We start from the raw sequence: 144,179 nt of genomic DNA on the forward strand, positions 1-144,179 counted from the left end.
TACAGTAGGCCTTACATCACATCCATCATAAAATTTTCAGAATCTTATTTTTCGGTATTCAGCAAATTACGAGATCTGACTCAGAGGATTTTTCAGTAGCTCTGGCAATGTTGTGGCGAAAATACAGCGAGACTTTCAATGGATCGACAGCTTAAATAATTCACATAATATAGTTTTCTCAATATGTAGTATGGTACCATCTCTTTATTGAAAATATATAATTTCCTGAAAATGTAGTATTTTTAATTTCATTTTATCCTTATATTTTTTCTTTTTGCATGAGCATGCTTACTTTAAACATAATTGTAGACAATACACCTCTTTCCCATAGTATATATGCATGTAAAATAGACTATGATAATGCTTTGTTTACTGCAGAATTCCAAAGTTTGTTAAAACTGGTTCTAACCCACAACTTTTTAAAGAAAAAATCCAGGTCTTGAACTTAAATGGTATTTGTATGGGTATGTCATTTACAGCAATGCTTTTCTCTCAAGGCTAAAAAAGTTGTTTTACTAAACTAGAGATACATATACACTAGCTATATTAACATGCTTATGTGCAATTAAATCGTAACATTACAAGCAAAATTCCGAATAATGATAAAAAAGAAAATATCTTGCAGGTACATGAATTTTCATAGGTAATTTTGAGTTGCCTTATTTGTCATAAAACAAAGGCAAGTTATGATTTGAATTTTCTTAAATAAGCCACTTTCTACAGTTCTGTCATTACTTGTAAAAGAAAATATTATTATCTTAAAATTAAGTCTTAAAATACTCTTCAAGATGTATTTCAATGTATTGAGAAAATTGACAAAGATAATACATATTTAAAACCTTTCGAAGCAAGGGGCTGACAGAACCTCAATCTCCACGTGGCCCTCCACTTGACATTTGATCAAATTTAATGTTTCATCTATTTCATTGAATCTTTCATTAAAAGTTAATCTGAATTTTATACTTTTAATATGACATTGCCATATAATTTTTTAAAATAAAATGACTATCTAAAACTATATTAAATCCTCTGAGTCTGATATTTTGGCGCTATGCTACAGTGACTATTCATGCTTCGAATGCAGGCTCACTAGTTCTCCATGATTGCATGGATGAATATATTTTATTATCTAAGCCAATGGCAAATCGTGATTTGAAAGTTTGAAAAGGTTTGTTTATATTTCTTTTATTTATTCAGTGACTATGTAAATAAACTATCAGCAGGGGCAATAAAAATAAAACATGAATTAGGGCTTTTATTTTTATTTCATTTTAGCACAAATTAGGGTTGGCACTCCCATAAAACAGGAAATGTTGGCCTTAAACAGGTCTGGATGATTTCCAGATATGAAAATCAAGACCAATAACTGAAAGCTGCTATAATTATACACCATACACATGTAAATATTTTTCTATCCAATCAGACAACAGCATTTTTACACACCCCAAAAATATTTCAAAGGAACAAAAAGAGAACACCTGCTGTTGTTTTTTTTTCCTTCAAAAAGATTTTTTGTGCAACAAACACTCAGGAAATAATGAAAAAAAATGAAATTATTTATATATTCCCATACAAAACATTTTCAGGCTCTAAAATTTGAAAATCTACCGTATTTATATCAAATTTCTTAACATAAGTTACACTTTTGGCATTTCTACATCTTAGTGACAGATTTTTAATCCCATTTAGAATTTATTCTAAGCTTTCAAGTCGAAGTTTGTTCATGGTAGAATTGTCATATATATGCTGTATCATTCCTAAATGTGCAAAAAGTTTACAAAAAGTTTGTTCTAAAATCATTTTCTGAGCAAAAAAGTTTAAAACCACATGTTTTATTTATTTTTTTTATGGGTTTGTCTAAATGCAGTTATCTGATTGGTCAGAAGGATTAGCACCTTGTTTATTCTGTGTATTAATAGCAATTCACGGTAATCGTTATTTGGAAATCGTCTAGACCTGTCAAAAAAGAATTCATTAGATTTACCTTCTGCATTCACCTCCTCATCCTGCATATCCACCTCCTTAGATATATCAGAAGAAGGATAAATCTCCTCTGGTGAAGTACAGCTATTTCTCTCCACCTCCAGTGGATTTTCTGCTACGACGTCTTTGTCTTGCCCACTAAAGTCCTCAATTGGGCTTTTTTCCTCTAAAATGGTAGAAAAAATTGCGGCATTTTTCTATTATACATTTACATTTAAATTCTGTTACCAGGGCGGCACAGTGGTTGGAGCATCTGCTCTAGAGTGAAGGAGTAAGCAGCTGATCCTTACATCATGGGTTCGAATCCACTGTGGAAAGTGGAGACCTGTTCTTCAGATGAGACTTTGTCTAAGTGGAATTTGCACTAAATCTATTCAATACTAGCATAAAGATAAAATCTCTAAACTTTCAAATTATTTTAACACCATTTAATAAATCCAATGTAAAACTACTCTTAAGAAATATGCATTTATTAAAGAATTCATTAGATTTACCTTCTGCATTCACCGCCTCATCCTGCATATCCACCTCCTTAGATAAATCAGAAGCAGGATAAATCTCCTCTGGTGAAGTACAGCTATTTCTCTCCACCTCCAGTGGATTTTCTGCTATGACATCTTTGTCTAGCTCACTTAAGTCCTCAATTAGGCTTTTTTCCTCTAAAAATGGTAGAAAAAATTGCCCTTTTTAGCACACCTGAGCTGAAAGCTCAAGTGAGCTTTTCTGATCACCCGTTGGCCGTCGTCTGTCCGTCCTTCCGTCTGTCTGTCCATCTGTCTGTAAACTTTTCACATTTTCAACTTCTTCTCAAGAACCACTGGGCCAATTTTAACCAAAATTGGTACAAAGTATCCTTAGGTGAACGGGAGTTTAAATTGTGAAAATAAAGGGCCAAATCCCCTTACAAGGGGAGATAATCAAGAAAAGACAAAAATAGGGTGGGGTCGTTAAAAAATCTTCTCAAGAACCACTGGGCCAAAAAAGCTGAAACTTATGTGGAAGCATCCTGGGGTAGTGTAGATTCTAAATTGTTAAAATCCTGACCCCCGGGGGTAGGGCGGGGACACAATAGGGAATCCAAGTTTTACATTGAAATATATTGGAAACTAGAAATATGTCCATAGGACATGAATGCCCTGCTGAAGGTATATTAGTAATGCAACATTTTAACACAAATTGAGAAAAGTGAGGTCAAGGTCAAAGGAAAGGTCAAGGTGAAAAAATATATTGATGCAGTTGAGTAGCTTACATCAGTATGCATCAGCATATGAAGTTTGACATTAATTTAAGAAAAGTGAGGTCAAGGAAAGGTCAAGGTCAAAAATTGTTGATGCAGTTGAAAATGTTACATCAGTATGTATTAGCATATGAAGTTTGATAAAAATATTAGGAAGGGTTTCTTTAAAACTGAGCTAAACACTAATTTAAGAAAAGTGAGGTCAAGGTCAAAAGAAAGGTCAAGGTCAAAAAATATTGATGCAGTTGAATAGCTCTCATCAGTATGTATCAGCATATGAAGTTTGATAACACTATCTTGAATGGTATCTTTAAAACTGAACTAAACACTTATTTAAGAAAAGTGAGGTCAAGGTCATAGGAAAGGTCAAGGTCAAAAAATGTTGATGCAGTTGCATAGCCCTCATCAATATCTATCAGCATATGAAGTTTGATAAAAATATCTTGGATAGTTTCTTTGAAACTGAGCAAAAAACTAATTCAAAAAAAAGTGAAGTCAAGGTCAAAAGAAAGGTCAAGGTCAAAAAATGTTGATGCAGTTGAATAGCTTACATCATTATGTATCAACATTTGAAGTTTGATTGCACTATCTTGAATGGGATCTTTAAAACTGAGCTAAACACTAATTTAAGAAAAGTGAGGTCAAGGTCAAAAGAAAGGTCAAGGTCAAAAAATATTGATGCAGTTGAATAGCTCTCATCAGTATGTATCAGCATATGAAGTTTGATAACACTATCTTGAATGGTATCTTTAAAACTGAACTAAACACTTATTTAAGAAAAGTGAGGTCAAGGTCATAGGAAAGGTCAAGGTCAAAAAATGTTGATGCAGTTGCATAGCCCTCATCAATATCTATCAGCATATGAAGTTTGATAAAAATATCTTGGATAGTTTCTTTGAAACTGAGCTAAAAACTAATTCAAAAAAAAAGTGAAGTCAAGGTCAAAAGAAAGGTCAAGGTCAAAAAATGTTGATGCAGTTGAATAGCTTACATCAGTATGTATCAACATTTGAAGTTTGATTGCACTATCTTGAATGGGATCTTTAAAACTGAGCTAAACACTAATTTAAGAAAAGTGAGGTCAAGGTCAAAAGAAAGGTCTAGGTCAAAAAATATTGGTACAGTTGAATAGCTTACATCAGTATGTATCAACATATGAAGTTTGATTACACTATCTTGAATGGTATCTTTAAAACTGAGCTAAACACTAATTTAAGAAAAGTGAGGTCAAGGTCATAGGAAAGGTCAAGGTCAAAAAATGTTGATGCAGTTGCATAGCTCTCATCAATATCTATCAGCATATGAAGTTTGATAAAAATATCTTGAATAGTTTCTTTGAAACTGAGTTTTGAACAGAGCTAAACACAAAGTGTGACAGAAGGACAGACGGACAGACGGAAGGACAGAAAGACTGAAGACAGACATGAAAAACACAATGCCCTGGCCATATTCATGGCGGGGCATAAAAATCTTTAAAAATCTTCTTCTCAAGAACTAGGCCAGAAAAGCTGAAACTAATGGGGAAGCATCCTGGGGTAGTGTAGATTCTAAATTGTTAAAATCATGACCCCCAGGGGTAGGGCGGGGCCACAATAAGTATTACAAGGGGGGAAATCTGGTAAAGAACAGCATGGCCAAAGTTACTCAGGTGAGTGATGTGGCCCATGGGCCTCTTGTATATTACACATTTACGTCTCCATTGCTAGGGCGGCACAGTGGTTAGAGCATCTGCTCTAGAGTGAAGGAGTAAGCAGCTGATCCTTACATCATGGGTTCGAATCCACTGTGGAACGTGGAGACCTGTTCTTCAGATGAGACTTTGTCTAAGTGGAATTTGCACTAAATCTATTCAATACTAGCATAAAAATAAAATCCCTAAACTTTCAAATTATTTTAACACCGTTTAATAAATCCAATGTAAAACTACTCTTAAGAAATATGCATTTATTAAAGAATTCTTTAGATTTACCTTCTGCATTCAACGCCTCATCCTGCATATCCACCTCCTTAGATAAATCAGAAGCAGGATAAATCTCCTCTGGTGAAGTACAGCTATTTCTCTCCACCTCCAGTGGATTTTCTGCTATGACATCTTTGTCTAGCTCACTAAAGTCTTCACTTGAGTTTTTTTCCCCTAGAGAGTTAGAAAAAATTGCTGCATTTTTATATTGTACATTAGGCCATCATTAAAAATATCTTTGTTTCCCCTAACCTGACCCTAAAATCTCAAGTTGGGCAGGTAGGTAGGTAAATTAAATTTTTTTTCTGACAGCAGTTTTGAAAATACTTTTTGAAAAATTGAATAATATCTTTATAAATAAGAAAGAACAAAAGAAACCGATTTTTAAACCGAAGATCATACAAATGAAGCAACGTGTATGGTTAATTTATTCACAAATATTATTCATTTGAACTTGTGAAATATTTCAGGCCAGCGTAAATTTATTAAAATCGAATATTTACAAAAAGACAAGATTCGCAAATGCTCAACCATTGGACATCCCAGTATATTTTTCAACCTACTATCTACATATACTATCTACTATCAATATACATATTTACAACTCTTATGGTCCTATATAGTAAAAATAGGATCATACATGAACTGTTTATTAGATCAAAACGAATGAAATTCAGTGAAATTTATTGATATGCACATACAAGATGGGCCTCTCATCTGCTCATGAGGCAGGCTTTGCCATGCTTACTACGTATGTTAATTTTAGAAGACACATTTGTAAATACCACCTTACCACTAAGGAGTGGTATAGAATTGTAAATCTTTAACTTATTAGAATCCTACACTCTTGAAACATTTCATGAATTAAATATACCATGACTCAGGACTGAGTCATGGTATATTTAATTCACGAAATGTTTCAAGAGTGTAGGATTCTAATAAGTTAAAGATATACAATAAGATTGATACGTCACCGACGTTTTATAACACTAACTAACCCGCTGTGGCCACAAGTTGTGGGCGCCAATTGAGAGTAAAACAAAAGCCGCCATTCTGATAAAAAACGTATATTGATGAAATTGTATTTTATAAAGTTGATAAACAATAAAAAAAATATTTGAATAATCTTATTAAAAAACTTTTTAGTCGGCACGATTTAAGTGGGTTGGTCGCGTTATGGGGAAACAAAGGTATTTTTTATTTTGGCCTTAGAATCTTAATTCCCATAACCATGAAGATTACAGACATAATACAGTCTGCATCTTTAAGGATCCAAATATTTTAGCAAATCTGCTTTCTCTTGGATTACATGTAACACCTAATACTGTGGTTTCACCAATATTTGTGGGCATCATTTTACATGTACTAAAAAAAAAAGTTCCGTGGATACATGAATTCAAGAAAAATTAACCATACCAAATTTTTTATGGTCACCTTTTTACTTCATTCTTTCTTTCTGTAAGCTCCATCATGCCTTAACAATATTAACACAATGTCCTACTTTTGAATCAACATGAAATGACATCCTAAGAAGCATCAACTGACAAGGTTTAATGATTCTAGTCCTTATAGTAAACAAAAAATCAAAGTTTTAATAAAGCATAATTTTTGGTCAACTTTGCCCCAGTATAATGTCTTGAACAATTTTTAATCTTCAACATATCCTCATCCTTGTACATAAGTTTGGTGATAATTTGTCCAGTGGTTCTTGAAAAGAAAGTTTTTTAGCAACCAGTACTTTTGGTTTTTATTTTCCTAATTATCTCCCCTTGTTTAAGGATCACAACCCTAGTTTTAGTATAAACAGGAGCCCTTGGGGCTTGGGCCAAGGATATTCTGTGACAAATTTAATAAAAATTGGCCAAAGGGTTCTTAAGTTATGGCCCATATCTACTAAGTTTATGCACACATGCCAAAATAAATATCTGATGTTGAAATAATACTTTATCACAATTTAGCAAAAATTTTTACTTTAATATTAACACTGATTTTGGAACAAAGTTTGCACATATTAAAAACAATGAATTCATTGATTGATTGTATGTTGTTTTACATCCCATTCGAGAATTTTTCACTCATATAGAGATGTCACCATATCCCAGTGAAGGGCTTCAAATTTTGACCTTTACTTGGCACTCAGGGCCAATGAGCAGTGAGGGATCTTTATCTTGCCAACGCCTGCCATGACACGGGGCCTCGGTTTTTAAGGACTCATCCGAAGGATCCGCAACTTTCATTTAAAGTGCTGAGTGCATGGCGAAGGAACAGTTGCTACCTGTGTTTTATCGACTTAGATCAGTTGTGGCCGAGATTTGAACTCACAACCTCCCGATCACATAGCAAGCACTCTACCGACTGAGCTACCATGAACAGTAAAACATTGAATTGAATATGGAAGAAGCAGTATATTAAAAGTAACAAAAATATTAAGCTTTTTATTGTGCAATGCCTGTTAATAGTGACGCAGAGGCTCTAAGTTGTAGGCAAGCAAATTCATGCATGCTGGGTATGAGTTCACGCTAGGACGGAAAACAAACAAGCCCCTTATTGTCAATGACTTCGAAATGACAGAACTTTTATAACTTAACATATCTGAGGTCATTTCGTTGAAAAAACAAGATGTGTTTGTGAAACACTGATGCCCCTATATGGCAGCTTATGGTGAAGCTTAAAGTTTCTCAAATGAAAGTCAAAATCTAGGCCAAAAGATTAAAAAAGTTGGTACCCAAAGAAAGGCCTTGTCTCGAGGAATATACCTGTGAAATTTGAAAGCCCTAGCTGCAACTGTTCAAAAGTTAAGGCGAAGGTTAATGTTTTTTAAAAGTAAGTAAAACGTCAAGGTTAAAGTTGTTGGTATCCAAAGGAAGGTCTTGTCACAAGGATTACATATGAGAAGTATGAAAGCCCTAGCACCAACCATTCAAAAGTTATGGCCAAGGTTAAAGTTTTTCAAAAGTAGGTCAAACTCCTATGTTAAGGTCAAAGGGTCAAAATGGTTCATATCCAAAAGAAGGTGATTTCACAAGGATTATATATGTGAAGTATGAAAGCCCTAGTGTAATCTATTCAAAAGTTATGGCCAAGGTTAAAGTTTTTCAAAAGTAGGTCAAACTCCTAAGTCAAAGTCAAAAGGTCAAAGTGGTTGGTATCCAAAATAAGGTCTTGTCACAAGGATTACATATGTGAAGTATGAAAGCCCTAGCTCCAACAGTTCAAAAGTTATGGCCAAGGTTAAGTTTTTCAAAAGTAGATCAAACTCCTAGGTCAAGGTCAAAGGGTCAAAAGAGGTTGATATCCAGAGGAAGGTCTTGTCACAAGGAATACACCTGTGAAGTTTGAAACCCAAAGCACCAACTGTTCAAAAGTTATGGCCAAGGTTAAGTTTTTCAAAAGTAGGTCAAACTCCTAGGTCAAGGTCAAAAGGTCAAAGCTGTTGGTATCCAAGGAAGGCCTTGTCACGAAGAATATACATGTGAAGTTTGAAACCCGAAGCACCAACTGTTCAGAAGTTATGGCCAGGTTAAAGTCTCATAAAATTTTGCAAAAGTGGGTCAAACTCCAAGGTCAAGATCAAAAGGTCAAATATGATGGTACCCAAAGAAAGGTCTTGTCACAAGGAATAATCATGTGAAATATGAAAGTCATAGCTCCAACAAATCAAAAGTTATGGGTAAGGTTAAAGTTGACAACAGATAGACAGACAAACAGACAGACAGGACAAAAACAATATACCCCGGGATCTTTCGATCCGGGGGCATAAAAATATGCAGATAAAAGTAAAATTTTCATCAAATTAGAAAAATCATTTTGATAATTTAGGCCTGTTATGAATAGAGAGTATAATTTATGAATTTCAACCCAAATTTATATATTCCAATACAGACAATCTGTATTTCCATAAAGCAGTTAAATTGATATTTGGTGATTTCATAATGAACATTGATTTCATGGAATGATTCAGCAATGAAATCTATGAAAATTGATGTTCTGAATCAATAAAAAATGATGAAATTACAGTACATTTTCTGTACAGTACTATCTTTTGCCACAATTTAACTTCATGCAGTGTTCTTTTTTGAACAAGTTCTAATCTGAATTGAAGGCACAGAAATGTTCTTATAAGCAATCCATTACAACATATGTATGTGATGCGCATTTTTTGTGTAGCCCTTTGTGTTTTCTTTATACCATTTCTATCAAAAAGCTAATCCTTAATTAACATGTTAAGTTCAACTTAAGTAATATTTCATAAATTAATTATAATAGAATAAACCAAAATACAAAACTCTATGCTGTCTATAAGTTTTTGTTTCATTTTCAGAATTTAATTCACTTCCTTGTGTATGAATTGGATGATAAGATGACAAAAAAATAGTTTTCTCTTCATAATAAATACAGCAATTAGACCACATGATAATACGACTCAATGAGTTGGTTCAGATAAAAATCTATATAGGCTTAAATTTGCTGATAAATGTCCAAGTGGAATTTGCACAAAGTCTACTCAATTCAATACTAATATTAAAATAAAATTCCTAAACTTTCAAAATATTATCTCACCATAAATTTTTTTTTATTAGATTTACCTTCTGCATTCACCGCCTCATCCTGCATATCCACCTCCTTAGATAAATCAGAAGCAGGATAAATCTCCTCTGGTGAAGTACAGCTATTTCTCTCCACCTCCAGTGGATTTTCTGCTACGACGTCTTTGTCTTGCCCACTAAAGTCCTCAATTGGGCTTTTTTCCTCTAAAATGGTAGAAAAAATTGCGGCATTTTTCTATTATACATTTACATTTAAATTCTGTTACCAGGGCGGCACAGTGGTTAGAGCAACTGCTCTAGAGTGAAGGAGTAAGCAGCTGATCCTTACATCATGGGTTCGAATCCACTGTGGAACGTGGAGACCTGTTCTTCAGATGAGACTTTGTCTAAGTGGAATTTGCACTAAATCTATTCAATACTAGCATAAAGATAAAATCTCTAAACTTTCAAATTATTTTAACACCGTTTAATAAATCCAATGTAAAACTACTCTTAAGAAATATGCATTTATTAAAGAATTCATTAGATTTACCTTCTGCATTCACCGCCTCATCCTGCATATCCACCTCCTTAGATAAATCAGAAGCAGGATAAATCTCCTCTGGTGAAGTACAGCTATTTCTCTCCACCTCCAGTGGATTTTCTGCTATGACATCTTTGTCTTGCCCACTAAAGTCTTCATTTTGACTTTTTCCTCCTGAATAATTAGAAAAAATACTGCCCTTATACTTGTTTATAAAGTGTAACCTAAGCTGCTTCAAGTTATAACAAGAGGCCCACAGGCCTTATAGGTCACCTGAGTATTGTGTAACAACTTTCCAACAATTGAATTTGGTTTGTATTTTAAACCAGAGGCCATGTAATTCACAATTTTGAAAGAGGCACTATTGCTCATCATAACTATACAGTTAGCATGCTTACTTTGATTACTTAATACCCAGAGGCAGAGCAGAGGAACAAAAACAAGAGAAGTAGGAAGATCAGGATCAACAAAATAATTAGTCTAGTATTCACTATCAACTCAGAAATTGAGTTCTAATCTGTCCCCCACTTCACACTAATCACCATGCAGCCTATTAACAAACTATTAGTGCTTCTGTACTATTTATAAACCCATATTAAGACCTCTAGCATTGACCTCTCTTATGGTCTTTGAAGAACTTTTAATAAGATAAGTTATTTTTGTCTCATTTTTATTTATTTATTACTTACAGGTCTACCTGATTATTAAAACTAAGAAAGTACTTTTTTAATTATACGATAAACATTCTTGGATAATTATCTTATTCTATTAACCTTTCAAATACATTATTTACAGTGATTAATTATCAAAGGTGAATGGAAAAGGGGAATAACTTCTCTCAGTAGAATACAAATTAATAGAGCCCTGCCCAGGACCAGAATGCTTAGACAAATGGTCCAGATGTTTAAAAATCTGGTAGAAATATGTTTACTCATATTTAAACTTTTACTCAGTTTGCTTCCGATATGCCAAGAAGCAGAGAAGAATTTCACAGGTACAATGCATTTTCACTACAGATTCAACAAAGCCTTACCCTAACACCAGAACCCAAGACCAAGGGTCAAGAAATTTACAAATCTGGAAGAGTTACCCTCATCATCATTACTATGGACTTCAAAGAATTAACACTTTTCCACTATATTATCAAAAGCCCCCCCCCCCCCCTCGTTATGCCAGAACCCCTGACCCAAGGACCACAAGATTTAAAAATTCTGCTCGAAGCTCCCATTTTTATCATAGCTAAGCAATTTATTCATCAGCTCAACACTAAGGAGCCGACAGGATTAATTAATGATTAATTAATTTAATTAATAGAATTAATGCTTTTTCACTATATAATCAATAGAGCCCCCCCCCCTTCAAGAACCCCCAAAACTGAGGCGATATATTTAAAAATTTTGGAAGAGGCATCCTTGTCTATCATAATCATGCACTTAGTTTGTTAAAATAATCTCCAGTAGCAGAGAAGAAGATTTTCAAAGAATTAATGCATTTTCACTATATAATCAATAGAGCCCCGCCCTAACACCAGAACCCCTGACCCTGGGGCCATGAAATTCACAATTTTGGAAAAGGCATCCTTATGCATCATAACCATGCACTTAGTTTGTTTAAATAGTCTCCAGTAACAGAGAAGAAGATTTTCAAAGAATCAATGCATTTTCACTATATAATCAATAGAGCCCCGCCCTAACACCAGAACCCCTGACCCAGGGGCCATGGCTTTCACAATTCTGGAAGAGGCCCACCTCCTCATCATAACTGTATACTTAGTTTATCACCTTAATGCCCAGGCGCAGAGGAGAAGATTTTCGAAGAATTAATGCATTTTCACTATATAGTCAATAGAGCCCCACCCTAACACTAGAACCCCTGACCCTGGGACCATGAAATTCACAATTTTGGAAGAGGCACTCTTGCTCATCATAACTATGTACTTAGTTACTTTATTAAATATCCAGAAGCAGAGAAGAAGATTTTCAAAGAATTAATGCATTTTCACTATATAATCAATAGAGCCCCGCCCTAACACCACAACCCCTGACCCTGGGGCCATGAATTTCACAATTTTAAAAGAGGCACTCTTGCTTATCATAACTATGTACTTAGTTCCTTTATTTGATACCCAGGAGCAGAGAAGAAGATTTTCAAAGAATTAATGCATTTTCACTATATAATCAATAGAGCCCCGCTCTAACACCAGAACCCCTGACCCTGGGGCCATGAATTTCACAATTTTGGAAGAGGCACTCTTGCTCATCATAACTATGTACTTAGTAACTTTATTTAATACCCAGGAGCAGAGAAGAAGATTTTCAAAGAAATAACACACTTTCACTATATGATCTATATATCCCCACCCTGGGGCCAGAACCCCTGACCCTGGGGCCATGAATTTCACAATTTTGGTAGAGGGCTCAATGCTTATTACAATGATGCCAACAGTTTGACTGCTTGATGTCCAGGAGTAAAGAAGAAGATTTTTAAAGATTGCATTATTTTTGGTGGTTTTAGCCCCACCCCTCAGGCCCCAGGGGGGCAGGGACCATGAAATTCACAATTTTTGTTCCCCTTCACCCATAAATGCTGTATACCAAATTTGGATGTAATTGGTTCAGTGGTTCCAGAGAAGAAGCTAAAAATGTTCAAAAGTTTACGGCCGACGAACGACGTACGATGACGGACGAAAACGGATAGCAATAGGTCACCTGAGTTTACTCAGGTGACCTAAAAATGTAAAAAAAAAAAAAAAAAAAAAAGGAAGATATTTTCATAGGACATGAATGCCCTGCCGAGGGTATATTAGTAATGTAACATGAAAATTTGTATTTAGTGTATGAAGTTTAACGAGAATATCTTGAATAGTTTCTTTGAAATTGAAATCTAAACAAGAGGCCCATGGGCCACATCGCTCATCTGAGCACTGTGGCTAGGAAAACATCAGTTCAGTATTGAAAACTTTAATGCATAAGTGGTCCCCACCTACCCCTAAAAAGGGACTGGGGAAGGGGGTATGATTTGAACAAAATTGAATCTACACTAAGTCCTAACTAAATATGCTTACATATTTCTTTGTCTGTGACACTTGAACTTTCATTATGGTCCACCCTACCCCCGGGGGTCATGGTTTGAACACATCTGAATCTACACTATCTGAGACTATATGCATCCATATAATTATGATCAATCATAGTTTTGCTGTTCTTGAGAAGAAGATTTTAAAAAAAAAAATTTCCTATGTATTCCTTTGCATAACTTTGATCATCAATTATGGCCCCACCCTACCCCCTGGGGATCATGATTTGAACAAACTTGAATCTACACCATCTGATGATGCTTCCATACAAATATCATGGCTTTGCTATTCTTGTGAAGAAGATTTTAAAAATTTTTTCCTATATATATACTCCTATGTTAAACTTTGATTGTCCATTGTGACCACTCCCAACCCCAGGGGGTCATGATTTGAACAAATTTAAATCTACACCACCTGAATATGCTTCAACACAAATATGACCAATCATGGCTTTGCTGTTCTTGAGAAGATTTTTAAAGATTTTTCCTATATATTCCTATGTACAACTTTGATCGTCCATAATGTGGCCCCACCCTAAAACAGGGGGTCATGATTTGAACAAATTTAAATTTACACCACGTAAGAAGCTTCCACATAAATATGACCAATCATGGCCTTGCTGTTCTTGAGAAGAAGATTTTTAGATTTTTCCTGTATATTCCTATGTAAAACTTTGATCCTCAATTGTGGCCCCACCCTACCACCAGGGGTCATGATTTGAACAAACTTGAATCTACATCACCTGAGGATGCTTCCATATAAATATGACCAATCATGGCTTTGCTGTTCTCGAGAAGAAATTAAAAAAAAAACTAGAACTGTCCAAAAGGGACAAATACCCCCCGCTGGGTTTTTTTTAGAGAAGGTGCCAAATTACTAATATTTTATGGATCTAAGTGGTTATATTCACAATTTTCTTATAAACATTTAGAGTAAAAATTTAATTGCTCATTATATTTTTTTAAATGAATGAAACTAAGGTGCAACCTAATAAAATAGCAACACTAATACATTGTAATTACTTTGTTTTTTAATACATTGCAACTATCTTTCATCTTTGTGGGACATGGCACTGAAATTGATTGTTGAGGAAAAAAAAACAACATACATGTATTATACAAAATCAAATTAATCTTGATAACTTTATATCAAATTTATTTTATAAATAAAAAGCTGGTCAGTACTTTGACAGACAATAAATAACAATTAAGAGAATTAGAGAACAGAAATCTTTAACTCTTTTGCCAAATTCCCAGGAGATAAAGATAACACCTGCTTGATCAGCGATGCCCTAACAACTTTCCACACTAAAATCATTAATTAATCTTTAACTGGATGCATGTCCACTCATTACTCCCAAGGGACAAATGGATTTACACTATCTGCTGTGTAATGTAAAAACTATTTTTAATACCTGGTGATGTATTTTTTTTTTTAGTTTTAATGAGTAGTTTTAAGCTGTAGTTCACATTTTTGTACACTTCAGATGTTCTACATTCTATATCTCAAACCTCAGACATTTATAAACCCATAATGACTAAGTCAATAAAAATGAAAAAAAAAAAAATCTGTAAAATGCAGAAAAATTATCAAATAATGTTGAAAATACCAGGTGTACATCTTCATATGGTAAATAATAAGTGTACAAATTTTCATACAAATCTATGCAATAGCCTCTGAGAACAGTCCGGACAAAATCACACAGTAAAAATGAAAAAAACACCTGTAAAATGCAGAAAAATAATCCAATCATGATGAAAAAACCAGGTGCTCACCTTCATATGGTGAATAATAAGTGTTTAAATTTTCAGACAATTCCTTGCAATAGTTTCCGAGAAACGGCCTGGACAAAATCTCGTCTACAGACAGACGGACAGACAGACGGACATGGTGATTCCAATATACCCCCCCTAAACTTCGTTTGCGGGGGGTATAAAAATTTCCTATGTACTCCTTCATGTATGTAAAACTTGGATCCTCCATTGTGGCCCCATCCTACTCCCCGGGGTCATGATTTGAACAAATTTGAATCTACATTACCTGAGGATGATTCCACATGAGTTTCATCTTTCCTGGTCCAGTGGTTCATGAGAAGAAGATTTTTAATTTTTTTCCTATATACATGTACTCCTATGTAAAACTTTGATCGTTCATTGTAGCCCCATCCTACCCCCGGGGGTCATGATTTGAACAAACTGAATCTACACCACCTGAGGATGCTTCAGTATAAATATGACCAATCATGGCTTTGCTGTTCTTGAGAAGAAGATTTTTAAATATTTTTCCTATATATTCCTATGTAAAACTTTGATCATCCATTGGGGCCCCACCCTACCCAGGGGGGTCATGATTTGAACAAACTTGAATCTACACTACCTAAGGATGATTCCCCAAGAGTTTCATCTTTCCTGGTCCAGTGGTTCTTGAGAAGACGATTTTTACAAAATGCTATTGATTTTTCACTAATTTGTAATTATCTTCCCTTGAAAGAAGGCATGGTCCTTCATTTGAATAAACTTGAATCCTCTTTACCCAAAGATACTCTGTGCCAAGTTTGGTTAAAATTGGCCCAGTAGTTCTGGAGAAGAAGATGAAATCATGAAAAGTTTACAATGACAACAACGACGATGACAACAACGACAGACAATGGACAAATTCTGATCAGAAAAGCTCACTTGAGCCTTCAGCTCAGGTGAGCTAAAACTGGCTTAAGATGATAAATTCTCACCAAATTATGTATAAGTGCATAAGCTTACATATAAAATATCTTCAATGGTTTCTTTAAAAGAAAGCAAAATACAAATTTATGAAAAGTGAGGTCAAGGTCAAAGGAAAGGTCAAGGTCAAAAAATGTTGATGCAGTTGAGAAGCTTACAGATGCATGTCCATTCATTACTCCCAAGGGATGAATGGATTTGCACTATCTGCTTCAATAGTCTGTATTGTAATAAAAATGCATATTTATGTCATTCCGTTCAAAACAGATTTTTTTTTTAATTTGTTACAAAGATTTATAAAAAAAAACAAAAACTTGTGTAATCTTGATGCAATATTTAATATTTTTAATAAGGTTACCGCATGACTCTTAGATTTGTATGATCTATCTACCATAAAACATTTTTTAAAAAAAATACTTGATGATTTTTTTTAGATTTAATGTCAGACTGGTTTTAAGCTGCAGTTCATATTGACAAACAGACAAACCGATATGCTGATTCCAATACCCCCCCCCCCCCCCCCCCCCCCGGTATAATTAGTTTTCATTATATTATACAATATCAAATTAGTTTATTATACAATATCAAGTTAGTTTTAATTACTTTTCACCAAATTCATTTTAATAGTTAAAAGGCTAGCCAAATAGATTCATTAAGGCATTTATTCATTTAATCCAACACTGATTCCTTTCAGCAATTCCCAGGAGATATAGATAACACCTGCTTGATCAGAGATGCTCTACCAGTTAGTTCCTCACACTAAACTCATCAATTTGACATGTAATTTTCTGTTATCAAAATTCTCCTTGACCAGTGCTTGATGATTACACCCATGGGAAAGGTGGAATTTCTCTTTTAACATTACACTTGTTATAGATTGCTGTAAAGTATATAATGAAAAAATATAAGTATTTTCTTGATTAAACATTTTTTTAATAAAGATACTGCAACATTCTTACATTTTTGGGGATTGTGTAATTTAATAGTATAGAGACACAGTTTTTTTAAAAAAAAATTCACTAAATTAAAGGTCACAGTGACCTTGAAATAGGTCGCGACACACCTTCTACTTAAGATGCATAAATTGGCCAAGTTTGATGATTCTAAGTCTAATAGTTTTCTAGTTATGAGCCAGACAGGATTTTTCCATATTTGGCCATAACATCTTAATTAAAGGTCAGAGTGACCTACTTTTAATGCAAGACACACCTTCTACCCAAGATGTATCAGCTGACAAAGTTTGATAATTCTAAGCCTAATAGTATTAAGGTTATGAGCCGGACACGAAAAAGCTAACAGACGGACGGACATGAAGGCTATAACATAATACGTCCGGTCTTAAGACGGGCATATAAAAATATTATGAATGGTTTCTTTGAAACTGATCTTAACACAAATTTAAGAAAAGTGAAGGTCAAAGGAAAGGTCAATGTCAAAAATGTTGATGCAGTTAATGTACGCATGTGAGTTAAGGCTAGGCATAGGTGTTTCTATGCAAATGAGCTAATAAAAGCACATAAGAGGTGTATTTATTATTCAGAGAAAGTGTTAATTTATTTTCTTATGCATACTTAGTACCCACGATATGTTATAAACAGTACACATTATGACGTCATATTATGACGTCACTGATCGTACCTACTTGGTGTAATAAAATACATCAACAAAACAGCTTCGGCACAAGGGATTATCCTACTTATTTTAACATAAAAATTGTATAATGCTTAGAAGAATATTCTATAGATTAGTAAAACTGCTGCACAAATCCAAGGCATTTTCTCATTTGATCGAAATTTGAGGAAACTTACACCGGACTGTACATTTTTACCCTTATTCAACTTAAAACTTTACAAATAGAAATTATACAACCGAGCTGTTGATATTTGTGCAGCAATACAGCAAACTTTGGAATATTTTGCTTCTAAATATGCATTGTTTCAGTTAAATAAAATAGAGTATGCCCTTGCGCCGAAGAATTTTTGTTGATATCCATTATAATCTTTTGTAGTAAAAAACAATGACATCATAATATGACGTCATAATGTGTACTGGCTGTCTCATGTCGTGGGTACCAAGTATGCATTAGACAACAAGTTTAAGCTTTCTCTTTATAATAGATATAGTCCTTAGGGATTTTAATTAGATTATTTGCGTAGAAATGCTTATACCTAGCCTTAACTCACCTGCGTATCAGCATATGAAGTTTCAGTATATATCAGCATATGAAGTTTGACACTAATTTAAAAAAAAGTGAGGTCAGTGTCAATGGAAAGGTCAAAGGAAATGTCAAGGTAAAAATATGTTGATGCAGTTTTCTTCAGCATGTTCAGTATGTGAAATATATGGAGATAACGAACAGTATTCAAGCTCAAAAGTCCATTAAACATTACAAAATAGGAGCAGAGCAAACACGGACCTCCAAAACATCAGAGATGGGATCAGGTGCCATGGATGAGTGAGCATCCCCTGCCGACCGGTCACACCCGCCGCGTGCTCCTTGTCATGATCGGGAAATAACAGAAAAATCTGTCGACAATTCAGTGTGTAAATAATGGCCTAACAATTAGTATGAAAAACGTCAGTCAGCATTTGACTCAATGATAAATTGTATTTGCTGTCAAGGTCATTGTATCTACCATAGAACTAAGAAAAGATAACTTTAAACGAGACTGCTGATATTCTTGTTTCATCAACTTGTTTGTCAATAATTTACCTCGTTTTAGAAATTGTACATACGTAGAACATGCTCTTGCGTATCGAATCAACTGAGAGATATAAACCCTGTATGCAGGTGATGAAGGTATATTGCTGCATAAGTGAGGGAAGTTGACGATTGAAAAGTTAAAGTCATCACGTTTATCATAAAGCTTGGTTGTTAGATTACCATTAACGTCTTTTTCAAGTAAAATATCCAAATATGAAACAGATGTGTCAGACTCTGTGGTATCTTTTATCTCAAGCTCACAGGGATATATTGTATCGACATAAGAATGGAAATAACCATTGTTAATTGACAACACGTCGTTGATATATCTAAATGTCGAGTTGAAGGCCACAGCATTAGTGTTTTCTTCTTTTCACGTATAAGATTTTGGACAAATTCTGCTTCATATGAATAAATAAAGGTCTGCTAATAATGGGGCACAATTGGTACCCATGAGAATTCCAATAGTTTGTTGGAAGATCTGGTCTCCAAAAACCACATAGATATTGTCAATCAGAAACTCAAGCATCTTTTCAATGTCAACTTCAGAGTACTTGTGTGTACAATCAGAATGTTTTTTAACAAAATAATTTTTCAAATGACCAATGACAAGGTAAGTAAATTTACGAGTTCCATTTTTATTGAAAAAGCAGCTGTCAATGATATCAAAAAGCTTGGACTTTAATTTATCATGGGGAATGGTTGTGTATAAAGTTGAATAGTCGTAAGTTTTTAAGCTGTTGATTTTGGTAAAATCTTGTGATTTCAAATTTTCCAAAAGTTCCTTGGAATTTTTAAGTATTAACATCTGATTTACACCACTTCTCGAATACATTGTTGCACAGTTCTCTTGAAGTTTCTCCTTCACTACTGTTAATATCTTAGTGAGGAGTACAGAAAGAGGCTTGGTTGAACATTTACTGGAACCCGCTATGTATCTTTGTTTGTAAGGTATCAGTATCAGCATATGAAATTTTATTACACTATCTTAAATGATTTCTTGAAAACTGAACTAAACACTCATTCAAGAAAAGCGAGGTCAAAATCAAAGGAAAGGTCAAGGTCAAAAAATGTTGATGCAGTTGAATAGCTTTCATCAGAATGAATCAGCATATGAAGATTGATAAAAAATACCTTGAATGGTTTCTTTTAAACTGAGCTAAATACTAATTTAAGAAAAGTGATGTCAAGGTCAAAGTAAATGTCTAGGTCAAAAAGGTCGATGCAGTGGAATAGCTTACTTTACCATGTATGAAGTTTGATTACACTATCTTGAATGTTTTCTTTATACAACTGAATTAAACACTGAGCTAAATGAAAAGCACAATGGAAGGACAGACAGAAGGACAGAAGGATGGAAGATGGACATGACAAACTCCATATGCCGCGGCCATATTCATGGCGGGCATAAATATCTATGACACTTGAAAATCCCAGGACAAGCACTGTAAAAAAAAAAACTGCCAATTTTGACATTGAAAGCCATATATTTCCAGGTCATTTGATCTGATAATTTAAGTAATTTTCTGTACAAATCAATTACAAGAGGCCCTGCTTCCCCTGGTCGACATCAAACATGCATAAGAAATTGTTTGACGATTTCAAATATTTACATTTGCATATGTTTTCTTCTTAACCAACTATAAAATTGATCTGAAAGCCTTTTTCATGTATACTCGCGTATAGAAATATACACAGAGAAACTCATGCTAATATGACATCACAATGAGGCTACAGAGATGTCAGCCAAAATATAACAATTTAGGGCAGCAAGAAATTCAAACATTGAGTATATTTTTGGTGCTTTAAAACATGTTACATGTAAATATAAGGAATGTTTTTAAGTTTAGTGTGAATTATCGTTTATAAGTGATTTTTCCATGGCAGATCTAAACAACAGCTAAAGATATGAACTGGAGACTCATTTGAGATGATAGAACATCATTTCTAGATTCATGGAATCACCTTTTTGTGCATCATCAATAGTTCCTGTCACTACTGGAAGCAAATTAAAAAAGTCGATTTTTTAAACTTTTTTTGTTTCAATATTTTTTAATGATTGTACTAGGGATAATAGAGACTCTTATAAGAAATGGTCCCACTAGCGTAATGGTCAGCATGTTCAATTTTCACATGGGCAACCTGACTCAATCCCCAGAATGTCTGCATTTTTTTGTACCTTTTTTAGCTGAAATATAAGACTGTATCTTTAAAATGATATCTGGTATTATTTTCCCTTTGAATTACGCGATATATTATACAATTTACATATTATAGTATTTCAGGTATGAATGAAATTAAAAAGAATGCACAACGTCATACAGATAGGGTTATGAGTGAAGAATCAACTTTTCCGATGACGGAGAAGGGACGGAAGACATTCTTGTTGCCATGGCAACAAGTTTTCAGTTTCATTTACATGTACCATTTATATTAGAGCAGTTTAACTGTGTAAACATTATAGAACATCAATTGGTCATACCTTTATGTGATAAACCAATTAATTTGAACTCTAAATTATGACTTATCTTGCTTTGTACCAGAAGTGTTTTATCAAATATAAAAAATGCCTTATGTAATTCATTCAACAAGAGACAATAACAAATTCTTCTTTCAAAATATATTTTTTTGCAATTATTTCCCTCAAAGTGACCTACTTTCTAATTCAACACACTCTGAGGACACTCTAAATAAACCAACTGATCAAGTATGATGACTGTAAGGCATTTAATTTTTAAAATATTTAAATATTAACATGAAATTCTAAAAGTAGGTCAGAATGACCTAACTTTTGGTTGACACATTATGCGAACTCAAGATATATCAACTGACAAAAAAGTTTTATGAATCTGGGCTTCACAATGTATAATATGTACACAGAATGCAATGAAAAGGAATACCTGCAAAATTCAAAATAGGCCACTGTGATCTACTTTTTTAAAATTATGTGCTATGTCCCTAAATGCATTAACTTACAAGAATTAATGATTCTAAATCTCTCAGCATTAGGAATATAAACATATAAAATATTTTTAATCTGATGAGCCAAAAAATACTGTACAACAAGAAGCCTAAGGACCTTAATTGTCACCTAAGTATTTATAATAATACAACACTGTAAAGGATCCATAGAAGTATAAAGCAAAATTAACTGAAAGATGATGTTGCCTAACAATTTCAAATGTAGGTAAACAGAGATTACAGAGCTCATCTCAAAGAATGTTGTCTTTAAGTAATGCAAAGTCAAATACTAAAATTTTGGTCTAATGGGGCTAGCAGTTACTTGGGAAAGGAATTTCCTTAAAACTTTAAACTAGTCAGTCATTCAGAAAATGTAAGCCAAATCTAGCATCTAAAGCAAGTTTGAGTGTTCATCCTGTGATGTATCATCCATGCAGATTGGTTCTAAGATAACCCTTATAGTTTCTTGGTAAAAACTTTAAACTGGTCACTCATCTGGAAAATGTAGGTCAGATCCAACATCAGAGGCAAGTCCTGTTGTGTGCACCCTTGGTTTGGTTTGAACACATTTTATTGTAGTTTCTAATTACAAAGGTATTGGACACAAGTTCTAAAAACTTATTATGCCCTCTCCCACCATGTAAATTACAGAAATATAATTAAATTAAATTAGGTCACAATTAAATATGTACATTCAAAATATTCAATATTTGTGAAATTTAGAAATCAGTGCATTTTAAAAAATCATACATATAATTTTGTATATACATTTATATATAAATAAATATATTTATAATAATACTAAATACTAACATGTGAATCTGCCAGAATGTTTAATAAAAGTTCAAACAATAGAGAAAAGACGTTCATTCTCCACAGCACTCAATGAATCTATCCCCCATAATAAAACGTGTATCTAAAATGTGAATTTCTTAGATGCATTATCCATGCAAGGTGGGTCAACATAGGGCTTAAAGTTACTTGAAATGAGATCTGCTCCAAAGACCAAAACTTGGTCACTCATCTGGAAAATGTAGGACAGATCCAGCATTCAAAACAACCTGGTGCTGTGCATCCTTAGATATGTCATCCATGGAAGTTTGGTCAATATAGGGCTTATAGTTACATGGAAACGAGACCCTCCAAAAACTTAAACCTTGTGACGGTACATATTGTCGTTTTGTACATATTGTCATCAGTGACAATATGTACCTACCCTCACTGCACAAATCATCATCCATTGGTACAATTAAGTTGTATTTATTCCATAATTCTTGAGATATCTGATAAATCTGCCTATTCTTTTCTCTCGTTATACATATATATATATGGAAACTGAAAGTTAAGTTTTTTTTTCAGTAGTAATGGTTATCTGGAAAATAGTTTTGCTTTATTCTCATACAATTGACGATATAATTGGTGTTGGGGTTGACATTTTTAACTCACCTGAGCTGAAAGCTCTAGTTGGCTTTTCTGATCATATTTTGTCGTCCATCTGTCTGTCGGTAAAGTTTTCACATTTTAGGCTTCTTCTCAGGTAGTACTGATCAATTTCAAGTTTTCAACCAAACTTGCCAGAGAGCATGTGGATAAAGGGAGTCAAGTTTGTTCAAGTTAATGGTCATGTCCTCTTTCAAGGAAAATATTGGGCATAGAAATACTTGAAAAGAAATCTGCTCCAATTACTTCAACTTGGGACAATTACTCATCAATTGTCAATCAGCACACCATAGGATACACACACCCTTTAAAACTGAATATTTTCGCCAACAGTTTTTTTCCCCTTTTCATTTATGATTACGCCAAGATAATTTTCACTAATCATGAAAATAAAAATGTCTTTACCCCAACATCTTTTTCTGGATTTTTCTCCGCTGAACGAAGGGTTTTAAAATGTCGAATGCATCTAAGTCAAATAAGCACTTAGCAATATAGGAGACCCTTACAAACCTTGAAATGACCATAAACATGATAAATAAACACATGTGCAAGCCCAAAATGGCAGTAACTGTCATAACCAGACGTCTCTGATGAGACTGTAGCTCGATCTACTGGTTTGTACTAGTATATCAAAGGAAGAGAAAAGTAGCTCTTGGACTTTAAACTCTGCAACAGCAATAAATAGAATAATGATCCTTTCTTTAGTCTTGTTTTGTGGCAAAAGTTATTGCAATCATACTAAATCTGTAGGTGGAGTAGCCTTTTAAAAGAATTTTACAGAAATTTCCATTTTAGTAACCATGGTAACATCTTTCATCCATACCAAAAATTTATACACAGAATTATGTATCTTTGTGTAATCTACTTGTGCGCCAAGTGATATTGAAATTCTCTATGATATTTCTGTTAAACATCATCAACTGATAAAAAATAGTGTTTTCAGCTACATCAAAACCTGATGTTGACAAATATTTCAGTTGCAAAATGACTGTCTACAAAGTCACTGTATCAAAGCCAACCAAGTTTTGCAAATACAATTAATCCAAGGCCAAGTTTAAAATAATGTTTGTTTGCCCTCCTGATTCAGGATGAAACAAGAAGTCTGTGAGCCAATGCTCACTAGTAATACCCCCGCTTTGATGTGAATGTACACAAGTTCAGTTATAGACAGACACAAGGATGAACAAGAAGTTGACATCAGAATCATACAAAAATGAATCCCACCATATTGCAGGCTAAAATTTCAAGCTTCTGCAGTTAGTAGTTGCTGAGAAAACTGCGACCAAAATTTTTTCTGCATGGTACGGACAGACGCATGGTTAAACAGGAAGTTGACATCGGATTCGTACAAAAATGAATCCCACCATATGGCATGCTAAACAAAGAGTGTGATAAAATGTCAAACATCTGCAATCAGTAGTTGCTGAGAAAACTGCGACCAAAATTTGTTCTGTATGGTACGGACAGACACATGGATGAACAGGAAGTTGACACTGGATTCATACAAAAATTACTCCCACCATATGGCATGCCTAAACAAAGAATGTGCTAAAATTTCAAGCATATGCAATCAGTAGTTGCTGAGAAAACTGTGACCAAAATTTGTTATGTATGGTACAGACAGACGCACGAATAAACATAAGTTGATATCGGATTCACACAAAAATTAATCCCACCATATGGCATGCCTCAACAAAGTGTGTGCAAAAATTTCAAGCAATCTGTGATGAGTAGTTGCTGAGAAAACTGCAACCAAAATTTTGTTACAGACAGACAGACAGACACACAGACAGACAGCTAGACAGATAGCTAGACAGACTGACAGACACACAAGGGTAAAACAGTAAACCCCCCTCTCCTTCGGAATGGGGGTATAAAAATTGTGTCAGTAGGTAAGTGAGAATTTTTTTTCTCTCTGAAAGTTTCAATTTCAATGCTTAATAATCTTTAAAATCTGTTTTCCAGAATACATAAATATTACATGCATTCTAAGAGTACTGCCTTTGCAATGCTAGTCCTCTACCAGCAAGTGTAATCTGGTTCCCATTAAAAATTGAAAGTGCCATAATTCCATAAAAAATCACTGAAGCGGAATGAAATGCAAACTTGATCTATATAAACTATATTAAGGTTAAGTCACATACCAAAAATCAGCTCAATATTTGCAAGTGTTTAGAAAAAAAATTGTGGTAAACCCTTAAACATTAAGAAGGTCGTAATTCAGTCAAAAATCACTGAAGCGGAATGAAATGCAAATTTGATCTGTAACTCGACAGGATACAGTCACACCCCAAAAATCAGTTCAGTATCTGCAATCATTTAGAAAAAAAAATTCCAGAAAACCTAGTTGGACAGACTGATGGACAGACAGATGGATGGACAGATGCAAAGGAAACTTATAGCCCCCTCCAATTTCACTTATGGGGACTAAAAAAAATGCTTCCTGGAGGTTAAAAAAAGTTTTGATTTGGGTCATTTTTAGCCATTCAGTCTGGAGAGGGCAACACAAACAATTTTTGAAGGTGGACCATCTATGACATGTATGGACAGTCCAAATTTCACTTTGCCTATAATTTTCTGAAAATTTGGCAAAAATTTAGAATGTGCCACCTGAATTCTGATGAATTTAAAGGTTGTGACAATATTTAATTCTACAGTTTTTTACAAACAGAATGTTTAATGGAGTATGGAAATAACAACACTTCAAGTAAAGTGCAAAAAAGCTACCCTTTAGATGAGTGGCTTTCAACTGTAATATCTATGTATTTTCAATGGCTAGGATAAGCTAAAAACAATTTTTCTACAGAGTGACACACATGGCCATAAAATGTCAGCACAGTATAAATTAAAACTTACCTCGTAAGAATTTTTCGTAGGTGCTTTCTGACATTCTGTCCAGTACAACTGAACATTTTTTCACCTGTAAGTGTATGTAATTATTAATAAATTTAATTTATTACTTCTCTTTTAACAGAAAAAAAAACATTATAAAGAAAAATTTAGATCAGAAGTCTCTGACAAGACTGAAGCTCTACTGGTGTGTATTAAGAATTAAGAAAGATGTACTTTAGTGAAGTCTACTTGAGTAAAAACTTTAATTAGACTAAAACTTTAGGAGGAGGAGCACTTGAAAAAAGATAATTCAAAGATATTTTTGTAACTATGGCAACATCTTTCATCATAACAAATAAAACAAAAATGGAACAATGCATATTTTTGTTGTCTAATTGTGTACCAAATCATGTAAAAATTAAACCAAAACTGTATGATGAGTAGCGTTTTGATTAAGGAATGAATTTAATCGCTACCCAATTTATACAGTATAAAGTGGAATGGGGCAGTTTATGCTTTATGAACTGCGAAGCAGTTTATAAAAATGCATTAACTGTTCCAATCCACTTTATACCGTATAAATTGAGTAGCTATCAAATTCATTCCTTATTATTTAATTTTCATTCATTTAGTGCAAGAAAAACGATGATTGCTCTTAAAAAATGACTTCAAATTGTACAAAATTTAAATGTAACGTCAGGCAGACCAATATGTTTTTGACGCAAGTCATTGTGATGTAGGCAATCCAATTTCTACGATATAAAGTAAATTTTTCATCCAATCAAATGGCATGTTACTATCGGAATTAAATCATAAGAAAGTCAAAGACATTTCTATTTTTAGTAACCATGGCAACATTGTTCGACGAAATCAAAAACTAATGTAAAGAATTATGTATCTTCATGTAGTCTACTTATGTACTGAGTCTTATTGAAATTGAACTAAAACTGTAGGAGGAGTAGCATTTTGAAAGTATTTCAGAAATTTCTTTTTTTAGTAACCATGGTAAAACCATTTGTAGCGATCACAAACTGATATATACAGAATTATGTATCTTAATACAGTTTATTTAATATGTACTAAGTCTTATTAAAATTGATGTCTACTTGTGTACTAAGTCTTATTGAAATTAAACCAAAACTTAGAAGGAGTAGCATTTTGAAAATAGTTCAAAGAAATTTTTTTAGTAACCATGGCAACACTGTTTATCGAAATCAAAAACCCATACTTATTACACAGAGTTATGCTTGTGTGCCTAGTTATATTGAAATCAGACCAAAACTGTTGTAGCATTTTGAAAATATTTCAAAGAAATTTCTATTTTTAGTAACCATGGCAACACCATTTATCAAAATCAAAAACCGATAAAAACAGGTAATAAAAGATTACAAAGCTATCTTTAAGTTATCTTTAAGTAAGGCAAATTTCACATCATATTCTTTTTTTAGTTAGTGTTCATCCCAAGATCAATATACATGCAGGTTTGTTTTAAGTACGACTTATAGTTACTTGGATATAGACCTGTTCAAAAAATGTTTATCCTGTTTACTAATCAAGAAAATTTTGGTCAGTTCCAACATCCAAAGTAAGTCTGGAAGTTTTCATCCTTAGATGCAGCATCTATGCAAGTTTAATCATAACAGGCCATAATGTTATATAGCTACTCCAAAAAAATCCTGGTCACTCATCTGGAAAATGTAGGTCAGATTCAGAATCCAAAGCAAGTCTGGAAGTGACCATCCCTAGCTACATCATCCATGCTAATTTGGTTAAAATATGGCTAAAATTCACTCATGTGGAAAATCTAGGTCGGATCTAACATCCGAAGCAGGTTGGTTGGCGTACATCCCTAGATGCATCATCCATGCAAGTTTGGTCAAGATAGAGCTAATAGGTACTTGGGAATGGACCTGCTCCAAAAACTTTAACCTAGTCACTCATCTGGAAAATCTAGGTCAGATCCAGCATCTGAAGCAAGTGTGGTAGTGCCCATCCCTAGATGCATCACCCATGCAAGTTTGGTCAAGGTAGGGCTAATAGTTACTTGGGAATGGACCTGTTCCAAAAACTTTAATCTTGTCACTCATCTGGAAAATTTAGGTCAGATCCAGCATCCGAAGCAAGTGTGGTAGTGTCCATCCTTAGATGCTTCATCCATGCATGTTTGGTCCAGGTAGGATTAATAATTAATTGGGAATGGACCTGCTCCAAAAACTTTAACCTGGTCATTCATCTGGAAAATCTAGGTCAGATCCAGCATCCGAAGCAAGTGTGGTAGTGTCCATCCCTAGATGCATCATCCGTGCAAGTTCGGTCAAGGTAGGGCTTATAGTTACTTGGGAATGGACCTGCTCCAAAAACTTTCACCTGGTCACTCAACTGGAAAACGTATATCAGATCCAGCATCCGAAGCAAGTGTGGTAGTGTCCATCCCTAGATGCATCATCCATGCAAGTTTGGTCCAAGTAAGGCTTATAGTTACTTGGGAGATGGACTTGCTCCTAAAACTTAAACCGGGACACCGACGCCGACGTTATAGCATAAGCTCATCTGGACTTCGTCGAGGTGAGCTAAAAATGTTATGTGTCTTAGTGAAGTCTATTTGTGTGCCAAGTTATATTGAAATCAGACCAAAGAGGAGTAGCATTTTGAAAAATTGTTTACAGACAGATGGACAAACAAACAGACAGCTATACGGATGACTGACACCTAACTATCAAATAAGCTTATCTGGTCTTCGACCAGTAGAGATAAAAAACAAGCATTCTGAGAGTATTGCCTTAGCAATACTTGGGGACAAATTATGTGAAATGAGTAAATATACAATAATATATCTAATGCAGTTACATGGTGGACTCATAATCACACAAGAGGCCCATGGGCCACAATGCTCACTGATTCACGTCAACCCTGCTGTTCATCATATATGTATTTTCCCCATGTAATACGTTGCTTCTCAATTGTGACCCTACCTTACGCCTAGAGGACAATGATTCCTTTAATTTATAATCTAAACTACATCACAAACTTTTCAAATAAGTATAATTCCAATCTTGATTTTATTTAATATTGATTTTCTGTGTTTTGATTGGATGAGAACAAATTAAAAAAAAAGTTTACACATCAATAAATTCTTAATCAGAACTACTTTCCTGACCTAGATTTTATTGTAAAAAAAAAAATGAAACAAATCGTCACTTCTATTCTGTGTTTTAGCTAAACAATTACAGAAACTTGAAATTAAATAAAAACAAAACTGATGACATACAGGACTGACAGACAGGAATATTATGTTTACGTCACTGTCAGAATCAAGAGTGTGAATTTTAAATCTCTGAAGTCATATTCTCGACGTTCCGAATACGCCTACAAAACAAATCAGCTCAGTTCTCGGTAGCGCTGTGATAGGAAAGAGAAACGTACCTTAGACTCTTGCCTTATTAGCATCAAATTCATTTTTCTACATCCTACAGTGGCTGCAACATTATTGTTGACAAACCAATTGTGTAGAATCGTTTGTGTAACGTGCGTGATCATTCAAGTAACGTGAGAGATCGTGCGTGTATCAGGCTCAATCGTTGGCGGTTTTAATCGTGCGGATCGTGCGGTAAGGAACGTGAAAATTTCGTTTTGTAAGTTTTTATCGGAATGTAATTTGTTAAACAAGCATTTCGATTGTCTGTTTTAATTGAAATAAGAAAAAAATTGGAGCACAGTTTACAATATTGAATGAACTAACTATCGCTAGTAAGTAAGCAATATAGTAAGTTGCACAATATTGTATTCTCTTAAAATAGTGTCACTTAAATAATAAATTTAATGATTTTTTTTTTCTCTGATGTTAGTTATGTTTACTGGTAATTGTGGTCCAAGACATATTTTGTATCAATGCATTTAAAATGTATATCTTTACAAAAAAAATAATAAATAATTCCCAATGCTTAAATAAATATTAAGTCGGCGAATGTACACGACATGATTGTCGGGGTTACTTTAAACAGTGTTTATCCCTGATACTTTATTTCTATAATTTCTGCAATAAATGAATTGTAAAATAACTGCTTATTTTAGAGATTCACCAATGCAAAGAAGGATGTAGTTTTAATTCATATTATGCCATTTTTAAAAATCTTATCCACCCTAGCTTACTGCATATAAAAAATTCAATAGAATCAAAACTCACCATGCTCATGGCCCACCTTTATCACTTAATAGAATATGCAGCAATCGATCATAAATTACATCCGTACGTATCGAAAAGCTTAATAAAATCACTTCTCCTATGTCAGAGAATTACATAAATAATTATTTGTAAATAAATTAATGATTTAATCTTATTTAGTTTTAAAAATATCCATTCTAAATAGTTTTTTCCAGTTTTCCAAAGTCGATAAATTGCACCAATAATTATTCGTAATATAAAATAACAATACTAAGTCTTAATATTTCGTTTTGAAAATATCCACTCCTAAATATTTTTAACTATTTTGCGTGAGGAATCCTGCATTTGCGTTAGGAATCGTGAAAGATCATGTATCGTGTAGAATCGTGTACCTAAAGGATCGTTCGTGTAACAGGTCTAATCACGCATTTATCGAGTGGAATCATTCATGTAACATGATCGTTTGTGTAAGTTGTTAACAATTACGTTGCAGCCACTGTATATTCTGTCCCGTCTTTGAACAAACCAGAGCAAATCAAGGATGTCGTCGGTCTGCTACTTTCGTTTTAGAGTGTCTGTCAAACATTATATTGTCAACATGTTCAAGGACGAATTCTTTAGAAGTCTACTTGTATTTAGGATATTTGTTGACTTAAACATAAATATTCAAAGAGTTTTTATAAGCTTATTTTATTAAATGTTTTGACAATTAAAGTTGAACTTTATTGACCTTCATCTTGATTGCGATGAATTCATTTCCACATCGCGGCATAAAGTATTCCTACGCTGTACAGAAATAAAACATTGTATGGAGGCTTCAAAGAGAAATAATTTTAAAACTTCGTAATTGGAATTATAAGAAGTAAACATTCTTTTTTCCAGAATTTGTATTTTACATAAAAGTGCTTTGCACTTTTATTCCATTTGTGAGTACAAAGGCATGAGTTTACACATCAATAAATTCTGATAAAAGAATGTTTAATCCTAGTATATTAATCTTTTCTGACCTGTTCTGGTTCTTGATAAATAAAAAGATTTGAAAGATCTTTCCTATATATTTTAATGTAAAACTATGATTCCCTATTGTGACTCACCCCAGCTTACCCCTGGGTTCCTTAAATTGAACAGTTTTGAATCAACACTCTCTCTGTAAGCTTCCAAACGAGTTTAATAAGCTTTTTGGGTAGAAGATTTTTAGAGATTTTTTCTAAAATATTTCAATGTTAAACTTTTATTCCCTATTGTGGTCCCACCATAACCCCAGGCCATGATTTGATTGATTGATTGTGTATTGTTTAACTTCTATTCGAAAATTTTTCACTCATATAGACACGTCACCATATACCGGTGAAGGGCTTCAAATTTAGACCAATGCTTGGCACTCAGGGCCATTGAGCATGAGGTTTATTTATCACGCCAACGCATGCCGTGAGACACGGGACCTACGTTTTTAAGGTCATATCCGAAAGACCCGTGACTTTCACTTCCAATGTTGGGTGCTTGGCAAAGGAACAGTCACTACCTATGTTTATGTCTTCGGTTTGATGTGGCGCGGCGAACGAGAATCGAACCCTGGCCTCCTGATCACAAAGCGAATGTCCTACCACTAGGCTACTGTGACTGGTGCTATGATTTGAACAATTTGGAATCTACACTTTCTCAGGAAGCTTCCATATAAGTTTCACCGTTTTTCGCCCCCTGTTTCATGAGAAAAAAAATTATTAGACCCCACCCTACTTTTGTCTTTTCTCTCCTTGAAAGGGGCTTGGTTCTTCACTTTATTTAAACTTCCTTTACCCAAAGATGCTTTGTACTTGAACTTGCGTTAAAATTGGTCCAGTAGTTCTTGAAAATATGTTGAAAATGTGAAAAAGTTTACAGATGGATGGACAAACAGACAAAAGCTGATCAGAAAAGCCCACTTGAGCTTTCAGCTCAGGTGAGCTAAAAAGACTGATTACTTGCAATTTTCAAACAGTTGATGCATTGACATTTCAGCATCTTTTATTCTTTATTAATTAATTAATTACAATAAGACCCTTGCAATGTCTGTAGGGTTTTATATCATTCATAGTACATGTATAATACTACAATTGCAGGGCTTAACTGCATTACCATTTTTGGATGAGAATCTAAACATTTTTTACATTGGCTGTAAAAGTCTTTAAAAACATTACCTTGGGCAGAACAGGAGGAAAAGGGGCAGATGATATGCTGGGCTCAATGTTTTTGCATCTCTCATCTACTGAAAGAATTTTCGAAAAATGACTATCAATTCATCATAAGGCCACACCAATAAAATTTCCTGTTCTTCGGACAACTGACCCCCAAAAATAGGGGCAAGCAAGCCATCTGATAATTATAATGTTAATATTTTTTATTAAGTCAACATAATGTCCTGGCAGTGAAGTAGAATAATTGCATACTGACTTTACTCCATATGTAAACATAGGTAATCAGAGATTACAGAGCTCACCTCAATGAATGTTGTCTTTAAGTAAGGCAAAGTCCTAAACTAATAATCAAGTAGTGTGCATCCCTAGATGTAACAGTTATGCAATTTTGGTCCGATAGGGCTTGCAGTTACTTGGGAATGGACTTACCTAAAAACTTTAAACTAGTCACTCATCCAGAAAATGTAAGTCATATCCAGCATCTGAAGCAAGTTTGAGAGTGTTCATCATGTGATGCATGACTTGTGCAAGTTTGGTTAATATAACCCTTAAAGTTTACTTTCACCTGGTCACTCATCTGGAAAATGTCAGTCAGATACAGCATCCGAAGCAGGCCTGGTAGTGTGCATCTTTAGATGTATCATTCATGCAAGTTTGGTCAACATAGGGCTTAAAGTTACTTGGAAATGAGACCTGCTCTAAAAACTTTAACCTGGTCACTCATGCAGATAATGTGGGTCAGATCCAGCATATGAAGCAAGTCCAGTAGTGTGCATCCTTAGATGTATCATCCATGCAAGTTTGGTCAACATAGGGCTTATACAGGTAGTTACTTGGAAATGAGACCTGCTCTGAAAACTTTAACCTGGTCACTCATCCGGAAAATGTAGGTCAGATCCAGCATCCGAAGCAAGCCTGGTAGTGTGCATCTTTCGATGTATCATCCAGGCAAGTTTGGTCAATATAGGGCTGATAGTTACCTGGAAATGAGACCTGCTCCAAAACTTTAACCTGCTCTAAGAAGTTTAACCTGCTCCAAAAACATTAACCTGATCATTCTTCAGCTGAAATTGCAGCATCTGAAACCTTGACTGGTACAATAAAACATATTAGAAGCATCCTCCATGCATCTCTGATTAATATAGGGCACAGATGTACTTGAAAAGAAAACTGCACAAAAAACTTTAACCTGGGATGCCGACACCAAGGGTATTACATAAGCTACCCCAACTTCATTGATGTGAGCTAATAAAAAACAATTAAAAAAAAATATATACAAATATATATATATATTGATTCCTTTACATGTTTAAAGTATTATAGTCTTGGTTTTTGCTGACGCTCAACATTTACTATTTAATTCTAACCCAGACATGACCGACTTGTAAAACAAAACAAAAAGGGGGCTGGAAATGGAACAGAAAATTCCAAAGTGGGAAATTTAAAATATTATTTTTTATATTTCTTTAAAATATGAGTGCACCAATTTTATTGGTGTGGCCTAACTGTAATATTTACAATAAATCATCGAGTTCTTATCTTTTATTGGCATCTGATTTTTTTTTTACCTCTTTCTGTCCTTTGCATTTCCCTAGAATCCTCAGGGGGAGGAGATGAACAGGAAGTCTGCTGCCAAACCAAACTCCTTTCCATTTTCTCAACAAAAACAACAGGGGGTCTCTCAATCTGTTAAAAATAGAAATACTATACTTTAGTTTTTATATTTTAAAAAACATTTGATCAGTCAATGAAATGACAACAATTACAAATGAACCTATTATGATCCATATCTGATATGAAAATTTACTTTAACAAAAAGCATAGACAGTAAACTGATTATTATTCACAACTTTTATTCACAATCCATTAGTTTGAAATTCTTCAGACAATTTAAATTTGCGGCTATGGAAATTTTTGCATACATACAAAATTAATAATATTTTATAGCAAATAGTATGAGGAGTGATCATCGCCCATGTGGCGCAGTGGTTAGAGAGTTCGCTCTAGAGTCACGGAGTAAGGAGTTGATCCTTACGTTGTGGGTTCAAATCCCACAGGTCAAAATTTGTAGCCCTCCACCGGCAAGTGGTGGTGTCTCCATATGAGTGAAAAATTCTCAAAAGGGACGTTAAACAACAAACAAACAAACAAAAACGAGGAGTGATAATTATATAAAAATGTTAGTGAGCTATCTTTATATCTGAATAATCACAACTCCTATTAGAATGAAATTTGGCATACATGTTCTATAAATAGTATGTGCTACAAAATACCCTCCTCTGTGTTTGTGACGTCACAATGTGAAAAAGACTTCACTGTGTTTTTGACTTTCGACAGAAAATTTAATAAGTGGGTGTCTCAGTCATACTTGACCAAGGCAAGGATTATGGAGTTTTATGCAAATCTCGGACAACCCTTTGCAGTATATGGTTTATGATGACAAAGGATTTTCAAAAGTTCAGTTAGTAATCATGGTAATTGGATTGATTGTTTTAGTTAAAGAAGGGAGATTATTAAAATCAATGTCTGTTCTGGGTACCCACTGAAAGTAGGTAAAAAAGAGATGGCATTAGAGCCAGCATTTTTTTTTTTATTTTTTGGTTTACAAACACCTATAGGAGGAGGAAATAAAAAAAAATATATATTTTTTTTTTATAAAAATTTTCAACTTTTGTACTTTCATATTTGTTTCTTTTTTTTATTCTCTCCTAACAGATTCCTTGTCACTGGCCACACAATGGTTACAAATAGGACACAAGATAAAACCTTAAATTATTAATTTTTTCATTGTCTGCCAGCTTGGGGCAGTGATATAAATTTTGAGATGTTGGTTACAATACAGGATTTAAAAAGAAACAAGAGGTCCCTGGGCCACAATGTTCACCTGAGTCACTTTGGCCCTTCTGTTCTGCATCAAAAACTCCATCAGAAAACATTGATTCCTAATGTGGCCCTACCCTACCCCAGGGGGCCATAATTTGAACAATTTAGAATCTACACTACTCAGAAAGCTACTCAGAAAGATTCAGCTTTCCTAGTCCAGTGGCTCTAGGAAAGAGATTTTTCAAGATTTTTCCCTATATTTTTATGTAAAACTATGATTCCCTATTGAGGCCCCACCCTTCCCTCAAGGGCCCTGATTTGAACAATTTATAATCTACACTACCTCAGGAAACTTCCACATAAGTTTCAGCTTTTCTGGTCCAGTGGTTCTTCAAAAGAAGATTTTTCTAGATTTTTCCTATGTATTTCAATGAAAAACTTTTGACTTCCTATTGTGGCCCCATCCTACACAGAGGGGCCCAGATTTGAACAATTTAGAATCTACAATACATATTAAGGAAGCTTTCACATAAATTTTAGCTTTTCTGATCCAGTAGTTCTTCAAAAAAAGATTTTTTCAATGACTCTCACCCTATTTTTGCTTTTTCTTAATTATCTCCCCTTGGAAGGGGGCTTGGCCCTTCATTTTAATAATTTAAAATCCCCTTAATCCAAGGATACTTTACACTAAAAAAAAGCTACAATGCTCCTGGCAGATCTACCTTTATTTACCTGCCATGTTTATTATAAACCAGAAGTATGAGTTTGTAAATTCAAAATCTTGACCCCGATACAAATTCAACAAGAAAGAACAAATTCCATTTTTCTCAATTTTATTTTTTTTCTTTTAAATTAAAAAACTGGAGCGGCGGGATTGTAAACCTAAACATAAAAAATGCTGGCCTAATTGAACAATTTGTAAAGACACTGAGTCACAGTTTAAACAAGAGGCCCAGGGGCCACATCGCTCACCTGAGCTATATGGCTAGGAAAAAGCAGAAATCAGTTCAGTCTTGAAAGGTTGAAAAGTTTAAATAAAAAAGGGGGGGGGGGGGTGTCATGAATTGAACAAATTTGAATCTACATTATCTGAGGATGCTTCCATTTAAATATGACCAATCATGGCTTTGCTGTTCTTGAGTAGAAGATTTTTAAAGATTTAACCTATGTATTCCTATGTAAAACTTTGATCGCCCATTGTGGCCCCACCCGACCCCCAGGGGTCATGATTTGAACAAACTTGAATCTACACTACATGAGGATGCTTCCATGTAAATATGACCGACCAATCATGGCTTTGCTGTTCTTGAGAAGAAGATTTTTAAAGATTATTCCTATATATTCCTATGTAAAACTTTGATCGCCCATTGTGGCCCCACCCGACCCCCGGGGGTCATGATTTGAACAAACTTGAATCTACACTATCTGAGGATGCTTCCATGTAAATATGACCAATCATGGCTTTGCTGTTCTTAAGAAGAAGATTTTTAAAGATTATTCCTATGTATTCCTATGTAAAACTTTGATCGCCCATTGTGGCCCCACCCGACCCCTGGGGGTCATGATTTGAACAAATTTGAATCTACACTATCTGAGGATGCTACCATATAAATATATCCAATCATGGCTTTGCTGTTCTTGAGAAGAAGATTTTTAAAGATTATTCCTATATATTCCTATGTAAAACTTTGATCGCCCATTGTGGCCCCAACCGACCCCCAGGGGTCATGATTTGAACAAACTTGAATCTAGACTATCTGAGGATGCTTCCATATAAATATGACCAATCATGGCTTTGCTGTTCTTGAGAAGAAGATTTTTAAAGATTATTCCTATATATTCCTATGTAAAACTTTGATCGCCCATTGTGGCCCCACCCGACCCCTGGGGGTCATGATTTGAACAAATTTGAATCTACACTACCTGAGGATGCTTCCACATAAGTTTCATATTTTCAAGCACAGTGGTTCTTGGGAAGAAGATTTTTTAATGATGCCATTAATTTTTCACAAATTCTTAATTATCTCCCCTTGGAAGAAGGCGTGGCCCTTCATTTGAACAAACTTGAATCCCCTTTACCCAAGAATACTTTGTGGCAAGTTTGGTTGAAATTGGCCCAGTGGTTCTTGAGAAGAAGATGAAAATGTGAAAAGTTTACAACAACAACGACAACGACAACAACAACAACAACGACGACAGACAACGGACAAATTTTGATCAGAAAAGCTCACTTGAGCCTTTGGCTCAGGTGAGCTAAAAATAGATAAATAACTTATAATAAGATAATTCATAATCCTCTAAACTTTTAATTACTTTTTAGATTGTAAACATTACAGCACAAATTACAAAGCACTGAAACCGCACATGGGCAGTACAATCTCAAGTGGTCTCGTAATTGATATTTAAGAAATAGAATCCCCTAAATTTTCAATTACTTTAGATTGTAAACATTATAGACATAAAAAAGAGAAAGCAATGATTAGGGATCAACACAACAATTTATTTAGTAGTCAATACTAATTCTTGAACTTGATTTATTTTACTTGCCTATGCTTGCCCCTATTTGTCGTTATCACAATGCAGACTAAACAATATAATAATGTTTGTGCACTGTAAGTAGACCTATTTCATTCACTCTCACAATGGCCTCTCTTGATCTCAGAAAAATATTTAATACACAAGGGTAATTTTTTTGGTCTCATTTTTAATTACCCATTATTTACAAGTATACCCAACCAGCAAAAAATATCAACAACTCTTATATATAATTCTTTAACTCAATTGACTTTTCAATAACATTATTTACAGTGATTACCATAGGTGTATATTGTTCATAGCAAATGGAAATAAGTTCCCTGAGTCAGTAAAATACAAATTAATAGACACCTGATTAGCACCAGAACACTGACTAGGAGGTCCAGAATTTTAAAAATCTGGTTAAAACACCCTTGCTTTTTACAACGCTGTACTCTGATTGCCTCCTAGATGCCTAAGAGCAGAGAAGATTTTCAAAGAAATTATGCATTTTCACTATTGATTAAACACAACCCTAACACCAAATAACCTTACCCAGGAGTACGGATGGGTATCGCCAAAAATTTCATATCGCGATATATCACGATTTTTTCAAAAAATATCACAATAATATCATGATATTTTTACAAGCAGTTTTTACGATGATTTCAAATGAATATTCATAATTTTTCCAAAATTATGCTGGAAAAACATAACTTCATTTTTTTCATTTTTTTTACATTATATGAAGCAATTGTGGATGCTAGAATGCCATTCTTTTTAAGGTTTTCAACATTTTTTACACTTCCTGTCATTGTAATTTGAAAGAATGAACAAATAAATGAATAATTTCTGTAATTTATAACTATGTACCTAAATACCGATATTTTACTCTCCGTATCACAATTATTACATATCACGCAATTAAAAATCACGATATACCGGTATACCGATAAAATCACACATCCCTACCCAGGAGTCATGAAATTCACAATTTTGGAAGAGGTATACTATACACTTGCTCATAATATCTGTACACTTAGTTTATCTGTTAAATTCACAGGAGCAAAGAAAGAGATTTTTAAAGAAATAATGCATTTCACTTTTAAATAGACCCCCACCATAACCTTTGACCCTTGGGCCACATAGTTTTCAATATTGAAAAGGGCACCCTTGCTTGTCATAATTGTGCACTTACTTTATCTGCTTAATACCCAGAGGAAAAAAATTAAAGAATTAATGCAATTTCACTATATAATCAATAGAGTAATGCCTAACACCTTAACCCCTGACCCAGGGGCCATGAAATTTAAAATTTGGGTAGAGGCAACCTTGCTCATCGTATTCATGCACTTAGTTTATGTGCTTAATACCCAGGAGCAGAGAAGAAAATTTTGAAAGAATTACTGCATTTTTACTATATAATCATAAGAGATTCACCCTTACACCAGAACCCTTGACCCTGGGGTTGTGAAATTCACAATTTTGAATGAAGCACCCTTTTTCATCATATCTATGAATTTAGTTTGTTTGCTAAATACTTAAAAACAAATAAGAAAATTTTCAAAGAAATACTGTATTTTTTTACTATGTAAACAATAGATCTCCTCCCACCCCCTCTCCCACTACAATCTCTGACCCTAAGGCCACACTTATCACATAAAAGTCTATTCCATGATATATGTTTTCTTAAGATAAGCTTTATGAGTTCTAATTGACAATTGACAACTATGACGTACCACACGACCGCTATCTAATTAGTGGAGATTTTTACTCCAAAGACCCTACATTATGGGTGATATGTCAATTACAACTGTTTTCAAAATTATTTTAATAATTAAACAATATAAATTTACATCTTTCATAGAATATAATAGTGTTTCATTTTAAAGAAATTAAGATAGTTGGACCCTCAAGCTCTGAAAATGTGGAGTTGAGTAATTGAAAATTCTCATAAAAATGTCTCAGAATTTCTCAAATAAATGTGTATTTACCCATGGTATTTCTTTAATATTCATCGTTATAGTTAATCATGTTATATAAGAAAACAAGATGTGTTTGTGAAACACTGATGCCCCATATGGTTTCTTAGGGTTTCTCAAATGCTTATTTAACTCTAATAGATCAAAAATGTTGCTTCCCAAAGAAATGACTTGTCTCAAAGAATATACCTGTGAAATATTAAAGCCCAAGCACCAAGTGTTCAAAAGTTATGGTCAAGGTTAGTGTTCTTCAAATATTGGTCAAACTCCAAGGTCAAGGTCAAAGGGTCAAAATCAATGAGACCCAGGGGAAGAACTTGTCATGAGACATGTGAAATATAAAAGTCCTCAGTAGTTGCTGAGAAAACTGCATCAAAAATTTATTACAGACAGACACAGAGACAGACAGACAGACAGCTAGACACACAAAGGTAAAACAGTATACCCCCTCTCCTTCGGAAAGTTATCATTCATGATGAAGGAGAGGGTTTCCTTAAAGATATTTCTTCCTGTTTGTAATGAATTATGTAAAGTTTGATCACCAATTATGAAGCCACACTAGCTCAATATTCATTGGGGGGGGGGGGGGGGGGGGCAAGCATCCAAACAACTTGGTACTGTTTGAAAATTATTTATTTAGTTTGGCCCTGCTTTTATAAAACTTTTAAATAAGAATTTATTTTCATTTCTTAGATATTAATTCTCATGCATCTGACTGCATGCACTATTTTAGCTCACCATGGCCTCTTAGGCAATGATTTGAATAAAACTAAATTTGACTCCATTGGAAAACTTGCATATAAATAAAATCTTACTTATATAATCCTGATCCTAATGATGGTCCTAATGATATTAAGAAGAAAAAGGCAAAGAATACAGGTGAATTTAAAGCTTTATAAAGAAAGACAGTTAAGTACCTGTTTCCTCCATGGAAGGTCTTTAACTCCATAATCATATCTAACTTCCTCTCCTACACCTATATTCCTTGAAGCAAAAAGAGCCAAGTTAGGCAATCCGTTGTTTGGTACACATCTCATAACTGCATTCTGAAGAACATCTCCTGGAGCTGCATCATTGGCATATCTTCCTTGTTGTTTTGAATTTGTAGCATCTAAACTGTGAAAATCAGAGAAATAAAATTACAAAAAAATCAAAACTTTTTGTTATTTTCAAGCAGTATTAATCAAAATTCAAGTTCAAGTTATTGCACTTGAACCAGAGTATCCCTTATAACTTTTACTCCTAACAACAAGAAGCCTGTTGCTTTTTGTAACCAGATTACACTTGCTGGTAGGGGATTGTATTGCATAAGCAATACTCTCAAAATGCTTGTACTTATATAGAATTGTTTGAGGGCAAATACTGCCCTTTAAATTACACTTTTTGACATCCTGAGACAGTCCAATATTTTAATAAAAGACAGAAGTGTTTGACTATTGAAGCAAGTTATTCAAGAATGCATATGTGATTGAAAACAACTTATTTCCTAATGAGGTATACAATTACAGGTATTTGAAATTATATAATTTTTGGAAATGGATTGTTTGTTTCAGTTGACGTACTCCAAGGACCCAAGATGCAACAAGTGACAAAGTTTGATGCTTCTAAGCCAATTAATACATACAATATTCAATTATAACCGTAAAATTTCAAAAGTAGGTCACAGTGACCTACTTTTCAATTGACATACTTTGAGGACCAAAGATGCATCAACTGACATAGTTTGGTAATTCTAAGCCAATTAGTACCTGAAAAAATATTTAATCAGGTCACAGTGACCTACTTTTCACTCGATGTACTCCAAGCATCCAAGATGCGTCAACCAACAAAGTTTGATGACTCTAAACAAATTAGAACAGAAAATATTTAAATAAAGACATTAAATTCCAAAAGTAGGTCAGAAGGACTTACATTTAAGTGGACATACTCCGAGAATCAAAGATGCATCAACTGACAAAATTTGATGATTCTAAGCCAATTAGTACATGATATATTTAAATAAAGCCATAAAATTTTCAACAAGAGGCCCATACGCCACATGGCTCACCTGAGCATATTGGCAAGGAAAAAGCACAAATCAGTTCAGTATTGAAAAGTTTAGGGGGGGGGAGGGGACTTGAATTTTAATCTACCTGAGGATGCTTCCATATCAATGTAACAAATGGCTTTGCTGTTCTTGAGCAAAAGATTTTTTATAGATTTTTTCCTTTATATTCCTTGGTAAAAATTTGATACCCCATTGTGGCCCCTCTCTACTCCCCCCCCCCCCCCCCCCCCCTCTCCAGGTCATCATTTGTACAAATTTGAATCTACATCACTTGAGGATGCTTCCATATCAATATGACTTAACATGGCTTTGCTGTTCTGAGAAAAAGATTTTTTTCTATATATTTACTTTGATCCCTCATTGTGGCCCCTCCCTACCCCTCAGGGTCGTCATTTGAACAAACTTGAATCTACAATATCTGAAAATGTTTCCATTTCAATATGACTACTCACTAAACATGGTTTTGTTGTTCTTGAGAAGAAAATTCTAAGATTTTTTTACTATATATATTCCTATGTAAAACTATGATCATCTATTGTGGCCACACCTAACCCCACGGGTCATGATTTGAACTAACTTGAATCTACAATACTTGAGAATGCTTCCATATCAATATGACTAAACTTGGCTTTGATATCCTTGAGAGGAAGATTTTAAATTTTGTTCCTATATTCCTAGGTAAACTTTGATCCCTCATTGTGGCCTTATCCTAACCCCAGGGTCATGATTTGAAGAAACTTGAATCTACACTACCTAAGGATGTTTACATATCAATATGACTAAACAAGGCTTTGCTGATCTTGAGATGAAGATTTTTAATTTTTTTTCCTATATATTCCCAAGTAAAACTTTGATCCCCCATTGTGGCCCCACCCTAACCCTGGGGGTCATGATTTGAACAAACTTGAATCTACACTACCTGAGGATGCTTACATATCAATATGACAAAACAAGGCTTTGCTGTTCTTGAGAAGAAGATTTCTAAAAAAAATTTTCCTATATATTCCTATGTAAAACTTTGATCTCCCATTGTGGCCCCACCCTACCCCCAGGGGTCATGATTTGAATAAACATGGATCTACACTATGTAATCAAGGTTTCCTATAAGTTTCAACTTTTTTGGACTATTGGTTTAAGAAGAAGATTTTTAAAATATGCCACTATTCTGAATTATCTCCCCTTGAATGAAGGTGTAGCCCTTCATTTGAACAAACTTGAATCCCTTACACCCAAGGAAGCTTTTTGGCAAGTTTGGTTGAAACTGGCCAAGTGGTTCTGCAGAAGAAGTCGAAAATGTGAAAAGTTTACTGACAGATGGATGGATGGACAAAAAGATGGACTACAGAAAAATGTGATCAGAGGAGCTCACTTGAGCTCCTATTCAGTTGACTTACTCTGTGGACCCAAGATGCATCAACTGAAAAAGTTTGGTGGTTCTAAGCCAATCAGTACCTTAAATATTTAAATAAAGCAATAAAATTTCAAAAGTAGGTCACGGCAACCTACTTTTCTGTCAACTTACTATGAGGACCCAAGATGCATTAACTGACAAATTTTGATAATTCTAAGTCAAATAGTACATGAAAATATTAAAATACAGCCATAAAATTTCAAAAGTAGGTCATGTTGACCTATTTTTCCATTGTCGTACTCTGAGGACCCAAGATGCATCAACTGAACAAAATTTGATGATTCCAAGCCAAATAGTACCTGAAATATTTAATTAAAGCCATAAATTTTCAAAAGTAGGTCACGATGACCTATTTTTGAGTTGACTTACACTGAAGACCCAAGATGCATCAACTGACAAAGTTTGATGATTCTAATCCAATTAGTACCCGATTTATTTAATTATAGTCATATAAATTGAAAAGTAGGTCACCGTGACCTACTTTTCAGCCAACCAACTCTGAGGACACAAGATACATCAACTGACAAAGTTTGATGATTCTAATCCAAATAGTATCCAACATATTTAAATATAGCCATAAAATTTTATAAGTAAGTCATGGTGACCTACTTTACAACTGACCTTTTTTGAGGACCCAAGATGCATCAACTTACAAAGATTTATGATCATAGGCCTTAAAATGTCCAAAATATGCCTCTAAAACACTTTGCCTGCAAAGTTCAAAAAGTAGGTCACTGTGTCCTACTTTTTAGTAATATGTTTTATGGCACCAAGATGCATCATCTTCCAAGATTTAACAAGATCTGACAAAGTTTGATGATCATAGGCCTTAAATTGTTCAAAATATGCCTCTAAATAATTTTGAAAAAGAATGGCCACACAATTTAAAAAGTAGGTCACTGTGACCTACTTTTGAGTCAACATGATATGAGGTCCTTAGATGCATCAACTGACAAGATTTGATGATCCTACTCCTTATAGTAAGCAAAATATCAACATTTAAATAAAATGTAATTTTTGGTCAACTTTGAAATGACCTTGAGACCACGCCCAGGGCAATTCCCCATGCAAGTTTTAATCTACATCCTTTTGCTTAAGTTTGGTGATAATCTGCCCAGTGGTTCTTAAGAAGATTTTTTTAGCAACCAGTGCTTTTCGTTTTATTTACCTAATTATCTCCCCTTGTTTAAGGGTCACAACCCTAGTTTTTGTATTAACGGGAGCCTTTGGGCTAAGGATAATCTGTGACAAATTTGACAATAATTGGCTAAGGGGTTCTTGAGTTATGGCCCATATTCTAAAAAGTTTACACACACCTCACACCGCACAAATGGCCATAGCATTAGCTCTTTGAGTCTTTGGCTCAGAAGAGCTAAAATCAAACATAGCTGTTTTCTAAATAATCATTTTTTAATTTCTTTTGTCAATGTTTGTTCAGTTCAATTTTGAAGACATCAATATAGGAGACCTTCTGATGTTTAACTTAATATCAGACTGCTCACTAATATCAGACAACAGGAGGTAAATTTTTATACCTCAAGAACAAAGGGAATAACATCACAACATTGTTTCATATATATACATGTACACTGAATTGATTAAATCCTAAGGTATCAAATCTATATGTATTATACAATGACAATCAATTGTATTATAAAAATTAAGACAATCAATCAGCAACTGCAGCAGCTCATCATTACTCAGGATAGGGAAGGTGCTACTGTTTTTCAACACCTATGAACAGTATCATTCTCTACATTTGTCAGAAATATACAGTTTACATACCAGTACTTCGTACTGTCCCAAGCAAAGAAGTAAATGTAGCTTCCTTTCTCAAGTGGATAGAATATCTCTCGCTCCAGTCCATCTTTCCTGAGTAAAAGATCTCCAGAATATTCCACTATAAATTCACCTTCGCGATATTCCTTTTCGGCATACAACCCTTTTCCTACAAATGTTATAAATACAGTACTTTAACATTAAGAGCAGCTGTACTGGCCCATAGGCTGCAAATTAGCCTGCAATGCTCACAAGAGATATTTCAGCCCTGTTTTTCATGTTTATTCTTAGAATATTTTTTCTAGATTTTCTCCTACACATCTTAATTTCCATGAAAAATCATGACCCAGGATGCCTACCCTATCCTTACTTTAAGGGGACTCTAAAGTCACACAATATGTCTCATTATGACGATTCTCCAATAGCAATACGATCAATATCATCACTTATCATGTTTATACAGGCTTTGCAATTTATATGAAGAAAAGTAATCATTTCTTGTACAAATGATTATTTTTAAATTTTGACAAATCAAACATCCAATCAAATTGCAGAAAGCTAATTACTGCACTTACGCTACTTTCATCAGCCCATCTTCTATTTAATATATAGTGTTGTGCTGGAGGTGAGTGAACTATGTGTTAAGCCCTGACTACTATTTAGGCATAGTGCATGCAAAGCACAACACTATTGTAATTATTATGCTCACTGTATTTTGTATTAAAACAACTGTGTTACAATATTTTCTCCATTTCCGATGTTTCATCACCTCTTTCAAACATGTTATTATGACGTCACCTTGTATAACATGTATGTCATTTTTTTTTAAATATTTTTGAGTGTTTCATGCAATTAGGTATAATATACAGATAGTTTCAAAGAATTTCAGTAGAGTGAAGGGAAAAAAGATTTTTTTTTTCTTAAACTATCAAATATTTGAAACTAAGTTTATACAGTGTTATAGGTAATGGCATCTTTAGCTCTGTAGCACTACAGACTGACAATGTCAGGGTGATGAGTTCGATCCCCGGAGTGGGTGATGGATTTTCCTGTGAACAGGGCATAAATTATGGACCCCTGGATATCCCAGAGGTGGGATCAGCTGCCTAAGTAAAGTAAGCACCCCTTGAAGCATTGTCGGATACCCACAAGTGATCTCGTTTTTTACCTATCACCCATGGGCAAACTTGCCTAAATATCGTCGTATGTAATTAATATGCATGGGTCATATGATGGGCTGCTGCACAGAGTCGCGATGGAAAATCAATGAATCACAGTTTATGTTACGTATGTATGTTCGGCAGTAACAAACTCTTTTCCCATAGTTACACACCGATTGCCAGCAAATTCACTTACTGGTGCATTTGGTAGTTTGAGAAAGCTACTCCATTAATTGTATTTGAAGCTGTGACCTGATCAACTTGTCGTTTATCATTTTAAAACAAAATTTGTTTTTACGGGTGTCATGATATTAGCATAAATAGCAAACTTATATACAACCAATCATTTTTTGTCCCTCATAATCATTTTATTTCTACATTAAGTAAATAAGTAAATATCAAATTAAGTTAGACACTTCGTCCATGGATACAATTCTTAAAGTCAGCTGTTTACTAACCTCATGCTTTTAGGCACATTTTGTTTACACTAGTCGTCCATATTGCCTTTCATTCCATAACTTTACATCTTAAACGTTATCTGATAGGTTTAAAGTCTGTTATCTTGTCCAGTAATATGTGTTCTAACAGTTCACGGTTGGGTGACCTTTTCTTATGTGTATTCACACTATATATTAAGGCCGTGTTTCGAGTATATCGGTGGATTGCTCTCCTAGCGTTCACTGCTCTGCAGCCTTACTACGGGTAAGATCCACTTCCCGTATTTTGAGCACTTTGTACCTTTTTTTTTTAATTTTTACAAACCATATACATCTTATAAAGCTTAGATCCTAAAAATTGAAAAAAGGCCAAATTAACATTTCACATTCGGCGCCATTGTGGTCTAATAAATATTTACATTTCGATCCCGATCTAAATTCATACACATTAAAGTACCAAGGATTTATAAATAAGTAAATAAAGTAACATTTTTGATTTATTAGATTATTTCATTCATCTCATTTTTCATACATATTTTTCATTGTTTTATAGCACTGGAAGTACCAGTCAATGTCATTCACTCATTGGTTTCATTTCACCATACCCATATCATTTAATACATTTTAAATAAATAAAACATCATTTTCAATCATTGTTAACTTTGTCTTCTTTTGTGGTCATCTGATATAGAAATCTCAGGTTGAGCCTCCCCCGAAACCGACTGTCACAAGAGCAGAATATAATATATTATCATTATTCCCCTCTTATAGTCTTGGGGTAGCAGTTCCTACATAGAGATAAGTATAGAAAACATGGCTACTATATACTTGTACCCTCTCAATAATAATGGGCCTAATATAAGTTCTGAGAAGAAATGAAATCATGAACAAATCGCATTTTATTGATAATTGTTAATAAGATATGGACTTGTTATATCAAAAAATACTGATTCCTATCTGCATGATTTATACCTGTGCCAAGCAGCCTAACATAGGCCTGTAGTAACATAGATCTACAAATTGATGTAAGATTTTCCGTTTCCTTTCCGTTTTCCGTTCCGCGTTTTAGCAACAGCCCATCCAAGGGAATAATTTAATACAAGAATTTTTTTCTGTCAAATGACAAAAATACAAACCAGAAAGCCCTCTAATGTCTGACATGGTCATGAACGCACACTACAAAGCTCTGAGAACATTCTAAAAATGGGTTCTCCCCCAATATTGCGGCCAAGGGACATAACTTTTGACAAGTGTGGATTCTTCGTCGTTTGGAAGTGGCCAACATTACACATAATTGATTGATAAACTCTGTCAAATTAACGATCGAACAAAATACATTTTGATTTTACTGGAATTTTTCATTCTAACTTTGCATAGCCCTCATATATCTGTTCTAAAACATTCTTCTCGCGCCAAGGTTGCCAAGGCTATCTATATATAGACCTTTGTTACAATCATGTATTTTATGACGTCACTTACCTCTGAGGAAATATGGGGGGATGAAGACCAAGGGAGTGATTATATTTTAAATACAAAAGAATTGTGCTTTGCCTGCATAGTGACAAAATTCTATTTTATGATAAACCATGTTTAAAGACGTACAACACACTGGGGGAGATAACTCTTGCGATTTCAATTTAACGTTTAACTTGACGTCAAATTTGACGTTTATAATAAAGCGTCAAAATGACGACCGAATCGATCCCGACGTAATTATAAGAAAATGGGATTAGGGGCTTGATGTAGTTTCTTTAGAAATACGAAATCGTATCCTTGATTATTTGCGCTTTTGATTTAAACCCGCCCCTCCCTCCCTCCATAAAAAGGGAAGAAAATAAAGATTATGTCTTAAATTTCTTTAATTTTATATGAAACTCGTATCCGTGATCAATATTATAGCACAACAATATTCTTTATCTTTTTATATGTATGATACATTGCTTTCTGTTGTTACAGTTGGCTATGTAACATTCGCATTACCAGATCACGGGCCTATCTTCAAATTAAGAATTAGCCATATAAATACTGTTTTGTTCTCCTTTTAAGAAAAAAAAAAAGTTTTACAACCCGTTTCCATAAGTTAACTGATCAAAGAGGAACAACTCTAAAAATGTGGGAGATTTTGCCCCTCCCCAAGTTGAGTTATTTCCTCCTGTTTTTCGAACAGTTATGAAGACACAATGAATTCTGATGAACGCAGGAACTGAAAACTATAATATATACCAAGTAAGTACCGAAAATGTAACAGAATTATTTACTGAAATGGCCCGAATTCACGAATATCTTATATGCGACAAACTGGCCCTATCCGACCATCTAGATATACCACTGTCAACAATTTCAGTGCGCATTTCCTCGAATCAAAACAAAACGTTTTATACATGAAAAATAAGATTAAAATTCAATGTAAGTTGAATTCATACGCAAGTATAAAATTAAATGCATGTCAGCCATGTGATTGGACTACATATTGGACACGTGGACATAAAATCCTTAGAGAATAAGTTTTACTTTTATTCTAGTAGAACTTTGATAGTTTAAACTCTTATTATAGTTGTCAGAATTTAAATCTGCATAAATGAATTAATGAATTGGTACTTCAGGGATTTAAAAGATTAAATATATATCTCGAGGGTAATTTATGTTTCATAAAGCTCTAGTGACTGCGTCCAAAAAAAGGGGGGGGGGGCTTCGACAAAAATTGCCTATACATCTGCATTTCAATGAACTGAAAAGATTAAAGAACTCTGATATATTATGTAAATAATTTTTATTAAGCAAAAGATATTTTCTAGCTTGGAATTTTTCATGTGTATTTGTAGATCTAACAATGTTTTTGTCCCACGTCTGAAAGACGCTTGAGAAACGTTACTTAGGAGAAAGGGGAGGGGGGGATTTTTCGCTATAAATTCAAAAAGGGCTCGTTTAAAAAAAGTTACGAAAAAATTATCAAGATTACTTTTGTAACCAGTTACATGAAAAAAGTATTTTTTCCCAAAATTTTTCGTAAAAAAATATTAAAATTTAAAAATACGCATTTTTCAAGGCTTAAAAGAACCATAGTTTTTCAGTTTTAGTTCTTCAAAAAATATTTTGGCGATGTGTACCTCTACAAAAATACTTTATTTGTGTGGTTAATGGTTAAATGAATGAGTCGATGAAATTTGACAGCCAGACTAGCTGGACTTTTTTGAAAATCAAGGATTTTATAGCTAGCCGATTGAAAATTTATTCTCCGCGTGAACAACCAAAGGGAGGTAACTTTTGGAACTTCCTGTCCAAATACGACTCGAACGATTTTGTCCAAAATGTGCATACGCATTGTATATATGTACAAAATATACAAAAATAGCGAAAATTAAACGACAGGGATTTTTTGGTGGTGGGTGTGTTGTACGCCCTTAACTATTCATGCTATATAAAGAAGTCTATAAAACATGATCGTTAGCAGGCCTATGTTCGGAGGAGGGGGGGGGGGGGGGGTTACAGGTCCTCCCACTAGGAAATTTCAGAGTTAAGTAAATGTAAAGTGGCAAAAAATATCTTTGACCCCATCCCCCATGTAGATATTTTAAAAAACTGTTGAAGTCCGTATGATAGAGAGAGAGTGTGTGGAATGCCTATTATGTCTTCTTGATTTGATCCTTTCCCTTTCTTCCACATGTATTATATAGGTTTAGGTTTTTTTTCCTTAAATTTTTTGTTTGGATTTTTTTTTTTTTTTTGGAGAGAGGGAGGCTGGTTGATTTTGAAACTGTTTGACGCATTGCATAGAGGAGTCTAATTTTTTAATCGTGAAAAAAAAATAGCAAATAAAAAAAAATCCACCATGTACCACCATGTATTAAAAAAAAAAAATGCATGCTGTTTTAGTCCCTAAGCTAGATTGTGTTCTTGAGGTTAAAAGTCCAAAGTACTTTTTTTTCATTTTTTTTTTTTTTTTTTTTTTTTTTGTTTTGTTTTGTTTTTTTTTTTTTTTTTTGTTTTGTTTTGTTTTTTGTTTTGTTTTGTTTTTTTTGTGCAGAAAACTGAGACAATGACCAAAAAGTGAATCTAGATACGTGTCTTGAATTTTACTTCTGACCCTTGGTTCAAGGTTAAAGGTCATGTAAAAGTTAAAGGGTTTGCAGTTTCATGCATTTCACACGACCCAATCCATCAAAATGAAGCCATTATATATTATTTCAAAAGAATGTAATGCATTCACAATGAAATTCAAACGAACAGAAATACTGAATAGAAGGAGAAAGATCTTTTTACTATGACAATTCAATTAATCATTAGAAAAAAATGGTTACACGTATAAATTGATAAATCAATGGAATATTTTTCCGTTACTGCTGCGATCACATGAAATAAATTAGTAAGCCCGAAAATTTGCAACATCTAAATTTATCGTCATTATAGAACACGGAATTAAACATAATGTAAATTGTCAATATCATGCTCGGATCTAGAGTGGGTCGGGGAGGGGGCTCCGGACCCCTGGAATTTGTAGAGTTACTAAATGTACATACCAAAATATCTAAAAAATGGTCTTAGAATCTCCCTAAAAACCTGAAACGCTGAAAAGTTAGTAGGAAGAACCATACGTATGATAATTAAGAAGTAGAAAAATCCCCCCCCCCCCTTCCTCAGGAAATAGGTTTTTCACGTTTTGGAGAGAAGTTTAGGTTTTGTCAGGGAATTTTTAAAGCTGGATTTTTTTAAACTTTGAAGGACACCCCCCCCCTTTTTTTAAAAAAATCCTGGATCCGCGCCTAAACAATGCTATATAAAGTTACACACAACTTTGTTGCTATAAACCAAAGCCTTTACTTAGTTCAAAGCCTCTACTTAGTTCTACAGACAACCACCAACACATGCAACACAAGCCCTAATCACTTTCAGGCATTTGTTTTGCTTTAAACATATTTTATTGACAAATAATCAGTAGGATCGGAAACACGTTCTAAACTTATGAGTTTCTCTCCTTTCATGTAACACATATATACATGCAGTTGTCGTGCAAAATAATTTCCTGAACATATACATGTACAAATAAACTTTTTTTTAAATACGCAGCTATTCAATAATAAGTCTGTAAACGGAGGCAATAATACCATTGTTCAGCTCTAGTGATAGGTTTTCAATTTTTCATTATTCCCAGAGTAGAATGTGTACATGCACCTGTATGATATTTAGATTAAATCTAAAAAGATATTCGAAAAGACTATTTCTAGCATTAAGATATTTTTTTGCAAACAAAAGCGAATGATGATTGTCAATGATATCACGTACGTTTGTACAAATCTTGATTGAGTTATGCAGTTATATATGCCTTAATTTTGTATGGATTCGTAGTTTCCCGAATGAAAAATAAGAGGACGTTTTGAAGCATAACTACTACTTTCACTCGCAGAGATTATTTTAAAGAGTTGTTTTTGTTGTTGTTCTTTTTTTTTTTTTTTTTTGTTCTGCATTGAATTATCTGTCACACACCGTGGTTGGCCATTTCAGAGCTAAGTTCCCTTATTCTTACAACCTACACAGAATCATGTAAATTATATTATATTTTAATTTACTCAATGCATGTTCATTTTCATTCAAAGCTTCATTGATACTCATATTCGTCCGTTCGCGCATATTATAAAGCGCAACGTATTTCATACATTAGTCATCCGAGGTTGACACGGTACAAGTATAAAAAATGTAATTAATTTTTTTTTTTTTTTTTTTAAAGCTGGATGCAAGGATAATAAGTCATAGTCACAGTACAGAGAAAAATCACTAAAAAAAATCTTTATATTGTAATTTTTTTTAATTTTTTTTTATTTATATATTTATTTTTGTTCGCAATACTACTCAGTGAAACTAATTAAAGCCAAGTACATTAATTTGATTGCAAATTTTAGACTAAGTGCACATTTATTAATTATTGAAAAGGGAAGATTTACGCTTTTTTGCTTGAGAGAATAGAAATGTAACTGGATTAAGTGAAATCTTGAAATTCCTACAGAAAGCAGAAGCACTTATAAAGATTCACATTTTGTAAATTCATTTTTGTTTTAATATTTTAGAATATACAAAACAATATTATGTAGGCAGGATCTTCTGAATATATACAGCTTTAGTTCGGAAATAATTGAACAAAAATTGGTTTACAGGCTACATATAAATGTTTTCTGTATATCTATATATAAATTCTTCAGTTTCAGCCTCGGTCAATATGAATGCTAACATGTATCTACTTAATCAAAATTTCAATACTTGACTGATCGAATGACATTAAACAGAGACGAATATATGTACTCTTATTAGGTCACATAAGAATAAACCGGAGTGGAAAAAAATTCAGACATGCTCGCATTCCTAACGTGATTTTAAATTTTATTCCCCGTGGATAGGCCTCTATTCGTCGCTGAAGTTGACAGGTTAGATTTAGGAGTGTAAAACTTGTGCTTGCTGCTTTTCGTTAGGATCGGGTTTCCAACCAAATGGTTGATTTTTCAGCTTGAAACCAAAGTGCTTGTCTTTTTTTTTCTCAAAGGCGGATCATGCGATGGCGCCCGTTTTTTCTCTTTTTTCTTTTCTTCACCTTTGTTACTTTGGGTAAAGTTTGTTTCAGTTAAATACGCGTATTCCAGTTAGTACTTCACTAAAAATTCCAAGCAATTTTTCAAAGCTTTTTTTAAAACAAATTCAAGATAATGAAATATACTTAAAGAAATTGCAGACCGATGCTTCAAAAGGAAAAAGAAAAATAGTAATTCTTCATAGATTCCATCTCCATGATGAAATAAAGTTTGTTGTGTGTTTTGAAGTATTCTTTGAATTTTTTTCATTCTAGCTATATATACATGTAGGCCTAAATAAATTGAATTTGATTAATTTGAAGTGAAATGAAAAAGGGAATAAAAACAAACTGATTTGATCGCATGAAACGTTTATACATTAAAAGAATTGCCTAAAAATAAAAAAAATCTGAAGGTGTTAACAATATACATGCACGCTCAAATTAGTCAGATCGCTGCACGGCACTACTTGATCACAATGACTTGCATGGAATAATCAAGAACCGAATTGCGAGTGCAGTCGTGCATATTTATTTAAAAATGCTAAATGCTTGTATAAATATATCAGTGTATCAGATCGTCTTATTTTGTCAGAATTCAGCGCTCATCCTCCGAAAACTTCTCCCCTGCTCCCCCTCCCCACCCTTTACCCCTCGTTTGAAATATCTGGATCCGCCACTGCATCTCCTTCTTATGATAAAAGCATAGATACATGTTTACATTATTTATTATAGCAAATACGATTTGAATATTTGCATATCCAGACAATTTGTAGTATGTGAGAATTTTTCCGCATGAATTGTTATAGATTGAACATAACAACATAATTTAAGATTGTAACTTACTCATAATTACACGTACTATATAGACATTATTTTCAGGTCGTCATGCTGCTTAATTAAACAATATCAGAGTCTGAGAGATTGAGAGATGGATGCAGGTGGCAAGTCTAATGAAGTGTTGAATGAAATCACAATGTTTTAAAACAGTTCTAAGGATATCTGTAACTTTATTGTAAACTTTGAAAAACCTTATTTACTGCTACATTGTATACAAGAAATATTGTTCAAGATTGATTTTTTTTAAAAGTCCTGATCAGGCAAAACAAAGAGTTACACCTCGACCTCCATTATTAATAGACTAAGTTTTCAATTTTTCTGCGGAAAATTTTTTAATCAACAATTTCTACTTTTGATTTGGCCGGTAAGGAGCTACACATTTAAGGAACATTTAAAAAAAATCATCAAGCATAAACAAAAATTTGTAAGAAAAAGGCGACATTGTTGGATGCTGGTGTAATATTTGAGCAATAACTTCCTGCTTTTTATCATGTGAGAGAAATGAAATATACAAGCATGTATAGACTCATGAAATCATTCCTCGAATTTGAGTGTCACAATTTTAGCAACATTTGGTCAAAAGTCAGCCAGCCACATTCCTATTACAACAAAAGTAGAAAAAATAACTGAATTAAAGCAAAAGACCCCGCCGATCAAAGGGAAAAGAGACAATATACATCAACATGCAACAACAAACATCCTCTGATGAAAGACCTTAATTATAAGGAGAGAAAAAAAGACAAGAACTCCCGCTTTAATTCTGCGAAGGCCAATAAGGCTTCTGAAAATCAGAACCTGCTGTAGAGGACTAGGGAATAATTTATATACTCGTAATTAAATTTTATTTCAAATGCAATCAGTTTAATTTAACTAACTCTCTCTCTCTCTCTCTCTCTCTCTCTCTCTCTGTGCGTGTGTGTGTGTGTGTACTCACCTATCAAATGATCCACTTGTTTAACTGAGCAACCCGGCTTATCTTTCCCAAGGGTAATGTACCTCAGGGCCTCCTCCTTAGCGACATCGAAGGGTATTGCCTGGAGTAAAACGTTGCACTTTGTTTCCTCATATTCTTTGAAGCAAAGTCAAAGTCATTTGATACATTCCATAGGTTACTCACTCTTTCATTCCTCCGACTGCTTCTAAGTTCTCTGGTTCCTGCCATCTAAAAAAGACAGGAGTTATGGATTTACAAGCGACATCACACGATAAATTCCATGAAGTACATGAAGAATTAAAAGTACTTTTAGATTCTGATAAACATTTCTATATTTTAATTTCCATTATTTCAAAACCATTCAGCAAATGAAGTTTGTACTTACTATTCTTAACAAAATTTTTGATATTTCTTATGCAAAATTAACAAAAACAAAGACAAACAGACAACAAATCTTTCCTCGACTGTTCCTCGGGAACTAATAGCTAACTTTGGAAAAAGAATATGTCATAAACATGGTATTGATATGCACAAAAAAGATTATTGCTACTAACACTGATATATCAGTCCATATTTTTTTGTTTTACCTTCAATTTGATTGTTTTCAGTGAAAGAAAAATTATTCATCATTTAAAAAAAAAAACATGTTGTATATAGGATATCGCAATTCCAAAATTTAAGAATATCAGTATTTAGCGTTGTGGAAAGGGCATACAAAACGCATTAGAACATTATGTTCAGTCAGTATTTAACCATTAGCATTGTATATACCCGATTATATATCTCTTGATCATACTACTACAAACGTTACAGAACTAAAAACAATGAGTTTTGATATATCGGGATTATTTAATACAACACATGTGAACACTGATATCAGAGAGAGAGAGAGAGAGAGAGAGAGAGAGAGATTACCTTCTTGACTCCGTTCCCGGATTGAATAATCACTGTAAAATCCAAAGAAAAAAAAAAGAGCGCAAACACAAGATATATATAAAGGGTATAACTGTATAAAACGACAAAGCTAACAAAGTAAACACAATTTAAACAGAAAAGAAACAAAATATGAACTTATTAAATTCAAACTAAAAGTAAGAAAAATAAGAATATTCCAAATATCAAGATAACTCTCTGGTGAGCGTGGTCTCTTGTTGACTTCGCAAAGCGAAAAGAGAACGCATGTGCTTTTTTTTTCAGGGCGTTGGGAAATCCTGTGATAAGGTCACGAAAAAAAAAAAAGTGATCCAGTCGGCTCTCAAACGAGGGTTTCAAACAGCTAAAGATAAAATGATAATAAAATATATGATAATATCTACTTAAAACGTAGAGTAATATATATTTTTAATTAAACAAAAAAGAAAAATCGTCGATATTGGCTACATCTATAATCTGATGAAAATGTAATTGTGAAAAAGACGATTTTCCTCAAAGAACGTCACCGTTTTAATATACAACAGTTTTTTGGTCTATATAGAGAAAAGAGTGTTAATCTTTATGAACTAGTTTTCGATCATTATTTATTTTGACTACAGACTGATAAGGTAAAGGTGTACTCCGGGGGGGGGGGGGGGTCACCTTTGAAATAGCGACAAAGTATCTTTACATTTTTCGGTCAAAAAGTAACCAAGTCTTTAACATGTAGGCTGTTTATGAAATGGCTTATTTTTCTTGTCAAAGACCTTCATCGCTAAGCTGGGAGTCATATATCCCCAACTGTGCCCCTCTCTAGCAACATCTAGAAAATGTTCGTTGTGAAGTTGTTAAATACCCCCACCCCCACCCCCCGTTTTTGCTTTTCAAATATTTTTTTCCTTGGTGAAACACATTTACATGTATTTGATTGAACCTTCACCCTCCCCACAATCCCCCCTACCTACCCCCCCCCCCCCCACCACCACCACATACACTGTTCACTTTGTCACGAAGCCAACCGAGCATCCGTAAGTCAGATTACAAGTACGAGAAATTGCATAGCACTATTTATTGCATCCAAAGTTATTAGTAAAACAGCAGCGAATGTAGAGATTGATGGAGCATTCGCTTCTGACGTTGTAAAATTTTTCAGCATTATCAATTCATTCCAAAATTCCGAGTTATTATAAATATGAAATAGAGGGAGAAAAAAACTTCGTTTTTTCAACGCTTTCTTTACATCATTTCGGATTGGTAATTTATTAAAACACCCTTTTTTATTTAATATTAATAAAGTGGATTGAGGGGAAAATAGTATTGATAAGCGTATACTTATTCGGCCTCTTTTATAACGAAGTACCTTGCACATAATAATTCGCAATAAATGAACTTGAAAAGGACATGTATATGCTTCACAACCTCCAGACGAAAACAGTTGCACTTTTTAAAAAGATAATATGATATATAAACGTAGATAACACCTATGCAAAATATAGATAAGTTTTCAAGATAATCAAGCCATTACTCTGCTGAAAATGAATTCTTATAAAATAAACATTGTTTCTATGGTAGCATATTTCTGCCCCCTATTAGCAAGTTATTTTTTTATAGATTATGTCAACATGCAAGATAATGATGTCAACATGTAACATAAATATGTCAACATGCAATATAAATATGTCAACATGCAACATTAATATTATCAACTAAAAATTTGGAAAATTTCCGAAATGAAATATTCACATATCGACCACATGTGACTTCCAACATGCTAGATGCAACTTATTTATGTAAATATCAAATTTATGTTAATATGCGAAATAAATATGTTAACATGCAACATATATACTAGTATGTCAACATGCAACTCATTTATGTTGACATGCAATTTATCTACGCTGACATGCAAGATAATCATGTCGACATGCAACTTATTTTCGTTGAAATGCAAGATATATTGGCGTGGTATACATTTTTTATCCTAATAAAACTTTTGAGTAAAAGTAGAAATGATTTTGGTTCAAAATTTGCGGAAATGTCCATTAGCATACGTTCAGCAATTTAATCTTTCCGATAATTTCAACCCGGTTTATTAAATCATAGATGTGTTGAAAATACTCAAACAACAACATTTAAGTCCTAAAGAAATATTTTAGAGCACCATCATCATTACAAAAGAATAACAACTGAATTTGAACTTACGTGAAAAAAATATTTTAAAAGTATATGAAAAACGATGTTTTTAAGGACCGTTGGGTACAAAATTGGTTTTTGAACAAACATAGTTGTTCTTGCACAAAATTTATATCCGAGGCTGCTATATTAGTAACTTATATGCAAATATATACATATTGTACATTTTATGATGTAGGTCACGCCGGTTACACCAGCAGTAGACCGGTCACACCCGCTATGAGTATAGATAAGGTAGACGGAACTATCAGTAGTCAAATTCAGTATAAAAACAAACGTCTAGCAATTGGTTTGAAAAAATTGAAACATGTCAGCCAAAATACGACCCAATTTTGATAGGTTTGCTAACAAGATCATTATAATGTTCATAGAATTTACGAAATGCCGACTTTAAACGTGATTGTTGAAACCCTGTAACATCAACTTATCAGTAAGTAGCATGCCCCGCTTTAAGATTTGATCGTACTCAGAACAAGCTTTGAGTGATGAGTAAGTTGGGAGACATAAACACCATAAGAAGGAGATAGTAGAATATTACTACATAAATAAAGTTGACGATGGAAAAGCTGAAGTCATCTCTTTCGTCATAGAAATTAGTTGTTAACACATCTTAATATGAAACAGATGTGGCAGACTCTATGGTGTCTTTTTCTCACATAGGCGTCGGAAGCAAATTGAAAATGGGGGGGGGGGATATTGAAAGGGGGGCTAAACAAACAAAAAAAAAAAAGTTTGGAGACTAAGCCCCAATTTTCAATGCCTATACCATGTCTATCTTATGCCCCCCTTCCCCCGGTTCCGACGCCTATATTTCAAGTTTACTGGGATATATTGAATAGATACATGAATGAAAATAACTCTTGTCAATTGATAAAATGATAAAACATCGTCGGTATATCTGAATGCTAGTGGTCTACTGCGCTAGCAACTACCTTAGTCTTTTTTGGCAGGAATGCGCATGCTCGATTTCACGATTTCACGATTTCAGGATATTCTGGGAAAACATACATAATGTCAATTTCGAGTAAATCATCGACATCTGAAATCGAATTGAAGGCCACAGCAAACGTTTTCCTCTTCTCATATAGATTTTTTTAAATAAATTCTCCTTCATAGGTATATAAAAACAGGCTAACAGGTGTGTATTTCTATCGCTATTAGTATGAACGCTATCTACATGCAGAATCTACAATATATATGAAATAAACTGATCATTGCAATTTTAAACCTGAAAACTTTTTTAGTAAAAGGTCTGTCTTTTAAAACTGACGCAAGAATTCCATTGGATACCCAATAGGGCTAAACACCCTAGATCTGCCAAACAACATCACACTTATAGTACCAAGAATGTTATGCATATTGTCAGTTGTTATATTTCTTTACGGAACATGGCTATGAATTATATTAATTGGAGTTTAATTTTTTCTGTTCAAAAATATTTTTACTGTTACATGTAGCATTCATACGAAAACTACGTGTACAAAGGTTTGTTAAAATCTTTAAAGTCCCTGATTTTTCCCTAATAATAAAAGTGGATCATAATTTTCTCATATTCTGTCACAAATTTACATCTAAAAATTCCCAATTGCTCTTCATGGACAAAATAAATCATTTTCAGGCAATTAGATTTTTAAGTTTGGCATCACTCAATCAATGTACATAGAAAATGCAATCACTTATTCCCTGTTTCAAACCAATTAGCTTGTGCTAATGTACACAAGGGAATCTGAGTGAAAAAAAAAACTAGGTCCAATTTGATTGACCGTTCACGGTAGCTCAGTCGGTAGAGCGCTCGCTTCGTGATCGGGAGGTCGTGAGTTCGAATCTCGGCCGCGACTGACCTAAGTCGATAAAAAATGGGTAGCAACTGTTCCTTCGCCATGCGCTCGGCACTTTGAAGTGAAAGTTGCGGGTCCTTCGGATGAGACCTTAAAAACCGAGGCCCCGTGTCACGGCAGGCGTTGGCATGATAAAGATCCCTCACTGTTCAATGGCCCTGAGTGCCGAGCAAAGGTCAAAATTTGAAGCCCTTCACCGGTATATGGTGACGTCTCTAAATGAGTGAAAAATTCTTGAATGGGACGTAAAACAACATACAATCAATCAATCAATCAATCCAATTTGATTGAACATTTTGAGATTTCTTAAGAATTTCAGAAGAATTTCATGAAATCTTTCATGCACCCTTACTTGGCATTGGCAAAGTGATGAAGATGGCACTGAGCATTCAATAATCCCTGTACATTATCAAAATATATCATCCAACATCATATGTCACATTGCGATAACAAGTAATTAGGTGCAATTTCCCTTGTTAAGGCCTGTAAACTTAGTGCATTTCAAATCATCCCCAAAATGCATGAAAATCTTATGGCTATGAAATGAATATGATGATTTTAAAGTCATAAAGTCCTTGATTTTTCCCTAATAATAAAAGTGGATCATCAATTTCTCATATTCTGTCACAAATTTACATCTAAAAATTCCCTTATTGCTCTTCATGGACAAAATAAATCATTTTCAGGCAATTGGATTTTTAAGTTTGGCAACACTCAATCAATGTACATAGAAAATGCAATCACTTATTCCCTGTTTCAAACCAATTAGCTTGTGCTCATTTACACAAGGGAATTTGAGTGAAAAAAACTAAGTCCAATTTGATTGAACATTTTCAGATTTCTTAAGAATTTCAGAAGTATTTCATGAAATCTTTCATGCACCCTTACTTGGCATTGGCAAAGTGATGAAGATGACACTAAACATTAAATAATCCCTGTACATTATCAAAATATATCATCCAACATCATATGTCACATTGCGATAACAAGTAAATAGCTGCCATTTCCCTTGTTAAGGCCTGTACACTTAGTGCATTTCAAATCATTCCCAAAATGCATGAAAATCTTATGGCTATGAAAGGAATATGATGATTTTAAAGTCATAAAGTCCTTGATTTTTCCCTAATAATAAAAGTGGATCATCAATTTCTCATATTCTGTCACAAATTTACATCTAAAAATTCCCTTATTGCTCTTCATGGACAAAATAAATCATTTTCAGGCAATTGGATTTTTAAGTTTGGCATCACTCAATCAATGTTTATAGAAAATGCAATCACTTATTCCCTGTTTCAAACCAATTAGCTTGTGCTCATGTACACAAGGGAATTTGAGTGAAAAAAACTAAGTCCAATTTGATTGAACATTTTCAGATTTCTTAAGAATTTCAGAAGAATTTCATGAAATCTTTCATGCACCCTTACTTGGCATTGGCAAATTGATGAAGATGGCACTAAACATTCAATAATCACTGTACATTATCAAAATATATCATCCAACATCATATGTCACATTGCGATAACAAGTAAATAGCTGCCATTTCCCTTGTTAAGGCCTGTACACTTAGTGCATTTCAAATCATTCCCAAAATGCATGAAAATCTTATGGCTATGAAATGAATATGATGATTTTAAAGTCATAAAGTCCCTGATTTTTCCCTAATAATAAAAGTGGATCATCAATTTCTCATATTCTGTCACAAATTTACATCTAAAAATTCCCTTATTGCTCTTCATGGACAAAATAAATCATTTTCAGGCAATTGGATTTTTAAGTTTGGCAACACTCAATCAATGTACATAGAAAATGCAATCACTTATTCCCTGTTTCAAACCAATTAGCTTGTGCTCATGTACACAAGGGAATTTGAGTGAAAAAAACTAAGTCCAATTTGATTGAACATTTTCAGATTTCTTAAGAATTTCAGAAGAATTTCATGAAATCTTTCATGCACCCTTACTTGGCATTGGCAAATTGATGAAGATGGCACTAAACATTCAATAATCACTGTACATTATCAAAATATATCATCCAACATCATATGTCACATTGCGATAACAAGTAAATAGCTGCCATTTCCCTTGTTAAGGCCTGTACACTTAGTGCATTTCAAATCATTCCCAAAATGCATGAAAATCTTATGGCTATGAAATGAATATGATGATTTTAAAGTCATAAAGTCCTTGATTTTTCCCTAATAATAAAAGTGGATCATCAATTTCTCATATTCTGTCACAAATTTACATCTAAAAATTCCCTAATTGCTCTTCATGGACAAAATAAATCATTTTCAGGCAATTGGATTTTTAAGTTTGGCATCACTCAATCAATGTTTATAGAAAATGCAATCACTTATTCCCTGTTTCAAACCAATTAGCTTGTGCTCATGTACACAAGGGAATTTGAGTGAAAAAAACTAAGTCCAATTTGATTGAACATTTTCAGATTTCTTAAGAATTTCAGAAGAATTTCATGAAATCTTTCATGCACCCTTACTTGGCATTGGCAAATTGATGAAGATGGCACTAAACATTCAATAATCACTGTACATTATCAAAATATATCATCCAACATCATATGTCACATTGCGATAACAAGTAAATAGCTGCCATTTCCCTTGTTAAGGCCTGTACACTTAGTGCATTTCAAATCATTCCCAAAATGCATGAAAATCTTATGGCTATGAAATGAATATGATGATTTTAAAGTCATAAAGTCCTTGATTTTTCCCTAATAATAAAAGTGGATCATCAATTTCTCATATTCTGTCACAAATTTACATCTAAAAATTCCCTTATTGCTCTTCATGGACAAAATAAATCATTTTCAGGCAATTGGATTTTTAAGTTTGGCAACACTCAATCAATGTACATAGAAAATGCAATCACTTATTCCCTGTTTCAAACCAATTAGCTTGTGCTCATTTACACAAGGGAATTTGAGTGAAAAAAACTAAGTCCAATTTGATTGAACATTTTCAGATTTCTTAAGAATTTCAGAAGAATTTCATGAAATCTTTCATGCACCCTTACTTGGCATTGGCAAATTGATGAAGATGGCACTAAACATTCAATAATCACTGTACATTATCAAAATATATCATCCAACATCATATGTCACATTGCGATAACAAGTAAATAGCTGCCATTTCCCTTGTTAAGGCCTGTACACTTAGTGCATTTCAAATCATTCCCAAAATGCATGAAAATCTTATGGCTATGAAATGAATATGATGATTTTAAAGTCATAAAGTCCCTGATTTTTCCCTAATAATAAAAGTGGATCATCAATTTCTCATATTCTGTCACAAATTTACATCTAAAAATTCCCTTATTGCTCTTCATGGACAAAGTAAATCATTTTCAGGCAATTGGATTTTTAAGTTTGGCAACACTCAATCAATGTACATAGAAAATGCAATCACTTATTCCCTGTTTCAAACCAATTAGCTTGTGCTCATTTACACAAGGGAATTTGAGTGAAAAAAACTAAGTCCAATTTGATTGAACATTTTCAGATTTCTTAAGAATTTCAGAAGAATTTCATGAAATCTTTCATGCACCCTTACTTGGCATTGGCAAAGTGATGAAGATGACACTAAACATTCAATAATCCCTGTACATTATCAAAATATATCATCCAACATCATATGTCACATTGCGATAACAAGTAAATAGCTGCCATTTCCCTTGTTAAGGCCTGTACACTTAGTGCATTTCAAATCATTCCCAAAATGCATGAAAATCTTATGGCTATGAAAGGAATATGATGATTTTAAAGTCATAAAGTCCTTGATTTTTCCCTAATAATAAAAGTGGATCATCAATTTCTCATATTCTGTCACAAATTTACATCTAAAAATTCCCTTATTGCTCTTCATGGACAAAATAAATCATTTTCAGGCAATTGGATTTTTAAGTTTGGCATCACTCAATCAATGTTTATAGAAAATGCAATCACTTATTCCCTGTTTCAAACCAATTAGCTTGTGCTCATGTACACAAGGGAATTTGAGTGAAAAAAACTAAGTCCAATTTGATTGAACATTTTCAGATTTCTTAAGAATTTCAGAAGAATTTCATGAAATCTTTCATGCACCCTTACTTGGCATTGGCAAATTGATGAAGATGGCACTAAACATTCAATAATCACTGTACATTATCAAAATATATCATCCAACATCATATGTCACATTGCGATAACAAGTAAATAGCTGCCATTTCCCTTGTTAAGGCCTGTACACTTAGTGCATTTCAAATCATTCCCAAAATGCATGAAAATCTTATGGCTATGAAATGAATATGATGATGTTAAAGTCATAAAGTCCCTGATTTTTCCCTAATAATAAAAGTGGATCATCAATTTCTCATATTCTGTCACAAATTTACATCTAAAAATTCCCTTATTGCTCTTCATGGACAAAATAAATCATTTTCAGGCAATTGGATTTTTAAGTTTGGCAACACTCAATCAATGTACATAGAAAATGCAATCACTTATTCCCTGTTTCAAACCAATTAGCTTGTGCTCATGTACACAAGGGAATTTGAGTGAAAAAAACTAAGTCCAATTTGATTGAACATTTTCAGATTTCTTAAGAATTTCAGAAGAATTTCATGAAATCTTTCATGCACCCTTACTTGGCATTGGCAAATTGATGAAGATGGCACTAAACATTCAATAATCACTGTACATTATCAAAATATATCATCCAACATCATATGTCACATTGCGATAACAAGTAAATAGCTGCCATTTCCCTTGTTAAGGCCTGTACACTTAGTGCATTTCAAATCATTCCCAAAATGCATGAAAATCTTATGGCTATGAAAGGAATATGATGATTTTCAAGTCATAAAGTCCCTGATTTTTCCCTAATAATAAAAGTGGATCATCAATTTCTCATATTCTGTCACAAATTTACATCTAAAAATTCCCTTATTGCTCTTCATGGACAAAATAAATCATTTTCAGGCAATTGGATTTTTAAGTTTGGCAACACTCAATCAATGTACATAGAAAATGCAATCACTTATTCCCTGTTTCAAACCAATTAGCTTGTGCTCATTTACACAAGGGAATTTGAGTGAAAAAAAACTAAGTCCAATTTGATTGAACATTTTCAGATTTCTTAAGAATTTCAGAAGAATTTCATGAAATCTTTCATGCACCCTTACTTGGCATTGGCAAAGTGATGAAGATGACACTAAACATTCAATAATCCCTGTACATTATCAAAATATATCATCCAACATCATATGTCACATTGCGATAACAAGTAAAAAGCTGCCATTTCCCTTGTTAAGGCCTGTACACTTAGTGCATTTCAAATCATTCCCAAAATGCATGAAAATCTTATGGCTATGAAAGGAATATGATGATTTTAAAGTCATAAAGTCCCTGATTTTTCCCTAATAATAAAAGTGGATCATCAATTTCTCATATTCTGTCACAAATTTACATCTAAAAATTCCCTTATTGCTCTTCATGGACAAAGTAAATCATTTTCAGGCAATTGGATTTTTAAGTTTGGCAACACTCAATCAATGTACATAGAAAATGCAATCACTTATTCCCTGTTTCAAACCAATTAGCTTGTGCTCATGTACACAAGGGAATTTGAGTGAAAAAAAACTAAGTCCAATTTGATTGAACATTTTCAGATTTCTTAAGAATTTCAGAAGAATTTCATGAAATCTTTCATGCACCCTTACTTGGCATTGGCAAAGTGATGAAGATGACACTAAACATTCAATAATCCCTGTACATTATCAAAATATATCATCCAACATCATATGTCACATTGCGATAACAAGTAAATAGCTGCCATTTCCCTTGTTAAGGCCTGTACACTTAGTGCATTTCAAATCATTCCCAAAATGCATGAAAATCTTATGGCTATGAAAGGAATATGATGATTTTCAAGTCATAAAGTCCTTGATTTTTCCCTAATAATAAAAGTGGATCATCAATTTCTCATATTCTGTCACAAATTTACATCTAAAAATTCCCTAATTGCTCTTCATGGACAAAATAAATCATTTTCAGGCAATTGGATTTTTAAGTTTGGCATCACTCAATCAATGTTTATAGAAAATGCAATCACTTATTCCCTGTTTCAAACCAATTAGCTTGTGCTCATGTACACAAGGGAATTTGAGTGAAAAAAACTAAGTCCAATTTGATTGAACATTTTCAGATTTCTTAAGAATTTCAGAAGAATTTCATGAAATCTTTCATGCACCCTTACTTGGCATTGGCAAAGTGATGAAGATGACACTAAACATTCAATAATCCCTGTACATTATCAAAATATATCATCCAACATCATATGTCACATTGCGATAACAAGTAAATAGCTGCCATTTCCCTTGTTAAGGCCTGTACACTTAGTGCATTTCAAATCATTCCCAAAATGCATGAAAATCTTATGGCTATGAAATGAATATGATGATTTTAAAGTCATAAAGTCCCTGATTTTCCCCTAATAATAAAAGTGGATCATCAATTTCTCATATTCTGTCACAAATTTACATCTAAAAATTCCCTTATTGCTCTTCATGGACAAAATAAATCATTTTCAGGCAATTGGATTTTTAAGTTTGGCAACACTCAATCAATGTACATAGAAAATGCAATCACTTATTCCCTGTTTCAAACCAATTAGCTTGTGCTCATTTACACAAGGGAATTTGAGTGAAAAAAACTAAGTCCAATTTGATTGAACATTTTCAGATTTCTTAAGAATTTCAGAAGAATTTCATGAAATCTTTCATGCACCCTTACTTGGCATTGGCAAATTGATGAAGATGGCACTAAACATTCAATAATCACTGTACATTATCAAAATATATCATCCAACATCATATGTCACATTGCGATAACAAGTAAATAGCTGCCATTTCCCTTGTTAAGGCCTGTACACTTAGTGCATTTCAAATCATTCCCAAAATGCATGAAAATCTTATGGCTATGAAAGGAATATGATGATTTTAAAGTCATAAAGTCCCTGATTTTTCCCTAATAATAAAAGTGGATCATCAATTTCTCATATTCTGTCACAAATTTACATCTAAAAATTCCCTTATTGCTCTTCATGGACAAAATAAATCATTTTCAGGCAATTGGATTTTTAAGTTTGGCAACACTCAATCAATGTACATAGAAAATGCAATCACTTATTCCCTGTTTCAAACCAATTAGCTTGTGCTCATTTACACAAGGGAATTTGAGTGAAAAAAACTAAGTCCAATTTGATTGAACATTTTCAGATTTCTTAAGAATTTCAGAAGAATTTCATGAAATCTTTCATGCACCCTTACTTGGCATTGGCAAAGTGATGAAGATGACACTAAACATTCAATAATCCCTGTACATTATCAAAATATATCATCCAACATCATATGTCACATTGCGATAACAAGTAAATAGCTGCCATTTCCCTTGTTAAGGCCTGTACACTTAGTGCATTTCAAATCATTCCCAAAATGCATGAAAATCTTATGGCTATGAAAGGAATATGATGATTTTCAAGTCATAAAGTCCCTGATTTTTCCTCAATAATAAAAGTGGATCATCAATTTCTCATATTCTGTCACAAATTTACATCTAAAAATTCCCTTATTGCTCTTCATGGACAAAATAAATCATTTTCAGGCAATTGGATTTTTAAGTTTGGCATCACTCAATCAATGTTTATAGAAAATGCAATCATTTATTCCCTGTTTCAAACCAATTAGCTTGTGCTCATTTACACAAGGGAATTTGAGTGAAAAAAAACTAAGTCCAATTTGATTGAACATTTTCAGATTTCTTAAGAATTTCAGAAGAATTTCATGAAATCTTTCATGCACCCTTACTTGGCATTGGCAAAGTGATGAAGATGACACTAAACATTCAATAATCACTGTACATTATCAAAATATATCATCCAACATCATATGTCACATTGCGATAACAAGTAAATAGCTGCCATTTCCCTTGTTAAGGCCTGTACACTTAGTGCATTTCAAATCATTCCCAAAATGCATGAAAATCTTATGGCTATGAAAGGAATATGATGATTTTAAAGTCATAAAGTCCCTGATTTTTCCCTAATAATAAAAGTGGATCATCAATTTCTCATATTCTGTCACAAATTTACATCTAAAAATTCCCTTATTGCTCTTCATGGACAAAATAAATCATTTTCAGGCAATTGGATTTTTAAGTTTGGCAACACTCAATCAATGTACATAGAAAATGCAATCACTTATTCCCTGTTTCAAACCAATTAGCTTGTGCTCATGTACACAAGGGAATTTGAGTGAAAAAAAACTAAGTCCAATTTGATTGAACATTTTCAGATTTCTTAAGAATTTCAGAAGAATTTCATGAAATCTTTCATGCACCCTTACTTGGCATTGGCAAAGTGATGAAGATGACACTAAACATTCAATAATCCCTGTACATTATCAAAATATTTCATCCAACATCATATGTCACATTGCGATAACAAGTAAATAGCTGCCATTTCCCTTGTTAAGGCCTGTACACTTAGTGCATTTCAAATCATTCCCAAAATGCATGAAAATCTTATGGCTATGAAAGGAATATGATGATTTTAAAGTCATAAAGTCCTTGATTTTTCCCTAATAATAAAAGTGGATCATCAATTTCTCATATTCTGTCACAAATTTACATCTAAAAATTCCCTAATTGCTCTTCATGGACAAAATAAATCATTTTCAGGCAATTGGATTTTTAAGTTTGGCATCACTCAATCAATGTTTATAGAAAATGCAATCACTTATTCCCTGTTTCAAACCAATTAGCTTGTGCTCATGTACACAAGGGAATTTGAGTGAAAAAAACTAAGTCCAATTTGATTGAACATTTTCAGATTTCTTAAGAATTTCAGAAGAATTTCATGAAATCTTTCATGCACCCTTACTTGGCATTGGCAAATTGATGAAGATGACACTAAACATTCAATAATCACTGTACATTATCAAAATATATCATCCAACATCATATGTCACATTGCGATAACAAGTAAATAGCTGCCATTTCCCTTGTTAAGGCCTGTACACTTAGTGCATTTCAAATCATTCCCAAAATGCATGAAAATCTTATGGCTATGAAAGGAATATGATGATTTTAAAGTCATAAAGTCCCTGATTTTTCCCTAATAATAAAAGTGGATCATCAATTTCTCATATTCTGTCACAAATTTACATCTAAAAATTCCCTTATTGCTCTTCATGGACAAAATAAATCATTTTCAGGCAATTGGATTTTTAAGTTTGGCAACACTCAATCAATGTACATAGAAAATGCAATCACTTATTCCCTGTTTCAAACCAATTAGCTTGTGCTCATTTACACAAGGGAATTTGAGTGAAAAAAACTAAGTCCAATTTGATTGAACATTTTCAGATTTCTTAAGAATTTCAGAAGAATTTCATGAAATCTTTCATGCACCCTTACTTGGCATTGGCAAAGTGATGAAGATGACACTAAACATTCAATAATCCCTGTACATTATCAAAATATATCATCCAACATCATATGTCACATTGCGATAACAAGTAAATAGCTGCCATTTCCCTTGTTAAGGCCTGTACACTTAGTGCATTTCAAATCATTCCCAAAATGCATGAAAATCTTATGGCTATGAAAGGAATATGATGATTTTCAAGTCATAAAGTCCCTGATTTTTCCTCAATAATAAAAGTGGATCATCAATTTCTCATATTCTGTCACAAATTTACATCTAAAAATTCCCTTATTGCTCTTCATGGACAAAATAAATCATTTTCAGGCAATTGGATTTTTAAGTTTGGCATCACTCAATCAATGTTTATAGAAAATGCAATCATTTATTCCCTGTTTCAAACCAATTAGCTTGTGCTCATTTACACAAGGGAATTTGAGTGAAAAAAAACTAAGTCCAATTTGATTGAACATTTTCAGATTTCTTAAGAATTTCAGAAGAATTTCATGAAATCTTTCATGCACCCTTACTTGGCATTGGCAAAGTGATGAAGATGACACTAAACATTCAATAATCACTGTACATTATCAAAATATATCATCCAACATCATATGTCACATTGCGATAACAAGTAAATAGCTGCCATTTCCCTTGTTAAGGCCTGTACACTTAGTGCATTTCAAATCATTCCCAAAATGCATGAAAATCTTATGGCTATGAAAGGAATATGATGATTTTAAAGTCATAAAGTCCCTGATTTTTCCCTAATAATAAAAGTGGATCATCAATTTCTCATATTCTGTCACAAATTTACATCTAAAAATTCCCTTATTGCTCTTCATGGACAAAATAAATCATTTTCAGGCAATTGGATTTTTAAGTTTGGCAACACTCAATCAATGTACATAGAAAATGCAATCACTTATTCCCTGTTTCAAACCAATTAGCTTGTGCTCATGTACACAAGGGAATTTGAGTGAAAAAAAACTAAGTCCAATTTGATTGAACATTTTCAGATTTCTTAAGAATTTCAGAAGAATTTCATGAAATCTTTCATGCACCCTTACTTGGCATTGGCAAAGTGATGAAGATGACACTAAACATTCAATAATCCCTGTACATTATCAAAATATTTCATCCAACATCATATGTCACATTGCGATAACAAGTAAATAGCTGCCATTTCCCTTGTTAAGGCCTGTACACTTAGTGCATTTCAAATCATTCCCAAAATGCATGAAAATCTTATGGCTATGAAAGGAATATGATGATTTTAAAGTCATAAAGTCCTTGATTTTTCCCTAATAATAAAAGTGGATCATCAATTTCTCATATTCTGTCACAAATTTACATCTAAAAATTCCCTAATTGCTCTTCATGGACAAAATAAATCATTTTCAGGCAATTGGATTTTTAAGTTTGGCATCACTCAATCAATGTTTATAGAAAATGCAATCACTTATTCCCTGTTTCAAACCAATTAGCTTGTGCTCATGTACACAAGGGAATTTGAGTGAAAAAAACTAAGTCCAATTTGATTGAACATTTTCAGATTTCTTAAGAATTTCAGAAGAATTTCATGAAATCTTTCATGCACCCTTACTTGGCATTGGCAAAGTGATGAAGATGACACTAAACATTCAATAATCCCTGTATATTATCAAAATATTTCATCCAACATCATATGTCACATTGCGATAACAAGTAAATAGCTGCCATTTCCCTTGTTAAGGCCTGTACACTTAGTGCATTTCAAATTATTCCCAAAATGCATGAAAATCTTATGGCTATGAAAGGAATATGATGATTTTAAAGTCATAAAGTCCCTGATTTTTCCCTAATAATAAAAGTGGATCATCAATTTCTCATATTCTGTCACAAATTTACATCTAAAAATTCCCTTATTGCTCTTCATGGACAAAGTAAATCATTTTCAGGCAATTGGATTTTTAAGTTTGGCAACACTCAATCAATGTACATAGAAAATGCAATCACTTATTCCCTGTTTCAAACCAATTAGCTTGTGCTCATGTACACAAGGGAATTTGAGTGAAAAAAAACTAAGTCCAATTTGATTGAACATTTTCAGATTTCTTAAGAATTTCAGAAGAATTTCATGAAATCTTTCATGCACCCTTACTTGGCATTGGCAAAGTGATGAAGATGACACTAAACATTCAATAATCCCTGTACATTATCAAAATATATCATCCAACATCATATGTCACATTGCGATAACAAGTAAATAGCTGCCATTTCCCTTGTTAAGGCCTGTACACTTAGTGCATTTCAAATCATTCCCAAAATGCATGAAAATCTTATGGCTATGAAAGGAATATGATGATTTTCAAGTCATAAAGTCCCTGATTTTTCCTCAATAATAAAAGTGGATCATCAATTTCTCATATTCTGTCACAAATTTACATCTAAAAATTCCCTTATTGCTCTTCATGGACAAAATAAATCATTTTCAGGCAATTGGATATTTAAGTTTGGCATCACTCAATCAATGTTTATAGAAAATGCAATCACTTATTCCCTGTTTCAAACCAATTAGCTTGTGCTCATGCATGTACACAAGGGAATTTGAGTGAAAAAAACTAAGTCCAATTTGATTGAACATTTTCAGATTTCTTAAGAATTTCAGAAGAATTTCATGAAATCTTTCATGCACCCTTACTTGGCATTGGCAAAGTGATGAAGATGACACTAAGCATTCAATTATCACTGTACATTATCAAAATATATCATCCAACATCATATGTCACATTGCGATAACAAGTAAATAGCTGCCATTTCCCTTGTTAAGGCCTGTACACTTAGTGCATTTCAAATCATTCCCAAAATGCATGAAAATCTTATGGCTATGAAAGGAATATGATGATTTTAAAGTCATAAAGTCCTTGATTTTTCCCTAATAATAAAAGTGGATCATCAATTTCTCATATTCTGTCACAAATTTACATCTAAAAATTCCCTAATTGCTCTTCATGGACAAAATAAATCATTTTCAGGCAATTGGATTTTTAAGTTTGGCATCACTCAATCAATGTACATAGAAAATGCAATCACTTATTCCCTGTTTCAAACCAATTAGCTTGTGCTCATGTACACAAGGGAATTTGAGTGAAAAAAACTAAGTCCAATTTGATTGAACATTTTCAGATTTCTTAAGAATTTCAGAAGAATTTCATGAAATCTTTCATGCACCCTTACTTGGCATTGGCAAATTGATGAAGATGGCACTAAACATTCAATAATCACTGTACATTATCAAAATATATCATCCAACATCATATGTCACATTGCGATAACAAGTAAATAGCTGCCATTTCCCTTGTTAAGGCCTGTACACTTAGTGCATTTCAAATCATTCCCAAAATGCATGAAAATCTTATGGCTATGAAATGAATATGATGATGTTAAAGTCATAAAGTCCCTGATTTTTCCCTAATAATAAAAGTGGATCATCAATTTCTCATATTCTGTCACAAATTTACATCTAAAAATTCCCTTATTGCTCTTCATGGACAAAATAAATCATTTTCAGGCAATTGGATTTTTAAGTTTGGCAACACTCAATCAATGTACATAGAAAATGCAATCACTTATTCCCTGTTTCAAACCAATTAGCTTGTGCTCATGTACACAAGGGAATTTGAGTGAAAAAAACTAAGTCCAATTTGATTGAACATTTTCAGATTTCTTAAGAATTTCAGAAGAATTTCATGAAATCTTTCATGCACCCTTACTTGGCATTGGCAAAGTGATGAAGATGACACTAAACATTCAATAATCCCTGTACATTATCAAAATATATCATCCAACATCATATGTCACATTGCGATAACAAGTAAATAGCTGCCATTTCCCTTGTTAAGGCCTGTACACTTAGTGCATTTCAAATCATTCCCAAAATGCATGAAAATCTTATGGCTATGAAAGGAATATGATGATTTTAAAGTCATAAAGTCCTTGATTTTTCCCTAATAATAAAAGTGGATCATCAATTTCTCATATTCTGTCACAAATTTACATCTAAAAATTCCCTTATTGCTCTTCATGGACAAAATAAATCATTTTCAGGCAATTGGATTTTTAAGTTTGGCAACACTCAATCAATGTACATAGAAAATGCAATCACTTATTCCCTGTTTCAAACCAATTAGCTTGTGCTCATGTACACAAGGGAATTTGAGTGAAAAAAACTAAGTCCAATTTGATTGAACATTTTCAGATTTCTTAAGAATTTCAGAAGAATTTCATGAAATCTTTCATGCACCCTTACTTGGCATTGGCAAATTGATGAAGATGGCACTAAACATTCAATAATCACTGTACATTATCAAAATATATCATCCAACATCATATGTCACATTGTGATAACAAGTAAATAGCTGCCATTTCCCTTGTTAAGGCCTGTACACTTAGTGCATTTCAAATCATTCCCAAAATGCATGAAAATCTTATGGCTATGAAATGAATATGATGATGTTAAAGTCATAAAGTCCCTGATTTTTCCCTAATAATAAAAGTGGATCATCAATTTCTCATATTCTGTCACAAATTTACATCTAAAAATTCCCTTATTGCTCTTCATGGACAAAATAAATCATTTTCAGGCAATTGGATTTTTAAGTTTGGCAACACTCAATCAATGTACATAGAAAATGCAATCACTTATTCCCTGTTTCAAACCAATTAGCTTGTGCTCATGTACACAAGGGAATTTGAGTGAAAAAAACTAAGTCCAATTTGATTGAACATTTTCAGATTTCTTAAGAATTTCAGAAGAATTTCATGAAATCTTTCATGCACCCTTACTTGGCATTGGCAAAGTGATGAAGATGACACTAAACATTCAATAATCCCTGTACATTATCAAAATATATCATCCAACATCATATGTCACATTGCGATAACAAGTAAATAGCTGCCATTTCCCTTGTTAAGGCCTGTACACTTAGTGCATTTCAAATCATTCCCAAAATGCATGAAAATCTTATGGCTATGAAAGGAATATGATGATTTTAAAGTCATAAAGTCCTTGATTTTTCCCTAATAATAAAAGTGGATCATCAATTTCTCATATTCTGTCACAAATTTACATCTAAAAATTCCCTTATTGCTCTTCATGGACAAAATAAATCATTTTCAGGCAATTGGATTTTTAAGTTTGGCAACACTCAATCAATGTACATAGAAAATGCAATCACTTATTCCCTGTTTCAAACCAATTAGCTTGTGCTCATGTACACAAGGGAATTTGAGTGAAAAAAACTAAGTCCAATTTGATTGAACATTTTCAGATTTCTTAAGAATTTCAGAAGAATTTCATGAAATCTTTCATGCACCCTTACTTGGCATTGGCAAATTGATGAAGATGGCACTAAACATTCAATAATCACTGTACATTATCAAAATATATCATCCAACATCATATGTCACATTGTGATAACAAGTAAATAGCTGCCATTTCCCTTGTTAAGGCCTGTACACTTAGTGCATTTCAAATCATTCCCAAAATGCATGAAAATCTTATGGCTATGAAAGGAATATGATGATTTTAAAGTCATAAAGTCCCTGATTTTTCCCTAATAATAAAAGTGGATCATCAATTTCTCATATTCTGTCACAAATTTACATCTAAAAATTCCCTTATTGCTCTTCATGGACAAAATAAATCATTTTCAGGCAATTGGATTTTTAAGTTTGGCAACACTCAATCAATGTACATAGAAAATGCAATCACTTATTCCCTGTTTCAAACCAATTAGCTTGTGCTCATTTACACAAGGGAATTTGAGTGAAAAAAACTAAGTCCAATTTGATTGAACATTTTCAGATTTCTTAAGAATTTCAGAAGAATTTCATGAAATCTTTCATGCACCCTTACTTGGCATTGGCAAAGTGATGAAGATGACACTAAACATTCAATAATCCCTGTACATTATCAAAATATATCATCCAACATCATATGTCACATTGCGATAACAAGTAAATAGCTGCCATTTCCCTTGTTAAGGCCTGTACACTTAGTGCATTTCAAATCATTCCCAAAATGCATGAAAATCTTATGGCTATGAAATGAATATGATGATTTTAAAGTCATAAAGTCCTTGATTTTTCCTCAATAATAAAAGTGGATCATCAATTTCTCATATTCTGTCACAAATTTACATCTAAAAATTCCCTTATTGCTCTTCATGGACAAAATAAATCATTTTCAGGCAATTGGATTTTTAAGTTTGGCATCACTCAATCAATGTTTATAGAAAATGCAATCACTTATTCCCTGTTTCAAACCAATTAGCTTGTGCTCATTTACACAAGGGAATTTGAGTGAAAAAAAAACTAAGTCCAATTTGATTGAACATTTTCAGATTTCTTAAGAATTTCAGAAGAATTTCATGAAATCTTTCATGCACCCTTACTTGGCATTGGCAAAGTGATGAAGATGACACTAAACATTCAATAATCCCTGTACATTATCAAAATATATCATCCAACATCATATGTCACATTGCGATAACAAGTAAATAGCTGCCATTTCCCTTGTTAAGGCCTGTACACTTAGTGCATTTCAAATCATTCCCAAAATGCATGAAAATCTTATGGCTATGAAAGGAATATGATGATTTTCAAGTCATAAAGTCCCTGATTTTTCCCTAATAATAAAAGTGGATCATCAATTTCTCATATTCTGTCACAAATTTACATCTAAAAATTCCCTTATTGCTCTTCATGGACAAAATAAATCATTTTCAGGCAATTGGATTTTTAAGTTTGGCAACACTCAATCAATGTACATAGAAAATGCAATCACTTATTCCCTGTTTCAAACCAATTAGCTTGTGCTCATTTACACAAGGGAATTTGAGTGAAAAAAAACTAAGTCCAATTTGATTGAACATTTTCAGATTTCTTAAGAATTTCAGAAGAATTTCATGAAATCTTTCATGCACCCTTACTTGGCATTGGCAAAGTGATGAAGATGACACTAAACATTCAATAATCCCTGTACATTATCAAAATATATCATCCAACATCATATGTCACATTGCGATAACAAGTAAATAGCTGCCATTTCCCTTGTTAAGGCCTGTACACTTAGTGCATTTCAAATCATTCCCAAAATGCATGAAAATCTTATGGCTATGAAAGGAATATGATGATTTTCAAGTCATAAAGTCCCTGATTTTTCCTCAATAATAAAAGTGGATCATCAATTTCTCATATTCTGTCACAAATTTACATCTAAAAATTCCCTAATTGCTCTTCATGGACAAAATAAATCATTTTCAGGCAATTGGATTTTTAAGTTTGGCATCACTCAATCAATGTTTATAGAAAATGCAATCACTTATTCCCTGTTTCAAACCAATTAGCTTGTGCTCATGCATGTACACAAGGGAATTTGAGTGAAAAAAACTAAGTCCAATTTGATTGAACATTTTCAGATTTCTTAAGAATTTCAGAAGAATTTCATGAAATCTTTCATGCACCCTTACTTGGCATTGGCAAAGTGATGAAGATGACACTAAGCATTCAATTATCACTGTACATTATCAAAATATATCATCCAACATCATATGTCACATTGCGATAACAAGTAAATAGCTGCCATTTCCCTTGTTAAGGCCTGTACACTTAGTGCATTTCAAATCATTCCCAAAATGCATGAAAATCTTATGGCTATGAAATGAATATGATGATTTTAAAGTCATAAAGTCCCTGATTTTTCCTCAATAATAAAAGTGGATCATCAATTTCTCATATTCTGTCACAAATTTACATCTAAAAATTCCCTAATTGCTCTTCATGGACAAAGTAAATCATTTTCAGGCAATTGGATTTTTAAGTTTGGCAACACTCAATCAATGTACATAGAAAATGCAATCACTTATTCCCTGTTTCAAACCAATTAGCTTGTGCTCATGTACACAAGGGAATTTGAGTGAAAAAAAACTAAGTCCAATTTGATTGAACATTTTCAGATTTCTTAAGAATTTCAGAAGAATTTCATGAAATCTTTCATGCACCCTTACTTGGCATTGGCAAAGTGATGAAGATGACACTGAACATTCAATAATCCCTGTACATTATCAAAATATATCATCCAACATCATATGTCACATTGCGATAACAAGTAAATAGCTGCCATTTCCCTTGTTAAGGCCTGCACACTTAGTGGATTTCAAATCATTCCCAAAATGCATGAAAATCTTATGGCTATGAAATGAATATGATGATTTTAAAGTCATAAAGTCCTTGATTTTTCCCTAATAATAAAAGTGGATCATCAATTTCTCATATTCTGTCACAAATTTACATCTAAAAATTCCCTAATTGCTCTTCATGGACAGAATAAATCATTTTCAGGCAATTGGATTTTTAAGTTTGGCATCACTCAATCAATGTTTATAGAAAATGCAATCACTTATTCCCTGTTTCAAACCAATTAGCTTGTGCTCATGTACACAAGGGAATTTGAGTGAAAAAAACTAAGTCCAATTTGATTGAACATTTTCAGATTTCTTAAGAATTTCAGAAGAATTTCATGAAATCTTTCCTGCACCCTTACTTGGCATTGGCAAAGTGATGAAGATGGCACTAAACATTCAATAATCCCTGTACATTATCAAAATATATCATCCAACATCATATGTCACATTGCGATAACAAGTAAATAGCTGCCATTTCCCTTGTTAAGGCCTGTACACTTAGTGCATTTCAAACCATTCCCAAAATGCATGAAAATCTTATGGCTATGAAATGAATATGATGATTTTAAAGTCATAAAGTCCCTGATTTTTCCCTAATAATAAAAGTGGATCATCAATTTCTCATATTCTGTCACAAATTTACATCTAAAAATTCCCTTATTGCTCTTCATGGACAAAGTAAATCATTTTCAGGCAATTGGATTTTTAAGTTTGGCAACACTCAATCAATGTACATAGAAAATGCAATCACTTATTCCCTGTTTCAAACCAATTAGCTTGTGCTCATGTATGTACACAAGGGAATTTGAAAAAACTAAGTCCAATTTGATTGAACATTTTCAGATTTCTTAAGAATTTCAGAAGAATTTCATGAAATCTTTCATGCACCCTTACTTGGCATTGGCAAAGTTATGAAGAAGACACTAAACATTCAATAATCACTGTACATCATCAAAATTATTCTGGGAATTACTTTTATAAATTTCCACACGAGCATAATTTAAATGCTCACAAACATGAAATAATACATCTGTGACTTATATATCTGCAAAAGTCAATATTAAAAACTAAATATCCTTTTCTGTTTCACATTTCTTATCTACTTTCCAATAATGTCCAATCCTAAAATTTGACAACTTCTGCTTGCAAAAGTGTCTGTGACATCATTTGATCTGGAGTTAGAGGATCTTTACATATATGCTTTTGTTTGCAAAATGTCTTTTATCCCTCACTGGTATACTTCACTTCACCTTTTTTTTTTTGTTGTGATTTGTTGTTGTTGTTTATATTGAAGATTACCCGTATTCAACGAAATGTTGAAATGTTTTAGAAAGTTATAAGCCTCAAACTGACCATGTCAGATTAGGCTCTCCTCAGCGCTAACGTGCCTCGGCGGACCGTCTAATATCTGACATAATGGACAGTTTTCGGCTCATGAACATTACATACTTCCCTCTTTAACCATGAACCATGTACCCTGACCATGCTGACAAAAGGAATCGACCGCTTCGTATTTCCATAATATTTAATATTCAGGAGCAGAACAGTTTAGTCCGAAAATAATTAAGAAAAAATACTATAAGGAATGAATAAGTTGTCAAACCTTTCAAATCGAGTACATGTAAGTCTCGTTATTAAAAATGCGTCTTTATGCATGTATACATGTACAATTTATTTTAGAGCACAGCTCGAAAAACGAACTTCACCTAGGCAACAAATGAAATATTTATACATTTCGTGATCTTCATAGCTGAAATGGTATTGTGAAAAATATGACGCCGCAGCGTTTATGTGTGCACGAAATTATAAGAGTACGCATTATATGCATATATTTACGTTTCCAACTGATTTTTCTGTGATAATTCTTTGAATGTTAAGCGCAGACCTGTAGTACGCGGGGAGGGGGAAGGACACTTTTTTTTAGAATAATCTTTTGCTGTAGTTATGATAAGTAAGTTCTGATTTGGATGCCGTTTACGCCCCCCCCCCTCCCCCCTTGTCAACGTTATTGGAGGTTGCCCTCTCCTTTTCAAAACCTTTGCTACGGGCCAGAAGTGTATTAATTTCTCTACATTTTCAGCTGGGTGTAAATTTCGCCAAATGAAAGCTCAAATTCTTTTATGCATGTTAATTTCTCCTACTGTCATTGTCTATGATATTAGTGGGCGGTTACTATGGAAATTAAAATTAAATTTTGTGTATTTTAATTCTATTTGATAGCATAGATACATTTCTATTTCACATATAATTGTAAATATAAGGAATCACATTATAGTTTGTTGGGTATATCAGGGACATCAACAATTGTTGGAAACATTGAGTAATTTATGCATAACGGGCTTCGCCAGTTATGCAAATTATCCCACGTTCCAACTATCTTTTAATGCCCAGGAATACCCAACAAACTAAACACAGATTCCCTAAATATACTTACATATTGTAAAAAAAAGGGGGGGGGGTCCAATAAAAGGAGTGTATCATGTCATTTATTTTACATTTACTGAGTGGAGGTAAATACAAAATTTATTTTTTGAACTTTACATTATGATAAGTGTCTTCCGTACGAATTTAGTTGATTAAAATACACAGTATATAAAGGTAACAAAGACTTCGAACTGTGAACCCTCTCAATTCGTCAAAATAAGTCTCAGTTTAGATCTTCATCTTAATACTATTCATGACAAATCGATGACTAAACACTAACAGAAACAATTGTCTTGCAGTAACACGCACATTACATTACCAAATGTGCATGTATATATATATTGTCTGTTTTCTTCGTTTAGAAACTTTAATAACTGACAGAAATTAAAAAAAAAATTAAGGTTTTATACACAAAATATAACCTTGGTCCTCTATTGTAAACTACATGTAAGGATGAGATCCTAATCTACACAGAGATAGCGACATCAGAACTGGAACTCTGACTGGAACCTCTTGCGTCTTTGTAATTTTGTAATTTTATTTTTACTCATCTGAGATTGCATATAGCGAAGTAACCAAGAGGACGAATACTTTGAACTTTTTAAAAAGAGAAATAGAGCATGTAATGTACATTTACGTTGAGAAAATTAGTTTGGATGCAACCTCTACATCTGCCGATATTAACTCCTTTTGTAATTTTTTCAAGAAAAACGGGAATTATATCCTTATTTATAAATGATAATCACATAGGTCTATCTATTAAAAAAGAGTTTTAAGATACATATAAATTTCTCGTGTTATCAATAACTTAATTTTAATGTAGTGTGTGTGTGTGGGGGGGGGGGGTAATTTAAGTGCAATTGGACAAGCTGCATAAATGATAATTAAATTCTTACAGAAATTGGTCTTCATTTTTACTTGTCTAACATATAAGAACCATTATGCATTATCTTCTACAAAAGAGGCAACATGGCTTCTATTCTTAACCCCGGTTTCCATGTAAATTTAATGCAGGTTCCAGATACTGTCTACAAAAATTATCTTCTGTAAAATGCATAGCTTTTCACAATGCATGTATATGTTCCCATTAATTCAAATTAGAAACTCACCACTTTGGGTCAAAGTACAACTTTTCAAGATACAGTCACTGCCCCGTTTTGGAGAGTATAACTTCAGTTTGTACATTCAAATGTTACAATCAGCCACATCCAAATCCTTCTTTCCGAAAAACGATATAAATAATGAGTACTACATGTACGTACTGAAAAAAAACGTGTGAGACATTTTGTAAAATAGGTCCTATGGAAGCATAAATATTTTTATAAGTTTTTTTATCTTATACTTTTCTCTATCATCTTTTGTAGTTCCACACTTGCCCCTGGGCTTTTGATTTGAACAAACTTGAATGTACACTCCACAAAGAGATTGACAATTTGTAACTCCCGGCCCTTATATTTCGAAAATATATTGTTTTTAAAATTCCTTCTACCTTTCTTTATAGTTTTTATATTTCTTTGTTAGGAAATTAAAAATGACAGAAAAAGATATACAAATCTTAACCGATATAAGACAATATTCTAGTGTCCTCTACCACATTTAGATTTTTTTCCTTCAAATTGAAAAAAAAATGGTACAGGAGAAAAGTATGAAGTACATACTTTCTTGACACTCCTATCTATATTTTTACCTAGAAAACATTAACAAACTTGACACAATATTTCCATGTCTCTTAATAATGATGAGAAAAAGACCAAGAATCAGACATAGTTAACAAATACCCCCAAATCGCTATTCTATAGGAAGGAAGTGGTATATATCAAAATATAATGACGAAACATTCATTAAAAAATTTACGATAATCATTATAAACATAGTAAACCACATTCGCAATTCTGTATTAAGTTTTGATTTATTCCATCAATTAAAATGAAAGATAATACACTGTATCATTATAATAATCACATGTAGGGGAGCACCTGTTCTTGTATTTATAAGTAGCTATTATAATATTCTTAAGGCTGCGTACGAAATAATACACTATATATGCAATGTTGAAATCGTATCCCCTTACATGCAGACTATTAGAAATCCCAATGTTCTCGATTTATTAACCGAACGATTGAAAAAAAAAAAAGCATAGCCAGTATTTCTTCCATGTGCATGATTTGAACGCGTGTCAAAGAGGAAGTAACTTGGAAAAGGTCATTAGGTTCGTGCTCTGGAATGCAATGTAAACAAAACACTAGCAACTTGTTCAGTCAAAGAGAGGTAATCAGCTAATAGCGTTTGTAGGTCAAAGTTGCAAAACTGGAAAATTTTCTATCTCGATGGAATGCATCAATTTCTATGATCTTTATTAAATTTCAATTTGATGCACTTGTCAAGTCATGCCAATGTGCCTCTATAATTATTTGTTATAACTGACAACATAAAATTATTGAACAGAGATTGATTCTTCTGCAAGATGGTTAGCATGATTGTCTGTATATAGATAAAACATTTCATTACAATGCATGGACTAGAAATATTAAAAAAAAAAAAATCTTATCGCATTCATGTATTAAGTATCTTTTACATGTTGAATTTGCTTTATAATTTCAGAAATTAATAGTTAAAAAAATATAATTTGACAAATCATATTAATCTCTGTATTTTTAAAAAAAAAAAAAATAAATAAATAAAGAATGAAAATTAGACAGGAAATTATTTTTGAATTGAAAGAAATGCACTATATAATATGATGTTATGTACGATTAATTATTTTGTTGTAGTCAACTAAAATTTTCTAGAAATTTCTTAGAAGTGACATTTTTTTTTGCTGCAATAATTTTATATACCCAGAACTTAATGTAAATAGATAGAGCAGGTGATATTTTCCCTAAATTTAGATCCAGACCAGGACTTGAACCTGGATATTCCATTAGTGATTAATGGTTGCTTTACCAATTAAGCTATCTGGACTTTTGTAAGAAATTACCCTGCTCATGAATAAATCCCTTAATCTCATCTTATTTATTTTTATTCAGTATATTCTTTAAAAAATACAGTTCTTATTCATAACAACATTATTACAATTATATTTATTTATTTAAAAAAAAATTAAAAAATAATTAAATAAGTATTTTTACATTAAACGTCATATTTCTACATTTACTCAACCATTTATTTCAATGTATGATTTTTAAAGACAATTCACTACATATAATATGTTAGATTTTTTTTTAAAAAGTTGAATTAAATATACTCCAACTTTATAAATAAAGTATTTTAGTCATTGCCATTACCTCAGTAAATTTATACATAAAATTGCATTAGAACATCTGTTGAACATGACAGATTTATTGCGGTGTTTTCTCGGACAAAATTAACTGAAGGAATTTATCTTAATTTCAATACTCTGATCACCAAAAAGTTTTTTTTTTTTTGGTTTGTTGTCTTTTTGTTCTGATTTGTTTTGTTTGTTAGTTGCTTTTTATTTCTCTAGGTTTAAATGACCCATCGTATTTGCTGAAGATGTAACATCGCATTTTGCTTAACTTAAGTAAAAAATTCAAATATACAAAATCAATTGACAGATATCTTTTGATATTACCTAAATACAACATGCTTGACTGAGATAACTTTCCATTCTCCACATTTTGCAAACCTGTTTTTGTTAATGGCGTACACTATGAAAATAAACAGAGATCGGGCAAACAATCACTTTGTTGTTCACAAACTGAATATCAGTAAATTCCTCTTCATGTTTCTAATTTGAAAGAAAACAAACTGAAGATTCGTCCAGTAGGCAAAAGTACATGTATGAATTTCCTTGTGTTCCAGAAAGAGTGAATATTTCCAACCCACGGAAATCTCCCACGATAATGCTTATGAAATATCTGTACACATAATTGTACACAAAATACCAATGTCTTTCTTAGTACCTGGAGATTATAAGAAACGAAGCAGTACTAAGTATATTTTCAATCGCCATTACTTTTCCTCTAATGTAGGTCGGGCATGCGTACATCTCATATATACAAGCGACGAAGAAAATTGAGCACAAGGATTTATAAAAGCAACGATTTCTTTTGATTTCTAGATATATATAGTGCTGATAATTTTATTGCTGTGAGATATTGCGTTTTTACATAAACGCTGAGAAGAACTCTCTCATATATATCAAATTTAAGAAAGAAAACGACGAAAAACGGCAGTTTGCCTCTATTGGCACATGCAGACGACATCGATATATACGACGGAAATGGGTACCCTCATAAACATCGTTCAAATAATATGTTATTATTAACATATAATATTTTAATGGTACTCAATGAAACGACAAAAGATTGTTCTTTCTTTTGGTATAAATAGCAGGTTGCTTCGCGTTAGAATAAAGAGTTAGTTGAGATTTGAAAATCAAGCAGACCATTAGCGGCAAACGAAATTTTGCACCTATGTTCCGTTTGCCTCCATTGGCACACACAGACGATTTCGTTTGCCGCTATTGGTACAGATAGATTTATATATATATATATATATATATATAATTTCAAAAACAAAATGAAGAACCGGTACAGTTTTGCTGGGTGTATAAAAAATAAAAATCCAAAAAATCACAAAATATTTTCTGCAAGCACTTTCGTCATGTTAGGCTCTTCAGGCAGTTATACAAATGTCAGGTAGGTTACCTGGTAACGTCCAAAAGCAAAAGTTCATTGTGACGTCATAATAGATCAAGGTAGCGTAAAGTTGCCGTATTAGATAATGTACAAATATTGCATTAACTTGAACACATAATATGCATAAAATCTTACAATATGTTATAAAATAATGTATCATTTTCGATTAAGCTTTGGTTTAAAGAGTTTGATAAAGTAGTCCTCTTTTGCCAAACGTAGATTTTCATTTTCATTGGGAAGTTTATAAAAAGGGAAAATCTTAAAAATTCCTTTGCCGCATTTTGCAAAATGTTCACAACATGGTGTATTACGCACACTAGGGTCTTTAATTTGTTGTTTGTGTACACGAACCCGGGCATTTAGTTTTCCCGTTTGTCCAATATAGAATTCTTTGCACGTCGGACAGATTGCACAGTAGATAACGTTTTCGGATTTACAGTTCATTGGTGAATTGGTTTTAATTTCCATTTCGGATTTAAGTTGGATTCTATTTCCCTCTTCTAAATATGTACACGCTCCGCATCTTGGATCTCCGCATTTTTTAATGGTTGGAATTTCCTCCTGTGTAGTAAAACGGGCCTTGGTTAACAATTTTTTAAGATTGGGTGCCTGTCGTCGACTATTGATAATATCATTTGGTTGTATTAAACTTTTCATATTTTCCGATTGTTCTAAAATTGGGTAGAATCTTTTAGCATCCATAAGGATATTTCTGTTTCGTGGGTTATGGGTCACAACAAAGGTTATTTTCCCGTCATCGGTGGTGTCATCTACACGACGTGGATTTCTAAGGTTCTCTATTGGAATTTTGGACGCCTTGTCTATTCCAGCGTTGATTAAATCAATTGGATAGTTTTGTCGTCGTAGATATATTTTTAATTTCTCCAAACGTCTAGAACGCAGGGTTCTATCTGTAATAATTGTACAAATTCTTCTTGCTAAATTAAACGGGATATTACCGATGACGGGAAAATAACCTTTGTTGTGACCCATAACCCACGAAACAGAAATATCCTTATGGATGCTAAAAGATTCTACCCAATTTTAGAACAATCGGAAAATATGAAAAGATGATATTATCAATAGTCGACGACAGGCACCCAATCTTAAAAAATTGTTAACCAAGGCCCGTTTTACTACACAGGAGGAAATTCCAACCATTAAAAAATGCGGAGATCCAAGATGCGGGACGTGTACATATTTAGAAGAGGGAAATAGAATCCAACTTAAATCCGAAATGGAAATTAGAACCAATTCACCAATGAACTGTAAATCCGAAAACGTTATCTACTGTGCAATCTGTCCGACGTGCAAAGAATTCTATATTGGACAAACGGGAAAACTAAATGTCCGAGTTCGTGTACACAAACAACAAATTAAAGACCCTAGTGTGCGTAATACACCATGTTGTGAACATTTTGCAAAATGCGGCAAAGGAATTTTTAAGATTTTCCCTTTTTATAAACTTCCCAATGAAAATGAAAATCTACGTTTGGCAAAAGAGGACTACTTTATCAAACTCTTTAAACCAAAGCTTAATCGAAAATGATACATATTTATATAACATATTGTAAAATTTTATGCATATTATGTGTTCAAGTTAATGCAATATTTGTGCATTATCTAATACGGCAACTTTACGCTACCTTGATCTATTATGACGTCACAATGAACTTTTGCTTTTGGACGTTACCAGGTAACCTACCTGACATTTGTATAATTGCCTGAAGAGCCTAACATGGCGAAAGCGCTTGCAGAAAATATTTTGTGATTTTTTGGATTTTTATTTTATGTATATATATATATATATATATATATATATATATATATATATATATATATATATATATATATATATATATATATATATATATATATATATATATATATATATTCTGTAAATTGCTTGCTTTATCCAAAAACCTTTGTTAATTTGTACAATCCGACTCGATTCTTTATACCTGCAAGACACAGTCGTGTTTGTTTAAAACTGTATTGATTTTATGATTAATATGCATTGCCTTCAGAAACTCGGATTCCTCTAGGAGAGGAACAAAATCAAGTATTTTAATTGCGGCAAGATGAATATGTACATGTACATGCCTTAAGTTCCAGCACTTTGGATCATCAAGATAACATTTGTTTTCAGTATCAACTCTCATGCAGGTCGGATCTACGAAAACAAGACAAAACAATACGCTTTCCGTTATCTATTATTAAATTTTTCAGAGTTTCCTTTTATTTGTTTATTTGTTGCTAAAATGTTCTTCTTTCATTTACAACAAGAAAGTATCGATTTCTATGAAATAACATATAATACATATACAAGATGGTATCTGTTTGAAATATCGTCATCGATATACTAGAAATAATTTGAACGCAATTCAGAGAAAAACCTTTTTAACAAAATTGACCTACAGTTTTTAATTTCTGATGCCTTGTAAGGTTTATCTGGACAAGTTGCATTGAAAGTTTTGCAAAGAGACTCTTCTCGGAACGTCACTCTCCCTGCTATCTCACTAAATACACCGCAGTAGCCTACCATTAAAAAAGGTAAAATACATATAGAAATAAAATATTAAAATCTTTTAGAAAAATATGACTTTAAGAGCATTTGTTTAGATAGAAAGCTTAGTTTCTGATAATTTATGATCTAAAATAAACTTTTCTACATATTTCTTAACAAGATTATATAGATCTAAAATAATAAATAGAAATTAAGGGAACAAAAAATAATTTAAAGGCTAAAATGAGAGAAGAAAATTGGCTGACGCCTCAACAGAATACATCCTTTGACAAGTTGTGACTGATAGATTTTCTAATGTTAGTAATATTTGTTTATAACTACCCATCTGTTTACCTTACCGACTGGCTAATCAGTTGATTGAGTTCCAATACTTTTTTGGGCGACTCCTTATTACAGTAAGTTTCAAGCGAGTTGAAAATTAAAGGAAACTTTAATGGTCAATCGGAAACATTTTCTATTCTTTTTCTCTGTTCCAAGTTTCAGTAAGTTTCATGCGAGTTGAAAATTAATGGAGACTTTAATGGTCAATCGGAAACTTATCTCCTATTCTTTTTCGCTTTTTTTAAAAATAAACTATTGAAAATGGCGTACATGTGTAACCTTTCATTTCCATGCCAACACTTTCAAAATGCAGATCACCAGGCTTTAATTACTCAAAAAGGGGTCTATCGGTTTTTGATATGTATTTTAACAAGCATTCCGAGAGTATTGTGTTAGCAATACTAGTCCCCTACGGGAAGGTGTAACCTGGGTCTCATTAAAAACTAAGACACATACCAAACAAGAGTCTCAAGGGCCACATCGCTCACCTGAGCACTGTGGCTAGGAAAAAAGCAAAAATCAGTTTAGTATTGAGAAGCTTAAATGCATAAGTGGTCCCGACCTAACCCTAAAAGGGAGAGGGGAGGGGATATGATTTGAACGAAATTGAATCTACACTAACTAAGGATGCTTACATATTTTTTTGACTAACTGTGATTTTTTTCTCACAAGTTTGAACTTTTCATTGTGTCCCCACCCTACCTCTGGTGTCATGATTTGAACAAACGTGAATCTACACCACATGGGGATGCTTTCACATAAATATGACCAATCATTGCTTTGCTGTTCTTGAGAAGATGATTTTTAAAGATTTATCCTATATATTCCTATGTAAAACGTTGATCGTCCATTGGCTTCATTCTACCCCCGGGGATCATGATTTGAACAAACTTGAATCTACACTTCATGAGGATGCTTTCATATAAATATGACCAATCATGTCTTTGGTGTTCTTGAGAAGATTTTTTAAAGATTTTTCCTATATAATCCTATATAAATTTTGATCGTCCATTGTGGCCCCACCCTACCCCCGGAGATCACGATTTCAACAAACTTGAATCTAAATTTCATGAGGATGCTTTCATATAAATATGACCAATCATAGCTTTTGCTGTTCTTGAGAAGAAGATTTTTGAAGATTTTTCCTTTATACTCCTATGTTAAACTTTGAGCATCCATTGTAGCTCCATCCTACCCCCGGGGGTCATCATTTGAACAAACTCGACACCACCTGAGGATGCTTTCAGACCAATCATTGCTTTGCTGTTTTTCAGAAGATTTTTAAAGATTTTTCGTATATATCATGTATATTCCTTTGTAAAATTTTGATCGTCCATTGTGTCCCCAACCTACGCCTGCGGGTCATGATTTTAACAAATTTGAATCTACACTACTTGACAATGATTTCACATGAGTTTCATCTTTCCTGGCCCAGTGGTCCTTGAGAAGAAGATTTTTAATGATGCCATTAATTTTTCTCTATTACGTAATTATCCCCCTTGTGAAGGAGGGCGTGGCCCTTCTTTTAACAAACTTGAATCCTCTTCACCCAAGGATACTCTGTGTCAAGTTTGGTTGAACTTGGCCAAGTAGTTCTGGAGAATAAGATGAAATTGTGAAAAGTTTACAACGACAACGCCAACGACGGCGACAGACAACGGACAAAAGCTCACTTGTGCCTTCGGCTCAAGTTAGCTAAAATCCATCTCAATATCTGTTTAGAAAAAAATTGCGGAAAACCCTTTAAAATTGAAAAGACTGTAATTCCCTCAGAAATCATTGAAGTGGAAGGAAATGCAAACTTGTTCTGTAACTCATCATGATACACTCACATACCTAAAATCAGCTCAGTATATCTGCAAGCGTTTAGGAAAAAAGTGCGGAAAACCAAGTGGGACAGACTGTCAGACAGACAGAGGGACAGACACACGGACGGACAGACGCAGAGGAAACCTAGAGTCCCCTCCGTTTTCACCGGTAGGTGACTAACAAGCATTCTGAAAATATTGCATTAGCAATACGAGTTCCCTACCGGCAAGTGTAATCTGGTTCCCATTAAAAAGTAAAAATGCCGCAATTCCGTCAAAAATTATTGAAGCGGAATATAATAAAAATTGATCGTTAACTCATCAAGGTAGACTCACGTACAAAAAAATCTCAATATCTGCAAGCATTTAGAAAAAAAAGTGCGGAAAACCCTTAAAATAAAAATTTGAAAGGCTATAATTCCATAACAAATCATGGAAGTGGAACGAAATTTATCTGTAACTTATCGAGGTAAACGCACATACCAAAACTCAGCTAAATATCTGCGAGCGTTCAGAACAAAAATTGCGGAAAACCAAGTTGGACAGACTGACAGACAGAGGGACAGCTAGACAGCTAGACGGACCGACAGTTGAACGGACAGACTAGGAGGAAACCTATAGTCCCATCTGGTTTCACCGGTAGGGGACTAACAAGCAGTGTGTATGTTTTCAACGTGATACCAAAGGCTGGCTTAAGAGAGAAAAGAACAATGATTGGCAGAATACTAAGTAACAAGAAGTCCATGGGCCACAACGTTCACCTGAGTCAATATTGCCCTGTTGTTCTTCATCATAAAATATGTTCTATTATATATTCCTGTGTAAATCTTTGATTCCCCGTTGTGGCCGTACTCTACCCCGGTGGTCTTAAGTTATAAAAACTTAATGTTGCTTCCATATCGATGTGACTTATCACGCAGCACTGTTAAGGCTTACTATGAAGAAATCAGCAAAATATAGACGTACAAAAAACGGGATCATTTTTAACTGAATTTGTGTTTGTAAAGATGTTTCATTATTACATGACTTTAAAACTTATTGAAATAACATAGTATACCCCACTCTGTATTGAATTAAATTTGGTCCCATCAATGGACAGTCACGTGATAAATGCATAGTATGTGTACTGCATGGAAGTCATAAATTTCAATGTTGCAAGGGCATACCCTAGATCAAATTAAAAAAAAAATGAGTTATTAATTGTTTCTGCATACTTTGTACTTTCTGGAAAGTGCTGCTGCTTTAAATTCGCATTTTATAAATTAAAATTTCAAGTCATTGGACTCATGTTGAAATATGTATGACCTTTACCAAGTACTTTTTGTCCTTATTAAGTCAAGCTCTCGATTTAAAGAAAGCAGCAGCACGTTTCAAATAAAGGAATTATTCCTTTATTCATTTTCAAAAATAGTCAAAATAGTCATATTAAGTGTATGTCCTTGCGAAAGGCGATTTAAAGGGGCACCAATAGTTTTCAATTAAAAAAAAAATTACTTGATATGCCTCTCATAATTACTGCACATTAACTGCGTCAAATTTTCCATGTTGACGTCATGTCGACAAGTGCATTGCGATCAATAACTTGTCTGTACCTTGCTGTGTAGGATTTAACTAGCGACATAAATGAATGCTGTGGTAAGTTTTGACATAGTTCAATACTCCTACATAGATTAAAATCGCAAATCATTTCATTTTATGGTGTTATGAGAAATTGCTTTTTTGTGTGATGTCACAGTAAACATTGCCCGTATAATTTAGGCACCGACCCCTTTTGGTAGCCTTAACTGTGCTGCGCATGGCTTTGCTATTCTTGAAAAGGGGGACATGATTTCAACAAAGTTGAATATGACTACATGAGGATGCTTTCATATCAGTATGATTTTTACATAGCTTTGCTGTTCTTGAGAAGATGATTTTAAAGATTTTTTTTCCTGTATACCCTGTGTAAAACTTTAATCCCCCAATGTAGCCAGATCTAAATCTAGGGGGGGGGGGATGATTTGAATGAATTTTGATCTACACTAACTGAGGATGCATCATATCAATATGACTAATCATAGCTTTGCTGTTCTTGAAAACTTTTTTTTAAACTATATAATTCTATGATAAACTTTGACCCCCTATTGTGACTCCACCCTACCATAGGGGGTCACGAATTGAATACACTTGAATCTACACTACCTTAGGATTCTTCCATATCAATATAACTAATCATGACTTTACTGTTCTTTAGTGGAACATAATAAATATTTTTTTCCTATATACGCTATTTAAAACTTTTATGTACCATTGTGGCTTTACATCTTTACCCCTTATGGTCATGATGTAGACAAGCTTGAATCAGTGCTTCCTGAAGTTGCTTCAATATCAATATGACGTTTCATGGCTTAATTTGTTGTTCTTGAGAAAATTTTTAAATTATAATTTCCTACATAAAATGTTGATCCCCATTGAGGTCCCATTCTACTCAGGGGATCATGATTTCATTAAATGTAAATTTATACTACCTGGAGATGCTTCTATATCTATATGAGTAATCGCCCTTCTTGAGAAGAGTTTTTTTTTGTAATTTTTACCCGACATGTAGGTACACCTTTGTAACATTTTGATCCCCAATTCTGCCCCCGCCCAACCACCAGGTGGTCATGATTTGGACGAATTTGAATTAAAGGACCTTAAAATTCTTTCAAATCAATATGATTACCACTTGCTTTGCTATTGTTGAGAAGGACAGTTTTAATCAATATATTCCTATGTAAAACATTTTGATCCCCAATTCTGCCCCCGCCCAACCACCAGGTGGTCATGGTTTGGATGAATTTGAATTAAAGGACCTTAGAATTCTTTCAAATCAATATGATTACCACTTGCTTTGCTATTGTTGGAAGGACAGTTTTAAACAATCTATTCCTATGTAAAACTTTGATCAACTATTGTGACCTACCCTACCCTAGGGAATCACGATTTGACCCCTGAGGATCATGATTTGGACAAACTTCGCAGCTCTGTTAAGGCTGCATAAAGGGGGCGGGGCCTTATTTATACGGGAAAAGTTTACTGTGACATCACACAAATTTAGCAATTCCTCACAATAACAGAAAATGAAATAAATTGCGAATCTAAACTGCAAAAGAGTAATGAACTACATCAAAACTTACCACTGCATTCATTTTTGTCGCTAGTTAAATCCCACACAGCAAGATATAAATAAGTCATTGATCGCAATGCACTTGTCGACATGACGTCATCATGGTAAAGTTTGACGCATTTTATGTGCAGTGAGAGGCGGATCAAGTAATTTTTTCACAGTGAAAAATGCATTTTATTATTAAACAGAATATTCTTTGCAAATCTTAGGTAGACCATTAATACGAATCTGAAACGTTTGTTTAGTGCCATTATTTAAAAAATATCGAGAGAATGTATTGAATTAATTCTACCGTGTTTTTGTCTACAGGGTGTGCATGTTTCACGCCGAGGTGCCTCATTAAATCGCCTTTTCGCAAGGGCATACACTTAATAGATCTTGACCATTTTTTGAATATACATAACGTACGTATTCCTTAATTTGAAAATTGCTGCTGCTTTCCTGAAATCGATAGCATGATTTAATAAATACATAAAATACTTGGTAAAGGTCACACATATTTCAACATTAGCCAAATAACTTGAAATTTCAACTCATAAATGCGAATTCTATTTAAAGCAGCAGCACTTTCCATAAACTACAAGTTATGTGGAAATAATCTATTACTTTAATTTTTAATTTTAACTAGAGTATGCCCTTGCGATATTGAAATTTGTTTGTGACCTACATACAGTACACATTACGTGCATTTATCACGTGACTATCAAATAACGTGACCAAACCAAATTCAGTACAGAGCGGGGTATACAATGTTATTTCAAAGAATGTTAAAGTCATAAGATAATATAGTACCATTACAAAAATAAATTCAGTTTAAAAAGGTATGTATTTATGCACATTTATATTCTGTGATTTCTTTGAAGTACGCCTTAACAGTGCTGCGTTGAATCTACACGTCCCGAGTATGCTTCCATATCAGCATGACTTTTCATGGCTTTGCTGTTCTTGTGAAGAAGATTTTAAACTAAAATTTCCTTTGTAAAACTTTTATCCTCCACTGTGGCCCCACAAAATCCCCAGACAACGACCAAAATTTGATCAGAAAAGCTCACTTGAGCTTTAAGCTTAGGTGAGCTAAAAACTATTTCAGGGTGATCGCATTCTCTACATGTAGTCTAATGCTGTTTCGAACAGGATGCTCATTTAATTTAGCGAATGAAAAGTGTTACTTCTTATTTTCTTTTGAGTTTTTAGATTTTTCGTCGTGTATTGAAGAACATTCTTGGTGTCCTTTTATTGATATGCAACTTATTAGATGAAGGCTGTTCCCAATTGGCCGCAGGTCTTTATTTAATCGATTAATAACTATAACAAATATTTGTATTTTTTTTTTTTTTTTTTTGTTATTAAAAAATGTTACTATTCAGTTTGAAAAAATGATTTATGCACGTTTATGGATATGCATACCTAAAGCCTTTTATTTCGGATGATTTGGATCAACTCTGAATCATTTAAAAACAATTCAATATTAATTATGAGCATAGAACACTTTCTTTGGTAGTTAATTTTTTTCACCCTAAAGAAAAAATGCTAAGAATCTGTGATTTATTTTTTCTGTGACAAAATTAATTCTAAGCATAAAACCGACGAAAAATCAAGTTTCTGTTGAATTTTACACACGAAGAAGAACGTAATGTTTTGCGAGCGGTTCCTATGGCCGGATAATAGTTTTGACATATACATTGCCAGATGGTGAAAAAGCTTTCCATACAAGTTAGCATACATGGCCTGTAATAAGATTAACATGTATAGCTCCACATTATTCACCGATACACAAGTAAACCCTCACACAACAGAAAAGAAAAATGTTAAAAATTATACCTCTTAGTCAAAGCATCTAGTATTGTTTTATGCATTTAAAATTTAGGCACCTGTCTTTTCTAGAAAAGGTGGAATACATTAGCTAAAATGCAGTGAGTTAGTATTTGTTAATCAATAAATGATAACAAATATGAATTGTATTATTTTGTTCCTTTTTTTTTCAAAATTAATTTTAAATACATTGCTTATTCACAGTATTTTTGTATGAAATATTATATAACATAATACAGTCAATAATTTTTCTAACTTTATTCAATAAATCAAACCTTGGCTGATAAAATTTCCTATATCCGGACAAATAAAGACGAAGCTATCAAGATTCCACTCTGGCAAGCACAAAGGATCTTTGCATTGTAGGGTGTGCGTCGATTCACAGTTCTTAACCTTCAAGAATTTTTCTTTCTGTAAAAAAAATTAAACCATTTAGTTTTTATGTTACTGTAAAGGAAAAATACAACTTTGATTTGAGATCCAATAAACGTATAAGAAACTTTTCACGGCATATATTTTGAGTTAGGGATCATATATATGTTTCATACACACATTTGTTATGGTGACGCTAGTTGTTGTGTCCAGTGTTTCACAAACTTGAGTATTTTCTGAAGTCATTCGACGGCTAAACGCAGATTTCCCACATGTAATCTTTAGTTGACCTGTTTGTGATAAACCTGAAAAATAAAGTCGGATAAACTTCCAATAGTACATATTTTTCTAACTTTTCCAAACCTGTCTATGAATTTGATACTGAAAATGACGTTAAAACCTATTCCCATATTGTTGCACCACCTTTCCTCAAGAAGACATGAGTCTAACAAGAATGGAGGCACCAACATAAGGATGTATGCATATTAATATTAATAACCTTGGATCTGCTGTTCTATATACATTTTTCACATATATTTCAATGCAAAACTTTGGTCCGGTATAGTGGTCGCATCCGTCATAAATGTGCATTGTTTTGCAAAATCTAGAATTTGATCTATAAGTATATTGATATGAATCAACTTTAAAAAAGAAAAAAAAAAGAGTTTCATTCCATATCTGCATATAACATATTGGACAACTATTGTTGTATGGGACCCCTTAGAGCCATAATTTAAACAAACATTAATATGCACTGCACTAGGCTGGTTTATACCTAAGATATCCACATTATTTTTCATTTCTTCTTAAGGTCCCCACCGGGCGTGCTTCTTCATTTGAACAAACTTAACATTCTTTAAACCAATGATTTATGGCAGGTTTCGTTGAAATCGTCCAGGTAGTTCTTGAGAATGTTAGATCTTATAACCATTGAAAGACTTTTCTGAATACATTAAGAACGTACCTTCGATCTGAATCAGTAAAAGTCCTTCAGGAACATTATCATTATTGACGAGCTTTAAAGACAGGATGGGTTCAAAACCACTGAACAAAGTTGCCGGGAGATTGTCCTTTGTTAGGTTGCAGCCATTTGATGCAAGTGAGTCCTTAGGTGTGAACACTTTAATTTGTCCGCAGATATCTTCTTCTTGGTTTGAGCTACTAGCAATAATATAGTTTGTATTACATACTGTAAGAAATCTCGGTCATAAATCAATGTTAAAAGTTTCAATAAAAGCATAAAAATGGACAAGCTAAGCAAACTAATCCTTAAAGCGAGCAAGTCATTTATTTGCCTTTAAATAGAGCTGTATTTTTGATTAATATCAATATGAGATACATTTTAATGAAAATCAGACCTGAATACTAGAACGGTAATCTTGTAATTCATTTTACACATGGGTTCCACTAAACAATTGCACTGAAATGGAGATAGGCGTGAGCTATAAAGAAAGACTTCCCTGTCGCTGATTCTGACATCAGAACATGGATCCAAAGTGTCATCTGCAAAAAGTGTAAATATATAAGAAAATTTGTCGAAGAAAAATAATACTTGTTATTACTCGTAATACCTGTTTCATAATATGAAAGAAAATATTAAAATTTAAATTACTTGTCAGCTAGCTTTACGGTCAATGAGGGATCTACACTGGACAAAATTGCTAACGCACCACTTGTTCTTCTTATATGTATAATTATAACAGCATATGTGAATTGAGCATTTGCTTGATCAATATTTGTATATCTAATATGCCATCTTTTCTAATAAGTGAGATTGATAAGTGTCTTGGTTACATGTCAATATCCTTAAAAGCCTTCTTGTTCTAAAATCACTCCTCTACGTGCACCGCGCACCGTTTTTGTCCAGATATGGAGTTGATGATTATGGATCGTCTAGTAGTCATTCAGTACCTTGATGTCTATACCCAGCCTACCCAACTTCCGGTTGTCCCAATTTTGTTGAACAATTTTGAAATTGTTGTGTGGTGCTTGTCTATGCCTTTGCTATCTATAGAGAACATTTTTATGTCACTTGATATATTTGCAATCATTTTTCAATGCGGAATAATGAATAATCTCTTAATTTCTCTCTCTCTCTTTTTTAAATACAAATTTTCGAAGGAAATCTCCTGAGAACACAATTTGACTGCTTTACCATGCTCTCCCTAGGTCAACTCCGCATACGGCATTATTAGTTATTTATAAGTTAAGTCATTTTAGTTTTTTTTTTTTTTTTTTCAATTTAAGGACACACGCAACGAAGTTTGAACTTTATTGTTTTTTCCCTGGGGTAGAAGAGTTCTAATACTTGAAAGACCTGTGTGCTACTCTTTTAATGTCTATACATGGTGCTGTACACCTCACCTCTTCTAAAATAAATTTGGATAAAAAACATGAAGAATATATGCTTATATGTCTATATTTTTCTTTGATTAATACAAGAATTTTCACCATTTGATATCTTTTAAAATCCCCTGGTAATGCATGCTGATTTTTTGTCTGCATGCATCGAATGATTTTTTGTCTGCAAACATCTAATGGTACTATAATTTTAAATTTAGAATATCTTGGAAAAATTCTCAGTAGTTAAGGTACGTTGTGTATGTCCTTATGTATCATTATCATTATATCAAATGCATCGTAAACAAGTTTTCCAAAGCGGTGCGTTAGCAAAAGTAATTCTGTCTTATGTATATCATGCAGATTATTAATACTGACAGACATCACAAGTGCGTCCATGTCATTTTGCAAGTGCATTGTAATAAAGTTACAATAACATTCCCCACCTACTTCACAATATTTTTCCTACCGATTTTATACACGTGAGTTCTCGGAAATAAATAAAATTTAAAGGTCCAATAGAACATCAAAAAGTCTAAACACATATACTCTTTATTCTTGTTATTCTAATGACCTCATTTTCGGTCCCGAAACAAGCTTCCATGATTTAGAAATTGTAACCAAGGAACATGATATTTTCAGCAATGATAGAGCAACATAATTATGTAGATATGAATTGTAAATTATACAATGGTTTCGGTTTTACGACCCATGCAGGGTTTAACCTCACGAGGCTTTAGAAGGTTCGTGAAGCCTAAACAATGATGTAATTTACAATACAACACAAAACAGTTAAAAATGTATGGTATATTTGTTTTAACCTATAATTTATAAATTAATAAACATCAAGTGTTAATTAAATGAGTTTTATTACATTATCGATTAAAATAACCCAACTGAATAAGTGAAATAACCCTTCTGCGCCTCATACTCATACTAAATATTATTGCATCATGTTCACAATTTAAAGTAAAATGAGGTGCAGAAAGGAAAATGGAAGGGAGGTTTTTAAAAAGCATATACATGTATGCTAAAGAATGCAATTAATTGGGCGATAGATACTTTTATATAACCTTTTTTTTTAAATTGCAAAATAGTTAAACTACAGTGACGGAAACGAGAATCGTAAAATTAAAAATAATGCATTTTTTATGTATTTTGTTAACCCATTTGGCTTCTTATAAATATTCACGTGATGAACAAGGCAATCATTGTGCATCTGCATTTTTTTTTTACATTTTAGAATTGTCATGGAATTAATTCGATTGTGGTTTAATAATAGAATTTCATGGAAGTGGTGATTTAAAGGATTTTTTGCGTGCGTTGGAAACAAAAATAAGCAGGAATATTTAAGTCTATTTCGGGATTTTATCCATCATTGTGACTTGAACGGAGGCACAAAGTATGGGAGTTGAAACTTTTTCAAGCACTATCTTTTCATTGTTAATTAAATTACTGTGAAGACTTTCATTAGTAAACGTACCCCCTTTTTTGTCTTAATATAGTCAAATTCCAATTGTAATATATTCTGATTTTTTTCTCACTGGAAATGTAAAATACCCTCTTACCTCTACAAAATAGTTTGTTTGTATTGGCCAGTTCAATTGTTTAACGGACGCGGTTACGGGAATCGCGGAAATACGGAGGGTATGCATGGCGTTCAGGACGTTATACTGAATCGTAGTGGAAATATTTCAGCAAATTAAGATTTTTTTTTTCTTTTTTTTTTTTCTAAAGGACTTGAAGTTAAGCCACGCCAATGTTAAGGTCTTTTCAACGTGCAGTTATACCAAATGGTTATCATGATTTATCCACAACTAGCTTTACTATAGAAGCAATGGCATTAGATGAATAATACCTGGTATGCAGTAGTAGTCAATCATCATGTAGTGTGTTCTATCCATGTAGACGGATGTGTTGCAGGTGGGAGATGATTCCATCCAAGACACCCTTTTGTTACAGGATGATTTTCCGGTACAGTTATAATAGGAATCACTCTGTTCCCCTTTGTACACAAGAGAACAATCTCTTTCGTCATATTTACAACATGACATATCAATATCATTTTCCGTCTGCTGTTGGGGGCATTTTGATGATTTCGGTTTGGAAAGTGCAAACACATTTTTTACAACGATTTTCGTTTCCGCCTGGCAAGAGAGATGTAAAGAATTACTCTGGTCGAAAACTCCATAGCATGCACTAGCAGAGCTCAATCCTCTTATTGCTTCTGAAAAATAAAACAGACTTTAAATACCATAACATATTCATTTAAATTTCAGATTTTTTTCCCTTTATACATGACTTTAAAACTTTAAAATGTTTTATTATTGACTTCTCGTCGTGTTCTTTTTACATATCTGTCACTAATACGGCATAGTTTGAAAAACACACACACACACACACACACAAAAAGAAAATACAAAGGCTTTATCATCTTTTTTTTTCACTCATATGGAGACGCCACAACTTGCCGGTATTTAAATGAATATTTATGCCATGGTGGAAACTGATACATGTACAATACCAAATACTTACGCAGAAATGATTGCTGCTGAAAAAAAAATGCTCCAAACACCCATGACCATGAAGACAACCGTAGACACATAACTTCTCGTATCATATACGATGAATGATAACTAACTACTCCAATTTATAGTATATTTTTGGGAAATACGCTAGTGTTTTTGGTCTTTCTTGTTTTGTTTACAGTATCTAAGAAAACAAACTTCATGGAAACCAAGAAAACCATGTTTGAGGTCTCACGACACGTTCCTCAAATATCTGTTTTGTTTCTCTTCATAATGTATTTAAAAATATTCATAATTAACATTAACTTATGATTTCTAAACTGTTTTCAAAATGTCTCAGAAAATAAGTATAACAACAATTATGATATTAACAATTCAAATTATTTCAAATAGGATTATATAGGAAACACCACCCCCTGGTATCTTGCACAAATGCCTGGTAAGGTATCTCAATTTTTTGTGAGGAAACTTGTTAAACTAGCAATACTTCAAATACAAATTTTGGGTGAAAATTATATATTATTGAGGAACGTGTCGTCTGACCTTAAGATAAACGAACAATAGAGAAATACCGACATCAACCAAAAAAGGGGGATCGTTCATTGTATTCACAGTTGCATAATTGAATTCTTCGATGTTATTGAGATTTGAAAAGATAAAATCCCCGCAAGATACATCAAAACTACAATCTTGTCGTTGTCGCTACTGTGACGATACAATACATTTCAATGGACTTTTAAACGAGCAAAGGGGTTCCGAAAAGGGAAATGAAGGGAAAATGAAAAATGTCTTTTTGTGAAGCATGGTCAAAGATTCTCTCTTACGGAAAAGAGGGCGAGGGAGAAGAAAAAAATAAACATAAAACAATTACCTTTTTGTTCATGCTACTGGCTAAACTTTGAACATGTAATTATAAAATTTACAGTAAAGTTGTTTTTTTTTTTTAATTTGACTTTTTAACAGATTATATAGGGAAGAGTGATATAACTTCAACCAACTGGGCAATTTCGATCTGAGGCGATCCAAGTGTGTACGGTAGCGAAAATAAGACAGAGGGGCACTCGCCGGATATCACAGGAAGTTAGTTGCGCAACATTACAGCGACAAATAGACTTCTCTGTTCTTCAACACAATTTTGAGCAATTCAACAAATACATACGCAACCTACAATCTCTCACCCTCTATAACGTCAAAAATGCGGATACGCAGAAGTTCCTTAACTCTCTTGATGAGTTTGGTTTAAAACAGCATGTTGATGAACCAACCCACAAAAGGGGGCATATACTTGACCTGGTCATTACCAGAGAGTCGAACAACCTCCTGTTTTCTAAACCGGAGGTAAAAGATCCTTTATTATGTGATCTGAGAAGGAATGTGTCCGGTGATCACAAGGGTATATGTACTGTTTTGAATGTTTCGAAACTGGAAAAACCAAAGAAATTAGTGAGTTTTAGGCAATTTCGTTTGGTTAATATAAAGGACCTGAGTTCCGACCTCGATGACACCCTTAGTTTTCTGAAATCAGATGACATTTCGCTTGACGACCATGTTACGAAGTACGATTCCATTGTGCGCGATGTTGTCGACAAACACGCACCTCTCTTAAGTAAAGAAATTACGTTAAGACCGAACACAAAGTGGTACTCATCTGAACTGCGCGAAGCAAAACGTGAGAAAAGAAAAGCTGAAAGGGTTTGGAGGCGCACTAAACTGACTGTGCATCATTTGATTTACAAAGAAAAGTGTTCATCGAGCACGAAGCTACTCGTTGAAAGCAAGCGAGACTACTATCTGTCCAAAATTAATTCCTGCGGTAAAGATCAAGGAACAATTTTCAAAATTACGAATTCATTACTTGGAGAATCAAATGCTCCTATTCTTCCCGACTGTACATCTGATTTGGAATTAGCTAACAAGTTTGGATCATTTTTCAGTAACAAGATAAACAACATTCGAGATGAGTTGGTCAGTGAAAGCAGAGGCGACACTAATTCCATGGCTTTTGATAAACCCTTTCAGGGCGAAGCGTTGGTCAATTTTGATCCTACAACTTGTGAGGAAGTTTTGAAAATTTTGTCAAACTCTGCACCAAAAACGTGCTGTTTAGACCCGTTACCAACCAATTTACTCAAAGAATGTGAAAGTTCGGTATTAGTGTCTCATATCACAGATATCATCAACAAATCGATATCTGAGTGTTCTGTTCCATCGAGTTTCAAGGAGGCAGTTGTGAAACCATTGCTTAAAAAACAAGGTTTGGATAAAGAATGTTTCAAAAATTATCGACCTGTCTCGAACTTGCCTTTCATATCAAAAGTTTTGGAAAAGGTCGTCGCCATTCGAATTGATCGTCATCTAGAACAAAACCGTCTTAAAGATGACCTTCAGTCCGCTTACAGGAAATACAATTCCACTGAGGCAGCCCTACTTCGTGTTCATCACGACATTGCTGGTGCGCTGGACAACAACAGTTGTGCAGTTCTAGTTATGTTGGATTTTTCGGCAGCCTTCGACGTCATTGACCATGGCATCTTGTACAAACGGCTTGCACACACTTTTGGTATAACAGAGAACGCTCTTTTGTGGATCAAGTCATACATGAGTCAAAGAACGCAACGCATATCAGCTGGTTCCGAAATTTCCGATCCATTACCATTAAATATCGGTGTACCTCAAGGCTCAGTGTCGGGGCCTAAAATATACTGTATTTTTTCCCGTCCGCTTACCGAGATTTGCTTGCGTCATGGTATGAGGTACCACGTATACGCCGATGATACGCAAGTTTATCTAGTAGTAGAACCAACTGAGACCTGGCTGAATGTGTCTTCTCGGTTAGCATGCTGTCTCAATGAAATCAAGTCATGGATGTCTAGTAACATGCTGAAATTAAACGAGGATAAAACTGATCTTATTGTATTTGCCCCTAAGAGTCGAATCAAAACCATGACCGAATTCAGCTTATCGTTTGGAGAAAAAATCATTCACAGTGTTCCGAATGTCAGAAATCTTGGTGCATTTTTCGATCGAATCCTATCTTTTGAAAAGCAATGTAATGCTGTTTCAAAGACATGCTACTCGCAGATTCGCAAAATAGGACGCATTAGACATTTTCTTACGGATGGGGCATGTAAAATACTTGTCCACTCTCTAATGACGTCACGATTGGACTATGGTAATGCGCTCTTATTCAACATAAATAGCACATATATATGCAAATTGCAGAGGGTTCAGAACACGGCTGCTAGACTTATTACTAAGACAGGTAAACGTGAACATATTCAGCCCATACTTGTTGAGCTACATTGGCTTCCTGTCAAATATAGAGTGCAATACAAACTATGTGTCTATGTTTTCAAAGCACTTCATGGTTTGGCACCGACTTATCTTTCTGAACTAGTTTGCGAATACAGACCCGCCAGGTCACTTCGCTCGGTTTCGTCAAACAAGTTGGTTGTGCCTCGAGTCCGATCAAAAACATACGGTGATCGTAGTTTCGATAGAGTTGCTCCAACACTTTGGAATCAGCTGCCAGTAGAACTTCGACAAGTTCACAAATTGGAAGTTTTTAAAAGGGAACTTAAGACTCATCTTTTTAAAAAAGCCTTTACTTGAGGTGGAAAGTGTATATACGTATGGCTTGTTTTAATATCAACGTGATTGTATTTTCAGAATGTCTTACTATTTTATAGGTGATATAAGATTGTTTTAGTATTCCTTTTATTATGTAGATTGTTATATCTATGTAAAGCGCTTTAGAGTTCACATAAGATAAGGCGCTATATAAAATTTTATTATTATTATTATTATTTAGAATAAAATAAAATATTCTAAAACAAAAAAAAAAAAAAAATACTAGATTTATATTAGATAAAAAGGAAGTGTTTTTAATGTCTCTAAGTTCTCTCTCTCTCTCTCTCTCTCATTCTCTCTCTCTCTGGTGGTAGTGAACCCCTGCCTCAATCCGTGCTTGCTGTGTTCTACATTTAATCTAATTTTCAGACACTCTTAGCTTTCTAGACATCATATTCTAATTCACCGAAAATTTTTCTGTTTTTTAAAAATATATCTCATCTCATATTTTCACAGTGAACATAACAATTCCATGATAACCTTGTACAATTTACTAATAATGATAGCGTTTATAGCATAGGTCCAAAATTTCAAAACTATCCCAAAAATAAAATTCGGCATCTATATGTATGCCCCCCTCCCCCCCCCCCCCCCAATGAAAAAAATGAAATTTTTAAACCAGTATTTAATAGTGATATTTTCTTTCTTTAATGCATAATATGAATAAAGGAATGTTTTAACGCCGAGAATCAACATTTAATATTCTAAACATGTGTATAAAAGTTAAGACATACTAAAGTCACCTCTACCGACCGCCTAAGTTTTGATAAGATTGTCATATCTAAGCTCGCTTTTAGTTACGGTATTAATTCAAACACTGTACATTTAGCATGGTGTTAGACTTAAGTACCTTTTATGTTACGACCCCCAGAAAATGAAACATTCCCACCTCTAACAGGTACTACATAATGTAGCTTGTCACTGTAAAATGTACAGATATCAAGTTATGATACTTCCTACCTTTAACAGGTACCAGAGTTCAAAGTTACCTACCTCTAAAAGGTCCCAGATTTCAAAGTTACCTACCTCTAACAGGTCCCAGATTTCAAAGCTACCTACCTCTAACAGGTACCAGAAATTAAAGCTACCTACCTCTAGCAGGTACCAGATTTCAAAGCTGCCTACCTCTAACAGGTACCAGAAATTAAAACTACCTACCTCTAACAGGTACCAGAAATTAAAGCTACCTACCTCTAGCAGGTACCAGATTTCAAAGCTACCTACCTCTAACAGGTCCCAGATTTCAAAGCTACCTACCTCTAACAGGTACCAGAATTTAATACTACCTACCTCTAACAGGTACAAGAATATGTTGCAACCTACCTCTAACAGGTACCAGATTTTAAAGCTACCTACCTTTAACAGGTAACAGATTTTAAAGCTACCTACCTCTAACATGTACCAGATTTCAAAGCTACCTACCTCTAACAGGTACCAGATTTCAAAGCTACCTACCTCTGACAGGTACCAGATTTCAAAGCTACCTACCTCTAACAGGTACAAGATTACAGGGCAACCTTCCTCTAACAGGTACCAGATTACAGGACTACCTACCTCGTACAGGTATCACATTGCAAAACTATCTTTCTCTAATACTACTGCTACTAATCTCTATTATGTACCAGATAATGAATCTACCTACCTCTAACATTAGATTCTGAAGCTTCTTTCTTGTAAGAGGTACCAGATTATAAAGCTACTCACAGGCAACGGATTATAAAACTACCTACCAGCATGAGGTACCAGATTATGAAGTTTCCTACCAGTAAGAGGAACCAAATTACGAATCTAACTACCTCTAACAGGTACCACATTCAGAAGCTGCCCACCTCTTACAGGTACCAAAATATGAAACTTTCTTACTGTAAGAGGTACAGTATTATAAAATTTCCTATCTACATGATGTACCAGATTATGAAGCTACCTACCTGCTTCCAAGAATTTCACAAATCTTCACAAAACACCTTTACTCATTACAACTTTGTACTTTGTTTGACCCTAGATGCACAGATGAACAGAGAAAAAAAAATTACTATAGGTTCACTGTACATGTATTATAAATAGAGCCACTATAAATGATCAACAGAGACACCTAATAATCAATAGAGCCCAAACCTTAATACCCGAAACCCTGATCCAGAGGCCATATATTTCACAATTTTTGAAGAGGTACCCTTGCTTATTATAACTATGTACTTAGTATGTATTATAAAGACACAGGAGTAGATTTTCAAAGAATTACAGCATTCACTTTATGACCAATAGAGCCCCTCTCTAAGCAACAGAACCCCTGAATCTAAGGACGTGATTTTCACAGTTTTACTAGAGATCTCAAGGCCGTAACTACCACTGAGGCAAGTGAGCCAAATGCCTCACTACGATTTTAGAGTTTTCTTAGAAGTGAATAAGCTTTACTTTGAACTGTAATAATGCTTGTCTTTGAACTAAATTAATACTTTCAATTTTTGTTTCAATTCCTGTACATCAGGTGCTTCTTTCTAGGTTAACAGAAATGTAAAAAAAAAATTCAAAGCATCTGAAAATTTTCGAAGATTAAAGTCTTTAATTTGCTAGAATCCACGTTTTGACCCCCCCCCCCCCCGGTCAGGACACAACCCTGCACCCACTTAGGAATCGGGTGTCCCCCCTACCCGAACCAGTACCTCACTAAAAATTTGACGGTCTTGACGGCCTTGATCTTATTGCTTAATATAGTCATACCAACAGTTTGACTGTTTGATGTTCAGGAGTAAGATTTTAAAGATTGTATTACTTTTTATTGTTTTGACCCCACCTCTTAGGCCCCAGGGAGAACAAACCATGAATTATTAAAGTTTTGTTTTCCTTTGCCCTAGATGTTCTATGCCAAAATTGCAATACATTCAGTCATTCATGAGAAGAAGCAGCATGAAAATGTTAAAATTTTCGACCGATGCACGACAGAAGGTGACGGACATACAACAAATAATGACTTAGGGGACCCAAATGAACTAATAAAATCTTTGATTCACAAAGTAATGGATTGTTGGCATATAAATAAGATATACATGTAAATCCTTCTTGCTATTCTTCCAATTAACCTTTTTCGTACAAATTTTCTGTATATTCCCATGAAAATGTTACTCCCCTCTCTTCCCCCCATCCTACACAAAGGGGTGATGATAATGCGCAATAATGCCAATTATGTTACCCCTACTGATCTTGAGAATATTGAAGATTTTTCAATTTTATTTTCGTGTAAAAGGACAGGTTTCCATAAGGCTGTTTTTTGGCCCATATTGAATTTTAAATTAATTTAATTAGTAATGTCTAGTAATGTTTCCTCTGTAACAGTTATATTCTATAATTTATTTGCAAAACCAATGTATACTGGTCAAGGGGTATCTAAAGAGTCCCTCTAAAAGCTTCTAAGAGGGTTATGACAATTTATTAAATGTAGTAGACTATTCATTGTGAAAAACCAAAGAAAGATTAACAATATATCATCAGAGAACATAGAACAGGACTGAAGTAACACAAAAGGCTAACTGATTTAATATTTTTTGGAAAAGAAAACTTCTGTAATTGTAGACATAAACATTCAATGGAAATTGTGTACGCTTTCTTGTTCGATATATTTGCTATTTATAATAACATAAAAAGGTATGAAAAACAATCAGTCATGAAAACAACAGCTTTCAATATTAAGAAATATCATATATTGTGACGTATTATTAAAACAACAACTTTCCTTGCATCTCCTACATGCATTTACAAGTATAGAAAAAAAGACCTCTATGCAACATAAGTAAGCACATCGATTTTAAATTAAGTATTTGATTTAAATAGACACATAGAAAGTGTAATAATTTCCTAAATTGTTTTGCATGGCTAATGGGATTTTAGAATAAAAAATTCATTGTGCATTCAAAATTGATTCTGAAGGTGTATACTATGCACTATAATAAATAGGCAGTTATACATTATTTACATGTATATAATGCATAAAGATTTATAGAAATAAAAATAGAAATTCCCATACACTTTTTTTTCTATTATATTTTATTTACAGAAATTGGATGCAAGATTTCTCTATTATCAAACTTCATTTTTTATATTATTATATTATATACATTTTTTTATATTCTGAAGATATATCCTTTGAATCCATGTCTGTGCCTATTTTCGTGTGGAACGTATCATCAAAATGTTTCTGAAACCGCAAATACCAATTGTGTTCATCAACCAATAGTTCTTGATCATACTTTGCACTGAAAATACAAACCAGTGATGGGGGGTAAATGGTAAGTGTCATCGAAAGATACTAGTACATGTATCTTCAGATATCTCATGAAGATACATGGCGTGATTGAATTCTTGCTCTCAACAGACCAGCATTATCTTAGTTTATATTTAGAGATTCTGTTTGTTTATTGGAGACAACGTTTTTTACCATTACTTTGTTTGGCTAAATTATATACCGACTCTCAAAAAAATGTTCAAAAGATTCATCAACTACGTACTCTTATACAAAATGTAGAAAGTGTCCTAATGTCTTCATTTAAGCACATTATTACTGTGTCCCAGGGATGACCATTCAGAAAATCTCCCCTGACATCTGAGGTGCTCCTCCAGTCGCAAATTACAAAAGTCTTTGCAACACTAAAGATAGGCGTTGGATTTCACATTTATCTTCAATATCCAGGTGTAAAAAGTAAAGAAAATATTTCGTTTTCGCAAATTCACCACCAGGGAGACATAAACAGCTTATGGTGGGGACTTTCAGCAATTCTTTTTTCAAAACTACAACTGACTCAAGCATTGATAAGACCACTGGTCATATGAGCAATAGCTTTTAGACTGATCGAGTACTGATCGAGGTAAAAACTACATCATCAACAACATCTTGTAAAATTCACATTAAGCTACCTGTACAGACAGACGCACAGGAAGTTGACATTGGATTCAAATAAAAATGAATCCCACCGTACGACATGCCTAAACAAAGAGTGTGCTTAAAGCATCAAGCATCTGTTATAAGTAGTTGCCGATAAAACTGCGACGAAAATTTGTTACGGACAACACACAGCTAGGCAGACTGAAAGACATGCAGACAGATACATAAGGGTGAAACAATTTATCCCCCTCTCCTTCGTAGCGGGGGTATAATTAATCTGTTTGATTAATTGGACCATGTTATGGATATGTATCGATCACTTTAAATATTTGAATGATTTAAACACAACTCAACAAATTGCAAAATTAGCAGACATTAGTATCTTAATGCCTGTTGCATTGCGAACCACTACCATATTCCTGTATAATGTTCCTGTATATATAAGTAATCAATTATCAAAATATGGTTTTGGTTCTCAATGCAACACGTCGTGTACTAGAATGTTAAACAACATAACCCTCCAACATTTTCCCATATACTCAATATTAAAGTGGTTGAGGGCACCATGTTTCTATCATTTATTCCAATATTCTAATTTTTTTCTCGCAAAAAATATACAGCACAAAATTAGACATGTTGAAAATATTGAAAATAAGTTTAAACTTGTGGACAATCCAATTTCATTATTGGCAAAAATATGGGCCAAAAAACAGTCTTATGGAAACCTCTTCTTTTGGATCTTACTGCAGCCCCACACCTACTCCTGAGGGCCATGCTATGAACAAGTGAAATATGCACTACTTGAGGATGCTTGCATATTATATGTCTAATCATGGTTCTGCTGTTCTTTTAAACATGATTTTGCAAAAAGAAAATCGTACAAATTCGTAGTATAAATTTGATTCTGTATTGGTTTAAAACCTATCCCTAATGATCAAACTTTAAACAACCTTTAATCAACACTGTCTAACCTTAAACATAAGTTTGAACTTTTTTGGAACAATAGCTTTTGAGAAGACCCAACCATGTTTCCACTATTTCTGAATTATTTCCCTTGAAAGATAGTCTAGCCTTTCATTTAAACAAAAAATTATATTTCTGATCACCTGAGAATGGTTTATGACAAGTCTGTTTGTGACTTGTAGAAGATTGTGAATTGGAATGGATAACGTACAGAGGACATACAATATACAGACAGACAGGCAATCAGACGCTGAACTCTCCAATCAGAAAAGGTTACTTATGCTTGCGTCTTATGCTGTTTTGAGATAAACCTGTCATCATGGCAAGCAAAACAAAGTCAAGCGACATATTCTTATTCCTAGACCTAAACTTTTGTCCACGAATATTCTCACAGATGGCTTAGAGAATTTTAATGGCATTTCAGAGATAGTCACCAACTCTAAATGTGCAATTTAGGTTTATACACAGCAAAATCAATTGGCTTAAAAGGTTTTCAGGAACTAAACTGTAATGCTAAAAATCATAAAATTAAATTGCTATGTTAAGTTTAATTTATTATTAAAATCAATTAGAACTGTGTTTTACTAGAGACTTTAACGTATAAATAACAGCAGCAAGTAAAGGAACGGGATTATAACTGTCAAAACCATATTTTTGCTTGCTGTACTTGATTCAAATGATTCTCTTATCTGTCGCTGATATATATTTTAATTACGCTTTGTAATCTTGATCAATCTTTTAAAAAAAAAAAAATGAATTTTTCCTGTCATCTCAATTTTCCCTATTATGGCTCTTGGCAAAGTTAAATAAAACTCTGGAACTTGTTAAAGGAAGAGTAATTCATAATTTAATAAATGTTACGGTACGTGATTCATAATCTTTTACCTGTAGGAGTTAAATAACTTCAGGTAGCTTTGTAATAAAGTGCTGCATAGAAGTATGTACATTATAATCTGCTACCTGTTAGAGGTAGGTACATGTAGCTTTAAAATCTGGTACCTATTAGCGGTAGGTCGCTTTGAAATCTGGTACCTGTTAGAGGTAGGTTACATCAAATTCTGGTACCTGTTAGAGGTATGTTGCTTTGATATCTGGTACCTGTTGGCGGAAGGTAGCTTTAAAATATGGTACCTGTAAGCGGTATGTAGCTTTGAAATCTGGTACCTGTTAGAGGTAGGTAGCTTTAAAATGTGGTACCTGTTAGAGGTAGGTAGCTTTAAAATCTGGTACTTGTTAAAGGTAGGTAGCTTTGAAATCTGGTACCTGTTAGAGGTAGGTAGCTTTAAAATCTGGTACCTGTTAGAGGTAGGTAGCTTTGAAATCTGGTATCTGTTAGAGGTAGGTAGCTTTAAAATGTGGTACCTGTTAGCGGTAGGTAGCTTTGAAATCTGGTACCTGCTAGAGGTAGGTTGCTTTGAAATCTGGTACCTGTTAGCGGTAGGTAGCTTTGAAATCTGGTACCTGTTAGAAGTAGGTAGCATCTTATTCTGGTATCTGTTAAAGGTAGACTGCTTTAAATGTCTTATTTTTCTTTTGCATATTTAGAATCAATTACCCTCAAAATAATTCAGTTCTCGATACTTTCTTTCTGTTTAATCTTAATGTTTTGTTTTAATTTCAGTAGAATGCATGAGGGATTGATTGCTCAGTTATGTCTTAATTTTTTAAAACATCTTCTCATGTTTGGCCACATTTCTCAGAGTGCCAAATTTAGATAAACGTTAATAATAGTTAAAGCATTTGAATTATTTGGATATAGGTCTATCATTTACCCATTTACTGCGTGCAAAAGTTTGAATATATTGATGCGGGAATGAAATCGATAGTTGTAGCTCTATTGATCATTAAATCATTCGTCGCCCGCGTGGCGCAGTGGTTAGAGCGTCTCCTCTAGAGTCGCGGAGTAAGGAGTTGATCCTTACGTCGCGGGTTCGAATTCCAATGAGGGACGTGGAGACCAGTCCTTCGGATGAGACCATATAAACCGAGGTCCCGTGTCGCAAAAGGTGCTGGCACGAAAAAGATCTCTCACTGCTCAATGGCCGTAGGTGCCGAGTATAGGACAAAATTTGCAGCTCTCCACCGGCAAGTGGTGGCGTCTCCATATGAGTGAAAGAGGAACGTTAAACAATTTACAGACCAACAAACATTAAATTATTCTCTGCTTTCACAAACACTCTTTATCACCAATATATCGAATGATATGAAATAAACCGAGATTTTTGTCTAAGTGTCTCTAGTTTTTTTTAATATGCATTTGATATTGCCTAATGGTGCCAAAGCATTAAAAAAAAGAGATGAAATGAAGAATTATTCACTGAAAAATATCGAGCAGTTAGAATGAAAAGTTTTTGCTTGCAGCAACAAAAATCCATAAATTCTAAAATAGGAATATTATACATAGAATTATATCGTAAAACTATGTGCATTTTTTTTGTAATGCCTTTTATATCAAGATGCACCATGTTCATAAAATTTCACATCTTACACCAGGTAGGTGTCTGTGTGTGTGTGTGTGTGTGTGTGTGTATGGGGGGGGGGGGGGTTTAGATATTTATTGGTCTGGGAATCGCGGCTCTCCATTGATCCAGGACTGTGCTCTCTAGGCAAAATTACATGTAATTAAAAAGTTTGGGGGCACGCAACCAAAGAGAAATTCCTTTAGAAGCCAAAATATATGAATTAAATACATTGTAAATAAATAAATAAACAAAATAATAAAATATTTAAGTAAATAAACTTCGTCATGCATATGTTTGTGTGTGTGTGTGTGTGGGGGGGGGGGGGGGCATCTCTGTTAAACACCTAAGTTGTTTCCATTTTATAATCATTAATGTTAGAATTATTGAGACGACGTGACGACCCATCCCTTCCCCTTTTCCGCCTTCAAGTTCGCAAGATCTTAAGGTTAGCAATTAGAAAACATAAATTTCTATTTCCCTTTCTTTTTTACATATCAAATAAACATTAACCTTTCTAGGAAACGATTGATGTGGAACTTTTCAATAAGGGTATAAATTCATGGTTATCACCGTTGTAATGCGGGATAACTCGTACGCACTTATGGAGAGATAACTCCTGCCAGCCACCCTGCAAGCGGTACCAGATAGCCTCGACCAAAGATTACAGCAAATTAGACAGGAGAAATTATCATTTACAAAGTAGATAAAACACTATCCGTTCTATTATACACATATACTTAATTGTTCCGATTTTTAATATATATAGGTGCAATCACTTGTCCCGGGAAAACAACCGAGATACGGGAAGTTAGGGCGAGCTACGTTCGTTCGTAAGATGTCGGTATTTCTCTATTAATAATCCTTTATATTTAAAGGCCATTTCAGAATATATACATTTGTGGTATCTCTCTATTAAGAGGGCTGGGTGGTTGTGGCCATTTTCAGACTATATTGATCTCCTTTAGAAGAAGAGCTCCATATAAAGATATACAAAAATGATCAAATTTTAATACTAAAATGTATGAAATTTTTGTTTGCTCAATGATAGTTGACAGCTTAAGATATCATATCTGAAAAATTAAGTTATATCTGAGGATTAATTTGTTGACCCCCCAGCCTCCTTAAATGAACACACAGAGAGCAAATATCTGCAGTAATATATAGTAATATCTAGTAATACCTGCGTAAAAAAAAAATTTCCCTACTTAGCAAAATAGCATGCTTTTCAAATATAAAAAAATGTACAAAATACTCAAGTAAAATAATATTCATATTACATATGTATATACAATGTAAACGAGTATTTAATACAGTTCTTGATAGATTTTGCATAGAGAAATGAAAACTACGTGTTATAAGTTTCATGTCTAAGCTGCATAGTCTCAACGTTTACCCTTATTTTCATTGTAGACCTCTGAATGCTATTTTTTTTCATTTAATAACAAATTTGAAAATCTGTTGGAAAATAATGAAATGAAATCACACCACAAACAGGTGTTAAACACTTCGGAACTTCGTCCATCATCGAGAGCGTTGTCTTAACAATGTAAGCTGTCGCTATTGTCTCCGTGTCAACATCATAATAAATTGCCTTACCGGAATCGCAGATTTTATGTTTCTGATCAAATTTTATATTGATTTCAAGTTAACTGATCCGGAAAAGTGTCTCGATCTATCCCTTTCAGACCGAAATTCCTCCAACTTTTTATTATCAAACATCGTACGTGTTTCTTGTGTTTTTTAAACATCGAATATGGCTTCTCATGAATACAAAAATTCCCAGATACCAATATGCTCCCTATTATTGATCACAAGTAGCCTTTCACAGAATATTCCCTTCAAAACAGAATCCTTTGCCAAATGCAATTTGAAGCGTAACCGCTTTTCAAGCCGATTTACACAAGTCGATTTCATAAATAACAAGTTTAAAAACTTCAAGGGGAAATGAAGTGGATCGGTACGTGATCAAATCTTCTGGGAAGGCCTTCAAACTTTATTTCTTAATTGAACGAATAGGATTTTAGTTTTCTATTGTCAAACCCTATGTTTCTATTTGTACCTTAGTGATGTGTTTCTCTATCTATCTATCTATCTATCTATCTATCTAGCGAGGAATCTACCTTGCCTTTTAGGGGGCAGAAACGAAACATTAGATAAATGACCCAAAACACTGTAAAATAATATTTTCATAAAATCAAATATAGCTATATTCAGTAAAGAGTAGTTTCTATATTCCCTGTCAAGAGAAACAGGCAGCGTAGTTGACATTAGCTCCTTTAAGGTTTTGCCAAAGGTCAATATGTCCAAAAATTTATTTTTACAATAGCTCCAAAAGTTTGTGGTTTATAAAGTTAAAACTTTTACAATTTATAAATATATCATTGATTTACAGATAGAAAGTATCACCTGATAACAAACACTTTAAAAAAATATTTATCGAGAAAAATTCTTTTAAAAAATGCATATATTTAAAGAAAAAACCTAATAAATTCCGTACTTTTAGTGAAAGCCATCATTGCAGAAACAATATATGTTTATCGATGAAGGGCAAGTTGTACTTCGATAGCCTCTGGAAAGTTGTTTTCCCTGTTTATTTTGTCCAATTGTTAAGATTTGAAACCGAAAGTACATTGCAAATGACGGATTTTATAGGGGTCTTGTCTTTATACATGTCATCTTTCAATAACAGCCTTTCAGAAACCATTCACGTCCAACTTGCCCTTCATTGATAAACATACATTATTTCTGCAATGATGGTTTTCAATAAAAGTAGAGAATTAAGCAGGTGCATTTTTTTTAAATATGCACTTTAAAAAAAAAAAATTCTCAAATAATATTTCTTTTTAAATATTTGTTTTCAAGTAATACTTCTTATCTGTTAATCAATGATATATTTATAAACTGTAAAAGTTTAAACTTTATACTTCACATAGTTTTGGAGCTATTGTAAAAATAATTTTTTGGACATTTTGACCTTTGGCAAAACCTTAAAGGAGCTAAAAAAAATCGTTCATTTAAATTTAGCCACTTACCGGCAAAGATTTTTTGAATATTTTTTTTTTTAGATTTTGATTCTGGTAAGTAGATGTTTAGTAGATTGAATTATTGTAACATAATAATACCTTTGCGACTTCCCCCAAAAAACATAACCCCCCCCCCCCCTTGCAAAGAATACAAAAAAAAAAAAAAAAAAAATAGGTAATTCAATCATGACAAGATTCCATAGAACTACAATCAGAATGCATGCAGATGAAACACGAAACACATATTATATGTTTTCATTGACCTGCTGAAAGATAATGATACTATTTAAGTGATATCGGTTTTAATATAACAGAACAATTTTTAACTGTGTTTTCAGGAAACTTGACTATGTTATTTCCCTCGGGATACAAATATTGTCCTGCGCTCCGCGTCGGGTAATATTTCATTTTTGGGGGCTAATATAATCAATGTTGCCCCCAACCCCATATATATTACTTTAAACTATTGGTACATTGTTTCCAGAGTTACACCACAAAGTAGCATTTAATCTCAAATTTTCTTAAGTTGTTGGTGTTGCAAGGTCCTAAGGATGCATTTATGCCTGTCTTGAATTTTCATATTTTTCCTCAAGACTTTAGCCGGTAGCTTTAACCCAATTTAAATAAAAGATTTTGCTTGGTTACACTGTGTTACCATGTCAACCATAATATTTCTTTATAGAAAATATTGCTTATACCTATTTACTTAGGTCAAATATTTTCATTGTTTTTCTTAAGTTGTTGATCGAGTTTGATCATATAACACTTATCATTAATGAATATTGTGCGTCTTTCAGCATATTTCAGCATTTTAAATATATATTTCAAATGTACCCTTGGTTACCACTAACTTAGAGATATATTATAAACAGTTCCTTTAAAGCATAAGTGGCAACAAGGTGTCATGTTTTTGTGAGAATCGTTTGTTTGCTTTACCGAGTTTGTATTAATTAAGGTTCAATCAAGATTTAAAGTAGCTGAAAATCTCAATTTTTCAAATTTTTCCGCCTGTTACCATGGCAACCAAGCCACATAGCAACGCAATTTTATTCGATATATGTCTCTTGTGTCAAGAAGTAAGAATGGGCAAAGTTTAATCAAAATCGGTGACCATGCGTGGCAAAGAAGTTTAAGTGATTACTGAGAATCTTAAAATGGTAATTGGCAGACATAGTGGTACCTTTATTATAATTATGTTGTTTCAGAATTTCTTTTTTGTAATTGTGTCTTATCTATTTGTTACAGAATTTTACTAATTTTGGATATTGAATAAACTTGCAAACTGAAACCAAGTCAGTACAATGAATATTCAAATAGCAAGAATCCAACACTTTTCCTCAACAAATCATCATCTTATACTAGTATGTAATGAAAAATATCATGCTTTTTATCAAAACTATGCAGTTTTTTCTGCTAACAGGTAAAAGTATCAAGACACTATCTCAACATCTTTAAATTTACATTGTGTTCAATAAATACATCGTCTGATTTTATGACTGGTCAGTACAATGGAAAGGTTTGAAATGACATTAGCACAAGTTTCACTAGTCCATGAATAAAAGAGATACATAAATGGACTAGATCCGATTCTATTACAGCAAAGTTAAAGATACGAATGGGTAAATATTTCTCTGGGGTCCAAAGAGGGGACTTTTTTAAAGTAAGATGAATAACTTGAGTTAAATAGTGTTAAATAGTTTATGGAAAACATCTCCTACTCGGGCCTTTGACCCTCGGAGGGAATGTTTTCTCTAAACTATTCAAAACTATCTCGTTATTTATCCATTTCCTAATACAAGTCTACCTAAAATCACTGAAGCGTGCGTTGTAAGAACCTCTAGCGCGAAGAATTTTAAAAAATGATGTTGAAGTGATGCAGCCGGTTGCAAATTCGCATTATATCTCAAATCTACCTGCGCGCACGTTTTACTGGATTTGATTGATTTCAAATACAGTACACGAACCAGAAGACAGATTTAAAGATACTTCTACTTGGCATTGAGGAACTTGTATACTGCATCTGAAAAACATTAAATTAATAAGACTGGCAGAATTTTCTTTTTCTTTTTTTGTTATTACTCAAATCAAGAGACTTATTAAAGTGATGCCTCGTAAAACCCAACTTGTAACTGATGTACACCGACATAGTCGCTATTGAATTATCGAGTTTTTAAGTAATTTTTTACTGTAGTTGTGACTTTCAGTACGTTAAAATACATGTATTCGAATATCTGTGATTAATTACTTGTTTGGTTGTTTTCTTTTTTCTTTATTTCTTTTTTTATTTTTTTTTATTTATTTATTTTTTTTTTTTTTTTGTGCATCAAAATAAATATTACAAGTTGCTGTCCCTTAAAAAAGGACTGCAATACGTGGACAATATGCATGTGTTTCGAAACGAAATTCAAAGAAAATTTCTAGATTTAGTGATTTTTCAAAGGTATAATTAAGTTTAATCTTTTTTTCTAATGTTCATCGTTTTTAAGTCTGCTTAATTAGGCTGTCATGATAAAAGAAATCTTGACCTTGAAATTATATGAATATGAAATGTTGATCTAGGTATCTATCACAATTGTAATTAACAACAGAATTAAAAGAAGCTTAAGCGTGCAGGTATCGTAATCTCCATTGGCATATCGGGGGGGGGGGGGTTCGGGTGTTGGAACCCCCTTTATTTTTGCAGAAAGAGGAAGAGAGAGAGAGAGAGAGAGAGAGAGAGAGAGAATGTTTATTCTGTAATATATATTTTTTACATCTAGTATTTTCAATAAAATTTTAAGTACTTCAATCTCTGCCCTTTCTGCTCTCTAGATAGAGTTTTACTTATTGCTTCCTCCGTGTACCTTCACAATACCGGCCCCGGGCCTCGATCACCCACATGTAACATGAAAGATTTCACTTTGATATCATCGAAAGATTCCAGCGAACGAACGTACGGCTATGCCATTTTTGGACCATCTTCTAAAGAAACTAACTTTAAGAAGTATGCATAAAAAGTCATGAAAGGGAGTATCCATAAGAGAATATTATCCTTTACAAAAATTTGATATTTCTTATGCAAAATTTGTACATGACAATTAATTGTCATGTACAAATTTTGCAAAAGAAATATCAATTTTTTGTAAAGGACAATATTTATCTCCTTATATTATGGGGATATTTTAATCAATGAAGAGAAAGGTTCAAGATGTCCCGTAGTATGTGGGGGAGGGGGCTCACTTTTTTGTTAGAATTTGAATATATAAGTTTTAATTTGCATTGGAAGTTCCCCCGCACTTTGTGTTGCGTAAAGGTTCAAAATACAGAAAATCAAACATTTAAAAGGAATCAAAATGTACCAAAAAGTTAGACGAAGTCCCCCCCCCCCCCAATAGGATTTTACAGGGTGGTGCACAGGTTGTTAATTTATTTATTTATTTCTGCTTGTCAACTCTTTTTGGAGGTTGCCCCCTTTGAAAACTGTTGCTACGGGCTTGAATGTAAGTGCCTGTGGTGTGACTTAGAACCATCACCCCCCTATACTAAAGGGTCTCGAGCTATCTAAACGATGCTACGTTATCGATTAACTCGATCAATTTAAAAACAAAAAAAAAGATTAATTTTGTGTGTGTTTTTTTTTCTCTGTCTCTTTTAAACAACGGAATGGTTAATATACAACACCTGCAATCGTAACTTCTCGGCAGAAGTTCTAATAAGATGCGATTGACAATCTCATAGCACGTGTTTAGACCTGGGCTATTTGGTCTTGCAAGCACAGGTGTGTATACTGTTTGCTAGTGACGCTTAGACTGGTGACGGTATTTGCTTCAGACATGAAGAACCATACACCAGTTTCATAACATGTACAGTTTTTTTCTAGTGAAGATTGGACTAAATTGAAAGTCGAATATTTTGGATATGGGGTAACCCATATCTATTCTTGTTACAAAGACCGTCAATGCATCCATGGCCGAGTTCATTGGTTACTCTGAAAGGTGGCACAGGTTTACCTTTCGTTAACATTTTCTACAACGATCTGCCTACTTTGAGTGATTGTACTTTCATAGCAAAGTTGTTAAATTTTATTCTCGACTGGCCTATAGTTTTGTCATTTAACTGAAAAAAATCGGGCTATTTCGATACATGTAATGCTTAACGGCTGGGACTTGACATCTGTACTAGATTTATACGGAAGTATCTTATCATTGGAAAGATAGATGGTACACGTGTAGCACAGATCTGTAGTACGCAGAATTTTTTTTTGTTGATGTTTCTCCCTCTCCCCCACATGGAAAAAAAAACATTGCTACATGCCTTTATTTCAAGCTATATTTGGACTGCTGTCTATCAAATTATTTTGCAAACCTTGATGCACATAACTAATGCCGGTAAACATGGTAAAGACTGTCTTTTAAAACCTAGTGGTTTTAATTCAACATGTTCAAGCTGTTAAGCTATCTATATAAGTTTTTCCTACTTATTTAAAATGCTTGTACCTTATAGAATTTAGTTTGTTTATAAGGATATATGTATTGAAGAGAAATTCAGATTTTGGTTACGCCAAAGAATACATAAATACGATGTGCAGATTTTGGAGCGAGGTTTGCCAATGATTGGCATATTCTCATTCGAAAAGGGCGAATTGGTCTACGGGCAAGTTGTCTTTGAGGCGAACTCTCTAGTAGCACTGGTTCTCTGTCCTTGATTCCAGTCGCTGCCGCTAGGAATTTTTTCAGGGCGCTTGCGCCCGTTAACCAATGTCAGGGTACCAGTCTAACTCTCTAGCATCCTTGCGCATGCGTAGCCTGACGTAAGCCCATGGCATCCGGTTTAACTCCGCTAATATATTTTCTGCGTGGACCTCAGGGTCCACGCAATAAAAGAGTATTAATGAAAAATCCTTTGGCATGTTAACATCCAAACCTTGGTAATGCGCATTCTTTTCATGCAAAGTTTTAGTACAGTTAAACAATAACATAATAAAGCGTACGAACAACACACCATATTATTTATGTTTTAAAGCATTCGCAATGTGATCCTATGTTATGTGACATTTTGGCAAAAATCTAATGTCGTAAATTAAGGAATGTTTTTAAGTTTTGTGTGAGTTATTGGTTTGTAAATCACACAGACTTGTCATGTAGGCATATTTCATAAAGCGCGCAAGTGCTTCATGAAAAATATGTCTTCATGGAAGTCTTTGTGATTTACACACGCCAATAATTCAAACTAGACTTAAAAACATTCCTTATATTTACATTTTACATGTTCAAAAGCACCAAAAATATACTCAATATTTAAATTATTCGCTGCCCTATATCGTTACATTTTTATTAACGTCTCTGTAGCTCATTGTGACGTCACTTTAGTGCAAGTTCCTCCTTGCATATATCTAAGCGTGAATATACACGAAAATGGCATTCAAATCATTTTCACAGTTGGCTTAGTAGAAAAACACAGCAAATTTAAATATTGTTAATTAGCGAAAGTTGTTGCCAACAAAGGAAACTGATAATATAACCACATATTTTGCCAGAGAGATAAAAAGAATTACCTTTAATTTTGCTTGAAACTAAAAAAAAATGCTGATGATAAAAGCCTACCTTGACTAAAAAGATGCTGAATTTGCGTTACTACAAAATAAAAAAAACAACATAATAATTAAAATACTTCCATTATGTGTTATACGAAAGTTTATTGAACCATAAGACGGTTCTAAAAGCTGAACATGATTCGTAAAAGAATTTCTCGTATCCCATCATTATGCCTGAAGCCCTTAACTAAGCCGTTCACTTGTCACGGTTCGGTGTAATCAGTGTTCACCTGTGTAGACGGAAGTATTCTACATTGCTATTGTAAAACACTCGGTAATGATATAAGTAACTATGTGCTTCTTCCACGGTAGGAAAGAAAGTTACTACAATTGCACAGGACAGTGCAGTACAAACAAACACATATACATGTACAAATAAACTGCAAAAAAAAAAAAAAAATGTAAGCAGAGGTAATGCAAGATACCCAGTTTTTCAACTCGAACACTTATCGTCTATTCCACCCATGTACCTGTGACAAACCAGTCAGGTATAATGAATGCAAAGAATATACCCCAGTGCTGATATCAGAGCTATGAAAACTAATATGGTGTGTGCCTATTCACAAGTCGCGTTCATTTAAAGTTAAGGTTGGAGATCACAGGGAGATACAGTTTCTGCAACGGTATTGTTGATAACATACACGAACGATCACGTTACACGAACGATTCCTCATGACTAAGGCACGTTTAAACTTGATACACGAACGATTCTTCACGCATAAGATTCCACACATTGCAAGAGCGATCACGATTGCTAACGCAAACACACAATTCTTCATGCAAAATAGTTTAAAATATTTAGGATTGCATTTTCTAAAAGTAATAAGGTAACATTATTTTAGATTACAAATATTCATTTATATATTTCATGATATGGTTGTCCGTTTTAGGAAAGCTTGAATATATTTTATTTTTTTTCCTTTTACATAAGTGGGCCGTGGTTTTTGATTCCGTTGGATATTATTACACAAACTTTAAGGGAGGATGGGATTTAAAATAATGATAAAAAAGATTAATTTTGGCATAAAAAAATGAATTAATGATACATCTTCTTTACATTTATGCATTTTTAAAATCAGCTATTGTTTTTATAATATTAAAGGTAAATAGCCAGGATAACAGGAATGCCGGCTATCAGGTTATGTATATTCGTCGGCTTAATTTCTGTAAAAGAATTAGGATTTTCTTTTATTTTAATTAAATATCACGTAAATTAATTCATAACACACCAATTCCGGATCATCCCACAGATTGCATTAATTACCTCACAAAAGTAATTTCAAAAATATACAGCAAATAGATACATATTTTTTTTTTTTTTATAATCATTATATTTCTTTTACTTGTTTAAAAAAATGTTGAAAAAATATAAAGGCAAAAAACATTAGTTTTAGGATTTACATTCCAATAAAAACTGACAAAATGAAGTTTGCACGGGCCCTACCGCACGATCACGCACGATTAAAACCGCAAACGATTGAACCCGATTCACGCACGATCTTTCACTTTACACGAACGACCACGCACGTTACACGAACGATTCTGCACGATTGGTTTATCAACAATAATGTTGTAGCTAGTCACTTTAATTCTTATGAATCATTTAATCGTTTGAAATCGGCGAAATTTAAACCAGTGATAATAAGCAGTCAATTGCTAATGAATTTCGTCTGTCACACACCATGAACATGATGATAGCAACAAACAAATGACATTTCCAGTAGAAAATCGTATAGCAATTTAAAAGTGCAGGAATCTCAGATGAATATACGGACATCTGTAAGAAGTTTAGCGTGATGTATACAATTGATGTCACAGTGAAAGAGGACTAGAAATTTTATTTTCAATACGGAGCTGGGCAAGTTGCACGGTCATTCGAGTTATCAGAAGCAATGAATGAGATATATTATACATCATACACTTCACTCATATATGCTAAATGAAATCAAGAACGAAAGAATAGACTGGGGGGTGGGGGAATCCTGTTACACTTTTCATGTTCTATGCACTTCAAACAAAAAAAAAGAGAAGTCACAGAGCATTTGTCATTAAGATGTAGTTTGCATTAGAAAGATAAATATTTAACTGTTAATTTTATTTATTTGTAGTTCATAATCGCGTATTCCATTACATATACGGAAAGGTGTCAAGAAAATAATTGATTACGAATATAAACAGTGATGAATGAACAGATCAGGGTGGTACTCAAATCCCACCATGTAGAAAAAGTTTTCTTCACATTTTTTTTTTTTTTAAATCTCTACTTTTCTTTTACTTTTTTTTATAGGATTATTTGAGAAGCGTATAAAGTAGAGAAATACCACATTCAATTAATCTATACCTCTTATGCATACGTTTATTTTACTAAACATAGTTCAGAGATGTAGAAGCAAAGTACTCAAACTGTTTCTACATATTAGGAAAATAGCCTGTAGATTGGAAGTTGTTGTGGAATCATTGCTTCCATGGATGACATTTACTGCGTAACCAGTCTCCTCCAAATCCTTGGGCCATTGATATCGGCATACCAAGTTCTCAGTATTGCTGAAATAAGTTAGACTGGTGAAAATGTTCTACATAAAGTTATATATCTTGTGTGTAAAACATGGGATATTCAAAGTGGTTGTTCACTTAACAGGAATATGATAAGACCATTTTAAACCAAAAGCACCACGAATCTGAATCTTTCATTTTTAGTGTATTGGGCATTTGTTCAAATTTATAATCTTTTTATTTTAACGTTTTTGATTTTATAAAGAAGAAAATATATTTCATTTATGTGATAACATGGATACTGTACATGTACATAAATTGGCGCAATCAATGGTTATTGGTTGGCGTAATCATGAATTAGCATCACACACGTCCGTGTCGTTTATTGTAATAATTAATGATTTATCAACAGTATTCTTGAATTAGCGCATTGTAGTTCACGCCAAATCCGCTTAAATATGAAGCCCGGTTTTTCTTTTAAGTACACATACAGTATTTCATAGCTTTGTCATAGCATTGTTATTTTTTCCTGTTCTTGTCAAATAGTCATGACAGTGTAATAATTTTGCAGAATTTTACTATTTTTCTGGTATCAGAAGTTCTTGCACTGTAAACTTATTAAAGTATGAAGAGATGTCGTTTGAAATCCATTGTAATTGTCTTCTTCCGTACAGTTACGTTGCAATCCAGACTCTCAGACTGATTAAATGATTGAAATTTAGAAATAGGCTATTGCATTTTAGAATAGTTCAATTTTCCTTACTTTCATTACTTTGAACTAATGTATTTCTACGGAGAATTTTTTCTGTTCATTTTCAGATGAATGTAATGTCACTTCAGTAACGTACTACTTTTCACTCTGCGTTTTCATACGAATATTGTCTGTATTTGGTAGTTTCAGTTAGAATAGGTGCACGACTGTGTTATAAACTATTACTCTCTCAAATGGATGATAATGTTCTTTTCATGAGTTAAATTCAGCTCCCGTAAATCTTTTGTTTCTCTTCGTAATTTTTTTAAACAAGTGTTTCTATTTTTTAAATTATACAATAAAAATTATTGTTGAGTAAAGAAAAAATATTCAGATAAATTATTAAGCGAGGTAGTTACTGTCAATGGGTAATGCCGGGGATGGCAAGGGGTATAACTCTGTAAAGAAGCACATATTTGTAACAAGTAACAATTTACTTTGAATTTCCTACAAATTGAAAACCAAACTAGGAAAAAAAAAAGAAAATTATTTTGTAGCATAGGTTATAAAAATTGAACAATAAGAAGGACCTTAGACTAAATTTTCGTTATGCGAATGTTATTCTCACATTCCCACGTATTTCGTCTGCATATCAACTTTATTTAGGGTATTAACCATGATAATACTGTCAATCAAGTTGTATGTGTATTAAGGTGTATCGACAAGCAAGTTCATTTCTAGATTTTTTTTAACCTGAAGATATCTCTTTTTAATATCCCATTGCACTCCACTCGACGTGCCACCGTTGATCGTTTGCTTACTGACAACAAAGCAAGTTTCTGCCTGCTTTATGTTCTAATCGATTTTAAAATTGCACATGCAGATTTTCATAACTTACGTAATCGATAACTTAGTAAATTATTATAAAGACAATATAACATAACGGGGATTTTTTTTTTATTTCCATAACTTTTAACGGAAAATTATACCCGCCTATCTTGTGTACTACAGACTTCTAGATCCTATCCCGAGAATCGTATAATTTTCTAATCGATATATTTCTGCGCAAGTTGTCGGCATGTAAATTTCGGAATTTTCTGAGTTAGCTAAATAATGAGTATGTACATGAAAAGAAACATGTTTTTGACTGAAATTGAATTATAAGCATTGACTATATAATTTATTTTGTTCATCGAGAAATGAATCTAAAAAACGAATCGCACACTTTTTCATGAAAGCCTTCGGTTTTCATAAAGTTTTGGGATTCGTTTTTTAGATTGATTTCTCGATGAACAAAATAAATTATATAGTCAATCCTATAATAATGATAATTATAAAAATAACAGCAACTGGGATGAAGTGCTTAACACATTTCACCCGAAGGAATGCATGACATAAATCAATTAAGTCACCAGTCATGGCTGAGTGTAAACAATTGGTACAAAGATGCCTGGAAATTAAATGAGGTAAATCATGAAATAGTTTAAATATATTGATTTATGACTTATGTACGATTTAAAAAAAAAATTAAATATTGGAGGGTGTCACAAACTTTACCTTAATTCAAAAAACAGGAGAAATTACTTGTTTTTCCCATTTATCTAAATTTTTATTAGGTATTGATAAACTCTACAAAATTTGAAGCTTTTTTCAAGGAAACCCATCATGTAATGCAACGACAATTTTCCTGAATTGCTATTTTTATATACCGAATGACTTAAAATGTATCCTTACTTAAGCGAAATACTCTCGATGGGACACAAAACAAACAAAAAAATCTGCTTTTGAATGCATTAAGAACGACTTAATATAATTCATCTTCATTGGTATTGTTAAATTTTTACTGGAACAAAACACAATTTTATTTTATATGGAATCATATTTAAGTAGAAAATTAGATTTGTTTGTGTTGAGTTATACCTCGAGGTACATGTATATCTTTAAACATACTACGTTTGACAGCCTGAGGCATACTATAATCAATCCTTGCCAGTTACTACATTTTATGATACGGGTTATTGAAATTGCACCTTTATCCTATTTTTTTCAGCTATTTCTATACAAGCTTACACAATACATACTGAAACGCAAAAGAAACGCAACATCATATTTTAGGGGGAAATATTACATATAGGATACAATTTTGTATCAAAAAAGTAAGGACATCTTCACCTTTGTAAATATCGGTAATTTAACGGTTCAATGATTTTCATACCATTACCGGAAGTTAAGTTTGAGTCTGCTTTACAGAAATCAAAAATTGCATGTTTAACAAAATATTTGGCAATAATATGGGGTTTTAAGGATTTGTATCTGTTTATCATAAGTAATGCAGCAATGTTCCGAAAAATAAATTCCGCTTTCTTTTCCGTAAGCGATGCCAAGGCTTCCTGAAAATGACTTAAGTACGCATTTCCATTGCTATAGCTGGAAAATCTCAAATTAAAGGTGATGGAGAGTTGCAGATGCAAATATGACACACATCAAGCCTCAACAGACATCTGCGTATTATTAGCATGAATGCCAGTCCTTGGACCGGAAGTCCAAGGGTTTCTACGCTGCGCTTCGCTAGAAAAAATTCGACCTCATCATCTGAAAAACAGGCATTTAAAAATGGCAAAGAATATTTCTTTCGTTCAGATCTTGAGATTGATGAACCCACTGCATCGTAGAAATCAAGCTGCAAATGTTGTGCATGACAGTTTTGCACGCTGTAATTGAATGGCCGGGGTGGGGTGAGGGGTTAACAGTCTTGTGTTACTTTCTAAAATTAAAGGATAATTATTTGACATTTTTATAAAATCTCTGATGTTTTCAAATCGAGTTTTACCTTAGTGTATTCATTTTTGAAAATCATTGGATAAAAAATCAAAATATTTGTAGATTATTGTTTGTTGCGTTTCTTTTGCGTTTCTGTATACATCGTATTAAGAGCATAGACCATGTCATGATATAAGCTTTTGGATGATATTCATAAATTAATGCACTTCTCAGGTTCAATCTTTGTTTTAATCTATTTATAATTTGTGAAATGTGGCCCATGCATAGGTGCTAATTTATGTATATATTTATCTATTACCTTATTTCTTTATCTAATTCATCGTGTGACCGTTGGGACAAATGCAGACGCAACATCTAAAATCTTTACACTGCTTACGCTTGTAACTTTGATCCGCTTCTTCAAAGTTCAACCACAGAGTCGACTGTCAGCCAGCACTAGTCGGATATATAAAGATCCAACTGTCTATCTGTTGGATACCCGAATATCCAGCTGCCTATCAGTTGGATATTTAAATACCCATCAGTATCATAAAACATAATTAAGCAATTAACAAAAGAAAAAATAGTTTATAATTGTTTTTACTATGCATATGAAAAATAATAATCACTCCGAATTTGTCTCACTAAAAGAATTTATTTTGATGAAAAAATTATTTCCAATGCAGGAATAAATTACTTCGCATTTTTCACACAATTGGAATCTAGTTAAAAATGCATTTCCCATGCACACGAAAAATAACAATTTTCTTCAAATTTTGCACAGTATTCGAATCTTGACGTCAATAAAATATCCAATACTTATCCGATAGTAATTTTTAAACAAATGTATCCTGCCTTAAATTTTGAAGGCGTCACTTTTTGAAATGCTTATAAGTACATTTTTACCTTGAACCATAAACCACATCATTTTCTGATGCTGAATATTATATCAAATCCCCTCAGATTATTCGAGGTTCATCTCTGTTCTCATATTTTTCCAGCCTACTTCTAAAACAATCTAAAAATTGACAGACATCTATTTTTTGAAAAAAATATTTTTGGGCAGATCTTGATGTGGAATATTTTTAAAGCAGGTTCCGCATAACGTTGACAATCTTTTCATCTGTTTTAGCACTACTAGAAGTATTATCCTACCGCAACTTCATAAGATTCCTGCATCTCTCCTCAATAAACCATCATCTTATATGTTTTTGCTTATTTTGAAACTTCTTGACACATGTATTCAGTGCTGTATGGTCTGTTGGTTTCTTGACTTTGAGATTAAGGGAAATTTTTGAACAGTCAAATATTTTTAACTTTTCCACATCACTAAGCCAAACCTTTGTTCCCGTAGACAAACATCTTTAAGATTAGAATCCACTTCATCTGTTATCAGGACATGCACTGACTTATACGCTGCGCGACTTGCAAGAATAAACTGGTCAAATACAATCTTCATATCTCTCAAGCAAAGGAGAAAAAAATAGGAAAAGTATGTTTAAAGTGGCATTTTAATTGAAAACAACTCAATATAATGAATTAATAGGGCTCGAATTATAAGTTCTCTCATAATTGTTTTAAAATATTTGTTACAGATTACAATGAAAATTTCCTGGATAACCATATTTGCAGTTTTTGTATTGTTGTCAAACTCCAGGGGAATCGGCCTTGGTTCTACCGGAGTAAGAACTCTGCGAAACTTAATTTCTAGAGTTGGATATTTTTCCAAATCTATGAAGAAGACATACCATCAATCTGAACTTGAAGTTGTGAAGGATACTGCAATTGAAATTCTTGAAAATATACCAGTGGTTGGCGACATACTTTCAACTCTTCCTTCCTTTTCAGGGAATGAGGAATCCAACAATGCAGAGATTATGGATAGTCTTCAAAAATTGACATTGAATTTAGATGATCTAACAAGGCAATTGCAGAGAGAATAAAGCACCTCATAGCCTCCATGCCTCATATAATCAGGATATCGCTTTTACAAAAGGAAGTAGCTGAGGATAGAAGAGAAATTGATAGCTGTTACAATAGCTATGTTGCATACGTTGTGAATCCACAAGATTCAGCAACTACGTTCAGACTATCTGAGTGTTATGATAAACTCCAGTTTCTTAGAAAAATCGGAAATATTTTGACCGGGGGAAGTATAACTTTTGATCAGAAACCTCTTTTCCAGGAAATAATATCAAAATCTGGATATTGCAACGGAACTGAGCTTGTCAATCCATTTAAATATATTTATGGAGCTATGTTCAGGGATGTGTTTCAATGTCTATGGCTGAACATTTGAAGTTTGCAAAGGCAAAATCTGTCAGCAGGTATTGTCAGTCAACAACTACCGTAACATTTTCTTATTTTGAGAAGGTTTACATACAGTGTCAAAATAGAAACTCGTGTGAGAAAAATAAAGAGCCTGACACAATTAATCATATTGTAAGAGGAATGACCGATTTGAGTGAAATTGACAATGCCCTGAAATATCAATTCCCATGGTATTACTTCACTTTACTGGCAACGGAGAAAGAAATAACGAATAATATAACAGGCATAGGCATATTTCCATCGATGATGTCTTTAAAAATATCTAATTCAAAGTATGTTACTGCTCTCTGGTTTCCTGAAAAAAGCAGTTCTCTTTTGAATGATTCCAATTCTTCGTCATATATGCTAGAAATGCACCAACTTTATCATTCCGAAAACGGCCTGCAACTGTCTTATTCATGAATCGTCAGATTATTCAAAACCATATACAAGTGTGTATGGACGAGTCCCTTGCAATAAAACCTCTATTAAACAGTTCAAATCTTGTCTCTACCGTAGAGTAGATGTTCCCAATTCAACGAATTCTTCACCTTCACAACCGCAATCATCATCATTAACAAATTGTATAATGATAGGTGTCTGGGCTTTTGCTAGTATAGTAATGTTCATGTTCGGTACATATTGTATAATTAAAAAAATCAGAAAATGTAAATCGGACGATGATTTTATTTAATTAAACGCTTGATAAAGTTCATTGCAATTTTGAGGGAAAATTAGTTCTTCGAACTTGTAAAACTTGACAAATTTTTCAGGATCATATTTGTTTGTCCTTCATTCTTAATTTCGTGGTATTCATTAAACGAATAAAGTGAAAACCGTATCGATAGTCAATGTAAGACTTAAAGCTAGTATGGTTTCATGTATATTAAAACAAATAAAATGATAAAGATAAGTGTGTACTTTTTTCTGTATAACGTATTTATAGTGTTATTACAATAACATCTTCCTGAACCATGAAATGAAGAACAGCAATCAAGCAATCAAGCTTGACAAAACAGTACACATTGGGAGCAGAGCAAAGACGGACCTTTATAAAAACAACAGAGGTGGGATCAGATGATGTGTAGGAGGAAGCATCACCTGTCGACCGGTTACACCCAACGTGTGCCCTTGGCATGATTAGGCAAAATCTGTAGATATTTCATTGTCAAATTAATGAACTTAAAATATGTATGAAAAATAAAAAGTCATCATTCAAATTAATGATAGCACTCGAACTGTATATACTCTCAGTATTCCTATTATATAAACAAGAGTGTTGCACAAGTCACGAGTTAGAAATTAAATAATACCATAAAATTGTTTGTCTGTTTCCTTTTTTGGAAAATACTGGGAATCTTCATTGTTTTTACTTTAGGTAGATTTTCACCTTAGCTTCGGCTAACACCATTAACTACTCTTTTGCAATAAAGGACTATATTCAGTAATTTCCAAAATCTGAACACCAAATCAAAGTTCGATGGAGAAATTATAAATTATGTTCTAGGCCAAAAGGATATATGCAGACTTCAAAGCATTAAATATTTTCACTCTATTTGAGTTAAAAATGGCATCAAAAAATTGACGTATATTCAAAATTGAAAGAATTTAAAAAGAGAAATGGCATTTTACGTCGATAATTATCAAAGAAAATAACGAGGGCAGGTCTGCTTAGACTCCATCCTCTGACCAAAAAAAAAATAAATAAATAAAAATAAAAAACAAAAAACAAAAACAAAAAATAAATAAATAAATAATAAAAAAAATAAAACATAAAAAAAAAAATCAGTCGAAATTGAATAAAATGTTAGCTTTCCTTCTTTCTTAAAAACAACATTAAATAGGAAAGGTATGTGACGTCACAGAGAAAAATATGTCAATATGTTTTCCAATCAATAAAACATCTTGTAACAATAAAACATTTTGTTTTAAATTTACAATTGTGGATCTATCTATCTATCTATATATCTATCTATCTATCTATCTATCTATCTATATATATATATATATATATATATATATATATATATATATATATATATACATAATTTATTTATTTATTAACCTTAACAGTCACGATAGCTCAGTCGGAAGAGCGTTCGCTCATCGATCAGAGGGTCGCAATTGACCCAAGTCGATAAAAAAAATAGGTAGCAACTGTTCCTTCGCCAAGCGCTCGGCAATTCTAAGTGAAAGTTGAGGGTCCTTCGGACGAGACCTTAAAAACCGAGGCCCTGTGTCACGACAGGAACCATTACTGCTCAATGGTCCTGAGTGCCCAGTAAAGCTTTAAATTTGAAGCCCTTCACAGGTATATGGAGAAGTCTTTATATGAGTGAACAATTCTTGAATTAGACCTGCAACTTTCACTTCAAAGTGCCGAGCGCTTGGCGAAGGAACAGTTCCTACCTAATTTTTATCAACTTAGGTAGTCGCGGCCGGTGCTTGAACCCACGAACTCCCGATTACGGAGCCATTTCGAAGGAGGTCCTAACAAAGAAAATACACAAAAATCCGTTGATTTTAGTGTGATTTTCATCAACATCATTTACCGGTCATGGTAGCCTAGTGGTAGGGCATTCGTTTCGTGATCGGTAGGTACCGTGATCGATTTTCGTTTCCGGTGCCGTGTCAAACGTAAGACGTAAACATAGGGAGTGACTTTTCCTTCGCCTAAGACCCGGTATTCGAAAGGAAAATCACGTTTTCGAATGAGACCTAACGGCCAGCGTTGACACAATAAGAACCCTCACATCTCAATTGCAATAGCCTGAGTGCCGAGTAGAGGGCTAAATTTGAAGCCCTTCATAGGCATACGGTGCCATCTCTTTTTGAACAACATACAATGAATGAATCAAAAAATATCATTGATACAGTTAATAAAAAGGAAAATTGGAGTTGTACACGAGAGGCATTTTCTGAAATCTTATGATACTACATTCTAATGCAAAATCTATTTTCAGCGAATTGTGTGGCCTTGCATGATGATTATTTTCTAAATGTCAGTGTGTTTTTTTAAAACTCTTTTACAGTTTTTTTTAAATATACACTTGTTTTAAATGTGCCTTGTCCCTTGCAAATTTATACAAAACGTATTATCTTTAAGATTTCGCCAATAATATTTACAAGTGCCTTTGTTTACCCACCGTGCATCTGAGGGCTGAGGTTATGCATATGTTATTTTAAAAATGTCCTTTTAACTTTTAAGAGACTTAAATGTACATAATAATAAATATACCAATTTTAGTCATTGATTAATTTTATCTTGTTTTACGTCCAATTCTAATTCACCGCATACTGGGGGCTTCAAATTTAGACCTTTACTCGGCTCTTACGGCCCTGAGTGTTCTTTACCGTACCAAAGCCCACCTTGATATGTGACCTCGGTTTTAAGGTCTCATGCAAAAGACGCGTGACTTATAGTTTTAAAACCAGGCGCTTGGCGAAGGAACAGTCACTACCTATGCTAACCTCTTACGATTGACGCGGCGAGCGAGAATCGACCTCGGACTTCCTGGTCACCCAAATTTAGTAAAAGTAAATGGTAAACAAATATCTATGGGAACTAAAAGAACGCGAAAGGTAATCTACAATTAAGTTTCTAGTATGTTTTAGCCATAGTCTGCTTGAATGCCTCTTTTTAAAATATTGAGAGTCAGTCAAAATAAATCAAATAAAATGGATCTGTCACAATGATTTAGATAGTTTTGTGTAAGGGTTGACCAGTTTGTATCTTATTTTCTCAAATCAAACTTTCTCATCGCTTCTCTTTTCAAATAATTATTCATCATGTTTTTTACATTCTATCTTTTTACAAACTAAATGCCAATATATAATAAATGTAAATAAGTAATCGCCTATCAAACCTGAAACGTTTATGCTTTGGAAGTATATTGCTTGCTCTTTTCGCATCTTCAAAATTTAAACACAAATGACCTACTTTACTCAGATTTACAATTATTAGTATTCTTATCAAATAGAAATGAGGTTATGCTAATATTTGCATTTCTTATATAGTTGAAAGTGGGAGATCACTTGAAAGGTAAAGATCTTGTCATTGTATCTCTTATTTATCAAAATGATATTGACATTCAAGTAATGCGTTAAATCAAGTGGCAATGATAGCTACTACGCATGCATATGGACTATTCTTAAGGATGACGTTTACTTAGGGTTTCAGTTGACAAAAATGGGCTGCTATAAAGTACAATATCTTTAATCAAAAATATTTCTAAATGGACAATATGACCATATAATGAATCATCAGTATCAAAATGTGATGTTTTACTTATTGAATATATATATATATATATATATATATATATATATATATATATATATATATATATATATATATATATATATATATATATATATATATATATACGTGGAGGAAGAAAAGTTTATATAACCTTCTAGTTCTAACCACCATACAATATATTTGAATTAAATGTACCCCAAATGTCCATCTAGAATAGTTTTGTTTTTAATTTCATTTTATGTTTAAATTTCTATCATTATAATTCAATTGGTCGTTTAAAACTTTCTTTTCGGACAAATATACCTGCCTAATTTCCTCGTGGTATTTACTAAATATATCGATGTTGTATTTACTGCACACATTTTTTGTCGAAACTGACTCTTAACTACTCCCTTTCTATTGATCAAAAATGATCAAATTAAAGCTTTTCTCCTCAAATACACGAATCGATACCGGTTGTTGAGGAGAGTGAGCTTGAGACAGGTTTTTGTGTCATTTTAAATCTCTTCTTTTTACGGAGCAGACGTGAAATCACATGAAGATATTAAGATTATATATACTTTAGAAAGGTTTGGGGGAAGACAAAGATTGAAAGTATTGGAAAGATAGTTTTGACTTGGAAGCAGTCACAAAAAATATGACATTTAATTTTAGAAAAAGTTTAACATACCTAGTGATTATTTATATCTTGAGTTACTTAAACAATCAAATGGAGTTCTAATCGCGTCCCAGTCTATGGATGTTTTTAATACTTTTACAACAGGTGGAAAGGAATTCTGATATTTTGCGATAATTACCTAATATTTTAACGTGAAAGGATTTCCATGTAAATTACGATTTATGAAATTATAGTTGGGAAAGAGACTAGAGAGTAACGGAAAAGGGATGTACCAGGGGATTTGCTTAAAATGTTTGTTTTTGTTTAATTTTTCTCTCATATAGAGACGTCATCACTTGCCGTGGGGGGCTGCAAATTTATACCTATACTCGGCACTCAGGGCCATAGAGCAGTGAGGGATCTGCCAACACCTACCGCGACAAGGGGCTTAGGTTTATATGGTCTCATCCGAAGCACCGGTCGCCACGTCCCACAGTAGATTCGAACCGCGACGTTAGGATCAGTTCCCTACTTCGAGACTCTAGAGCAGACGCTCTAACCACTGCGTTACGCAGGGGACTGCTGAAAATGAGCACCTGAAATGATATTCAGCAATTCAGAGAGGATATGTTTCAAGTTCCAAAGAGAGGGTCTAAAAGCCTTTGTTTTTTTTTTTTTTGTTTTTTTTTTTTTGTGTTTCATGTGACTACATGCTAGTTGTCTTTGGTTTGTTTTATTGAAGACATATATCTAGTCGTGTACGTAAGTTTTGTCAAAACAACATTTTTGACAAAATTTGTTTCCTTAAATCTTATCTCTCCTGAGACTTTTAAACTCCTCAATATACGTCATCTTGTACATATTGTATTCAGTTACTTATTTTTCAGAATTCGAAATAAATGGTGTTTTTAGATGATTATTTTTACAAATAATCTTTCTGGAAGAAAAAGTATAAGAAAAAAATGTTTTTATGATCTACATTATGATTTTCTATAATCAATTCTGATAGAGATTAATTTATTCAAACATGGTTTAAATTAATTGATCATCAACTTTTGAATATATGTGCAAACATGAACAAATGTTTGAATTAATTTGAAAATAGAATAATCTTACTTTCATGATTTCATTCTAGATCAATTGGACTTCATCAGATTAAAGTTGATGAAGTAGCTACAGGCTATGCGCAGGTATGTCAAGGCAGCACCCTGATCATTATTCGGCAAGTTCACACTTTTTTGCATAATGTAATATCGATAAATCAGAAAAACCACGGATAAAACAATTACGATTATAATAAACGTCAATGAGTCTAAGGCTAAAAGAAGAATTCTACCACGACGTCCTCATATCACGTCTATGAATAGAAAAATATGCCTTGATGAAAAGTGAAAAGTTCAACACTACCCTGGAGATAATTCATTTCTGTTTCTGAAAATAATAATGTAAAAACATCTCTGGGCAATAAATTGTGCTGTTATAATGATAGAATCCTCGTCATTTGTCACAAGAATAAATATTCCACACTTACACATGAGACCTTGCCAATTTTTTTTACGTAAGATGCTGTTTTTTAATTAAATCATGTTAACTACACTGTTCTAGCATCACTTATCAAGTACTATGGAACACAAGTTCTCGATATCGATAAAAAACTAAAAGTATGCTTTAAAGTATGCGGCGTAGTGTTGAACTTCTGCATCTTTGTTGATAAAAAGGAGAGATGAGGCTGATTTCAAAATACTAATCTTCATTATAAGAAAAAAGTGGAAAATAAATCAGCATACATGATTCGAAAACTCATTCCGTATGAATCACAAGTGATATTTACTCTATATGCTTTTTATCTTCCTTTTCATATATTTGTTTACATGAGTTCTTGTTCCATTTTCAATCAGTATATGTTTGATCAAAAGCTTTGACGTCATGGGTAAGGTATTTGACCCAAGAGACAAATACTTCGTTATTTATACCATCCAAAAATATCAAGATTTTGTTTATATTATGTTTTATAACTTTTTACAGGAAAATTTAGTTCTTGTAGTAAAACAATGATATGCCATATTTTAAAAAAAATATCAAAATGAGTTATTACATGTATATTAAGCAAACAAATTACATCTTATTTCTCTTGAAGTATATTTATTTCGTACTGTACAGTAAGTCTTCATATTTTAACCAACACATCAGCTGTTCATCTCAACCGCTATGATATGAACAAATATAAAATCTCTTCTCAATAAAGACGTTTAAAATTACATGCACCTGATCATTTTTAAGTATCCTGTTCCAGTACTTCTTAAGAGCCCTCAGCTATTGTCCCCCGCTCTCTCGAAAGCAAGGGGTCGTTAAATCTCATTCGTCTGTCATTCTGTCCGTCTGTCGGTCTGTCCGTCTGTCAGTTTGTCACAAAAAACTTTAATCTTGGTCATAACTTTTGAAGGAGAAGAGACAGGGCTTTTTGATTTCACATGTTCATTACCTGTGACAAGACCTTTCTAAATTTACTTTGATTTTTGACCCTGTGTCCTTGACCTTGAAGTTTAACCTACTTTTCAGTTTGGAATGAGAAAGACTGACAAGACTTTTTGACTCTGTAAACTTTTGACCTCGAATTTTGACCTACTTTGAAAAATTGATCTTGATTAAAATTGATAGGGCTGTCATATTTGTAATGTACATTATCTGTGACATGAACTTTCTAAATATGATATGATTTTTGACCCCATGACCTTGCATATTGACTTACTTTTCAAAAATTTCAATATTACGTTAAATTGGTTACCAAATTTGAATGAGAAAAAGTACGGTTTTTATATAATACAGGTACATTACCTTGACAAGACCTTTCCCAATGTACTATCATGGTTTTGACCTTGACCTTGAAGATATTAATCTTTGCTTATAACTTTTTATTAAGAAGAGTAAGGGCTTTCATATTTGACGTGTACATTACCTGTGGCAAGACCTTTCCAAATATACTATGAGTTTTGACCCTTGACCTTGAAGTTTGGCCAAGACATAAATAAATAATGACATCCCATCCACTAAGTCACTGAAAGTGGGGGACCACAATTCTTTGAATTTTTTTTTAATTAAAATAGATGTTTATCCATTGAATAACATAACAGAAATACTGTTAATTTCAAAGTCCTATGTTCTGCTGTTTTTGCCAATATTCATCTTGTATAACTGTATACAAATGTGTACAAAATGTCACAGAGACATCAATAATCAATAACTTTTATTTTAGAGCACAGAAAACATATTTTGCCATGAATTCTCTGAAAGATTAACTTGTTTCTTATCCTAACACATCAAACTTTGCCTCAGTTATCCTTCCAGAATTTTTTTCTGTAACCTTGAAATGGATTTCTGTTAACCCAAAGGTGAATGAAACTACACACTTTCTACGTGTATGCTTACTACCAGTCAGGGGTATAACTACTTCGCCGAGGAGTTTGCAGCCATCATTCATGTACACAACATTAGATTCCTCCGTGTATAACAGTCGGTATTTAATTTCCGATTGATCTTTAGTCGGTGCAACAACATTTGCAGTAATTTCAAGCCCATTGGAAGTTATCTTTTCACCGGCATTTATCAACGTTCTAAAGGAACCTTTACATCTTGTTATTCCATAATCATCTACGTATTTTCTATCTTCACTGTGAATGCATGGATTAAATTTTACGTTTACATCTGCACCATACGTATACCTTAACATTCGTTCAGAAATAATTCTTGGATCGTGTCCATATAATACTGCTCCTTTTACGACTGCAAGGCCGCAATCTTGTGGAATGATCAGGCCCTTTTCCGGAAAGCAATTTCTTATACGTTCTTGCAAAATACGGCATTCTCCGAATCCTCCAACTAAAAGAATATGTTTTACACTTGGAAAACTTTGCAGAATACCTTCAATGTGATTCGTTATTTTGTGTACACATTCCTCTAAGAAAGATTTCATGAAAGTGGCGTCAATTTTGAGCTTATCCCGCATAAAATTTACATGTCCCAGGTAGTCTTGATTTTCAATATTTTCTCTAAAATTTGGATTATTTTTTGATGCAAATTCCTGTAATTTTGTTGACAATCTGACAAAATAATTTTTCTGGCTTTCCTCTGTTATCGTTCTCTTTTTTATTTCAAAATCTCTCAGAAGATCAAAGTAGTCAAACATGTCCTCTGATTTTAATTGCTGTAATGCCTGTGCTCCGATGACGTTAGAAATGAATTGCAAATACTTGTTGTCGACGTTTATTCCCCCATACGCTCCACCGCTTGCTTTACTTACTTCCGTAAGTTTTCCACTACTGAGCTTTTCGTGCACAGTAAAATCACCAGTTCCACCTGAAATAAAATTACATTCTGTTATCTGATTGATCGATATGTTTTTGAGTTTACATCATGCCTTCAATTGAATTTTTTATGCAAAAGCATTTATTTCAACGCTTCTTGTATGTAAACCATATTACAAGTGAAACGACATCCATTAAGGTTAGGTTTAGCTTATTTTGTTCCAAAATGGATAAATTATGTCTAAATTTGACAGTTACTTCACACAACCGACTAAATATTTGAAGCGAGCAAAATACATCAGAACATATTAAAAGAAAGCCCTACAAATTTATATTCATTTCCAAACATTGTCACAAGGTAAAGAAATGCCTTCAAATTTTCTCCTCATCTTTTGCATATGCAGTTTAATTTTATTTTTGGAAAAAATTGTAAAAAAAAAACATGATTTTAAACAAAAAAAGAAATTATTCAACTACTGAAATTAAGTAATTAGTCAACAGTCGACAGTGTTAAAGTGATGGGATTTTTTTTAAATTGTGTTTTTGACCATGGTCTGGGAAAAATACTCTTAAAAAAAGAAACGCATAGTAAAATTTTAGTGACCCATATAAAGATTATTAAGTAAAATGGTGTATTGATAATAAAGAAATGTGCTAAACAAAAGGTTTACAAACTTAATGTCATAACTACTAAAGTATTTTACAATCATAGACAGTTCAAGGCCATTAGAGATCAATATCTGGTATGCACCTATAGACACCAATCATAGCCTAAAATGAGATCCTGAAAAACGCAAATGAGTGTATTTAAAACTGTATGGGAATACTGTCCCACCCTAAATGTAGAGCTTTGGTCAGCTGTTGCAGATTCTGTGAATGCTTTTGGCGGATCATGCCTATCCATTTTTTTCAATGCATGCTCAATGGGATTTAAATCTAGATCTTGCGATTTAGATGGCCAAGGCAGGACAGGATGCAGTAGCTGTGCAAGAATGCGATTGTCAAATGAGCCGTATCTCCTGTCTATTGTCAAATTGAAATAGGGCTCCGTGAAGCTGCAATATTGGAAAGGCATGTGTAGGTAGGACATCGTTAGAGTAACGTTTTCTATCGAAGTCCTTTAAATATGAACCAAATCAGTTCTATATGTATCTAATACTGTTTTGCACATCATTACACTACCTCCAACAAATCTATCAACCGCCTAGAGGCGTTTTTATTTTGTACAATGAGAATTACGAAGCATTTGCACAATGAGTCTTACATCAGACTTTAAAATAGATATTTTGGACTAATAGCTTAACCAAACTGTTCAGCGGTGTTGCTGTGGGCATACTCTGTTGGTCTAAGACATTTCACGTCGATATTTGTGGTGTTGTATGGTCAGAGCAATGGCATGAATAAGTCCTCTGGCGATAATTCCAGCATTATATATTAATCAATTGCAGACGGCCTTGTAAGATATTCTGTGCAGTTCCGGGATAGCTAATGCTGTAAAGCACGTCATTGTGAAACATTGTTGAAAATTACACAAACCAATGAAGCGATCCCGTGCTGCTGATGTCACGCGTGCTCTGTCATATTTTTGGCAATCATTTGTTGTGTCATGCTGTTTTTGTTTTTGTTGTTCTATAGGTTAGATATGATGCAACATTAAAACTTCTTGCAATTGTAGACTGTGGTACACCTGCTTCCAATCGCCCAATTTCCTTTTTACAATATGCAACATTCAGATGCAGAATTTTTAAATAACGTCAATTTTCAGATAAATCCAGAAACAAAGTATCAAGAACCCCAGCTTTTGATAACCCGTTTGCACCTGAAGGATGTCCATCAGAAACCAACAAAAGAAAAGTAAAAAACAACAACATATATTTATACATTTTTTTTTTTTTGCATTTTGCAAAATCTGGTCCTTTTGTCCGTGAGTTTTGTGGAATGGCTCACAAGTTAACAATAGCGTTAAAAAAACCGCATTTTATGAATCATATCTATCTAAAAAAAATGTATGACAAAACTATTTTTTATTATTCAGGGTATTAAATATTCCTACTATGCGTTTCTTTTTGGAACAGTATATATTGATAACAAAGGTATTTGACAAATGTTTTCAAAATTAGGACTGTTAAACTACAACAACCCCAAACCCAACTTTCCTGGTGGTTTGCATGATATCCATCAACACCACCCCCTTAAATACGTGCTTTTCAGATAATCAAAAGTCTTTAAATTACGTATGATCTTAATTTTAAAAAAATGCACCACTTGATTCTTTATTGAAAGAAAAAAATAATGTACTCATTCACCTCCTATATCTGCAATTAGGTAGTGAGTTCCCTTGTCAGCAATACTCAAATTTGCACCAATCGATAGCTTGTCGGTGGGAATATTTTGACAATGTATTGATGCAGCTTCAGGTTCCAGAGCTAGAATAAGTTTGTCTAATGCTATTCCCGCCTGAAAAATGAAGTTTTGAAAATAAGTTACATATGAAAATGCATATTAAATGCATATAAAGATTTAAAGTGATTTTACATATACATTTAATATTAGAACAAAATGATACGACGCAAATGAAATGTGTGTGATGAAGAGTGTGAATGATACATGCTAATGGATGCATGCAAACAACATTGGAATTACATACAAAAGGATAAAATATACAAAAAATTAAATGTTCATAACCACTGCATTGGTCTTATATAGTAAACACAAGAACTTATATAAACTGAATATTAGATAAAAACTCAAATTAAATGAAATGTTGTGAAATTGATTGATATGTACAAAAGGTCGACCCCTTATGAGGCTTGCCTTACCATTTTTATTACGTATATTAACGTATCCTAATTTAAAAAAAAAAAAATTCTATCATTATCATTGAAACGCTTTTATATATTCATTGTATATTTCATTTTTGAAATGTTTCAAAAGTGAAGGATTCTAATAAGATAATGACATTTAAAAAATTGTTAAAACGCCTTTGTTTTTATAAACACGAACCAACTCGCAATTTTGGTTCCAACAAAAAATTAAAGATTGCAGTAGGAGAAAATCAGTCATTTGTATAAAAATAAATTTTGATGAATTGGATTTTATAGCTAATAATGATAAAGTAAATACACACTTAAAAAAAACAAACTTTCCGTAGGCACCATTTATTGGATCGGCCGTGCTAGGAGGAACAAAGGTATTTTTTTTTTAGTTTTGCCTCGGATGTTTGATTTACTTTGTATTATCTATCGTGAAGCTATGAAAGAAATAACTTTAAAGGTTTTGTGTGCACGCAATACGCAGACAAAATACAAGGGACCTATCTTTCATTATTCTGATGCTATGCTGCAAAACAAAGGTAAGGTTATTTTTAAGGAATTATATAGGTCAGACGATTGTGTACTGTTTAAATGGATTTGAGACATGCAACACTTATTAAATATAAGAGTCTTATCTCTCAGGCTTTGTAAGACTGAGAAATAAAAGATACCGTACAATTCTTTCTTTCTCGAAGTGTAAATATTTTGAATCTTACAGACGGTCAGAGTACAAAATGCTAAATTTGTCCTCTTTGCTGGTACTGCACAAATAAACCTAATAAGTATGAATTTTGACCTCATTTGTCTTGGAACAAAATGAAAAGCTTCTTTAAGATAAATAAATTGAATAGAATTTTGAATTTTCGACGCAGTCATCCCATCGAATGTTTCCAAGGGAAATGGTTTATCTTTTTAAAAATGAACAATTTCGAAGTCTTACCTTTTCTGCTGCTTCGCGCATGAACTCCTTTGCCGAATCTCTCCAAATTGCAGGAACAGTCAGTACAAACCTGACATCAGACAAAGTGACGTCAGTTATTCTATTTTTTAAAGTCTCCATCAGATGATTTTTCAAGTACTCTATTGACATAGAGAAAACTTCAATGGCTAGAACTGATTTCCCTAATACGTCTTCCAGTATCGTTTTTCTTGACAATTGCTCAAAAAAATAGCATTATTGTTAATAATCTTGTATTGACAGGATACATGTATTATTTAGTTTAAAATATAATTAAAAAATGATATAATATTATAATTTATGAAGAAGATGATGATGATGTTGATGATAATTATTATTATTGCTGTTTTTGTCGTTGTTTTTTTATATTATTTTATGATATAAAGATATTTACGGTCCTCGTTTTACAAATTACGAAACACCTGATTGAAGCTGCATAATATAAAACAATAGGCCCATGGGTCACAACCTTGGCACTGCTGTTCTTTAGAAGAAGGCAAAAGAATTTTTTTCAAATTCTTTCTTTATTCATATGAAAGTTTCACATTAAAGTCAACATTACTCTAAGGAAATAAGGAAATCTTGTTTTGGCAATAAGATTGCTTTAAAGTCTAATTCTGTGTAATGTTAATCACCATATATTTCTTTCCTTTGGGATTAAAAAAAAAAATAACATATCTTTTGAAAGGTTACATTTTTAATCTATGGTATTTTTTTAATAAAACAACGTCTAGTTTCAATTCTTTTTGTTAAAGTTTATATATTACAATGTTCATTCGGTTTTAATTCTCGGAATACATGGAATCTCCTAAAACAGTGGTCCTTGCTGAAAAAAAAATCCTTTATTCCGAAGACTCTTGTATTAAAAGAAAGACATCCATTTTATGTCAAAATACAAGTACTTGCAATAACTTTTCAATTGCAACGTTTACACTGATAATGATAAAACGTCTGTCAATACTCACTTCATCATGGTGTAGTATCATCTTGAAATGTTCAAAATAGAAGTATTCTCTGTGATTTCCTTCGGTTGCCAACTCAGAATATTTGTTTTGGGCTTCATATCCAAAACTATCAAAAGTTTTGTCTGGGTTTAAAAGAAGACAAGTCGGGGTTTTCATTGAGGCTAGCTGTGTTGATCCTGCGTACCAAGTCTGTGGAGTTTGAATTTCATTCGGAGAATCTCGGAAAGAAAATGCATATCCACTGTATGTGGTTCCAAAATCTAAAGCTGCCACAAGAAGCCAGTCATTATCCGCCATGGCCATCTGTAGATAAATTTTTAAACCTATTTTCGGTTTAACACAGGTGTAACAAGTGCGTGTCGATCATAGGGCACTTGCCGTATATAACAATAGCTCAAGTATTGGAGAGAAAACTATTAGGAGATCAGAAGGTATCCCAAAGTACAAGTCATGATTATGACTGCGTCGACGCCGAGATACAAGATAAAAAGTTGTTACGACGATTATCCTAAGTCTACATGTAATTAGGGTGAAAAGTCGTAATAAGGAGATAAAATTAAAAGTTAAAAAAAAAAGAGTTAAAAAAACTCATTAAATATTACAGCTTGTGAAGGTCGTAATTATTCATTTTTTTTTAATTTACAATATTCGAAAAATAAATAGAGGATATATGTTCAAATGTTTTGGAGTTTGATATGGAATGTATTTCACAAGTAGGACAGGATTTTTTTATATTTCACGAGTGCAGAGCACAAATTAACATCGAAAAACCCTGTATCACTCGTGAAATAAATTCTACATCCAGCCACAAAATATTGCATTTTTTATTTTTTACATTTTGTTTGATTTCCTCCTTTCCTCTCTCTTATCGTAACACATTGTCATAGGATTTGACGTTATAAATGCGCGGTTAAGACGACGTATGTTAATGTTAAATTGACATTGTTTACATAGATATCAATAACATATATGGAGGAAGTTTTGCCGTTTCAGTCTCTGTCAAGATAATTTGTTTACTCTCTTTATCTTGAAACGCGCTAGAAAAAATGTCCAAGGGTACGTTTTCCTCTGTGAATGTTGGGCCATCGGTAAGTAAAAAGAAGTGAAAAGAGTAGCATTTCACCTATAAAACAGAATAAGAATTAGTCGTGTGTTCGAGTCATTGCCGCGGCTGACTTAAGTCGATAAAAAAAAGTAGCAACTGTTCCTTCGACAGGCGCTAGGCACTTTGAAGTGAAAGTTGCGGGTCCTTCGGATGAGACCTTAAAAACCGAGGCCCCGTGAAGGGAAGGCGTTGGCACGATAAAAAAACCCTCACTGCTCAATTGTCCTGAGTGCCGAGTAAGGCTCTAAAATTGAAGCCCTTCACCGGTAAATGGTGATGTCTCTATATGAGTGAAAAAATCTCGAATGGGACATAAAACAACAGACAATCAATCATTCATTCAAAAAGATTTAACACTGGCATCTTTTCCGGAATATTAACACTATTACGAAATTTATTTTGAGCATGAGATCTTGAGTCCCCAAACTGCATGCTCTGTATTGCTTTTCCTAGTTTTGTTTGGTATCGAAGTTAACATGGATCATGGATAAATCCCTCGTTTCCCTAAAAGGCTCCTTCTTCCTGCTTTATTTAATGAGTTAACTGGCTCTGAAAATTTAAGGCATATTGTTTATATCCATCTTCATTTATCATTTCATCTTTATGCAGTGATCTCCTCTGTGAGATCGCCCTACTTGCCACCTATTTTTTTCCTTAGCTCTTTTTCAACAAGCTTTTCTCTCCCCACACCAATTTGTCCTCTCGCTTTATCTCGTTATCTTTAAAAATATATATATTTCGCTGCATTTTGGACATTGGCTTTACATACACATCATGCTTTCAGTATCACATGAAACTGTTCTAGGTATACAGAAGAAAACCGTGGTTTTGTATGACGCCTCTTTTCTTTAGAGTGTCGGCTATTCGTTGTGTGCTCTCTTGCACATATCCCTCTGTCCCGTCTTTGGGGATAATATCCTATAAAGGGCTTTTATCTTCAGAATGAAGCATAGCTATTATTTTTTTCTTTTCTTTTTTTTTCAACGATTTATTTGTTATATTTTTTTTAATTCCTTTA

This window comes from Saccostrea echinata, unplaced genomic scaffold (genome assembly GCF_033153115.1).
Source record: "Saccostrea echinata isolate AGI-Se365-2 ecotype Australia unplaced genomic scaffold, CSIRO_AGI_Sech_v1 ptg000003l, whole genome shotgun sequence".
In the NCBI taxonomy this organism is placed as follows: Eukaryota; Metazoa; Mollusca; class Bivalvia; order Ostreida; family Ostreidae; genus Saccostrea; species Saccostrea echinata.